At 40.7% G+C, this 144,179-nt stretch overlaps 2 protein-coding genes across 10 annotated transcripts; both read left to right on the forward strand.

Annotated features, from left to right (window-relative positions):
- Positions 1–8,803: 8,803 nt before the first annotated feature.
- ENAH (ENAH actin regulator) lies at positions 8,804–97,224 on the forward strand. Of its 9 annotated transcripts, none has more exons than XM_033054615.1 (15): positions 8,804–8,926; positions 52,293–52,458; positions 53,836–54,013; positions 64,397–64,408; positions 64,789–64,873; positions 78,372–78,691; positions 79,878–80,678; positions 82,450–82,757; positions 83,004–83,140; positions 83,523–83,577; positions 83,868–83,916; positions 85,906–85,972; positions 91,670–91,748; positions 92,903–92,960; positions 93,760–97,224. In XM_033054615.1, exons 1-15 carry the CDS (start codon positions 8,922–8,924, stop codon positions 93,795–93,797), a joined length of 2,358 nt encoding a protein of 785 aa, XP_032910506.1. In that variant the 5' UTR covers positions 8,804–8,921; the 3' UTR covers positions 93,798–97,224. The 9 variants fall into 9 exon arrangements, with proteins under 9 accessions (XP_032910506.1, XP_032910504.1, XP_032910510.1 ...); XM_033054613.1 differs by lacking the exon at positions 8,804–8,926 and adding an exon at positions 29,241–29,373; XM_033054619.1 differs by lacking the exon at positions 8,804–8,926 and adding an exon at positions 29,241–29,373 and having other exon boundaries at positions 80,568–80,678.
- A 26,363-nt stretch (positions 97,225–123,587) lies between these two features.
- On the forward strand, positions 123,588–139,013 carry LBR (lamin B receptor). Its single transcript, XM_033056075.1, has 14 exons — positions 123,588–123,712; positions 127,704–127,884; positions 129,354–129,539; positions 130,861–130,944; positions 131,916–132,093; positions 132,648–132,841; positions 133,588–133,642; positions 134,844–135,038; positions 135,619–135,722; positions 136,145–136,270; positions 136,359–136,527; positions 137,537–137,617; positions 137,724–137,846; positions 138,846–139,013. Exons 2-14 carry the CDS (start codon positions 127,720–127,722, stop codon positions 139,004–139,006), a joined length of 1,821 nt encoding a protein of 606 aa, XP_032911966.1. The 5' UTR covers positions 123,588–123,712; positions 127,704–127,719; the 3' UTR covers positions 139,007–139,013.
- The last annotated feature ends 5,166 nt before the right edge of the window (positions 139,014–144,179 follow it).

Consider the following 144,179-nt stretch of genomic DNA (forward strand, 5'->3'; position numbering starts at 1 on the left):
ATTCATACACGGTTTTATCAATTTTTTAGCATTACAACCTCACCACCTTCTTGCTAAAGCCTCATTTCTTTTCCTGCTCTTGTTCTCAGCCACTGCTCCAAAGGAGCACACCAGGATTACCCTTGCTGCTGGGTTTTAGCAACAGGCTTGCAACCTTGCATAGATTCTCATTCAGTTGTGCATTTTTAACCTTATCCATCACCTCTTGTGGAAAGTGATGGGCATCTTACCTTCCTAGCATTTTTTATCTGAACATGTTTTTGCCAACACACCAACTCATATCTGTAAAATCACAGAATCCTGGGATGGTTTGGGTTGGAAGGAAACTTAAAGACCATCTAGTTCCAACCCCCTGCCTTAGGCAGGGACACCTTCCACTACACCAGGTTGCTCAAAGGCCTGCATAAACTGGCCTTGAACACTTCCAGGAATGGATGCTAAGATCCAGGTTTGGGGCCTTACATGTGGTTTTATTGAGCTTCCTAAGGTTCACGTGGGCCCAAGTGTGTCAAGGTGCTGTGGTGTCCCTTCCCTCCAGCACACTGACAGCACCACTCAGCTCGTGTCCCCAGCAAAATGCTGAGGGTGCACTTCATCCACGGTCCCTGCCACTGACAGAGGTGTCACACAGCACCAGTCTGACATCCCATACTGACCCCTGAGGAGCAGCACTCACCACTGGTTTCCACTGGGACCACAACTCTTGGGGAGTGACATCTAGCCAATTCCTTATCCACCAACCGTGAACTTCACCAGACTGCCATGTTTTCTCAAATTCAATGGATAATGGCTTAGCCACTTCATCCATGGTGCCCTCAGGACCCATGGATACATCTCATCAGGTTCCATGGATTTGTACACCTTCACTTTAAATGCTCTAGTGCCTGTCCTTCCCTTACATTGTGTGGTTCTTCATTCCCCCAGTCACTGCCTTTGCCTCCTGTGATTTGGTTGGTGGGGCTGGAGCCCCTGCTGGTGAAAGTGGAGGCAAAAGCATCATTGAGACCTCACCCTTCTCCATGTCCCACCTGGATAACCAGGACTTCCATTTCCTTCTGGAGATGGCCCGCATTTTCCTTGGTTTTTCTTTTATCATCAATGTACTTACAGAAGTTTTTTTTGTTCTCCTTTATGTCCCTGGCCAGGTTTAATTCCATCAGGGTTTTGGCTTCCATAATCTGATTCCTTGCTTCAATTTTGTCTATATTCCTCTCAGGGTACCTGTTCCTGCTTCCACTCTCTGTAGGTTTCCTTTTTCTGTTTGAGCTTGTCCAGGAGCTCCTGGAGGGTTTTACTGATGATTTTATGAATAGACCAACCCTATCAGATGCTAATGGTTATGGCTGCTACCAGTTTAGGATGATTCTAAACCATGAACAGGTAAGCTTATTTCTTTGCAGATGTGCCAATGTCCTAGTAGAGTTGTAGTAATAATAATAATAATAATAATAATAATAATAATAATAACAACAACAACAACAATAGTAATAATAATTTAAAACATTGCACAGCTGGCATTTCCCCTTCGCCCACTGGTGTAGTCCCAACAGAATGAATGGGTCATTGTTAGAAGAGTAATTTCCTTGCACAAAGCAACCTCTATTCACAATTGGAAGGTTAGAAATGTCCAACCAGTCATGACAATTAAATAAAATGATTGTCTGAGCATCTCTTAGGGTTACAAATCATTCTGTCTCCAGTTGGTGCTACCTGTCCTTTATTATAAATTCACAGAATCTTTAAGACTGACAACAACTCTAGTGGAAATAGTCTTGTGAAATGTGATTTCTGTTCCCTGTTCAGAAGCAAAGAGCAGTGGTTTGCACCTTGAATAAAGACATTAGTTTTATGCTCAGGACTAGAGAAATAGGAGGGAGCTTAGAACAAACCCACAAAATGTTAGCGGAAGCTTTTGAGAAGCTGAGCTATGGGAACAATAAAAATGTTGTTTAGTGACAGAGAGCAGTTGATATTTTTGGGATAGTTGATGTCTGAAGAAGCCTGTGATAAAATTTACAGCTATTTAGAAGAGAAAAAAAAACAGGAAAAGAAAAAACAGGAAAACAGAATTTATCTCAACTCAGTAAGCCTGAGAGAAACAAGGCAAGTTTTACGAAGAAAAACTTCTGGCACTAAAATGTATTCCAGATAGTAGAAGGTAATTTTTTGAAAACTCTGGAAAAAGCCTGTTGGGGAATGTTTATTGGTCTTTTCCTACCTCTGCTTATTTGCACTCTTCAGCAGATGAATCTTTTCTCATTAACCAGTAAGAAAGCCCAGCATTCAGCAAGGATTTGAATGTAGAGTCTGCAGCACTTTTTAATGAGTGGTATTCTTGGAAAGCAGTCAGTTGACCGTAGTAGCTGAATTCCTGACTGCAGCACACCAGTGAGTGTCAAACAGTCAGGATGAGTTGTTTAGAAATAAACCTGTGACACAGGAAATAGGGTACGAGGTGGTTCTGTGCTGTCTGAGGGTGGAAGGAGCTGGAGAAAATCCATCACTCTTTATGTGGTTGTATTTGTCACACATGGGAGCTGAACTAACAGAGGAAGTGGAGAATAAATAAATACTCAGCAGAGAGAGTGTTTATGGTTAAGATACAGATCCCTAGTCCTGGAAGTGTTACTTAGGACCAGTTGCAAGGAATTCCTTTTCATTGGTTTTACAGAATACATCTACACTCTGAAGTAGTTTCTAACTAGTTATAGTAATAATAATGGCAGGTGTTAGCGTTGTAATCTCTTAAGAGCTCATTTCTTCACATCTTTTATAGAAACATTAATTCTTTTGGCAAAAAAAATATTGTGATGTTCTTTCTAAAATACTGAGGAAGAATATTTTTGCAACTGCTGCTTTGTATATTTTGGGTCTCATGCATGATTTATCACTTACTAAATTTGAAATCCAAATTATGGAACTGACTATAGCTATTGCGAGAAAGCAGAATCTGCAGTGCTGGAAAAGGACTAAAAAGGTTATCATCTGACTAAGCTGCAGCCTTTCTTGGAACAATATTTGTATTGCAGGTTACTAACAGCTTTGCAATCCACAGGTGCTCACTCACAATAGCAAAAGTGTTGTAATTCATCTATAATCGGGACATTATTTTTGCTGCAAGTTATTCTGACTTTGCAGTCAATGGAAACGAACAGCTATAGTAAAAGTGTTGTCATTCATCTATAACTGGGACAGTACTTCCATCGTAAGTTATTCCAACTTTGTAGTGAATGAAAGCTTACCAGCAATAAGAAGTGTGTTGTCATTCATCTGAAATAGAAGGGAGGAGAAAGGAGAAAGATGGACAAAATACAGAACGTATTTGCAATGGAGGCTGATAAAATAACCCCAGGGTAGTGCAAGGTAACAGGAAGTTGGTGAAATTTAGTACAGGCTTCCAACTGAAAGGCTGCACCCTCTCCTTTGGCATCTGCCTGCCTAATCTCAGACAGGATGAGGGGGTACTGTGCAGTGAACATGCTCTGGTGAAGTCAAACCTCTGCTGGGGTTGTAGAAGCTGCTTGCAGAGTTCAGTGCACTTTTAGGTAGAGTGCACTGAGTACCAGATAAGTAATAACTGAGTATTTTAAAGCTGGCTTAGACATGGGAGACTACAGTGTAGACATCCCTTACACAGCTCTTCTAGGCAAGAAGCCTGCCCTTTTTTATGCTACAAGAGCACTGTAGGCACTTAACAATTATTAATAATAACTAATTAATAATGGCCCAAATCCATGGCTGTGATTGAGAACCTCAGCGAATAATTCATCCAGAGTTATAAGAAAAGATGGCTCGAAACAATCTTAACCAGATCCTGGGCCAGCTTTGTGCCTGGACTTTGCTCCAGCAGAGAGTACAATTTGTTCTAAGACATTAGCAAGGGAGAGAGAAGGACATAATGAATACATTTTATTGGTAATGCCTAAGAAGAATGCAGAGTGGTGGCAAATAAGACTATTAGGGGATAAGAGTATAAAATTAGATGGAAAGGAAGAGATGAGATTGGTCAATTGCACTGCTCCTAAATTAACATTTCATCTCAGAAACCACAAAAGTCAGCAGCTGAGTGGAGGTGAATGAAAGACAAGGGTCAAAACAACAATCATAATTTATCTGAGTGTCAGAAAAGCATTTTTACACTAAGTACACAACACATCGATTTACACGTGATAGACACAAAAAGAAACTTCAACCCTCACTGAATAGCCTGCAGCACAATACAAATTCTTTTCACAATAATCCTAGAGGGTAAAAAAACCAATCCCTTTTTATACAAGGAATTTTCATTTAAATATTTGAGTCTACTGGGAGCAGCCTGAAAGACACATACCATACTCCCAGCTCACATCTACAGAGGCTGGTGGTTTGATGTGCTGATGCTGTTTGACAGTGTGGGGGGCACTTCCAGGAACCTTGGTGGAAAGAAGCACAGCAGAAAGCTTCAGCTGCTGCTTTCATTCCTCTTTGGAGGTGCCTAATGGAAGATCTAGGAGTTGTTTACTTGTATTACAAGGAGGAGGCTATGCTGATAGGAAGACCAAGTTTCACCTTTAGGAGTTAAAGGACTGTGTTTGATAGCAAAAGATTTGCTTCCTTTGCTGGTGGTGTTGTTTTGCCTTTTTTACAACAGAATAAAAATATTATTCCTTTAAGAAAAGACCTTCTTGGCATTTGTTGTTATCTGCTGAGTCATGCCAATAATTGTTTATTTTAGCATTCCTAGAGAATTATAGAGATTGTTTACTGCTCCTCCCCCAGAGGGCAGTTAGGAAAAACTGTGTAATTTCATAAGTAAAATAAAACTAAGGAGTTTTTAGTTGAAAGCATTTCCTTTAATGGTCTGCTATGCAACACTTCAGCAGTCAACTGACTCATGGCAACCTGAAATTGAAAATGACTTGGGGTTGAGGGAAGGCAAGAAGAGGACAGGAAGAATTATACTAGCCAGTATACTTTAACTATCTATATAATAGTTGGATCTTCATTTTGTTCAACTAACCATGACCTCACAGAATTGGTTCAGGCGTCAGCTCTGTCTGGTCCAGAGCAAAAGATGTATTTATAAATTAGATTAACATAATCACTGATGAGAATAATATGTTAAATTACTTAATTCACTTCTGTTTTGATAATCCTCAATGCTACCAGAAGCACACTGTCAGAGCTATTTTATTTTAGTCCACCATTTTTTGGAAAGCCCTTCACTATCTGGAGAGAAAGCTCATGCTTTGTTGTTGCAACTCTCTCACTTCTATTATATAGCAAATCATGTTTCCTTTCAATACCAGTTCTATAGAAAATAATCCAAACAAGTGAAATAAAATATCTTTTCTTATGTACTCAAAAACCAGACTCTGGATGAATTAAGTGAAAAGAACAATAAACCTCAAAAAGCCAAAACAACCAGAAAAAAACCCTTTTCCTGCTCCAGAAACTTATTTCACTGTACCCTGCATTATGTTATTTACAGTCATTGAAGAAGCCAAAGTAATCTTGCATATGAGCTGCATATGCAAGGTTACATATGTATTATGCAGCTTTCATTCTAAAGAAACAGAGACTGGAAAGTGGGAGATTGTTTCAGAGAAGATGGGGGAAGGATTACTCTGCTTTTTGAAGCTTTTGGATTCCCTGAATGTCTCCAGAACATTAGAACATCAGGCATCCGCACTGGTGAAATGCAATGGGATCCACTGGGTTTACTTGGGAGTAGCTGCCAAGCCTCTTGCACTTGGCTGATATGACACAGGAGCACATTCCCTTCTGGTTTATGCCTGGGTGAGCCCTTTCTGCAGCATTCAGTGAGCCTTTATTAGTCAGGTTGTTTGGAGAGGAGGCACACCATACTCAACCTGAGCTGGCTTAGCTTTTGGGAGCCTCTGAATTCCAGTCCTCACTTGCAGCCGAGCAGCAGAAAACGCAAGAGGGAAGAATGCAAAGTGGTTTTGGATCTGCTTGGATCCAGAGGAAGAAGGGCATGAACACAATGCTTGGACACTGATTGGAAGGACCAGGCTCTGCCTCATAGGTTGTCACAGGCCTCAGGTTATTAGTGTGACACCACCAGCCGAGAAGGCTTTCTACCACCTTGATTTTGTCGTTGCCAGAAGGAGGGAGAGGATGCAGAGGGCATTGACACCCATGCTGTGCTGCTGGAGGATCCTATCAGCGGGAAAGGTGACAGCAATGGCACACCAAGTGACTTGGACACAGGACACACGGAGCTATTACAGCTTGGGAGCACTCTATGAGAGCGGGCAGATTTCTCAATGTATAATTGAGTACCATAAACATGTACATGATACTAACTCCTTCTTCTGCTAGACTATTTAATTTCTTGACAATAACCTCACTAAATTGACCTGGAAAGAAGGAGGCATTCAACATTTATAATTTGATTTCTGCCCTATATAGTTTTGGCTCTCATCCTTCTCATGTAGCTGCTAATACGAGTTACTGCAGATTTAGTATTTTGTTACAGATTAATTCAATGGGATTTTTGACTAAGCTAGCGTCCAAAATGACTTTGCACTTGATGACATCTGCGATGCCAGCATGCAAAATGATTCTTCTGGCATTTTTACAAATTCTATTGTACCACTGAGTAGGTCTTGAGAAATCCAGCTATGACCGTATCTGATTTGGCTAAGAACACCAAGTAATATAACACAAATAGCGATAATAGTTATTTTGCAGGAGTAACAGCTTCTGGCTATTTTCATTCCCTCTCAGGCAGACCTGGAGCCCAGGCATACTTTCAGTGTTTTTTTATATACCAGTCAAAATTCTTTTAGGTTTGACTAATAAGACCAGACAGTTGCATCAGGACAGTCACATTATGATCCTGATTTTTTCTGTTATAGAACAACTGGTATCTTTGAACAAAATCCTCCTTGTTCTGACTGTCTCTGCCATTCCTTCTACTGATGTACCTGCTGAAGCCCATTAGACATACATCTTAGATGTGTCTATTTAGAAACAGAGATATATTAGCTAAAGATTTTAACATTTCTGCTGGCTACCTTCAAGAGACTTTTCACTGCCAGAATGGCTTTCTTTCCAAATCTTTTATTTGGAGGGTGTTCTGGTGATAGGAAGCCCAGATCTTAGAAAATTCATTATGTCTTAAGAACTGAGGTCCACTGCCAGTCACTAGAGTCCTCAGCGTTTGCTGAAAGCAATTAAGGTAATTTTATTTACCAGATTCAATTGTGTCCCATTTTCAGCCTGTCTTTACATTGTTGATAAAGGTACACAATTTTTAAGATCACAATGTCGCTTTTCTTCTGATTACTCATCTGCATTTTGTGATTCACCTCTACTGCAACATTTTCATTGACATCATCCCTATGCCAGTAAAAACATGTTTTCTTACTAAACTATTCTTCATTAGCTTCAGTTTCAGAGCCTGTCCTTGTTCCCAAGTTAGCATTTTCTAACAAATGGCCTTTTTTTTTTCATTGATTACTTTATCTCTTACTGTGCTACTGACACCATTAACTGACAGTGAGTGACTCTGGAAGAGGGGGTGTAAAATACCTGAGATTCATGGAAAATCCCCGTAAATATGTGGAACCTGCATCAGAAATACATACATATTTTTAAAATTCTTCACTTTTTATATCTAAAAGTCTAGACGCCTTTAGAAAGTGTCATAAAGAAGATGCTTACACATTTGTTTCTCATGCGTATTTTTACTGCTAGACCCTAGAAAACACTGGTATTCCTTAAGGAAGAATGAAATTGGAGGTGCAAAAGCACCAAGATGGCTAAACGGCATTGGGAATTGCAAAGACACTTGTTCATCATTTCTTTTAACCGAGACGAAAGAGAACGGGTATTTTTTTATTCACTCGCTAGCTGACACAAAGGAGCCGAACACGAGCTGGGTTAAAGTTACTCGTACGCCGTGCTGGGTCCGCCGCGGGTACCGAGAGCCGAACTAAACCTGCATTCAGGACAGGCACGGGGCTACCGAAAGCGGCAGAAATAACATTCCTGCATTCCTGAAAAAGGCTTGGGCCACAGGGGGCACGGAGGGGGCACGGAGGGGGCACGGAGGGGGCACGGAGGGGCCGGTGCCCGCTGTGCTGTCGCCTGTCGGTGCCTGCCGAGCTCGGGCATGGGGGTTTGGGGGCTGCGCGTCCCTCCCGCACCGGGCGAGGATTCCCGGCCGGAGCCCGGCAGGGTCTGCGGATGGGAGGGGGTGTTGGCACACCGGGAGGCACCGGGCTCCGCCGGCCGGGACGCGGCTCTCCGGGAGCCTCTCCGCTCCGGGGCGGCTCCCTCCGCCGCCAGGGAAGGAGCTGCCGCGGGCGGTTCTCCCGAGGAGGAGCCGCCGCCTCACCTGCGGCCGCCCCGTCCCTCCACCTCCACCCGCGCCGCCCCACGCCGGGGCCGCCGAGCCCCAGCGAGCCGGCCGGGCACGGCTCGGCGGTGGGCACGGCTCGGCGGTGGGCACGGCCCGGCGGTGGGCACGGCTCGGCGGTGGGCACGGCTCGGCGGTGGGCGCGGCCTCCGCCGCCCGCCCCTTCCTCCCTCCCTCCCTCCCTCCCTCTCTCCTCCCGCCGCCGCTCCCGCGGCCCCGCCGGTGTCTCCGGCCGCCCCCGCGCTCCCCCGCCCGCCCGCTCGCGTTCTCCTCCTCCTCCTTTCCCCCCGCCCTTCCCGCGCGGTGGTTCGCTCCTCCCCGCCCCTTTCCCCCACCTCTCCCGTCCCCTCCCACCCCCGGCTCCCCGCGGTGGTCTGGCCCGGCCCGGCGGCGGAGGGAGCGGCGGAGCGGGCGGGCGGGCGGCGCTGCCGGGCGGGGGTCTGGCTCTCCGGGGGTCTCGCTCTGCGGAGCCGCGGCGAGCAGCGGAGCGGGGCGGGGGAGACAGCGCAGCGAGCGAGGCAGCGGGAGCGGCTCCCCGACCGCGGGCAGCACCATGAGGTGAGCGGCCGGCTCCGGAGCGGGCGTCGGGCGCGGGGTGGGGGGCGATGCTCCGCGCCCCCCGGCTCGGCCGGCGCGCAGCCGGGAACGGGAGCGGGCTCGGGAGCCGGGGGGATCGGCCGGCGGCGGGGGAGGGGGCCGGGCCGAGGGGAGCCCCGCGGTGGGGGAAGGGCCCATTGTTAGTGGCGGCGGGGGAAGGGCGGCCCGCCGTCCCCGTCCCCCCGCGGCGGCGGCCAAGTTGCGGTCGGGGGGCGGCGGCGGGACCCGGGCCGGGCCGGGGGCGGCCCCGCTCCGGCGCCTCCCCCGGGCCGGGCACGGCGTGAGCCCCGGGCGCCCGTCTCCTTTCTTTCTCTGCCGGTGGTGATTTTCTTCCCCCCCTTCCCCTCCGCCTTAGCCGGCGCGTGTTGCATTGCAGCAGCAGCTGGGCTTTTCCCTCGGTAATCAATAAAGAGGCGCCGGGGGGGAAGGAGGGAGGGGGGATCCCCCTCTCGGCAGCCGGGAAAGTGTCGCGTTCGGAGGTTCGGGATGTAAACACAGAGGTGGCCGCGGCTGGGGGCGGCAGGCAGGCAGGGAGGGAGGTGGGTGCCTGCCGCCTTCCCGCCGGGAACTCCCGCTCCCCGCCGGCTCATTCATTTGAAGGCGATTTTCTCCCTGCCCGGCCCGTGCTCCCCTTCCCCCCGCCATCCTCCCCCCAGCTCGCTTTTAGCGCCTGTTCTGTTTCCATAATCTCCTTTCTGGATTGGTGCAGGACCCGGTGAGAAATGCGGCTCGGTGGCCGAGCGCTGGTCTGGCTGCTCGGGGACGCCGTGCTCCCTGCAGGCCTGCCCCTCTCTCAGACAGCTGGGGAAACGAGTTACTCATGCCTGCCTCTTTTTTTTTTTTCGCCTGGAAGTTATTGTCTGCCTTACAGTTGGATGTGAACCTTCTTTGTCTCAAAGACGCGAGTGTAAGGTCCTTTGGAGTAGAAGTCCGGCAAGATTTGCGTGATCTAAGTCGGCAAATTCCTCTGCTTATAAAACTGACGAGCCATTAGAATTCCCTGTAAATTGGAGGAAAATCCTAATAAATTTTTTTGTACCATGAGGGTTCCCTCTTTCAGTGCACCTTCAATGGAAAGGATAGCGTTGCAGTGGGAAGCATGGGAACAATCTCCCTGCTGTTTTGTTTAGAATTGTGTTCCTGTATTTCCCTCTAGTTTTCTTTGTTCACTGTAGGTATTTATGTCCTACGTTATTTTAAGCTTTGTTTTGTCTTGTGATAATTTATTTTCAGTTGTTCATGTTGTTCATGTAGAAGTCAGATGCCCTGCAAATGAAAAGTTACAGCTTGGAAAACCTACAGTTTGTATCCAAATCCTTTAAGCAGAGGTGTTCTTTTTAATTATCTTGACAGCCTTTAGCACAATGAATGCTCCTAATCGAGCAAGACTTGGCATAAATACCTTGGGAAGCCCCGTGTAAGTTTGGGTTTCGTGCTGGCAAAAGGCACTTGAATTGTGCGGGTGATGCTGAGTGAAGTGAGCTATAGCAGCAAGACTGCTCACTGTTCACTGATGTAACTGTGTGCTAGGACTTGTGCCAGCTTGGAGGGAGCACAAGTATTTCTTTCTCTTAACTAGCACAACAGGAAAGTGTCTAGGTTGAACCTACCCTTAGGTTGCTTATTTAGATGTTTGATTAGTTGACTTGCAGCAGTGAGTGAATTTGGGTAATATATTGCTGGCTCGTGCCTGCAGAGCATCAGGCTGGTAAGGGGGAGATGCAGTTGTGATTTGGAGGGTCACTCTGCTGAGTGGTCATGGGGTGTTTCAAAGGAAACTGACTTCCAGAATGCTTGGTTCCAACCCTCTGGAAAAAAAGAAGCAAGCTGTACCAATTAAACTACACAGGCTAAAAAAATGATGTGGTTAAAGAAGTATTTTCTCTCTATAGAGGCACTATTAAATTCGCTCAGTTTTGTTTAATTGGTCTGACTCCAGTACAATGGCAAGCTTTCACTGCACGCTCTCTCTTTGGACTTGTTTAGACTATGGTTGATGGTATATTTCTGAAACATGTTTAAACAACATCTTCATGCTGTATTTTGTTAAAAGGCAGTGACTTTTGATGTGCATTTGCTGGTAAGGCAAGGTCTCATGGGTGAGGAGTGACAGGGTACATAGGATGAACGATCAGCATTTCATACACAGCTCCTCTGTAACAGCAGATGCTGTTAAATCCTAGCAGTTTATACTAAAAATATACTTTTGGCACAAAATTGATAGTCTCGTGGAATGAGTAAACTGCATTCTGTCATTGCTGTTGGGCAGGTAAGTATGCTGTTGGTACTCCAAAGAATAAAAAAATAAATAGATTAACTGGGGCAGGGCGGGGGAAGGCACCCTCACTTTCTTTCCTGTGCTTTTGCTATTCTTCAGCCATCGTGAGCCTGAACTAATTCTGATGATTTTGTGTTAAGATCTTGCATCTTGTCTGGGTGATTAGCTGGTCAGTTACCAAAGAGCAAACTGATTTTCTTTCTGTCAAATAATACTAAACATCTTTGTGAGGAGCAGCTTTGAATGTTAAAATAGTCAGCAATTCTGTAAGACACAAACACCGACACTACACAAGAATTAATTCTTGCAGAAGTCTGCTTTGTATTCAAATTGAAATGATATGCTATTTGAATAACATCTGTTAGGGGTTTTAGGTTGCAGAGAAACTCTGAATATTGAATATCCCAGCTAAATGCTCTAGCCTAAGTATGAGGTTACTTGGTTCAGGAGCCGGCTTGAATAGGGCTGTGTGTATCTGTGTCTCCTGCCCTAGGTAAACAGCTGATTCCCATGAACACCTGTTGCTCTCTTTGTACTCTGGTTAGCTGACAAAAGTGCTGCCCCTAATACAGTTTCCTGAAAGCACTTATAATATAATAGTATCCAGGAATGGGCAGATTCAGTGAGGTTTCCATTCACCAGCTGACTGGAATGTGGTGGGGGAAAGAGTTGGTGAAGATGTAGGTAACAGCAGAGTTTGGTGCCCCTGTTCTAGTAATAGCATGACTTCCCATCGTATTTGTACAAGAAGAATGTGTGTACAGACTTTTATTGTAGCATATGTTGAAGTCTGTATTACAGAAGCTGGTAAACACATCTCTGCTGCTAGAGCTGGGATTCTACAATGAAGGTCAACTGAATTACCTTCATTTTTTTTTTTCTGTATCAGGCTCATTTAAAATGTTAAGTCCAATAAAAATAAATGAGCTTTACAAGATACTGACTTTAAAAATATCAAACTGTACAGCCTTCTCTTGGGATTAGAATATCCATTTCTTTGTGTGGGAAAGAATTGTTTTTCATTAGTGTGCTGGTCAGAAAGCAGACTGCTTAGTCGGGTTTCATTACCCAAGTTCCCAAGAACTGGGAAAGAAACAGTATTTCTAGGAAATTTTAAATTTGAGTATTTCCAGAGCCCAGTATAATAATTTGTGTTTGATGGGCTACTATGCATATCATATGTATGTGAATTTCATTCCATGTTTAGATAGGGCAAACAGATAAATTATTACAGATTTTGCCTTTTCTGAAAAGTCATGTTGTATTCTTGCTTTGTTTTTAAGCTAAAAAGATAGCTAAATTTGTGGTCTCTAAGCCACACTGAAATTTCTACTTACTTATAATCAGCAGCTTTTCTGCTCAAATATGTTGCTACAGGATGCACTTCATGTTATTATTTAAAAGTCAGTGTATTTTATGCCTGGATTGGTAAGCCTTCATTGTATTTTAAGTGTTGTGCTAAGAAAACTAATGCCACAGCAGAAGTAACAAAACATGTACCTTCATTAGGACTAGGAATTCTTGAAGGAACCCACACGCATTTCCTGGAGTTTCCAGGAAAGTGGGTATACAAGAGCATTATTAGTCACAATAGTACAGTTCAGTCTGCTGCAATAACTGTGGTTATTTAAGGGGGTGAAATAGCACAGCAGCAAGGCCATTAATTTGATGGTGACATTAAGTTATTGTTGGGTACGTAAGGTAACTCTTTGGAATTGTGCCTTTAGTTTTAATACTTGCCTGAATGGTGTATTTGAGATAGGAAGCTTAATTTAGTTGAGAAATATTTGACAAAATGTTGGGAGTGAAAGCAGGCAGTTAAATTAGACTGAATATGCATAACTGCAAGCAATACAGTTCCTAAAATTGCTTGTATCTCAAGAGAAAAATCGGTGGTGTGGGCAGGTTTTTTTTTCAGGTGGATACAAGAATTCAGGTTACTTTCCTTGTTCTTAAATAAACTAACAGATGGACTGAGTCATCTGTCTGATAGAAGTGTGGTCTTTAGCTTGCACTCTATTTGTGACAGTTGCAAGTAATTTTTGGACAGGCTGTTTCTGCCCACCTGATATGGGATCTGACAGCTGTTTTGCCCGCAAGCCCTCTGGATAGTTTAGTGAATTATTTTGATAGTAAAAGTATAAATCTTTAAAAAATTACCATGTGAATGGAGAGTGCAGGAATGAGAATACATTTTTTTTAGCCAAAGCTATTTATGACCATCTTAGCAATTATGTTGTCAGCCTCTAAAAATTAGAAACAGTCTGGGAGTGTGTATAATTCAGGAATGCTCTCTGGAAGGGCATGTACAAGTTTTTTCTTGACTCTGATTCAGGGTTTCATGTTTGCTGTTGGAGGTCAGAAAACAAGAACGAGTTAGTTGGCATCCTGCTTTGGGCCACTATAGCCTAAAAGCCTTTTTTCTCCACTTCCATAAAAAGCAGAAACATTTTTCTCCCAGCACCTGTTTCAGTGGATGCTTTGCCCTAAGTGACGTCTCTCGGCGCTGCCTTAGGCATGTGATTGGAAATAGTTTGTAATGAGGGCTGCTTCTTCCCATGCCAGGGCAGCTCATGTGGAACTATTATAGAAGTAGGTTATTGAACCACTGGATAGAGTCATTTGCTTTCATTACTAGAGAGAGCAAATGTATTCTGTGAAACAGATATTACTCCCTTCTTTGCTTTGACCTTTCATCTAGAATTGCTTTTGACAGTTCATGCCTGCTTCCACTCAGCAATGGAGAAATACATGTGCCAGCTCTTTAAACATCCAGGCATGTTTAGGTTTTAAGAGTGCTGTAGTGGTGGGAGAGAGCAGAAGATAGGTGCTTTTTGTGTTTGATTGAAAAAATTTTGACTTCTAGTAGTAGCTCAATTAAATGTAGCAGAGACTGAGGTCACATCAGCCTTGCTGATATTTGTTGTTGGTGCCTACCTCGCTCTCCCACCCCGCCTTGCCCTGCCAGTGCTTGGGAATTCAATACAGCTACTTTGTGTTCTTGGGCTGTTAGAATCTTCCTTAGGATTAGTGTGAGAGTGAAGCTGCTTTTGTGTCTGCCTGTGTTTAAACATGCCAGGTGAGGAGTCACTGTTGTGTCCCTGCTGTGCCTCTCCTGCCCTAACTTCCCATGGGTTCTCACAAACCTGGAAAAGAACATGGTTTGTACGGAGCTTTTTTGGTTGAGCAATATGCAGGAACTTTTTCCCCTTTCAGAAATAGCTGCACCACCTTATTTTAACTTCCAAATTTTCTAACATGAGAAATGAAAACATATATCTAAGTAATTAAGTCTGATTTAAAAATACTCGGTACCAATACTGGCTGTAGAGGAAAAGGTTGAATTTTGCTTCAAATACTCCTAATAAATTGTTCTCCTAATTGCTAAACCTTTCCCCTGCTATCATGTATTACACGTCTCCATCACTGTAGCTATTTCATGACTAATGTTAAAAATGTTCCGGGAGAGAATGTGAATGTTGTGCTTACCAGCCTCTGATGGTGTTATGTGGTGGTGTGTGCTGCTCCTAATGTTGTGGTTCTGTAGGCACTTATGGGAGGCTTATGGAATTGCTGCTGGGGAGGTGATGTGACATCTTTCTGGGTCTCCTGCCCAAGTGCTGGTGACAGCCTGGTGGCAAGAACAGGACTGTTCAGTGGGATGTGAGATGATGTGTCAATCCACTTTGGATTAGTCTTTCCAGTTGAACTGCTTGTAATAAGCACATGTTTTGGGAATCAATGCACAAGTTAATGTGAGGAATTGAAGTACAACTCTCTTGTCTCCATGAGTAATCTTTAGGCAAGGCTCATTAAAAGAAAACACTGTCAATATTCAGGCAAAAAAATTAACTTGCTCTTAGTAATTTCACATATTGAAAATTCTCCAACCAAAGCTGTTTTATGTAAAAGGAGAACAGCAAAAACAATTTCAGTTTAGTCCAGAACTGGTCTACTTCTTTGCTAAGTGTGTGGGTTGGTGTTGTGTTGTTTTTTTGGTTTTTTTTAAATTATTGTAAAGAAAGATGCTGACATCAGGTGAAATACGGGAGAAAGAAGTGGAAACTGATTGCACTCCAGAGGGTGATACAAAAATGCTACTTTCCTGGGCTGGTGTGCTGCCAGAAATAACTCTAAACTTCTAGTTTGCAACACAAATACAATTAGAAGGATTTTGTTTGAAATTGTTCTTTCACTGTCTTTTCTTCACAAATTAGAAATTTCTGTTTCCTGAACTGGATTACAAAGCAGTCTATATTTACTTCAAATTCCATACAGAAGGCGAGGCTGTTGTTTGTTGTAGTATACTTGCCACCTGGTTCAAAACAGAAGAACTTTTAAAACCTGGAATTGAACTGAATGGTAAAAGAGCAAGAGTAATCGTTGGTATAGCTAAAACCTGTATTATCGATTAGTTTAGTTATATAGTGAGTGAATATTTAAATTTTCTTTTTAGAGGAAATAAATTTCTATGTATATCCTTAAAGCAATTTCCTAAAATGTAGTTTAATGCCTGAAATTATTTTTAGGCCACTGACTGCTGTCAGTTTATTGCAGGTTACCATAACAGTGAAAGCAGCTTTTAAACTTAAATGCTTTGAAGGGCATGTAGTTAAGATAGTGTTTTATTGTGGTCCCATCTGGTGAACCATCCTGGTGAATGCTTTTTTATTTCAATTTTATAGACCAGTATGTCTTCATATTAGAAGTTTGTATTTTGTGGAGATTTCCATTGAAGTTGCATTTTTTCCTATTGTATGGGATCGAATATGGAAGTACTAAATGGAAAGATGATTTAAGATGCTGCTGTAGTTCCTGTATTTCCAACAAAACTTTCAATACTGCTGCATTAGTGGTGTTTTTACTGGCATTGGTGGAAAGAGGGGGTTGGTAGTTTTAGGTTCCTTTCAGCTTTGTGGTTGACTTTCCTAATGTGCCTTAAGCATATGCTCTGGGTAAATCTGAGCATTGAACCTGGTAGTACTGCTGCCTAAAATCACTAGTTCTTCAAATAACTTACATTGAATATATGGCTTTTTTCAGGTTCCAAGCTTCCAGCTCCAGGTGAGCAAGAATTTTCCTTTTCTAGCTAGTGTATGTTGTTCATGTCAATAATGCATTACAATGAACACTATGCACTGCTACTCATTTTAAAAACTTGTTTTCTCCCTGTATTTTCATGTTCTATAAAAATCTCATTGCTCTTTGTTTTCTTTTAAAAGCTTGGAGTCTTCTATAAACAGTGCATAGTGATGTGTACACCGTTTATTATATCTCCTAGAAAACTTACACTGTGTTCTTGAATGCATTTGCAAAGCCCATTTTTAGAAACCTGCAGTTGGCTACTGTGGATGATGGTGAAATGGTCTTTACAACTTCAGAATAGTTACCTATTGTCTGAAATGGGTGGTGTGGCCAGACTGACAAAACAGTGACACCTAATCCAAATGAGCCCTATTTTGGCAGAGATAATGAATTAAAATAGTGAAGGACAGGATTCAGAAAATGATGAGTATTGAAGTTTAGCATTTGTATTATGTGGGTCTAATCACTGAACATGCTACTTAAGAACATGCTTTGGTACTACTCTAGCAGAAATACTGATTTAAAAAAAAAGTTTAGAGGTACTTTTTTTCCTTTTTTTCCTAGTTCAGAATACTTCTGCTTTGATAGAAATCTCTGTATATAGTCAGAGGTTATATTGTGTTTTAATTTATTGTCATACACCGATGTGTTTAGTTGATTCATGTTAGTGTAACTGTAACAGGAGGATGGTGCAAGAAGTGTCTGATACATGTACATGAAATAAACATGTTTGGAACACAGGACTGCCTTCCTGGTCAGATATGAACCATCTGGTCTGAAGTTGCATCTGGAGACAGTAGATGTGTCTCTAGCAGTCAGTGCTTTTTTCCCTTGGTTAAAGCCTGCTGTTTGAGGGGTGAGAGAAGGCATGAAAGACCTTTCCAGTTCAGTGTTGTTCTGACCAAGAGACGACTGAGGAGAGGAGAGTTCCATTTTGGAAAACTAGCAGGGCCCTGTGTCTAATCATGAGCAGGAGGATGAGGAGATGAATGATCAGAGTGCTTGAGTAGTAAGTGTTTGAACTTAAGCACAGACTGAATCCAGTAGTACTTCTGTAGTGTTGTGTGTTTTGGAGAGTAATTGAGAATGAGGCTTTGTACCATTTCAATGGTTTTCTTGGGTTTTTAGCTCCGAGTGGAAATGCAGTAGTGGCTTTTGGAATAAAGTTTTTACTTTGAAATTGAAGAAGAAGGCCAAAGCAGTAAACACATGAAAGAAGTCAGTCAGATTTTGCATCTTAAAGATCTCATGCTGCAATTTGAAGGCTTGTGATGGTACCATTGTTCCAGTTTCCACAGTGTGGTGTGAGGAGTCCAGCAGCCTTTAGTTAACTGCATCATATGTGAATTATCCTCAGAATGATTCCTGCTGCACTTTACCTCTGACCTTGCACCGAAGTTGTGAGGTAGGGAAATCTGGACTGCTGCACTCAGGGGCTTGATTTTGTATTCTGGCAGTATCTGAGTAGTCTGTTCATGAAGTTTGGAAGAATAGAGTGGCTAAAGGCTTCTTCTTTGGCATTCTATAAAGGTGCCTTTGAAACCAAAGGGTATTCCTTTTATTTTGTGAACCTTTCTTAGTTGTTGATAGAACGTGTGTATGTCACTGTTTCCAACAATAGCTGAATCCACAAATGGATGGCAGTAAGACAAACACAAAGATTGCCTTGCAGGTTATGAATACTGTTGCTGTAGCTGTGTTGCTCTAAGCTTATAAACATGACAAAGGTTTTATGAGGAGAGGCAGTATCTTTTATTAGATCACAGGCTGCAGTGGTGGGGAGCAGGACAGGGCAATTTCACACATCCAAGGGCTGGGTTCCTCAGAAAGTTGCTCAATTCTTTGCAGACTCCATGTGGAGATTTTGTACTGTGTTGTACTGTGGTTGGTGTAGGCACATTGCAGATACAGATAAATGTTACTGTGTGGTTTATTTTTTATAGATAGCTCATAGTTTTGATGTCTGACCTTATAGCAATATTTGGTGTAATTCTAATTTCAGATTTTAAGGAATTGGGTGCTTGAAAACAGGTTGGCAACTGTAAGATCTATTTAAATTGCTACTCGTTCTTTTGTTACTCTATGAAGATGATGTCTGTGTGAAGGAAGTGGAGATTGCTTTACAGAGAGCAGTGTCAGAAAGTAAACCTGTGAAGATACTTTTCGAATGTTACTGTTTCTGTGTAAAGCATGAAGATACATTTTTCATTGAATCATCTAACTACCTGAAATCAATGGGGAAAAAGGATGCTTGGAATGCCTTTTTTAAAGAACCCATCTGTTATTTTTGTGAAGACGTGGTCTTGGTCACTAGTGTGACTTTTGTATAGTGAATCTCTAAGATGCAGATATAAGTGGATTGCATTGCAAGAGTTGCATCTTTAGACATGACTAATGCTTAATAATACTTAATAATAGGATTTTATTTTTTCCCTGTTGAAATCTTCAGTTACCACAGTATAGAGGACTATACTGTTACGCCAGTTCTGAGTACCCTGGATATTTTGCCTTGAATTTCCATGCCTCCTTTTCTTAGGGCAGATGGATGCAAAGCAAGCAACCTCTCCTCTTGCAGTGATTCCCTGCCCTGATAATAAAAAGGAAAACTTGATATGAAGACTGTTCACGTAACTGTGAGGAATGCTTACAGGTTTGGTGATTTGTGTAGTACCAGTCTCAGCATTCAGCAGATTTTGGATCCATGTATTTGAAATCTTACATTTTTTCCTCCTGAATTGAACTGACCTCCTCATCTTTGAGTATGTGTGTGCTTGGGGTGAGTGTAGGGAGTAGACTCACCCCAAAGCCCACTCATCAGGTATTTTGGTTGTAACTCTCAGTGAGCTTACCCTGGTCTTGTCATTCCCTTGGAATGGACAGGGTGTTTAAGAAAGAACTAGCAAAGAAACAAAAATCTGAGAGAGGCTTCTCTCCAGTTTGCTGGTGCATATTTTTATATAACTTATGATGTATCAATGTATTGGTTTCCCAACCACTTGCATGATTGTAGTTTTCTTTTTCTTTTGGGAACATGGAGAGATCTTATGAAATTCATACTGTCTTACAGAAAACTTTCCCATGAAGAGGCACAGAGTTTAGGTGTACATACATTATTATGAAATCTGAAGATAAACTGATTTTAAATTCAAAGTAGTTTAGGTAGGTGCTCATTTTTAATATTTTGTAAGACAAAACCAATCCAACAAACAAAACAAAGCAAAACCATGTAGAACCAAAACCTTAGGCTTTTCTTTCAGAATGTGAGTGCCTTATTTTTTTTTACATAGTATGACAGAAATATTGTAAAATGATGAAAGCATTTCGTGCTTAAGAATGGAAGTTTTGTGCATCCAAGAACTTTTTCTTGGTCATTACTGTAGAATTAAAATATTGTTGGCCATATGCACTGCACCAGAGGATTTTCTCTTGGCAGCACCATACCCTCCAGCCACTGAAATGCACAGAATCATTTTAATGTAGAACAGAGTAAATGCTGCATAGCATCTTTGGTGGACTGGTGACAAAGGTTGTGTTTATGCTGTGGATGTGTTTTTCTCAGGAAGACTGGGGTTAATTGTAGCTTGGCAAGTGAAAAAGAAAAAAATTCCATATTGTTTTTCTGCAGTAGATTCCTGTTGCTATGCAACAAACAGAATGTCACTTAGTACAGGATATATTAAATTGGTATTCCCAGCACATATCTCTGCCCGTTCATTTTATACTTTAGCAGGAGGGTATGGTTCTGGCTTCCTGTAGCACTGGAGTATGAAGGATGGATTTGAGCTGCTATTCTGGGGCTCGCTGGAGCTGCGGTGACGTCAGCGCACTCGCAAGAGCCTCTCTTTGTTTTCAGATGGATGGGACACCTGTGCAGCACAATCAGCCTTCCAACCAGACAAAAAGGGGTGGTGGTTATCTCCCCCGAGGTGGGATGGCATTGCCAAGCAACATGTTAACACTTGGAAAGGGAGAAAATTGTTACATGGGGAAAATATTAGGCTGTGAATTGTAAAAACCTTTTTACATGATGCAGGGAAATTTAATGCAGCTGGCACTAGCTGAATCTGTAAGCCAAAATAGCTGGTTAATTTTTAATGATTAGATTTAACTTTAATATCTGAATATGTTCATACCTCTTCTGCCTACCTCCCCATTCCCCCCAGTGCTAAACCCAACCAGTCTCAGCATCTAAATTCTGTACATTTGCTCTCAATGGATTCTGGAATAAATGTTTAGAGTGTGTTTGGGAAAATTACCCTCTGTGACTCTGGAACCAGTAATTAAGTAATGGACAAATGACAACATCTGGTAAGGCATTATTTTATAATCCAGTTAGTCTTCTTTAGTGGAAAAAAAGGCAAAAATAATATTTGAAATCTAGAAGGTTGTTAATTGGGTATTTGCTTCAATGTCTGTCAAGCAATATAGGTGTTTGAAATACAGAAACTGGAAAGCTGAGGATTTGTAATACTGTGATTTTGTGACATATGAATTGTGTCTCAGAGGGCATGATGTTTATACTGTGTAATAATCCATCCTATTTTAGTCAGTTTTCTGAATTTTTGGGTGGGTTTTGAAAGACAATTCACAAAATGTAAGCTGAAATTAAGGTAGATGGTTAAATAAGCAGGTCAAATACTGTCACTTTCTTGCTCTTAGAACTGTCTAACATCTTTTTGAATCTGAAGCAGATTTTAAAGTAGCTTTTAAAAAATACTGTAGTAAATGTACTTCTGCATGGCTTCTTAATAAAGCAGAAACCAAAAGAAAGAGTTGAAGTAAAGCTAGGAAAAGATTGAAAACACCTCTCAGTACTGTTCTCTTGCTTGTTTTGCCAAGGGGATGTCTCTAATCCATAAAGCATCATTGAGCAAGCAGCCTTTAGTAACACAAATGCCTTTCTCGTAGTCTGATGCTTAATTCAGACCTCAGTGACAGAGTTGTGTGCCTGTTTGAGAACAGGCACACAAAAAAAACCGTTTGTGTGCACAAAGAGAACTCGATGCAAGCTAAAAAATTATTATGGCATTTGGTGAGATCAAACCTGGCCTCTGTCACAGAAATGATTTGAATGCATGGACAGGGATGCTTGGGGCTTTTTGCTTTCTCTTTTGGGAAGAGGGATCTCTGCTTCTGTTGCACAACTACTTGGCAATAATGAGAAAACTGCTTGTGACTTTCAGTGCTATGATGGCTTGTTTTAGTTCTGTCTTTTGGCACAGGAAACAGTAGGAATTTGTAAAAATGGCTCCATTTCTTGAGAAGGGAGGCAGAATATAATTTAATTGTGAAGATAACGTTTTCACCTGTAACTTTAATGAAATAAACTTGCTTTAGTGTGTAGATGGAGAAGTTCTAGAATATACTCAGGAAATTGGGAAATTTGAGCTATAAGTTTTAAGTATTATGCTGGTAGGCTGCTTAGGTAAATCTTGAAGGAACTCCGAGTAGAAAGTGGATGTTCTGGAAACACTCTGGTTGTAGCACAAAGAGCATTTAAATGTTAATTTCAGGTCCTATGCTGCTATAAATAGGGTTATATCAAAACAATCAGCTTTTCATATGCATCATCTTTCCCCCCAAATTGAAATTAAGTTGGGGCACATCTTGTAGATTTTATACCAGTGGTCCAAAGTTCTATTTGGCTGTTGGAAAGGAATCAATACAATCTTTGTGTATATGTGAGCAGTGACACTACCCTACTAGTTCTTGGTCATTAATTAATACCTGTATGCATACACCAGATGCAGAATTACCTCAAAAACTATCTTGGAGCATGTGAATGATTTTATGCTATTTTTTCCTCCCCTACAATAGAACCTGGATTCTGGTTTGCAGGTAGAAATAGATGGTGGTTTGAAGCCTGCTTTTTTTTGTTTGTTTTGGTTTGGTTGTCTTTTGCTGTTGCAGAGGTTGGAAAGTCTCTAATGATTTGAGGTAGGGAATTGCTTGAAGATAACATGATTTCATGGACCCAGCTCAGTGTTTCCTGCAAGCACTGACTGCTTCTTATTTTCCAAAGAATTTCAGTCCTTTGGTGCTGGTTGAAAGTTGTCAGGGATATTCCTGGCTTGTTTTCTTACTAACTTAAGCCTGTGGGCCTAATCTGTCGAAACATTAAATTATTCAGCATCTACCTTAGTCCTCCAAAGCAGAGAGAATCTTAGATGGCCACTGAAGACAAAGGCCCCTAGATCATCTTGGATTAAATGAGCAACAGCAGAAGACTGGGTGCACCAGTTGTTGTGCTTCAGCTCTCCCATGCAGGAAACAACTTCCCATCTTTTTCTCCTTTACTTTCCAACTTTTACTAATTTCTTAAAAAGAAGCTGTGCTCAAGTTTGCAGCTCTCAAATGCTATATTTTATGACACTGTGCTTAAACTGTGAATAACTTCTGAATTTGGTATTCAGAGCAAGTTTTGATTAATGTGCAAAAAACGTCACTACACATTGAATAATGAAGAAACCTACTAGCTGTTCGTTTACTCCTCAGTTCATCTATCCAAAGTCAGAGGCAGTCTGAGAAAAAAGGTGGGAGGGGTGAGAGGAGTAAGTATGTAACTAAGACTTTTTAATGGTTTTACAACTGCAAGTCACTCCTTCCTTGATGTATAAGCAACCAGGACTTTGAGGTGCTCTTAACTCACGTACTTTTTTTTAAGTTTGGAGTTTATTTTTTAGCCAGAATACAGTGTAATTTCTCATGTTCTTTAAAAATTGAAATAATAGGCCAAATATAAGGTGTTGTGGTATTTATAAGACATGTAAGTTTGGAACAGCTAGATTGTCAGCTGCATGTGCTCCCTGAAATCACTAACTCTTGGTAGTTCTTGCCCTATTAGTAGAGCATCACATGAAGAAAACTGTGATCACAACAAGGTGTGCTTGCCAGAGAGGAACCCAAACTCCAGGGATCTGTGATCTCCTTGCACTGTGCTTAATGAGAATTGCTAACTTCAACCAATTAACATCCATCAGTAGCTATCCATCAGCTTTTAAGACAGGACTGGGACACTTTGTCCATTGTTGTAGTGCTTTGAGTAGGTCAGAGCAGGTGGCTTTCTCTGAAGGTGCTTTGGACTGGGCTAAGTTGATCTCTCCTTTACCATACAACTAAAAGATGGGTAATGCTCATCTGACTGGGACAGTCCACTTCAGGGACTCCTTTTAGAGAACTGGAAGTGCACCTGGTCTACAATAAATGATAACATGGGTCACTTTTTAAAGTTTTGGCTACATGGCAGATGTAGGCCTGGTTATTAAGGAAGGAGATGTTGTGGTACCTTCTCAGCAGCAAGGATCAGCTTTTCAAAATAGCTGTACATGTTCTCTGCCTAAATCTGTGGAGGCTCCCTAGAAAAATCATGCCAGAGACTATCCAGGCAGACAGATTTTTCCTGCAAGCTTTGGTCTGTAGGTTGCAGTTTGGGCACCTCATTTAAATGTATGTTTAATGTGAGATGGTACACCTCTAGTGTGAAGCTTTTTCCCATTCTGAAATATCCTTGGAGCTTTTGTCTCACTACAGTATTTAAGTCTTCCTTCTGTATATTAAGGCTTCTGTGCTCACTAACTGTGGACAGTACAGATTCTCTCAGAAGCTACCTCTAGAGTATGTGAGGCTTTGTCTTTCTCCTGAGTCTTTTCAGGGTGGAACTCACCAGTTTCATTAATCTCTCACTGTGGTCTGTTTTGAGACCTCCTGCCAGTTGTTACTCTTCACTTGGTCCTCATCATTTGGAAGCTAAGGCTGATTGTTGTCCAGTCTATCGTGTACTAATTTGCATCTGTTCTCTGGAATGTGTGACCTGAACTGGTTTTTTCTGTCACTCTTCCAGTATGCTCATATTAGTCAGAATTCTTATCCTGCTTGCATCTTCTGGGCTCCTGTCATCTCTAATAGCAAGAATACTCTTCCATCTCTTTATGGTTCTGCTGCAGCACAGGCATTGCAAAGCTGCACTTGATATATTTTCTCTGAGTGTAGCATCTGGTGTCTGAATAAGGTTTTCAAATCTCCTTTCTGCTCTCCTTACAGTAATTCTGTGTATACATCTCTTACAGAAATGCCCTGTGAATGCTGTCAAGAGCAAAGTCTTTTGACAGCATCTGCCCTCTGTGGTAATTAGTGTAGGATTCCAGAAGAACTGAAGGAAATTAAACTTATTTGACATCATTAGTTCACAAGTAGCATTGAACATGCATTTGTTATCTTTTAGTAGGTTTTTACTGATGGTTTATGCTGGTGTTTTTCTTGTGGTTGGAGTTAAACATGGGCTCTTTATAGGCATGACAGCCTGCTTCCTTCCCCATTCAAAACCTCACATCTGCTCTGGATGTAACACTGGGCTATGCACTTCTGCAAACCTGATTGACATCCCTCCACGGGCTGAGGTTCTGAACACCAGCTGAAATACAGTAGTTTTGTGGAAAATGTTGCTGAGTTTCTCAGCTTGGAATTGTATCTGTTCAGTGTAAGCCAAACAACTGCGGTCTCCTGAAAACTCGTAGCTGTGACATTCAGGGTTTTCTCATGGGGAGAAGGTACATAGTAAATGCAGATACAAAATACACCAAAAAAAAAGTCATCAGTCGTGGTTGAAGCTTGCAAATTTTGTACAGTTGAGAACATGAGCTTTGTGAAAAGCAGTGTGGAGCAATCTGTTGCTGGTATTACTGATGGTACTGCAGAGAAAAGACTAAAGCGTAAAGAATGTGAACGGTGTGAGCTCCCCTGGTAATGCTCAGGGATTGCTGTGGGGAGGATTACCCTCTTGGCATCCAAGCAGGGTGGACCAGTTTATGGAGTAACATGTTGGACTGCGACCTACTGATGATAGCCTGAAAGAGGTGGGGAGGTTGGTTTTGCAGGAATAACCCTCTTTTTACAGTAAACTCTTCTTGCTGTAGTTACACAACTGCCCTGTTTCAGATTTCATTCCCTTACTATGGTACCAGTGTGTTGCAGGCACCTGATTAAAGTCCTTTCAGTCTGGCCCAGGCTGTTGTTTGCTGCTGTGGATTGTAGCAGAGTTCTGTACTGAATCTTAAATTTGCTCTGAGTTTCAGCAGAAATTCCATGTTTTCGTCAGAATGAGATATTTTGTCATAGCAGGAATCTGCATTGTTTAGAAACCTTTAAGGAAGTCTAATGCATTAGAGAGTGTTTTGTGATTTATAGTATGTTCTTCTACAGTATAAAGCTTGTAAGTATAATCATTTTTTAAAACAAAATATTTTGCTTGAAAATAAATCTCTGTTTGAAGAAGCTTTGTACCACGAGTGGTAGTTTGGCTGAGATATAATTAGCAGTTCTCCTGGATTCTGCACCTAGCAAAAATATTACCTGAAGAGACAGGTGGTTTGTCTCCTTTGTACATGGCTTATTTGTGTTTCATAATTGTCTGAAAGTGTTGCAAATACTGCTAGACTGTGTTATCAAAGACTAATTTTCTGTGTAGCTACTTGGTACGCTTAGGGGATAAGCTCTTAAACTGGTAATCATGGATTATTTACTTCTATTTGAAACCATTTGAATTTTTATTAAAAAGTGAAAAGTATGACCACTTGTGTCTGCTAAACAGCTTGAAAACATGAGGAACTTTTGCATTTTGCTTGCCTTTTGTGTTGCAACAAGCTACTATGTGTAGTTATGGTCTTTTCATGGAATTCCTTTCATCTCCTGTACACTGCTGTGTATCTTTAGGCTTAAGTGAGTAACTTCATGCTGATTGTCTCCCCATTGGATGTTAGGCTTAAAACGCTTCACAGACAGCAGGTAAGAGCAGATCAAAAGAGGAATGGGAGTAGGGAGAGTGCCCAAGCTTTTTATCCAGCAAATTCCATGTACAGAGAGAGCTTAACTTACTATTCTAAGTAAAATCCAGAGGTGTGAGGTAAGTGGCCATTTTTCCTATCAGGAGCATCACGTGCCTTCCAAAAACGAGCACTGCCTTTTGCTCCCAGCCACATATCTTAGCCAATGGGGCCAGCAAAGGACAAGTGAGAACCTGAAATAGATACTTGCATTTCAAACCTCTCTCAGTGGTATTCTTAATGAAGCAAATGTTCATTTGGCAGTGAGTGTCTTTCTGTCAGCTTTCTGCCAAGGATGCTTTCCAGGTGATTACTGCAGGGTTACAGATACCTGTTGATGGGATGAGCAGGAGAACATCCACAATTATAGCCCAGCAGTTGTGGAGCTGCTACCAAAAAATTTGATATGGTGAAGAGGACTTGATTGGTAGTGGTGTCTTACAAGCTGCTGTAATGCATATAGCCATCCTCCTTGTTTTCTGTGTTTTACCTGTAACTTAGCTCAAGGTTTTGGAATTTAATTATGCTTGGTCAAAATAAATGTTGTTATGAAGGCTTACCTGATCCGTGCTTTGTCTAAGCTTCACTGAGTGCTGATGAGTGTTGTCTAGCACTTGGTGAAATTGTATTTCAATGCAAACTTTGTGGAAATTAGAAGCAGAATTTATGTCTGAAACTGTTACCTGCTTTTTTGCCATTCTTCTCCTGAGAATTTTGAACTTAATGGAACAACTTTTCTGATGTTAGTTAAAAGAATTAAAAAAGCTTTTATTCCTCTGGAGATCTTTAGTGTTTTTTCCTGTGTTTGGAACTAACTGGACAAACTGCAACTGAAATATCAATCCTAAATTTGGTTTGCATTTAAGGAGATCTTTTATATGCCTTGTTTGCAAAACAGGTTATTTCCTAAAAATGAGATTTTTTTTGTTTCTTAGCTTTAGAATGTCTTGTTCTGTGGTTTAGATGAGGCTTGGTCAGCTCAAACCACTTCAGAATCTATTTGCTCATCTTCAGAGATAATAATAATATAAAATGCCATTTTAAAAAGTGGCTGCAGGGTAGAGCAGCCCCAAGACTTCCCCCAGTATTTCCCCAGTTTGGGGAGAGCTTCAGTGACAGCCTGTGTACTCCGTGTGACCATGGCAAAAAATGCTGGGATTATTTGCAGCTCTGTTTGATCCGTGGAATGCACTGCATCTATTGTTAGCTCTCCAGCTGAAGCAAGAGCTGGAGTTGTTTTTCTCTTTTGACATTGCAGCAGGTCTGACCAGACACAGACTGCTGTATCGGTCTTGAGTAGCTAAAGGTGATAGGATTGGCAAACTTCCCGTCCTTTTAGTAGCCATGGGGGAGCTGAGATGTGGGAGATCATAACTTATGTAGCTGGGATTGCTTTAAAATTCTTCAGAGGGCTGCAGGCAGTGTCTCTCTGCAAGCCTGTAAAGTTCACTGTGTTCAGCTTTCCTGTTGGGTTTAGTGTCTCTTGGAAGTCTAAGCGCTTTTCCTGGATAATTCCTTACCACAGAGATTAAACACTGTGTGATAGTAATGAGGGCAACATTGTCACATCTCTCTTGTAAACACAGCAGCCTCACTAGCACACATACACGTGCTCCTTTGCTGCTGAGTTCATCACCTCTTTCTTCTTTTATTTTCTCTTCAGCATAAAATTTGGGTATTGAGCTCCTCGGAGTTTCTTCACAGAGCTCACAGATCTGTTAGTTGTCTCCAAGCCAATCTTATTCTGCACTGTGCTTTCTGAATTCCTTACATCTGATAGCCTGCTCTTAGAGGGGCATGGAGCAATGCTTTTCTGGTGTTACCTGATAACCAGAGAACAGGGCTTGTAGGGACTGGATTTAGGTTGACTGGTTTGTTATGAAATAGTAGATAAAAATATATCCAAAATAGTTTAGCCGTAGATTACTTATGAAATAATGCAAATAGGGTTGAAAGCTGTTGCATTTAAAATTAAAGAATATGTCAATTTTTAAAAAAAGCTTGCCAGCATTTCCCCCTTGGTGATCCCTGAGCAGAGTGGCTGTTTATTTAAACTGGGACTTCCTTCTGACTACTTAAAACAATAGAAAATGACTTTTTATCTAAAAGACTTTGCTTCCTATCTTAGATTTAACTGCCTTGATAACAAAACAAAACAGGATGTGTAATTTAAACAAGACAAATACCAGGGTTCTGTGATTCCCTACCTATGGAAGGAGTTAGGTTTTGTGTGAACTACAGAGATTTTAATATTAGGGTAGCAATAAAATTGGAGAAGTGGCCTGTTGTTCAGTGATCACACCACTGATCAATGGAGTCCCATACACCATCCTGGACAGTAACAATAGGAGAAGCTGCTTGGAAGAAATTGCTAGCAGCCCCATAGGGATCTCTCTTCCTCTCTCTCTGCCAGCACCCTAGAAACCATTGTCTGTTTTGAGGTGTTTTGGAACATGTCTACAGATTGCTTTCATTATTTTTTTAAGAACCTGTTACCTATGAATTCCTCTAATTTCTTTTGTAGCTTGCTGATCTTATCTCTCTCCATAACTTCCTGTACCAGCAAAGTCCAGAAATTCACTATCTTTGTATGTAACTTTTTAACCTTTAGGGTGGTAGGGATTTATTTACCTGAAGTCAAATCAGAAATCCAGATTTGCAAGTGCTTCCCTTTGCCCTGTCATTGTGAGTTCTGCTTCTGTTAAGCAACCTGGTTTATGGTATGCAGTACAGTACAGTGAATATATTTCTTTGCAATTAAAATGAAAAGGAGGAGCAATCATGTTGCTTGTGCTACCCTAAGACCAAAAGGGCATTGTTAATTTTCCTCAGTGTGGGTTAAGTGGATATGCAAATGAAGGGGTTTAGAGTATCCAAACCGCACCTTCCAGTTTATTCCTTTTAGCAAATAAAGGTCTGCACTAGTTAGGGAAGATCTTTCTAAACGTTTTGACAATTTTTTGACAGGTTACTTTGGTGATTGCTCTAGCAGTCTGTAATATTTTTATGGCACCATTTCTATAAAAGTGTTCTTTGTGTGTCTAGCACAGAGGCAGTGCATGTTGCGTAATTTTTATGGCTGGAGGGAAGAGCCTGAAACTTGCACAGCTCCTGTGTATGATTTACACTGTGCAAGAACAGGGCTTTCCTGCAGCTATTGCAGCTCTTGCATCAGGTCACTGTCCTGCTGCTGTACCTGGTTCATTACTCAGATTACAAGATTACAGGTCAGTTGTGCTTGTTTTTCTTTTTTCTTCTTTTTTTTTTTCCCTAGCTGTCCCTAGGTAGCTGTGTTTAGAGCAAAGCAGGGAAAACTGAATAGAAATCCTGCGACACAGAGGAGTATTAAATTTGCTTGCTTAGAACCTGTAGTGCAGGAATGTGAGTACTAAGTCCTTAAACTTTAAATTCCCAGAACCCTTGTATGTCAGGAGAGAAGTCAGTAATATTTTTTTTTATGGTGTAGTAGTATCGGTTGGCTCTTTAACCTGCCTTCCCTTTATCTCCTTGATATGAGAGTTGTAAAACTGAAGCACGGTGACCTCAGAGGATAGTTATGGTGGCAGCATTCTATATACTGTGACTTTGATAGAAATGTTTTGCTTGACACTTAAGTTTTGCGGTGTAAGAGATATATTGACTGAAAAAACCCAACATCTATGATATGGTTAAAGTCTAGTGAAATGCTTGAATTTACTCTTCTTTTAAGTTGTATGCTGGCCATTGCATTCCTGCTGCTTATGTTTGTGGATTGGCATAGTATGGGTATTGTGAATGCTAGGATTACTCCAGGAATTTTCTCATAGCATTTCTGGATGTTTTAAGTCTTAATCTAACACTGATGAAGGTTTTGGGCTTGATTTCTCTTATATCCTTGGTTGTCATAAACATGAGTAGGAGTAATTCTTCAGTGATTAAAGGTGGAAATTTTGTGCACTTTAGATATTGAAGAGGTTAACAATCTAATGTTGAAGTACAGGCAAGAAAGTGATGAGTTCCTGATTTGTCCTGGGGAGTCTGAAATGCTGTTTAAAACCTTCACAGGTAGTGAAGTGCACTCAGAAGGTGCAGTTAGTTACACCAGAAGTCTTATTTTTTTGCCTGTTAGACGCTGGCTATAAAGAGAGAATGTAACTGTGTATAAGAAAATGTGGTTGTGTTCTAGTTGATTCAAAATTCAATTATGTTTCCATGTCAGGACCAAAAGCTGTCTTTATTTACGGTTGTAAAGCTCCCATTGAAAGGAACGGAGGTTATGTAATTTAAATTTAGGCCAAATTAGGTTCTTTTGGATTGTAAAATGGAACAGTGAATGATGCAGGAAAGACCTTACTTGTCTCTTAGAATTGCAGAGGTCTAACACCTAGTGAGGATATTTGCTGACCACAGTGAGTTGCCTTTACAAATAACTTATACTGAGCTCCCATTTTAAGTTGAATAACTTTTTAAATACAGAAAATCTCTGCCTTGTGTTTCCTTTAAAAGCAGTTGTGAACTTACTTCATTACCTCTCTGATCCAGTTAAGAGGCACAACGTTGTATTTAGATGTTTTTGTTTCCCTGCAATATTGTTGCTGCAAAAATCAGAGTGTACTTAGGTGTTTTAAACATAACTTATTTTCACATGCATTTTTTGTCCTGGGAAATGGAACTCTGACTGAAAAGGCATTCACTGTTTGTCTGGGGCATTTTAATAAATTAATTTTTTTTTCTGCTAATTTCTTTTATAAGTGGATGATACCATAACCTAGATTAAAATCCAAAAATATTGCAGTAAATCTGGATTCCTACTCAAATTGTAGTGACAGCAAATTGATAATGAAATGCTGTCTAGAGGCACTTGCTATTATAACTGAATCACTTGGTTTAAGTTTTATCACTGGAGTACCCAGAACTGAATATTAATGAAGGGCAGACATGATTCTGGCTGTCGTTGCAGCATAAATTTTGCAAAGAACAGCATTTTTGGCTGTTGGGATTCTACACTGTGTACAACAAAGGAACTGAACAAAAAGTGTTAAACAAGATGATTTTTTTTGCAATGAAAATCAAAATGATGGGATAGTGTTGTTGGTTAAATGTAAGCAGAGAGATTTTGTGTGGGTTAAATCTAGACTGCATCGAGTAAATTAAACTTAGAGTACAATACTTAATACTATAGGATTTATTCAATGCTGTATGGCTTTCTCTTCAGAGGAAGGCAGTTCTCCTTTGTAAGCATCCAGCAACCTTGTTACCAGCTGGAGAAGGACCTGGAGGGAGCTTTTTGTCCTGGGTGCTGTGCCACACCCTGATGCTTACCTGACTGCCAGGAGAGGCGCTGGCAGGTTCTGCCATAAGCCATTGTTCCAGCAGGCACCACCTGAAATGTGGGACAGTGGGACAAGTCAGTGCTTTGCCTTCTGGTCCTAAACAATCTTCAGAAACTGAGTGCAACTCTCTTAAGGTGTAGGAGTTGATGGGAAGCTCTTCTAAATGGCCTCAGAATCAACCATGTGAGGCTTTGTAGGGTGGTTTTGTTTCCTCCCAAAGTTATATAATTTTCAAGTCTGCAGACTGCTTTAGTGATGTTATGGTACCAAAAAGTATTTTAAAGTACTTGTAAAAGTTTGGGGAACGAGAACTTTATTTAAATGATGTTACAGCTATGATCATGCAGACTCAGACAATGAATTCACTGATTCAAGCCAACAATTGGTATGTGAAAAACAGGGACCTGTTGTCTTTGGGATCGCACTTTGAGTCAAATGGCATGCACAGAGCAGGAATTTGTGCAGTCATTCTGCAAACAGACCTTGTGTACCGTCTGACAGGTTTTTTTAAAATTCAGTTCATTAGAAGTGTAACCTCTCCATATATGCTGAAGTGAAAACTTTCAAAAATACAAATTCGCTGATGCGTGCAAGTTTTAACTCTAAGCTTCCATTAGCCAGTATTTCTAAAAATGTCACTTTGTATATGAAAGGGGAGCATGGATAGCACCGATCTAATTCTAGCACAGAGAACATCTGTGCGAACTTTCCTACACCATTTTCTTCTCTGTTTTTTTTTTTTTGCAGACAGATTCAGACCAATCTGTTATAAAAAACAGAAGAGAAGGTTCAATAACTCCTCTTCATCCTTTATACGTATTTATGGCCTGAAAGAGCACTCATAGGGGCTGAACCTTTGGTGAGAAAAAGCTGATTTCAGAGCCAACACCAAATACCACAAGCCCAAAATTCTCAAGCTCTGTTTTTGGGAAGAACAATTTAATAGATGTTTAACTTTCAGTGGTCAGTTGTTTGAATCTAATTACCAGGTTTGTCCCAAGGTGTTAGAATTTATCCAGACACTAGAATTACACAGGACAACTGATACCAGGTTTCTCAGGGACATTGGTGAGATTGACGGCTTGGGCATTTATTGTCACTTAATGCTCTGGCAGAATTAGTAGCAGCTGGAGGATAAACATCTGAAGTGAAGTGGCTGATAACTGAAGTTCAATTAGGCTTAAATGTGGACTGCAGCATCTGAGAAGCTAATGCATGTCTGGAGGTGGTGAACAGACACAAATTGCCATAGCTGGAGTTACCAGGCACTTGCAGATGTTTGCAGTGCATGACATCCTTGGGTTTCTAGAATAGCTTTGGTGCCACAGAAGGTTTTCACAGAATGGGTCAGGCTGGAAGGGACCACACTGGATCATCTGGCCCAACCTCTCTGCTCAAGCAGGGTCGTACCAGAACACACGGCACAGGCCTGTGTCCAGATGGTTCTGGAATGTCCCTGGTGAGGGACACTTCACAACACTTCTGGACAACCTGTTCCAGTGCTTGGTTTACTGCACAGGAAAAGTTTTTCCTCATATTCAGGTAAAACTTCTAGGTGTCATTTTCTGCCCCTTGCCTCTTGTCCTATTCCCTGGCATCACTGAGAAAAGCCTGGATCCTTCCTCTTGGCAGCCTCCCTTCAGATACTGGCTGACATTGATGAGGTCCCCTCTCCATTGAAGAAGCTCAGCTCCCTCAGCTTTTCCTCCTAAGGGAGATGCTCTAGATAGCAAAGCTGACAGAGCACAATATGTGAAGAGAAGGTACAGTGCTGTACATGCTCAGGGACTTGGTTAAAACCATCTGTAAACCAGAGTTTTTAAAAGAAGCAGATAAAGATCCAGAGTGTTTGACCAAAAAATTTGCATATTCTTATCAACTGGAAGAAATACCATTTGAGTAACCACAGTGGAATGAGTTTCACTAGACACCTTAATAGTTGAAACCACTGAAACTTAAATAGAATAATAGTAAATACAAAATTATGATTTTAGTATATTAAAAATTGTTGAGAGCTGTAACCAGAGTCTGTTTCTAGACTGTTTAGGGATTAATTTGATTTAGTTTAGGAATTCATTGGTTTCATTTTAAGGAAAGTTATTGCTAAAGGCTAATGGGTTCCAGAAATGATGAAAACAGATATAACTTGATGTTGCTTATTCAGCCTTACTTGTCACAGTCCCTCATGGTTTATGAGGACCAGATTTCTGGTTCTCCAAACAGTAAATGCCTCCTATGATGGTAAAGGAAGAACTTTGGTTTTGTTTCTTCCCCCTGCCCCAAAAAGTTCTCTCTGCCTGTGCGGCCATGTGTATATTGAAACGTGCAATATTTGTAATTTATACATCATCTGAAATATTTAGGACAAATGCTGCTTTTTGAGCTTGAGAACATAATTTGGTGTCTCTGTCAGTGTATGGGAAGCTCTGAGTTAGAATCATTACAATGCAAGCACTGCCCTCTTTTTTTGGTGGGAAGGAGATGTTTGTTCCTTTGTCAGCAACCTGGAAGCCTTTGGTGTATCCTGTGGAAATTGCCCGTGTAAGGAGGCAGAACATTCTGCTCTAACCATGAGGAGCTCCTTTGGTAATCTGTTATCCTGGGACTCTGAATTAATCAGGGTAATTTACCAGGATCATTTCTAGACAGTGCTGCATTTGAGGGACTGTTTATCCTGGGCAGATAAGTCACAATACGAGTCACTTGGAGACGTGTGAGAAAAAACAGTAAGAACACTGCTGAGCTGTGTCTCACTTATGTTGATGAGATATTCTGAATTCAGGGAACACTTCTCATTTCCTAAACTACCATAAGTGAGTGTATAGATCCTTGCTCAGTTTATTTCCTCCATGTAACTTTGTCTCTTTAATGTTAAAGGAAGTTGGGATACTGTAGGCATGTTTTTTTTTTTTTTTCCTGCCACAGACAGAAGGCTCAAATGACACATCAGGGTGCTTTGGGCCACCAGCTGGTGCCATAATTGCAAATTAGTTGAGCTGTAGCTTCAGATCCTAATAAAGTTATGCATGCTCCTTGGGTGTTTCTCAGACATGGGAGCAGAGCCATGGTCTGGGAGCATCTGAGCCAGATTCATTTGGCTGATTGATTCTTACTCTGTACCTTCTGAGACAGCCTCCTGCTGCTCTGAGAGCGATAAAACCAGCACCTAAGTGCTGCAATACATTTTGTAACTCTGCTGCTGGATCTTGACCTTGTTCTGCATGGAGCCAGTGCTGGTCTGTGCTGTGACAGGGTTCACCCTGATGGATGGTGGAATTGCATCACAGCCTGGGGGGTTTCATGTGATAGGGGTCTGTCCCTTCCTGCAGCAATGTCAGAAAGAGGTGCTGGCACCTTCTGCCTGCGAGTGTGCTCTGCTGGCTGTGAGCTCAAGGGCTGCCTGTGCACAGGGATGCTCCAGAAATAGCAGCTTGAGAATAAAGAATCCAGTAAACTTATCTTGACATGTATAACTTTTTCAGACTCTTCCTTGAGATTTCACAATATTTCTTCATAGTCTGTTCTAGTATTTCACTGCTGTTACTGTTAGGGGAATTTTCCTGTTATTCTTGTTTATGGAGGATGTTGCTGGTACAGTTTTTTTTTTCCTCTGTGTCAAATGGTTTGCTCTTTTATTTTGTGACCTTGTAACTCTCATGCCCTTTTTTTGATGCACTTCTGCCTTGCCAAGTGTTTCCCCAATTTGTATGTCTGCTGTAATCCAAAGTGTGCTACTTGGTGCATGTGTTTGTGGAAAGCAAATTGAAGTGACTTTTTCCTTATGCTTTAGATTTTACATTATATGGGTAGATGTCAATACCATATACTTAGCATGCAGGGCTTTTCCCCTGCCCTAAATAAGTTGGCTAATGATGAAAGTCAGTGCCTGTCACTTCTGTGTGATCTTTTGTCCTTCCTGGTAGGAAGGTGGTGCTCTGCCTGTAATCTTGTGTGCACTCACATTACCTGAGCCAAATTATTATAAACAGTTCCCAAATGACCACTAGCAGTTACAGCTTCCCCCCACTCCCCCACAAATACTATTTCATGACTCATCATGAGCTACTCATCAATGGATTTGTCACAGAAGATTGTAAAGTGATTATTCTTACATTCCACAGGTAACTGGGAATCTTAGTTTTTATGAGCGTGGTTTTCATACTTGGAGGTGGATTTGCCTTTCAACAGGAAGTCCCTGCTCTTGGCAGTAACAATATTATTTGGATTGTTTTGGCCAAGCCATTGTTAATATCACTAGATCTTGCAATGTGAGTGCTGGTTACTTAATGGAGGTGAAGAAATTGTTTTATACGTCTGTACTTTGTACAATTATTTATCCTTTAAAAAAAATTGTATAAAGATATTCCCTGTGGGCTTATTCTGATCTATAAGAGATGTACATGTTTTTTCATGAGACTGTTCCATCAGCTGAATGTCTTTACCTGATGCAGCAGTATTTTTAGGTGTTTCAGGATGCTGCTTTACCCCTTTGAAGGCTTTTCTAATTGTTTCTTTAGCTATTGAGGTGAAGGAAACACAGGTGCTCATGGTGGGACCTACTGTATGCTGTGTTTTGTGAGCAATTGTGAATTGTATTGGACTGTTCCCAGGCTTTCCAATTTGCTTTGAATGCTCCCTTATAATGTGTTGCCTACTTTTATGACCATTGTTAGGCAGGAAGAGGTAAGACCACATGTTGGGGCTTGTTATTGTATTTTTTCATTTGAATATTTTCTTCAAAATGCCTGTGCTTTTGTGTTGGTTTTGGGTTATTTTTTTGAGAAGTCTTGCTCCTGTGAACATCTGTGTGTGTCCACTTAATTTAGTAGATATTAGCTGTTAAAAAACACTTCCTGATGTCCCACCTGGTGGAGGGAGGTGTTGCCTTCGCTGGATTTAAATCACCTCTGTCCTGCTTTGAGTGCAAATGCTGCTGTAGGTCTGACCCAGAACCATAAGGAAAACAGCTACTGACATCCAAACTACTGCTTCTAACAAGGCCTGGATTTGATTAGACTGCCTAGGTTGCTGGCAGCCTTAGATGCCTGGAATAAAAGTTTCTAAACCAAACCAGAACTTTGGCTAATTCAGAGCATTGTACTGGTGGGGCAGCTAACCAGTTTGCTGGGGTTTCTTTTCTCCTTTGGCTGGAGCAGCCTTTCTGCAGCTTTCTGCTTTGTTCACTCCTTGCTGGCAATCTGAACTTCCAGTCCCCCCTGCTTGGTTTTGCTTCCTATTTGTCTCAGTTTTGTAAAAAGCCCCAAAGCACTTCTGAAACAACTTGCATGAGGATGCAGAAGAACTCTTAGATGGAGTAGCATATGCTTCTAATAGTTTATGGTTACATTATCCTCGCTGGCATGCTGGTAGATGGATTCAGAAGTAGTGTGCAGTCTGACAAAATATGATTAGTCTGCACTTACTGGTACACGTAGCGTCTGGGAAACCCTGATGTAAGTCTTGAAAGGCTTTATCTCAACAGTCTTGCTTGATAGCCTTTGGGAGCTTTTTTCCAAAACAAATGACTCACAGCCCTTAGGTCCTTCATAGAGACAGTGAATGCTGTTCTTTGTACATGGGAGAAGGGAGAGCAAGCAGTTTACCTTTTTGCTTTTAAAGATGAACTCTATAAACAAAACAACCCCCACAACTAATACGCTGATGCAGGGGAGAAAAAAGGTCACAATGGAAAAAGAAAGCTGAAAGTATGTAATTTTTTGCAGCCTATTTAAAGGTTGTTAGTGTTTGCTGGAACATTACCTGTTCATTTTATGCATGAAGGTGTGTAAACTAAGTTCTGTTGACTTTGTGTCGCATTGCATTAACCAAATTTTATTGTTACATTTCATCGCCTGCTTTTTAAGAAATGAATTTGGACATTTGGATATGCAGAAATGGAAGCTGGATTAGACTATATCAGGGACCAGCTAATTGGGCTGTGGTTTTAACATATAAACACATATGCATAAAGCTGGTAATAAAACTTCTCTTTTCCCTCTGTCTCCCTGCAAAGTATTTAGGGTTGGGAGTGCAGTCTGTTTGCTTACCTCAGGGTAGCAGCTCATCACATAATGTGTTCTGGAATATGAATGCATAGCCAGTCTGAAAGTGCTTCTTTGTGTTACTCCCCTTGTCTTGTGTGTCATTTGCCTAAAAGAGGGCTTTTGCGAGGCAGGTAACAACTGAAGAGAGATAAACTTTGTTAATTGGTGTTATCAAACTGATTTGTGTGCTACAGCATGGAAGTATTCTTGAGTTCAAAACCAAAAATGCCACCCATCAACACACAGAAAAGCCCCACCCAAAAGTCCTTGTTTGCAAGCAGACCTGAAAGCCCTGGGTAGAGAGTGGGATTCCCAAAGCTGCTGTGAGAAGAGGGAAACTGCACAACACTCCCTGTGTGGTTTAAAGATTAAACCTCCCAGCATAGCTGTTACAAGAGTGTCGTGACACTGGAAAAACCCAGCCTGGGTAGTAAGGGCTGTAAATAGCAGTGAAACGTTCTCTGCCATGAGCTTTAGTTATCCTAGCACTGAAATGAGTACGGGAGACATCATAAAACGCTGGTTAAAACAAGGCAAGGCTGCCTGGAAAAGGTGGTTTCTGAAATGGAGCTGTAGCTGGAGAGGGAAGATAATACAATGGTTGGAGTGTTGATCTAGAGCAATGAAAGGCACGTTCCATTTGGAGCCTGGCAACAGCCATCTTGTACAATGGGAGAGGCCCCTGGGATGCCAGCTGGATTGTGCTGCCTTTATGCGTTAAAATAGCGTTTTCCGATAATTACTGCTGGATTAGCTGAACTAGTGAAAATCCCCGTTCAGATAAAGCTTTCTGGCACTTGCAGCTAGCACAAACCTAAACAATGGATATGCTGATAAGGAGTCTTAATTTTCTAGTGTGAGCAAAATTGTTCTTCAGCTCACCTTTGCGTGGTAGTTTCTCCTCTAAATAATTTATTAGTGCAAATAATCAATGAATATATAACTTTGCTTTTAAATACTCATTTCCCAGTTGGAGTTTGCAAGTCTTTTTTTCATTTGGAATGTGTAGTGGTTAGTATAGGCCTCTACCTTTTTATTCCTTTGATGTGTTTTTAATACTTAAAACCGCAGCATAAAAGCCTTAGCTTGCTAGAGCTGCTGTTCTGTTTGGGCTGTTTGTATTCCTACTTTGTAGATTGAATTTCTCGTTTCAGTTTAATGAGAATTACTTCCTTATATGTAATGATTCACTGAATAAACTTGGGTAAGAAAAGATAAGCAGTAAAATTAAGTACAAAAAAAAAAGTAATAGTATTTTCAGTTTAAATACTGGGCTCTTAGGGTGAGATAAGGTGCAGTCAGTTATGCTCCTTGAAAAGGAGGAAATAGAATAGCTGACATCCATTTCTAACTAATATTAAAAGAAAATGTCTAAACATATCTTCCAGTTTTGGTAGTAATGTAACAAATATACTCTTGCTAGATCAGGATTTTTTTGGATCTAATTGCTATTTTGAAAACTTTATTTTCCTGTTTTTCTAGTAAAGGAAGCCAGTAACTACTTTTGTCCTTGCCCTAAAGGAAAAAAAATATTTTTATCAGAACTTTAAGGGACTTCCCGACCTGGTAATACCGTTGGGTACAAAGGACTTACACAGTGGAATTTTTTTGTGAAATAACGCATTGTATGTACAGCATAATATATGAAAATAGAAAAATATGTAGACTTTTTTCTTCTGAGTGATGTTTTGATCAAATTTTGGCTGTCGCAGAGTCGAGTCTTGTGCCCAAGTACACATAGAAATTCACATGCAGAGGTTTTTGTGCTTGTTGAATAATTATTTGTATTTGTTCGTGCAGATATACTTGAAAGTGTGATTTGTTACGTCTGGGAAAGTTTAAAATCAAAGGACTCTTGGGAAATACAACTCCTTTTGCTATCAGCCTGAGATGTGATGCAATTTGTTCTAAAACTTGGGTGTAGAGATAGGTGGTATTTTACTGGAACAGAACATGGATATGTCCCCGTTACTGTAGATCCTACTGGTTAACAAATTAGCAATATTGTCCTGTTTCCAGCTGGGACACACGTTTAAGATTAAAGTAAATGTGAAAGAAAGTTGCCTTTTGAGTCTTAAAATCGAGGTTTTTGTCTCTAAACATGAGCATTTGCAAAGGAAAGAACAACTGGAGAGACAGCTGAACTGCTTAGGAATTGGGACCAAGAAAGCAAGGCAAACACAGTTTCTCACTGTTTAACTTGGGAACTGTTTTTCTGGTGTGAAGGCAGATCTCAGTGACAACATTTAAGGAGCTAACAAGCAAAGCATCCTAAAATGGGGGAAAACAAAGTATTGCAGTCTGAAGCAATAATTACTTTGCCAAGAGGTTTGAAATACTAGAAGAGCTGCTCTCTGGAAGGAAAACCAGTGTGTATCTCATGATAAAGATGTTGATCTATACAGTAAAATTTACAACCTAGCATAATAATTTAGTAATTTTTTTTCTGTGTGGGTATTGTCTACTCTGCAGTGAGACTGGTCTTTCTTTTTTCACTGTGTAGCCATTTTGCTAGAATTTTGATACAGACCTGTTTCAGAGAGGTGAGAGATGTCAAAAATAGTTTTTCTTTTTATTCCTTGAGATGACAGTGCAAATGCCCATTTGTTCTGGCTGCTCTGGGTGGGTAAAACCCCTCCAAACAAGTGTTTCAAGCACGCATCTGCGTTGATACACTTCTGTTCAAGGGCTGTGTGCTGACTGCCACCGCACTCTAGCTGCTTAATTTTTATTGCAAGAGATGCTTGAAATAGCTGACACTGTGGGAAAATCAAACAGCTTCTACTCAGTGTTTCATGGTGCATCTAGATCATCCAATTTTCTAGGACAGAACGTTAGATGTAATGAATGCACAAATGTTGGTGTTAATTATTAACTAGATTGAATTAGTTACTGCAGTCGTCTGTTGGTGTTCAAAGTTAAAAGTGGGTCACTGAGTCGCAAAATACTTTTGCAACGAATTCTAGCATTGATTTTCCAATTTCTCCTTGTGCTGTTCTTTGCCTGGAAGTGTGGAGAGGAAGAGTAGGGCACTTTCAGCCTTTAGCTTATACAAGTAGCAATTAGCGTACAAGTAACCTGTCCCTTCTGTTAGAATTAGAGTAGCACATACATGACAGGACAGATAGCTCTGAATCCCTCTGCCAGCTCCAGAAAAAGGATTTAATTTATAAATAAATGTATAAATAGTGTTAGAATTTTTAGATCATATCACCTTTACCACCTTTTTATTATCAAAATCGTTAACTGATGAAATCAAGATTCGGACTTTGGGAAATGCAGAATTTTTTACTGTTGTTAAATGCCACTGTATGAAGGATATTCAGAGGAAAAACTGATCACAGATTTGAATGATTCTAGGTTAATTTAAGCTGCATTTAATAGAGGGGTGTAAGCAACCTAAGGGATTAGATTTTAATGCCAACCTTGAGTAAGTGTGTTAGCAAGCATTGCTGGAAGAAGGGAGAAATTTGGGGGTGGTGTATGAGTTGGAATCAGGAATTTCTTCAAGTTAAAATCTTGATTGACTTGCAGTCAGACTTGGAAGAAGAGCTTCTGAAGTAGCTGTGTGAGCAGCCACTTCAGGAGGGGTATTGCTAATATGTAGGATATAGGAGGAGTGAAAAAATAGTAGTTTAAAAAGTGGTATTGAAAGACAAAATGATGTTGGAAAGAAATCATAGTTATTCAAAATAAGACTGACTTAGCCTTGCCAGAAAGTAATTTGGATCAAAGAAGAGAAGAGTGCAAGGAAAATGTGCTGTTCAGTGAGTAAATGCAGCAGTTTGGCATGAAAATTGAATTCATATTTCGATATAGGTGATAACTTTGACTGCATTCCGTGGCAAATGTAAATAACCCATAATTGAAGTGAAAGCAGAACGATTCCAGATTGTGTCAACTTGATGATGATAACCTCTCCTTGATTTGTGAAATTTGTATGTGGAAACCTGTGCTCAAAGAGGAGAGCAGAGCTCTACTGTAGAGAGGCATTTAAGTGAAAATTTGGTATTCCTTTGTTTTACACATTATCATAAATGTCTCTACTGAATGCACAACATAAGAGTGCTCATTAGATTTTCCCGTACAAGGAAGCAGCTGTAACTGGGGTAATTTTTACACATCACTGTTTGCTTGCTACACCGTGACAGGTCTTGAGTTGCTTAAGAATTCATTTGTTTCAAGCTGCTTGAATAAGACCCAGAACTTTGCCTTTTCCTCGTGCCCTCAGAAATGAGGACAGGATTGTCAAGAGCTCTGTTTATATTTGAAGTATTTTGTAGTACAGACTTGTTAAGAGATGTCAGAAATTCATGAATCAATCTTATGTGTTTTGTTGGGAGTAGAGTGTGAAAGAAATGAGGCTTATTGCTTATTATTAAATATTCAGACATTTATTTGGTAGTACACATCAGTGATATAAATACTGTGTTGTTTATTTAAGCCTCTTCCTTTTAGACTTTGAATTTCAGAACTACCAACAGTGTTTAAGATCTTCATTTAAAGGCTACAGAAGGAGAGGCTGCTTGAAACTTCAAGTGTGAAATGCATGTTGTTATTTTTGGGAAGAGCATTCCAATAAAATGAGGTGCTAAGGCAGAAATTGTCTTAAATAAAGTACTTATATATCTGCAATTCAGTGGGGTTCTCAACGAATTTTATTTCTTCTAGAGCCACACACTATCTTAGTCAAGGTGGAAGTTCTTGGGGTTCATCTGCTCCCATCACCTTGGCTGGGTTGAATTTTGAAGTCTCAAAGGATGGAGATTCCACAGCTCCTCTGGGCAGCCTCTTCCAGTATTTCACTGATTTCTTGGTGCAGCTTTTCCTTGGCTGGTTAAAAGCTCCTTTTCTGCACTTTTTGATTACCTCTCACCTTTCTGTAGTGCACTTCTGAGAAGATTGTGACTCTTGTTCCCTGTAATTCCCTGTTGAGTAGTTGAGAGTGGCCATTATGTTCCTGCCTTAGCTGGAGGCTGAACAAGCACAGCTGTGAAGCCACTCCTGGTGCATCTTTTCCTCTAGCCCCATTAATGGTTTTCTCTTTGATTTGCTCCAATTTGTCAAAGTCTTTTTTTTTTCCCACTGGGGAGCCCAAAACTGGGCACAATATGCCAGATGCAGCCTGAATAGAGGGGAATAATCACTTTCTAAATAGTGTGAGGTTATTTTGTCCCAGGTGCAAGTTTTAGCTCTTGCCTCCAGATTTCTTGAGGTTTCTGTCACCTAATTTCTCCAGCCTGCTCAGAAACCTCTGAACAGTAGCTCTGCTGTCCAGCATACCAGTCTACCCCAGTTTGCAGAAATGCATCCTGAAGACTTGAAGTTTCATTACATCCCATTTTCGTGGTGATCAACAAGTGCATTAAACAGCATCGTAGCTGGTACTGACCCCCCTGAAAAATACACCAGTAACACCTTACCAGGTAAATGTCAAACTACTCCCTGCAGCCCTTTGAGCCTCTGGCTCCCCAGGTCTTGGTTCTTTTTCTGCTGGAGGCTGGTCATGACATTTGTCTTTTTCAGGCTGTCAGGAGCTTGTCTTGAACACCCTGTAAAGCTGTGAGAGGGGCCACATGATGTCACCATAGTACCTTCACCTGTGTTGGGTTTATGCTGTTCAGTTGGGTGGGTTCTCAGTATCCAGTTCATCCAGCTGGAGCCTCCAGCTTTATTTCCCTCTGATGCAATACTCATGCAGACCTGGAAACTCTGGGAACAAAACTTGGTTTTGAGACCAAGGTAATTATATGTAACCTTTTCTTGTGCTTTGCTGCTCACATTTTCATGATTAACCCATAAAACCATAGAAGGCTTGGGTTGGAAGGAACCTTAAAGATCACCCAATTCCAGCCCCTGTGCCATGGGCACACTTTCCACTAGACCAGATTGCTCAGAGCCCCATCCCACCTGGGCTACATTCATGTCATTGTCAACCTGGTGTTTAAAAATAAGTGTTAAATTAGCAAAATACGGAGTTTGGGTGTTTTTTTGGTGAAATTAAGTTTTAGAAAGACAATTCCTTCTTGTAATGAATCTTTCCTTTAATGAACCGTGGATTGCATATTCACATATTAACACTGAGTCTAGAATGTGTCACTCAAGATTATCCACCTCCCCTTTATACAGCTCTCTACATCAGAGGCTATCCTTGTATTAAATTGATGATGTAAAACCACTGTTTTCTTGCTGTTCCAAGAGGAGCTGGGCATTGGCTATCTGAAAGTGAAATGGGTTACATGATCTCTGGTGCTGGCAGTGTAATGATGGATTCTGTTGCAGCACATTTGGGAGCTCGGATTGCCTGGGGAACCTGGGCTCTGAGAGCTGTGATTTGTACCATGTGTTGGAAAGCTTGGGAAATAACAGAAGAAGGTCACTTTTGGTTGAAATATGTATAGAACATAGGAAATGTGCGTATGTTAAGTGGTTTTTCACAGGAAGTCATCAGCTGTCAGTCTAGTTGTTGGAGATGTTGTTTTTCATGCCTGCTTAAAGAGGCTTTCCACAGTATGTTGGGCTCAGATTCATGGAATTGCAACAAAGAAAGCAACAAGCCCTTGAAAAATACTCTATTTCTAGGGAAGAGCTAATATGTCTGGCTAGTTTTTGGTCCTGGCCTTTTAAGACCTTCAGGTTAAGAGCTTTGAACTTTTCAATCTGTCCTGATTGTTCATATTTGGTAAAGATAATGATTTTATGGTTGATAGCTCTGTTCTATTACAGGGTACCCTGGTGCTTGCAGATTGGTTCATTCCCAGATTTTGCTTTAGAGATTTTTTTCCATTAGCTTTGACATCAGAGACAAACCAATAAATTGATTTTTGATAAAAATCTATCCTGAGGTAGGTGAAAGATCCTGGTAGGAATCTTCTGCTCCTGTTTTACTGTTGGGTAAAAACACTACCCAGACAGAATGAACCTTTACTGTGGCAAAACCTTTGGCTTGTGATGCCACTGCATTGAATGTGCTTTGAAGAAATGGAATCTACTTCAATTACTGCTTGGATTCTGCACAGCCTTTTAGTGTAAGCAAAGTAGTAAATGCCCTGAAGAAATATGTTTGAAGAACCAGTGGAAAAATGGATTTGATTATAACAATGTAATATTTTCAGGAAAAAAAATCAGGGTAAATTACCAAAGATGCCATGTCTTAGGGAACACCCCTGTGTAAGAGGATAAAAGAAAACAAGAATATGGATGAGTGCATGGAGCAAGCATAAACTGAGTTATCTTATTTCATGGTTCTGTGGAGTCTAAATGCAGGACTTTATTTTACCAGTGTGAAAATAATGGCTAGAAGGATTTTCCCTGTCACTGTAAATGTGTTATAATGACATCGTTGGCTTCTGTATAGTCCTGATTTTTTCAAAATGTCTATTGGAAGCATCTGTTGGGAAAAAAAAATCTTAATAATTCTCTGTGGGATGAAATGATCTAGAAAATAGTGGAAGAAAGTTGCTCTTGTCACTTGCAGGTTGTTTCATTGAAAATCTTACTTCCAAGCTAAAATAATGAAGGTTTCTAATAAAGTATTTCCATGAAGTTATCACTAAGCTTGCTTACAAGGCAAAGACCAAATCTGTATATAAAATTCTAGCATATCCATGTTCTTCTGTCTCAAGCTTGGAATGATAAATGATGGAAGTTCAGAATTCTATACATTTTAAAGGAACAAAACAGCAAATGGTCATTCTTTCTGTCTGCTAAAGGAATTGCTTAAAAAACACCTCTGCCTTTGTGTATGAAAGGATTTTAGTGTCTGTTTCTTGTAAAAACCTGGTATCCTGTTGTGGGTAATTACACAGTTTATTTAAATGGAGAGTTGAGAAGTGAAGTGTGTTAATATCTTTGGTTGGACTTCAGAGAGTATTTATGAATTTAAGGGTAGATAAGATTAGTCACTATATATAATATATTTTATTAATACTACCTTCCATTATTGATTATACAGTTAACTATTGTTAATATAGCTAGTTTATACTATTCAAAATCAGTGATTTTCAGTCTGCTGTTCTTAATTCCTATCAATACTTCTGGATTTTTAAAGATTTGTCTCTGTAGTGTCGGTGTTCACTGGTTTTACTTGTTATATTCCTTCCTAGATATTCCTGATTTCCTTTGAGGGAATAGGTGAATTTTTATGTGAATCAGCATATGACAAAGCTAGATGCAATATCGAATTGCCAACATTGTCCACTGCATGAAATACGGAATGTGAAACGTTTGGGGAGGGGAAATTTCTTTGGGTTTTAAATTGTGAATTCTGTGTGAAAAGTAGGCTTTCACTTGACATCAGCCTGCTGTTCTAAATAATATTTCTGTTTCTGCCTGAATGTCCTGCAATGATTTCCTTCAGCTGTTTGATATTCACCTGCTGCTGTGGAACAAGCTACAAATGCAAAATCATCAAGGAACAGATTTATAGCAACAAGAGAAATTTATGAGAATTTTCTGGCTCCGAGAGCAGACTTTTCCTAAATTAATGTTAAGTGCTTTTATGTGCAAGATGAAAAGCAATCTTCTTTCAGTAGAAGGTGCTCACTGAGCAAAGGAAGTTTGTCCCCAGCAAACTGTGTACCAACTAAAACTCCTGAGTGTTGCAGAATCCTGTGCCAAAAGCAAAGCACCTTTCCTTTGATAACTGTTAATCCCAATGATTCAGTTTCCCCTGCTTCTCGGCAGTACTTGTTTTATTTCCAGTTGGGACTTTCCCATGGAGGATTTTCTGCTGGTTTCTGATGTTGCAGCTAATCTGTATTCTGAGTAATTCATGAGCAGAAAAAGTGGGAGAGATGAATGAATCTCTCGGTTATCAGAGACAGAGAAGTGGGAGAGATGAATGAATCTCTCAGTTATCAATCAAAAGTTTTCTAGGCACAGGCAAGTACAGGAGAGCTGTTAGTGAAGCAATCTGGGATTTCTCCCTCTGCATTCACCTCCTGTTTTAGCAACCACTCTTGTCTGAGTTGGATCTGCTGGAAGGAATCTGCAAGTACTCTTGTCCTGTGGGGGGTTGTAGTGTTTGAAAAGAGGAAAGAGGTCAGATTAATGAGCTGCTCCTAACTGAGTCTTATTTTAAAACCTAAACTGCAAGTAAATTCTGTCCTGGCTGAGGTGTTGGAGTGGGCAAGCTGCATCATTTGAAGTTGGGTACAAGTGGCACAGCACAGCTTCGTTCCTTCTGCTGTACCAAACATGTGATGTTCCCTTGCCAGCAGCATGTTTAGCTGGCTTTCAGTAATGCAGGGAAAGTTGAGATTCTTACTCCTCAGCTGAGGATGAGTTAGAGAAACTTCACTTATTGCACTGCTGTGTTAACCTCTGCAGAGCCCTAAAGGTTTGTATTTTTCCATGGTGTCCTGTTGATGGTGTGGATGTCTTTGTAGGCAGGAGGAGATGGGAATTGTTACACTCAGCCTCCTCTGAGATGTCCTTCTGGCTGAAGTGCTGAAGTTCAAGAAATTAATAAAATTAAAGAATTAAAGGAACTGGTGATTAATTCAAGCCTAAAGTAACCCTCTCCTCACTCACATCACCCCTGTCAACAAATCCAAGTCCTCTTCCCTTCTCCCAAAAATATACATTAAGGTATGTAATTGAGTTCAGTTTGGAGCATATTTGAGGGCATAGGAAGCTCTTCTGTTTTGAGGTCAAGATGCTAAAAAGTAGTTTAACTGTTAAGCCAGATGAGCAACTCAGAATATGTGGCAACTTTGTCTACAATGTCTGTTCTAATTAATAGAAAGTAGTGGTACAGTATATGTGGGTTTTGGTTTTGGGTGGCTGGTTTTAACTTAATACCAAAACAGGGAATACACAGTTTCACTGTGATGTGTCAGTTGGGGTTCAGGAAGAAGCAGGAGAAATTAGCTTGTAAAACACCACCACTGACATACAGAACTTTGTATCTGACCCAGCATTTACCTCTTTTTCAAAAATGTGTATTTTTAAGATGTGAGAACTGGAAATGTTTAGAGTTTCTTTCTAGCTTTGTGCCACATGGTTTGAAAATCCTAAACAGGCGTTTGATGAATCAGTGTCTCTTTCCATTCCTTCTGCCCTGCAAAGACTGCACATTTTAAGAACATGTTGTTATGTCTCTGTAAATTGAGAACATAGCAGGGAAAAAAAAGGAAACCTGAATCACCAGAAGCAGTGGTAATGGGATATAATCTTTCAAACCCCTCATTGTTACATTACTGACAGAAATACCAAAGGTTGAGCATCAGAGCAATCACAGTTTTTCCTTGCTTTTGTTGGTATATTTAAATGATCTTTTCTGTGGCTGCAATTGTGCTGTTTTACATGAGTTTGATCCTTGAAATATGTTTATCCTTTTTAGTTCTTGAGACAGGAAAACCAAGCATCCACTTCTTGTGGAGAGGGGGGAAAAAAAAAGGCTTAGGTCAGCAGACTGGATTGGTGTCACTGTACATTGAGCTTAAGAGCTTGGGATGTGAAAGAGCGAACACATTCCATCTGGGCGAAAGAATGATGTCTGCTAGGGTTCAGTTTGCTATGGTTTTTGAGCTTTTTGTATGATCTCATCACTGGAGGAGGAAAGTATATTCTCCCATAAGAATAATCTTATACTTATGATTCATTACTACTGTGGTTTTTTGTGTGAGCCTTTTGAGTGCCAGACCTCCCCCCACTCTTCCACCCCAAATAAAAACCAGCCACCCTGTCGTTGGCTTTATATGGTATTGCTGTAGGTGGACTTACCCAGAATAATGGCTGGCTTTAACAATCAGAGCCTTACATCTTTGTCTGGAGAATAACTCCTCCTAACATATATTTATACAGCTATTTGTCAAGCTTTACATTTTGGGAAGAGAGCTCTGTACACTTTGTCTCCTAAGGTCTGGTGAGCACTTTTTTACATGAATGTTCCCTCTTACGAATTTTCTGTTTTCTGCAAATAATTTCATATACTTGGTTTAGTAAGTTTACTTGGGAACATAAGATTTCTCAGTTTTCCTTTGTTAATATTTCACTGTAGTACTGCCCTAATAATTCAGCAATCAGTTGTTGGAGCAGCTGTGCATTTTGGCAGTAGCCTGTGAAGCTGGAGATGCTCAATCTCCCACATCCCCTAATCAACTCACATATTGAAAAGGTGCAGGCTAATCCAAGTCTAATGGTTTCTGGAACCATTACACCCCACCAGGAAGAGGAAAATTTGTAGACAGGCAAGTAAACCCAGTAGGATGCTTTTGAAGGCCTAATGACATGGCAAGGAGATGAAGACCCTTTTTCTTTTCTGTTGCAACACGACTGAAGACAATTTGTTCATTTGCCACCAGGGTAAGGTAACATGTAGAAAATCTGCATTTGTGATCAGATCAAAGTGTTTCTGGTACAGTGAGTGAAGGAATTCATCCTAACACAGGTCATGTAAGGGACACATGTCACAGCAAACCCTGGGGACTGTGAAGAGCTCATTGTGTAAATGCTGAGATGGGCAAAGACCTGTTTCCTAATATAAGTACAGCAGGGAAGTGTCTTAAGTGTGAAAAGCAAGAAATACAATAAATGATACCATTCTGATTCACTTGACTCTTGTTCTTTTGCACTGAAGTTTAAGTTCATATATATTTGTAGAATACAAGAGACTGGTTCAGGTTCTAGCAACAGTGTGTATGCTGAAGTCAGAATTTTCGTAGAAAAAGGTGGATCTTCAGAAAAAAAAACTAACTATTTTTCATTAGACCTGTCAAAGAAAGTCATGAGCTAACAGTGTGGATTTTTGATTTGGTGTAATTTCTTGAAGTTAATGGATTTCTAATATGCATGTTATTTTTAGGGGAGTTTTGATACCTAAATACTTGATGATGTCTAATTATAATATGCAATATTCAGATTCTAAACTATCAAATGGCCATTGAAGAGCAGAACTGAAGATTATTTTCACTAAAACTCATGCCTCCATACTTTTCTTCAAAAGGAAATGCAATCACTAGAGAACTTACTAAGAGCAATTGAATAAATCTCCCCTTCACCTACTAGGGTATCATTATTGAACCCTGGAAATAGGCTAGCATCCTGTGGTTGTTTAATTTCTTTCTGATAGGGGTATTTTCTTTCATTTTCCCATCTTACTCTTGCAGTCTGATAAACAAAGTGCTGTGTGGTGGGAACTGTTGGCAGGAGGGGAGTATGTCACCTTCAAATTGATAGCTGGATATGAAAATTACACACCTGGAACAGTGAAATTTTAGTTGTAGAATTTGTATGAAATGAAGGTAGAAGGTTTATTGTATAGTGATTGAAAAGGTCAGCTGGAAATTGTTTGTATTTGTCATTTTTTAAAGTTTGTGAGTCATCTCATATTTTTTATATTAATAAGAATAATTCCTTGTTATGAAAATTGTTTTATTTTAAATGGAGTGTGAAGTACTTGAGATCTAGACTTGGCTAATACTTCCAGTTATAAGACATGGCCTGAGAAGTGGAACTAAAAATAGTTTAGCAGTTGTTAAAGAAAAGCTAGGAATTCAATTCAAGGTCATCTTATTTGCACTTGTGAAGAGTGCCACTTGAATACCGAATAGTTCTAAAATGAATAGGTTTTTCTCCTTCTGTAGTTTTTTTTTTTCTTTCTTTCTCTTTTTGGTGTGTTAAATAAAATCATGTAGAGTTTTAAAAACTTAGGCTGTATAAGAGCACCTGAAATTTGATGGTCTGTCCTATTTAGTCCCCTACTCACTGTACCATTACTCAGTCACTCTGGTTCTACTTTTGTTGTAATTGGAACAGATTATCTTAGAATCATAGTCTCAATTTTTAATAGAATCTTTTTTTAAAATCTGTCTGGCACATGACTGAGTAGAAGTTACTTTTTGGCAAGAACTCTGCAAACCACATGGCTCTGCTTCCAAATAAGTATCTAGGTCCTGTCACCTATGGTTTATTGTGCCTGTGATTGATCCAAATTGAAATACAGCAAAAATCTATTATTGGTTCAGAAGTTTTCCAAGTTTACTGTCAGGCATTTTAGAAAAACCACTGCAGTTTGTCATGTACTTTGTGAATGGTACAGAATGTTTCTAGGTTTTAAGATGTGTGCCAAAAATATCTAAAAATAAAGAAATCCAGTAGGTTCTTGCACTGCCCTCTTCCCAAGTGAGGGAACTGTATTTCACTGTGGCATACATTTAATGGCACTGTGAAATGCCTAAAAGTTGTACCAGAACTTTTTTCTTTTGCATTTAATCTTTCTTCCTGGTTCAGATGTGGTCCTTCCAGTCTAAACTGTAAACTGTGCTTAGAAAAAAAGCACTTTAGTTATGTATATTATGACTTTAATATCCCTAAATTGATCTAGAAGAAGGGTGGTCTGCGTGGAGGTTGTAGTCCCATTCTGATCTAGTTGAATAGGTGATGGGATTAGAACATGTGCATTTTTAAAATCAAGAACCTCTTTCCTCATTTGATCATGAATCTCCCAGTGCATGAAAGATGATCTCAGTATTCTCTCTTCTTCGTGAGCCTTGAAAAGCATCCCAGTGTTGAGCACTTCTCTGTTTGTTAGAATGCCATGAAAAGTGATAGAAATTGATTCTGTTTTCTCAAAAATGTTGGTATTGAGAGTTAACAGAACAGCTGGATGTACTTCAGAATTTGTATTGGGACATGTGAATAAGATAAAGGGAAAATTCATCATGGTCTTTGGAAAACAACCCCAACAAACACACACTCCTTCCCAAACCAACCAACCAATAAAAACCACAAAAAAACCCAAGACAGATGGATGGGGTAGGCAACCTTTCCCTCTTTCATGAAATATGACAAAATATCCTTTACTTTCCTATGAAGGATGCATGTCTCTTCAGGCTTCTCAGTTTTCCAAATAGCAGGCCACATTCCTTGCAAGCCAGACATCATGTGCTTTCTATAATGTTGGATGTGCTGGAGTGGTATGTTCAGAGAATCTGACTTACTGATAAGAAATCATTCCTTTCTATTTTTATTTCCTGTCTGCATTTGGACTTTTTCCGTAAAGACAACCTGCATGGTATCACCCTTTCCTCTCCTAATAAATAGTCTGTTTCTGGTATGGTCTGATTTCATGTGTTTCTTTTATGATGACATTTATGATAAGCTCCTTCTTAACTCCAGGCTGTAACTCAGCTTCCAGATGACTAGCATAATCAGGAATAGTTACTGATAGTAATCTCCTGATGATCACCAAAAAGTGCGAATTCAGTAGAACCTTTTCTTGTGGAGAAAATGTTACATCTGGGTGTCATCTGTTGTAAAATTTGTCCAAACCAAAATGCATTTCATTTATGAGCTGGTGAATTTTTTGTGCTGGACTTTGTTCTGTGCGTTTGTTCTCTATATGTTAAAAGGTGCAAGAGCCTTCCAATTCTCATCTCTTGCAGAAGTCATTTCCACTGCAAAGTGTAGATTGTCTGAAGTTAGTGCTACTCCAGATTCTTTGCTCTTTGCAAAGAATGGTTATGGCATTTAATTAAAATTCATGGCTGATGGTGAGGAAAAAGAAGGGTGAAAAAACCTGTAAGGGGAAAAAGTGCAAAAAGAAGTGAATGCCTTCTTGATCTCTTGGTGGTTAGTCTGTCTGGACCACAGCTTTTCAGAATGAGCACATGTAAGGAAAATGTCAAAGTCCTGATGGTTTTGTATTCAGAAAGGTGGAGGTTCAGCAAGTTGCCTGGAGCATTGCTTTAACATTTTTAGTTTTAAAAGTAAAAAAAAAAGTTAACCAGAAGGATGATGCTGTGCCACAAGTAATTTTTTCTCCTCCACTTTGTATATTGACAGTGAACAGAGTATCTGCCAAGCACGAGCTGCTGTGATGGTCTACGATGATGCCAATAAGAAATGGGTACCAGCTGGTGGATCAACCGGATTCAGCCGAGTTCACATATATCATCACACAGGCAACAACACATTCAGAGTAGTGGGCAGGAAGATTCAGGATCATCAGGTGAGGAAATCTCTGAAAATTTAGACTACTAAGCCTTCAGCAAAATTATGGGACCAATAAAAAATAAATCACATTTTTTAACTGAAGTAGCAGAACTTATATTGCTTTTTCCCTGTGAACTAAGCACTTTGCATACCCCAAGGCAATAGTTCTCTTGCCATTTCTTCCTACAGATATCTATTTATAAAGAGGGTAGTGGTGTACACAGAAGTCATCTGGTTCTTTTTAAGTGGCAACCTGAAAGCTTTTCTCCCCCACTCTGAACTGCAGCCTGTGTAGACACCAGCAGTTCTTTTAGCTCTTCCTATCTCATGAAAAGCTGGATGGATGATGTCTCATTTCTCCAGATAATTTTGTTTGAAAAACCTTCTGATATTTGGTGGTGCTGATCATCTACCTCTTTAAGAGAGTGAGAAGGGAGTAACAGGGATTATGTCTTAATTTCCTTGATGAAGTTAATGGATCATGATTAAATGGCAAATTAGCACTCTGTCTGTAAATGTGCTCTGCCATGTGATACTTGGGATGGGGTTAAAAATCTAATCTTTTGTTTGAGGAAAGCTTCTTATATTTGTCTTCCTCCCTCCCAGCATTTCATAGAATTCTTTTGGTCTGTTCTTGGTCATTTATCACACATCTGAAGCCTAGGCTGGTGATCTCCTGTGTGATTTGTTATTAAACACTTTACTCCCAGTAATAAACCTCTGTGCATTCATCTGAGAGCAAATGTGGGGTTTTTTCTCCCATTATTCAGCAGAAAAAGGTGAGAGGATATAGTTAACCAAGTGCAGTGGGATCCTCTTAGTGGATGGCTTGTAGTAAATGATTGCCCTAATAGCTCGAATTTATCATCTTTTGTGTGAGCCATAACAATCTTACAAAATGATGCCCTGTGATCCGTGGTACAAATCCAGTAAACTGCTGCTGAAAGCCCTGCAAGCCAAGGCATGCAGCAGCCACAGGGAGAAGGTGATAACTTAGTTAAAAAAGAAACCTAACAAATACCCTGTGAAATTCATGGGAAAACGAGTTTCTGAATTTCAGATGCGTGTTTCACATCAAGTGGTCTGTGCTGGAAGTCAGAGCTGTTGATGTTACTACACTGCTGTTACAAAACATCTCGGCACCTTTTGAAGTGAGAACACTTCAGCTACAAAAGTTGATACTAAATATCTCATTAGTCCCCTTGTGTATTCCCATCACTGATTACAGTGTTGGAATTAAAATTGAAACGGTTATGTGCTTTCAGCATTGTGTTTCGCCGATTATGGGTCACGAATTAACCTATGTGGTGAAGGAATAAAATCTACCCAAAGCTGAAATTCTGATGGAACAACAATTTTAAACATAAGTAAATTTTTTTTTTTATGATTATAGGTGGTAATAAATTGTGCCATTCCAAAAGGGCTGAAGTACAATCAGGCTACACAGACCTTCCACCAGTGGCGTGATGCTAGGCAGGTGTACGGTCTGAATTTTGGCAGCAAAGAAGATGCCAATGTCTTCGCAAGTGCCATGATGCATGCCTTAGAAGTATTAAATTCACAGGAAGCTGGTAAGAGTCTCTTCACAATTTTTTTCCCCCCAAGATTGTTCAAATACAGAAAAATTCAAATGTTCATGCGTAAAAGTCTCTGTCTTGTTTCTAATCATTAATAATCCTCTAGGTATTTTAATTATTAGGGTGTTTTGTCTAACTAATTTCTGCTTCTTAAGAGTGCTTCTCAACTCGACTGACATCTCTGTAATTGCACTTCCTAGCAAGCAAATCAGTTTTCGTGTTTTTCCATATTAGGTACAGAAACTGCTGGCTTTGCCCCCTTTTTTTAAGGGAGCAAAACAAAAAGACCTGCCCAAGAGGCATGTACCTTGTAACAAGGATACTTTCCAGGATTTCTAGAGACATCCAGGTCCTATTGTGTGTTGGTATTTTTGCCTCTCACTGATTACTGGTTTACTGTAAAAACGTGAAGATTTTTTTTCCTCCAAACTTTGAAATTCAGGTAATATTCTCTGGCAGTTCTTAGCATACAGAGTTTTCTGGCTCAGAGACCTTGAATCCAGGGTTAACATTCAGCACATATGATTTAGACACCAGGTCTATAATTTCATTTGTTTGCAGACCAGGGTGACCTAGGCTTTTAAACAGTGCTGGAAAAATTCCTGGCCTTCAGTCTTCTGCTGATATCTGTAACATATTCTAGGTAGGCTCTACAGCTAATTGATCAGTCTAACACTGTGACACACCCAGAGGGAGTTTCTTTTAAAAGACGAAGAGTCTTTTGTGTTCTTGTAACCAAATAGAATTCTTTTGTCCTCATTAAACTTTAAAGATTACCCGTGTAACAAGAGACAGTACTTGTGTGCCAGCTTTCTTTCTCTTGTGTAGAAGAGAGCCTGTGGATAACTATATTAGGGCTGTCTCAACTACAGCAAAAAAGGTGGTTTTATATGTTGTTTTTTATTCTGGTAGTTGTTCCAAGACTTACCTTTTGAAACCAAGCTAGACTGTGGATGATACATTTTGCAGCGCTTACATTGTTATGCAACATAGGAGGCCAAAATAGAAATGGTAGCTAGAGTTAGGAGGTTTCTTTTTGCCTGCTAAAATAACCCAGTTGTGATTCCCAGTCTCCTACCTCTCAGCTGGGTGTTTTCTCAATCCCTCAGTTCTGCTTTCCCTAAGGGTAACTCAGTTATAAAATTTTCGTGCATTCTGGCTGTTCATCATCTGTCTCCCAACCATCACTTGGGAACATGTGAAGTGTTGGTTTGTACCCTTTTGATGAAAAGGTCTGGTTGGTGGTAATTACCACAGGTTTGAGGGGTTTAAGTTCTTTCCCATTACCTGTACTTGAAGAATTTGTTGAGTTTCAGTGTGTGTATATATGCATATACCTATCTTCATAATCCAGTTAAACTCATAATGTTAAACCTGAGCTGCTGGAGAGGCTGAAATGACATAGGCAGGCATGGCATTGCTCATTTTTTAGTTAGGCAGTTTGTTCTTTTTTCATTTTGTGGTTTGTAATTTGTCTAATGACTCGTTCTCTTGCTCCTTTATGCAAGGTGTTTGTGAGCTGCTGCATTGTTAAATTGTTCAGTAGTAGAAACTTTATTAAACTGAGATGCCACTTCTGTTTGTAAAGACTTGGATAAAACTAAAATTTTGTGACTGTAAAATTTCATAACTATGTATGACTTATCACAGCTGGTTGCTGACTACAGTGCTGTTGTCCTCTGGTTTGTTCTCAGCAATTTTGAGATGGACATGAATTAAGCTTTGTAACTGTGTGAAAGTGACTGGGTATAACCTTTAAGTTTTTTTCTGAATTACAGGATTGTCACTTTGTTTCTCCTTCTTGTGAATTTGATTGTGTAGCAGCAGGCACAGGTCAAAATGCATTAATTAGCTGCATCGCAAGCTGATGGTGAGCGCAAGAGATAATTGTTCTTCCCTGGCTCCTGTCAGCCATGGGCTGTGGTGGTTTAAGATGAGCTGTCACCTGTGTCACAGACAGGTGCTCTAGCTCCCATCAAGATGAAATGAAACCAAACCTTAACATTATCAGCGTTGTTTCAGCAGATGAGCAGTTTTGCACTACTGCTTTAAAATAGCTCCTAATAAAACATACGGGATTTCTCTCTCATATCATTTCCAGAAATGTTTAAAGATAAATGTTCATAATGTTTCTGTGTTAGAGTACTGTCAACAAGTGTTCCTAAGTTTTTTCAGCTGGGAAGTTTGTCAATGTATGATCTAGATGTATGATGCAATGTGCGATTACTTAATTTTTCTGACCTGTATCAGTGTAAGAAGTAAAAAAGATCAAGTATCTTTCTGAACATGCTGCTTCAGGAATGGAAATAGGTTGCTAAGTGGCTTGCAATTTAGAAACAAACTAATTGTGCTCCTTGCTCTAAGTTCAGTGAATTTTGTTTCTCTGTAGTTGGTAGAATTTTCCTAAAAGTGCAGCTAGAAATGAATCCTTGGTGTTAAATTTCCCCCCAGCGTATCTGAAATAGATGAATATTTACTTAGACAGGTCACTGGCTCTGAGGCTCTAATATTAGCTCTTCATTTTAGGAAATGGATTGCATCTGCCTCCCTTTTATAAACAAATTACTCTTTCTGAAAAGGTGTCGGGAGGGTATGTGTCATAAAATAAACTTACACTGATGTGTCATGATCAGTGCATTGTATCTGGTTAGTTTTGTTTCTTTCAATGTATCTGCTTGGCTTTTAAAAATTTCTAACACATGCAGTTCTCATTGTATTTTGATGATACTGCTTCAAAACTCTGTACTTGAAGATGACAACTTGTCTCTATTCGTTTAAATAAATTGCTGTGTTTCCTAGTGTATCCAAAATGGCATGTAGAACCTCCAACTCAAAACAGAGAAATCCTACATAGATAGCTTCCCTTTTATTCTAGAATTACGTCCAGTTAAAGTTAGATTCTTGCAGTATCCTTATTTTCTGCTGTGCTTTCTCATTTTGGCAGTTTCTTTTATTAGCTCGCTTATTTTATGCTGGATTTTATTCATGAAAGGAAAGCAGTTTTAATGTTAACTGAGCATACTATTCAGAAATTCATAAAGCTGTAGATGAATTTTAAATTTTATGCAAGGGTTCACAGAAATCTGAACGACTTCTGAGAGATATTAAAGATTAAGTTCTGTACATCCTTTTGGTTTGCAAGTCAGCTGTTGGGTATGGCTCTCTCTCTTTTTAAAATAAAATTAAATCATGATCTCCTTCTCTTGCATATATTTAAAAAATGTCATTGATCTTTTAGTTGGCATCCTCAGCTGTTCTACTGGCTGCTGGCAAAATTGGAGGTTGTTTAATTTAGGATCTCCCTCTAGTGGATCTGCTGGAGCGAGGCACCGCTAAGCTGACAGGGAGGGGCTTTTTGTCCTGATGAGTTCAAAATGCAGAGTGAAAATCTCTGAAGTTAAGAGAAAAGACTTTACTGCAAGAGGCAGCTTTCTGCTAAAAAAACAGTGCAGGTTTGTGTCAAGGTATTTGGAACCAATGGCTGCCTTATCAGTGAAACTGCTGTAAATGCTCTGCAGATTTAGGATTTTGTCCTCCCCCTGAGTTATAGGACTGATCAAATGAACATCCTGACTTCTCAAATGGTTGAACTCTATTTAAATAAATGTCAAAGTGTTTCAGTGTTCTGGTTTGAATGATTGCATTTAGCAAACCCTATTTTCCTGCTGGCTAGCTGGACAGATTTGTAGGCAACCTGCAAATCCAGAAAAGGATTCGCACACAGGACTGCATTTTGTCCTGGAATTTTAAAGAATTAAATATTATAGATTCCTGCCCTACACTGTTTTATAAATGCATTAAAAGTGAACCAAGGTTTTTTTCTGGCGCTCATTTGGGAAAATTTTGAAAGACTGTTACTTGTTACATTAAATAACTGTTGGATGTGGCCAAAAGTGACACCTTCAACAAATGACAAGTGTGTGTCATCAGGTTTAAGAGGTCAAATGAAGAGGATTTCTGGCTCTAGGGCTGTGTGCAGTGCGTTCAGATATTCAGTAATTTGTCTTGTCTGGAGATGATGGCTTGCTGCAAAGGCTTTGCATGCATTACAAAGAAAATTTTCATATCTGCATTAAGCAGGGCTCATTGTTGCAATCAGAGTTGCTCTGGAATGAGAGAAAAGCTTCAGCGAAGGGAAATTAGAGGGCTGGGAATTCTGTCTGAGACAATGGATTATTTCTTTGAAGGAGTAAGGTCACGTAAGGGAAGCTTGTTGGGAGGAACAAAGGAGAGTCACACTCGGTTTTGCTGCAAAAAGCACCTTCTAGTTCAGCTGGAATCAGTGTTGCTTTGTGTGGCATCTGTCTTCAACCTCAGGAAAGCCTTGCTAAGAGAATAGCAAACCAAGTGTGAGATTTTATAGGTGTGTGATTTGCATCTGAGGAGGACCTTGGAATTGTTTGTTACAGAAGATGAAAGTGGCGAAAGAGCTGAAGGAAGGATGTCACAACAGTAAATAAGTCTTTTAATTCTTTCTAATAGAATTACATAGATGTAAGATTTGTGATGTTTTTTGTACTAATATGTAGCAGTTATGTATTGGTTCTTGAAAAGATTTTTGGAATGTTCTGGATATATAGGCAAGGGCAGGATGGGCTTCAGTAAATCTCTTCTAGTATTGCCTTAGATCACAGTTTAATCCATAGGAAAATGGGGAGTAAGAAAAAGAAACAGGGGGTTTTTGTTTCCAAAGTCTCATTATTTTGTTCTTCTGACCTTGGAGGGGAAAAAGCCCCTGTGGTTCAAGTTTTTTGAATTCCTCTTGAATGAGTAACTCTAGAAGTTAGGTTGTCCAGTTATTAAATAAACAAATCTTTATTCGCAGCTGTATACTGATGTGCAGTCCTTTGTCTTCCAGCAGGGATAGGTAATTAAATCCTTGCTGATAGGGGAATGCACACAAATCATGGATTGAATAATTTAATAACTTTGGGAAATGCAAGCTGAAACAAAAATTGGGGTTGCCTAATTGGAATATATAGAGAGACTGCAGAAGACTGAAATAAGAAAAGTGTATGTGGAGCTTGGGGGGTGCTTTTCTTTGTACTGTTTTGGTTCATGTCATGCTAAAACTTGTTTTGGGAGAAGGAAAATTCTACAGCAGTGAAGTAATTATGCTGTACCTGTACTCTTAGCAAGCCTCTGGAACAGGCTGTCAGCACTCCCTGTCAGAACAGGATGGTATTTTTATTACCTGTGTTGTCAAAAGTTGGATAATATCTCTGGTCTTGCTAGCAAGATTTTTCCCTTCCTTTTAAATCTGGGATTGATTAAATATTTTTTTTATGTTATTACTAGATGTTTATAGTAGCTAATACTGAATAGTTAATCCTGATTTATATGCCAAAATGTTGACCCTACATGAAGCTCTACCTGTTTATTGGGACAGAGTACTTCCTCTTCATTGTAATTGCACATAAGATTATTGAAAGCATCTTCAGTGTTAGTTGTGTTTAGAAGTGAAGTTTTCAGTTATGCAAAGTTTTAAGGGTTGCCTGTATGGTGTTCCTAAATTTTTTTGTTGTTGTTATTCAGAATTAGTGGTGTATCATGTGAAAGCATTGAATTTTAGTTAAACAACCTGAAGAATTTAATTGAAATCTGGTAGCTGGTCTAAACTGCATGGCAAATATAAATAGGAGTACATTAATTTATGGATAAAGTTTTGTTTAATAAACATAGAGGAATGTCAGCATATTTTATTGTTGAGGGTTTATAGTGTTGTCTTTAAAAATATTATCAGTAGAAGTTGTAGAAAGATTAAATCTGCCTTTTGGGAGCAGGGTGTTTTCATAAAAGTCACGAAGACAGTTATGAAATATACCTTGGTTAGACTCATTTCTGTAGTACTATACACCAATAGTGACAGTCATCACCTGTAACATTGCTATTTAAACAAATTTTGACACAGCTAAGGGTGGAGAGAGAGCTATAAATATCCCACAGTAGATGGTATTGATGTATTTAACTTGCTCCTTTAAGTTTGTGATATTGTGGTTTCATCAAGCAGCCACAGTTCCCTGCAGGTGAAGCTCCATGGAAGGATGGCAGAGGGGAACTGGGAGCTGCTGGGTCCCCCAGCACACTGGTGCTGAGCCAAGCCTGGCTCCCAGGTTATCAGAGCCTGCTGGCACTGGTAGGAGGCTCACTTCTACTTCAATTCATGAGTGTTTTAATGAATAGCCTTGTTATTCTTGTTGCCTTTTATTATACCTTGATCAAGTTAAGAGAGCTTGTGGATTGAAGTGGAAAGAGTTTACTTTCAAGTTTGGAGTGATGAGTGACTTAACTCAGCTGAAGGTAACTGTGAGTGAGGAAGTAGGTGTTGGAAGGGAAGTTTTGGCTGGAAGATGGTTCACCCAAACAGAAGTACCAGAGAAAATTTTGTCACTCATTAATGCCCTTGTTTTTGGCCATCACAGTCTTGCATATAAACCCATAACATGTCCAGGGCTCAAGGAGTGATGTGGTTTTGGTTCTGCTGAAGACTGGGTAGCAAATCAACCCAGACTTTGTTCTGGCATGGCCTAGAGCAGGACAGGCTCTGAATGGGAGCAGGAGCTGGAGACACATGAAAGAGGGATACTTCACCATAGTTGTTCTTATTGCTTCCTGCACAAATCTCTGAAAAGCCTGTTTTCCATTCATTCAGAAAACCTTTAATCATTTAGTAAAACACCTTTTTTTTTTAGTAAGTTCTTACATACTCTAACAAAAATACATCTTTTTGGCTGTGGCTTTGAACTCTTGCCTGGGGTGTGAGCTTTGCTAAGTAGGAGTGTTCAAACTGTCCTTAAAAGAAAATATTTTCTAAAGATTGTAATTAGTTTATATCATATACCTGTATAAATAAATGTGCTGTCCACTTTCAGTCTCTGAAAAGACTTCTAAAGAACAAGTCATATTTTGATTTGGATATCAAACTGTGTAATTGGAACACTGCTTAGTTTTGGCACTAACATACGTTGAGAAGTAAAAGAGTGGAAATTCTTAGTTACTGATTGGTTTGTATAAACTGTTTCTCTGGGGAGAAAATGGTGATCTTCACTTCGAACTAAAATTCTTGCATGTGATAGTTGGCCAGCTTTACTAGATTTATTCAAAAATTAGGGCTTGTCTTTTACTGCTGTATTCTGAAGTAGAGTAATTGCAGGAGTGAGGTTTTCTGTGGTTTTGCCTTCTTGAATTAGGGCATGTGGGATTCTGAGGAAGACTTCACATGATCAAATGAAAGCACACACTGTGGCTCAGTGTATAACTTGCAGGACATGTGTTGTGCCAATCTTGAATGGCTGATGCTTGGGGGTTTTTTGGGGCTATAGGAATGTGATACTTTCAATATCAGCTAGTGTCAACACTGATAACCTACAATGCAGCTGGCACTAAAGAAGTGGGGTGTGGCATGGTGTGGTGTGACACTCCAAAACAGAGAAGGGAACTGAAAGAATGAAGCAAGAGGAACAAAAGGCATTGAGGACAAACCATGTGTTTCCTTCCCCAGCTTGCCAGTTATGCTTTCCTGGGGTTGTGCAACTGAAATTGGTTTGGCTTTTGAATACAGATACAAGGTACCCAGTCAACTAGGGCTGAAAAATTAAGGAGTTGGAGAAACCTGGTTGTGGTTCAAAAGGGTGATGTTGGGGATGCTTGATTTGGTTCAAGCAGTCCCCAGTAGTCTGTTGATAGTCTGATGTTGATGCCACCGTAATTGCCTGTGTGACTGCATGAAGAACCAGATCTAGCTGGTGGAAATGCTTAATGCAGGCTTTTTTCCCTGGGATTTTTGATTTATTAGATTTCCAGTCGATCTCTCACCACACAGTTGTCTGAACTGGTGTAGAGGAAGGGTGATGCAAAGGTGAGAGTAAGCTGAAAAACAGAAAGCACTGAAACTGGAATGGCTGCTGAACAAATTAGTATGAAATTATATCCTCTGTCAGAATGTGCTGCAGAGTGCACCATCTGTGCCTTTTTAGAAAAAGAGAGATGTTAGGTTTTCTTTAAAACTCAGAATGAATAGACCATTCAGCCTCATGTCTCACTTGGCTTATATTGGCTTCTGAAGATAAATTGATCCTGTAGGAGGATCAGAGTTCTTTTCCAGGCAGTATCTGAGTATTTCTCGTGGGGGTTGATGTTTCTGAGGTATCTTGAAGTGTTCAAAAGCCTTTGAGAGAGATTTTTATTAGCTAGTTCCTGTTTATTTAATATGCCACCTGTCCTGCTACCCAGGCAGTTTTATTTTAGCAGTGAAGTGATAGTCTTGGCTTGCTGTAATAAACCTTCTAGGATAAAACATACTTTTCCACCTGGCATGTACCTTTGACTTTCTAATGTTCATTAGCAGGGTGGCTGCAGAGGGAAATTTCATGAGAAAACGGGATGGATGACTTGGGAGCTGAACCTCCCTTTCTTGAAAGCCTTTGGTGTACTCAGGTTGTATTTCCTTGAGGCAAAAATATTTAAGAAGGTTAATTGCCAGCAGGTGATTTTTTTCTGTCTCCTGTGTGCATAGCTGTGAAAGAAGCCCATCACTGGAGTAGGCTGACCAAGCTAAAGCTGACTTGGCTTACTCATGTTTGCCTTGTGCAGAATGGATGGAGGACATGGTTTTCTGTAGGACAGTGCTGTGGAACAAAGTTCAAGACTACAAGAACATGTTCTGTCTTAGCTAGGTGTGCTGGAAGAGCCAGGGCACATGAAGCTTGGTGTTTGCTTTGTCTTGGCTAAAGAAGGATTTAGGTAGAAAGGTTGTGGAGTGGTGGTAGGCATCCAGCTACTGCAGCACAATCCAGCTTGAACTTTTCATTTCTACTGCATTTTCAATACAAAATAGTTCTGATTGGTACATGGACACATTGTGACCATTTCTTTTTATTTTTGTTCATCATTATTCAATTTTAGGTCAGCATGTTTCATTCTGAGGAACAGGACAGGAATTTCATCATGTATCTGATACACTTCAAGTGTTGCTTGCAGTTTGCAGCTCAAGCTGTGAGCCTTGACTTACTCTGAGTTCTCTGCTGGGCATAGCAAGCAGCAGTGCTGGTGTTTATTGCACCTTTAACTGCTGCTGGATTTTGTCTACTTGTAAAAGTCCATGAAAGGCTGCATCCTGGTGCAGGCAGCAAATAGCCCTGCTGCCTGGGAGCTGCAGTCATGGCATGACAGCTTTCCACCTGTCCCACAGGGGAGAGGGGAGGAGGACGCGCATCTTACGGAAGTGTTAAAGCAGGAGAGTTTTCCAGATGAGCCACGTGGCAGATGTTCCTGCTTAATGATAATTTAATTATTAATTTATCATTGCAATTAAATGTTTTGCGTTTAAAATGCTATAGGTTTAATACCTGTGGATGTCTCTTGGAGTTACTTCAAGCAAAAATAGTACATCCCTAACAATGTCAAGCCATTAGGTGTAAGGGTCTAATGCTTGTAACTAAGGAAGACACCAGCTCTGTAGTGCACTGCCTGCTTTTATCTTCCACAATTAAGTTCCATTACTTTTTGTAGTTGTAGGGTACATACATACTGTGCACTTCTATAATTTCCACAATTAAAGATCACAGTGGACACAGTACTGTGGCATTCTGAGGAAATTAACCTTTCTGTAGGGCTTTTAAACAAGGCACTTGTTTGCTCTGTCTCAGGCAAATTGCCTGTCCTTGATGTGTCAGTGGCATTTCCATGGGTTTGGGTGACTTTCACAAGTTCAGATGGGGAAAAAATTTTGCATTTTGATATTTGAGATGGGGAAGATGTTATTGCAACTCTGTAACTAGTTTGGTGGAATATCTGTTAGAAATTACTGCTTGTGACATTTTCATTGATTTGAATTCCTGTTTCTTATAAATTTCATAATCTTGAGCATAGTTGTAGTCTAAATAATTTCCTGGATTACTGCCTGACAGCAGCAATGCTTTCATGGTCTCCTGTATTCCATTCCACACTTTGTTGTTGTTCACTTCTTTTTACACAGTTTTATGCTGTAAATGCATTTGTGATTAAAATGGTAAAGTGTTTTTTTTTGTTTCTAGAATACAGATCTCTCATAGACAATTACTTGAAAGTTGTATAGTTCAAAATTTCCCATCAGTAAAGGCTGAAGATGATTTTGCATGACTTTCCCTTTTGCATCTCTTGTGCTTAGCAGAATTCAGTTTTCACATTTGTTATATACCCTCGTTCCTTTGGACACAATACTTACCTATGCAAAGAAGGTCTTTGATCCAAGTTGATGACCTGAAACCTGAGTAAATTTTGATGTGACCTGTAGAAACATGCTTTATCTTCCTTCTCTCAATGTGGTGATATGGTTCTGATGGTTTTTCTCCTGTTCTTTTGTTTTTTTCCTTTTTCTGTTTTTTCCCCCTTTGCCAGTGTTCTATTTAGGTGAGTGTTTAAAGTTTTTGAGCCTTCCCTGCTCCTCCAAGGGTATTTGTTCATTGTTTTAAGAAAAATTCAGACTTTTGGAGTGCTTTTCAAAGCTTTTGTCAAATTCCATCATACAGAAAGTTTGTTTTGCATTTCTGTGAGACTTTTCCATCCATGTGAAATAAATTCATTCTGCAGATGTGTGAGGTAACATTGTACATGCGTGAGGTTGCAGTTTTCATTTGCTGCATTATGTTGTTGAGCTTGTTTGGCTTAAAAAGCAGAAGTGAGCAGTTCTTAAAATGTTGTGTGATGGCTGGCCTTTTTCCTCGATTTTTGTGCTTTTTTTGCATGGCAAAAATTCAAACCATTAATTTATGATCTGTCTTTGCTCTTAGGTCCTACATTGCCTCGACAGAATTCACAGCTTCCCTCTCAAGTACAAAATGGTCCATCACAAGAAGAAATGGAAATCCAGAGAAGGTATGGTATTAAAAGTGAACAGCTGTTCAGTTCAAGGAAGTGATAACTCCTAATGAGGAGAAAATAAATGTCAAGGACTTGGAATTGCTCTCTTGGAATTGTGTGAGGGCAGCATTTGTATGTGCGCAGTTTTCATTAGTGCCGCTCTATAAAAACTTTGTCACTGGATCCCTTGTTCGTGCTCTCCACCCATTCAAACAATACCATTGACATTGGCATGCCAGGAAAGAGCTGAAGATCAGAGGGGAAGCCTTGGGAGAGTTCACTGCTGTCATTTTCAACCAGGCTAATTAATTTTCCAGTGACTGTTGTGTGTTCAGTTTTTGACAACGAAAAAAGCAGCAAGCGAGGAAGGAAGTTTTAGAAGCAGAGAGTTGAGTCATCACAAATGACAGGGTTTTTGTCCTGAATGTGGATGTACTAGATCAGAACATTCTATTGGAAATCTTGTTTCCCTTTACACTGTATCCTTTAGGAAAAAATCTTAATTTTCTGCTTTTAGTATATAAATGGATGGAGCCTTTAGCAGTTTAAATTTCAGCTGGAGCAGTGCTGGTTATATCTGTGCTGCCCTCAGTGACTGGTCTGTGTTCCCCTGGTGTTCACCAGCTGGTGCTTCCTCTAAGCTAAGCTGTTCCATTCAATTTCTCTCCCTGTAGGATATTTTTTGAGACCCGTAACATTTCAAATATACTGGATTTTTGCCCATTCCTTTTAATAATCATTATGTATTGATGAAATGCCCAATTTCTACAAACTCTCTGTGGTTGCCATATTCCCACTTCTGTTTTGTGGCAATATGGGGCCTTGCTGTAGGGTGAGTGTCTAGGTTGTGGGTGTATGACCTGGGAAAGTCTTGTAGGACAGTGCTGTGACGCTGGGCTAAGTGAAAACAGTAAGACCTTGGACTGTCCCAAGTACACTGCCTGTGCTGCAATCCTGGATTGTTTTACCATCAAAATACTCCCAGGAGATTAGCTGTTCCCTTCCTGAAGGGATGCTGGGAATGATTTAGATCACATGCAGGACAGAAACAGGGAACAGAAGCCTTGAATAAATGGGAGGTGGTCCAGACCAATGGTGTGAATGCACCTAATATCTTTTATGGTAACTGCAAGAATGTTGAAACATGCTGGGTCTAATTAGCTCTCAAGTTTTTTCTATTTTGCTGTTCAGCAGTTAGTTTGTTTTATGAAAAGGTGAGCAGAACCAGATTGCCAATTTAGGAATAATTCATTTGATAAACAAGCTTTATATGGTGAACAAAGGGTTGACGTCAAAATTGGTCATACTTGTCTGTCTTTTTTCTTCTGTGTGTTCTTAAATCTCAGCAGGAATCACTTTATGTGAAAGTTACCTTGTTTAAAAACAAATATCAAGAAGCTCATTACAAATTTGTCTGTTTGATGTGTTTATGTGCAAGTTTGCTGTCATGATAAAAGTCTTATGTCACTTCTTTTGACAGACTTTTAAAAAGCCTTTTTTCTTTTGATATGTTTTCTGTCCTGCATTAGTGGCTTTTAGCATTTTTATTTGCTGTCTGTTCTTTTAGAAGGCTGCATTATCTGATATTTAATGCTGAAATACTTTTAGAAAAGCATTGTAGATTGGCATCTCCTCAGAAAAAAGTGCTGCCCCATATTAAGAACTCTGAGTGTCTCTTGAAATTTTTGGTATGTGAAGAACATCCTATCAGATGGCATTCTTAAGGCTTGGCTTTTTTGATCAGTGTGCTCTACTTGTTTCCATTTAATGCAATGTCTTCTTTGAAGTCTGGTTCTGGGTTTGTTTTGTTTTTCCCTGAAACAAGGATGGAGCACTGGAATGAGTGTTTGCTTATGCTGCTAGACAGATTGTCCATGGAAAGACTATTGCTGTTGTGTCATTAAGCTTAAGAAGAACATGTAATTTTGTTAAAACATTTCACAAGCTTCTTCAGACCCATTACTCCTGTAACTACATGGTTATAATAAAATTCAATTAACTCTAAGCTAGAACTTCTCTTCTGTAGTAACTGTCTTGCAGCTTTCAGCCTGTAAGAACAAGAGTTACTACCATAATGTAGAGAGTAGTAAATAGTTGGGAAGAAAAGGTTTAAGTATATATTGCTTTTAACATATCTACAAGTGACATTTCCAATCTCAGTAAAGGGTAAAGGCAGTGTGGGCAGGCCTGAATGCTGTGGGGAGCACTAAGACTACAGGGAATGCATGAAATGGGAATAAATGTTACTGCGTGGGAAGGAACATGGGGTTTGTGATGGATCAGGAGAGAGGCTTTGCCAAGTCTATGGCTTGTGGAATGTGTGTCTGTTGGGTGGGGGTTTTCTTTAAAATGTGGCTTGGTAATAGTTGTCTTTGAGTTCTGCTCTCACATCCCTCCTCTTAGGTGTACCTGGATTTAGAAGGGTGTAACTGACTCCCGTGTTAAGTGTGGGAAAATGTTTTTAAAATTATTCTAAGCTGGAGAAAAATATCTGTTTGCATGGAAATTAAAGTTTAAAAAGGGACCCTGTGGAGGTCTGGTCCAACCCCCTGCTCAGAGAAGGACTAATTTCAAAGTTAAATTATGTGGCTTGGAGCTTCTGGGTTTTCCAAGGCAGAAATAGAAACATTTCTTCAGAAATATTTTGCCAAAGGACTGACCAGCAAGAGTGGTGTAATAGAGAGAGCTCTTCAGTAGTTCTGATGTTTTCCTTTGCTTTCATAACCAGTGTTCAGGAATCTTGGGAAAACTGGGATTTGAAGAGTGAAATTAGTTCATTGCCAGCAGAAGTACATAATTTTGCTTCAGAGGTTTTTCTCTATTTTAGAAAGGATTTAGATGCCCTTACATTTTGGGTGGAAGTGCTAAAGTACTAATACTGCTTTGTTTATTTTGCTGCAGAGCTTCATACTTGAATATTTGTATTGCTTACTGTGCAGTGATAGGGTTTCTAAGGCTGCTAGGACCAGATGTGCCACCTGAAACACTGAGGTTTTCATGAGGCCAAGATTACACATAAGGTGTAATGAAGCAATTTTTTCTGGTGAATTGATAATTTTGTTACTGTCTTTTAAGAAACCTTAACACATGGTGGATGCTTTCCCTCTCAGGGAGTGCTTGAAGCTAGCTGTAATTTTCCTTAACTTGCACTCACCTCTGCACAGTAATAGCAGGCTTTAAAACACTTCCATTTTTGATCCTCAAATCTGAAGGGATATTTTGTTCTGCGGCTTGTTTTTCATGTTGTCAGAATGGTGCCCAGGCAGCGTTTATACATTCCACTGATTGATAATGAGCCAGCTTCAGTTGACATATGTATTTGTTAATAACTTCAGAGTTACCTAATGCCAAAGACCATTTTAAAATACAAGATTAGTTCATGGCATGCCTGTGTGTGCTACTCGTGCATGTAAATTTACCTTCTCTCGCAGCAGTGATAAATACATTGTCAGGAATATGAGTCACTGAGTTGGTATCTAATATGACACTTGGGAATGTAATGAGTTAATGTTTATAAATAACTTCCAAATGGTCACTGCTTCATAAATAAAGAGACCAGGAGCTCTAGGAACAGAGGATCTGGACAGATAGTAAGGAATGATGAGGGTGTACAAGCCCCCTAATGTCCTTCAGGGACGTCATGGACCAAAACTTGACCGAATTCTTTCGTAAGTACTCAAAAACATCACAAGTTTGCAAAATACAGCAGCAGAGTATTAGGAGGGGTTGTAATTATTAAATACTTTATTTGTGATTATTCTGTTAAAGAAAACATAGTGTGCCTGTGCTAGAATTTTAGTATTGATATGGTGTGGTTTTCATAAAGCCTGTGGGAGGATTCTTAATTTTAGTGCTAGTTCAGAGACAGTCAAATGTAGCAGTTTCTTATTTACTAAAAGACTCAAAGGCAAGGTTTTTATTTTACAGACTGAAACAGTTTTTTTCTGAGTTTTGCTAATCTTATTTTTTCACTACAGTAAAATATTTTCCCCCTGTAAATTAGTAATTAATACATACTCCTGAAGCTGTTTTGAAAACATCTAGAAATACTAAGAGAAAAAAACTTGCATCCTGCAATTCAGCATCAATGTAGCTATTGTAGTTCAAAGAGTGAAAGTTTGCCCATGGCTGTGTGTCCCTGATAGCCTTATTTCTACTGATTTCTCACAGCCTGGAACTTTTCCCTAGTTAGTGGCCAGATGTACAGCTTCCAGTTTTCCTTTGCTTCTGAAATAGTGCCATTTATTCAACAGCTTCTTTCAAGGAAGTAGGATTTCTTTAAAAGGCATATGGATTGATGAAATTATAACTGAGCCTGTAACAGCTCTGATCTGAGATACATATGAATATGATGGAGTCATTGGCTTTTTGGTTTAGGGTTTGAGAGGTCAGTAGAATCCCCTCATATGATTGTATTGTTTGTGCATAGACACGATTTAGATGGAATCAAAAGGGAGCTGTTGTTGTTTTGTTTTTTAGCCTGTCTCATTTTCTTTCCATCTGTAGTAAAGTTTTCAGAGACTTGCCTGGCTTTGTGGATGGATGTAATGGGTGCTGTGTGATTACAGCATAATTGTAGATACTGGTAACATTCTTCTGTTCAAAAGACTGAGAAGACTACTCTTCCATTAAGCAGTATTCAGATGACATCAATAAAATTGGTTTGAAATCTTTCAGTTCTGTGGGGTTTTTTCTGTTTATTGCAGAACATGAAATTGGAGTTAGAAGCTGTTCTATATTTTTCCAGATTTTTGGTTATTATGGTTCCCTTTTATGAAATTGTGTGCCTGCTGTACTCTGTGGAATACACTACTGAAAGGGAGTCCCCAATGAAAGTAGGTTTTCCTGCTGCTGAGGTGGTTCTTTTTTCTAAAATTCCATGAGTACAGGTTTCTTTCTCTGATATAGCTTCTGCCAGGAAAGTTCATGTTCTGCTAGTTTCAGATAATATATTGAAAAGATGGACATGAGGAAAATTAGGCTTAATGAGGTTTGATCCAAGAGCATTAATAGTTCCCTTAGTCTATTAGAATTCCTCTATCTAATACATGTCAGGTTTCTAGTTGTCTCTTCATGTCTTTATCGTGGTGACTGGCTACTAATTTTTGCTTGACTGATAAAACCTAGTTCTTATTACTTCCAGCTGATGCATTTTTAGCTTATAACATAAAAGCTTCTTCTTAAACCTTAAATCCCTTTTGATCAAGGAAATGAAAGCTTGTTAATTTGACTTTGCTAACAGATAAAACCTAGGACACTAAACTGGACCCAGACAGTATTTTCTTTGCAAAAGCAGAAAGGCTCTTCCTGGACCTTGGTAAAGCATTTGATAAATACCAAGAGGGAATTTCCTAGCTAATGTGAAAGAGAGGAGGATTGCTGTGGAAGTGTGAGGAGCACAAGAACAGGCATCAGTGCACCAATGGGACCTGTAACAATCAAATTTGATTTGATGTTTTGCTGAACAAAGCAAGTCCTTGTTGCTGATGTGAGTTAGGATACATGAGAATGAAGGAGAACAGGAGGAGTTGGATGATATTGCAGAATCTGATGATCAGAATAGAATGAGAGTTGATAGCAGGTTTCCTGTTTTTAGAGGGGAAAACCACCAACCTGTAGATCACATTGGTGTGCAGGAAAAATCAGATGGACATTGGAAGTGTTACATGCAATGGTGACTGATCAAGAGAAAACTGCCTGAACATTGGAGATAGCTGTAAGGACCTAGATTTGGGCAGTATTTCAACATCATGATACATGTAGTCAATTACATGCCTTCATAATTTTGCATTGTGTAGAGGGTTAGACACAAATTAAAAAAAAAACAAAAAACCAAAAAAACCATAATTTCGATCAACCTCATCTCTCACTACTGGTTAAAGAACCAAAGGTCCAGGACATGCTCAGAGTGGCAGTAATGGTCAGTTCCAGAGCATATACATGAAGTCACCTCACAAACCTCTGCCCTGTAACAGTCAGACTTGGCAGATCTTCTGAGTCCCTGTTTCTTGCTCATTGTACCAAGCTAAGTCTTGTCTGGGTTTCTCTGACACCATGTGCATTATGCTTAGGTAGAAACTGTTCTGTCAAGCACTTGACAGAAAATAAAGCTGACTTGTTAAGAGTTTTAGAGCAGGAGTTTAGTTCAGATAATGCAAAGTGAAGTTTATGCAGCTTAGATTGCTTGGGAGGATGCAAAGAGGTAAAATATTGATCACTTCTGCTGAGCTTGTTATTGGTGCATCCATGTACTTTTTATTTATGAGGATTCTCAGCCTCTGTGGAGGCTGCCTGTGTTTGATGTCAATACAGATTGTAAATTTCCAAGATGTGGATGGATTTTCTCTTTGTACATGAATTATGAAATTTGGGGGGTGGTGTGTGTTCATTCCATGGTACACAATGTGTAGGCACTGAGATATGTATTCAGTAGGTTTGCATAACTGTAAAGGAGAGTGAGCTCTGTGGTAAATGCTGAATTTTGGAGTGGTGAATAAATATTTAATATTAAAGATAGAAGAGCAAGTTTAATGCTGGTACTCCATTTTGATTACTCAGATAAGTTCCTGCAAATTTGAAGGGCCATAACAGACACATTTCCCTGAACTTGTGTAGAAGATGATCAGAGGATTAAACTATTAAAAATCAAGCTAGGAGCTAAGTTCAGAATAACATGTCAAAGCACTTTTTTTCCCCTCTTAGTAGTTTCAACAGGGATAAAGTAAGTTGGCTGTGTCTGTATCTCCTTCTGTTGGTGTCCAGAAAGCGCATGCAGCTCCTGGTGATCACAAGGTAGCTGCTCTTGTGTAAATGACAACGTGCTTCAGATGGAGCTGAGGTCAGCCTGCATCTGGTGCTGGTGCCTGTGGCTCAGCCAGACTTTGTGTAGCCTGTCTGCAGCCAGCTGCTCCGTTTGTTGCAGTGACTCAGTGGTGGGAGGAGGAGAACCATCATGTGAGATGTATCCTAGTAAGTAGCGACTGTTGGATTAGATAATGCTATCTGTGCCCACATGCTGGGGCTAACAGCATTTGAGAATAAAACTCAAAACATTGCTGTCTTGTTTGTTGCTGCACAGTTGGAGGCAGGGTTGGAGGAGCTCGAGGCAACCCCGAAAGCCTGGATGCACCGGCACTTCAGGGTGAACAGCTCAGTTGGTTTGGATTGATGAGCCCAGCTTTAATTGTAGTTGATGTAATACATTTACTTTTAGAACATCAGCATAGTAGTTATTCCTAGATTTCTTGTCTTTAAAACTTAAAAAAAAAAAAAAAAACAAAAAACGTAAAGCACAGAAAGGTACATATGTTGAGTACTTCCTTAGAACCACGTTTGCTTTCTTACACTGAATGTTTAATGGTAACTTTTAGAACAATAAGTGCAGAATATTACTGCAGTATTTGAAGCCAACATGCTGCCTTCTGGGTGTCATCCTTCTGTGTCTTCTGCCACACTTGTCATTTTAGAAAAAGTAATAACAGCACAAGCAAGAAACTATTTTTCCAAAAAAGCAAAGAAACACCATGTGGGACACAGAAAATCTCCCCTCAACTGTGTTTTTTAATTCCACATTGTTTTTTAATGACTCAAGTGATGGTTTTTGGTGTCTTTTTTCAATACACATTAGTGATATTTTTTTCTCTCCCATTTGCCTTATTTTTGTACCTTTGAGCAGACAAAACAGAGATAATATTCATATTGATCTTTCTGAGTGATTTGATGCCCTGCTTTGACACACAGTTTTTCTGCCAAGAAAGAATGAAATATGAAGTTGGTGTGTTCATAAATGACAACTAACAGCTGTCAAATATAATGTATTATCTGCCTGCAGCTGACCTCTTCACTCAATGCAACAACTACTTCAGTCAGGTCTGTTCCTCAAGATATTTTGTTTTCTGCAGGCTTTGTCTTGGATCTTTGTTTTCTGCAGTGGGTTTTAAAATTAAATACTTTAAACAAGTTTCTGTTCATCTTGGAGTGTCTATCAGCTCAGTGTGTGCCAAATTTGGATGTGATACAAAGATGCCTTTGTACTGTTCATGGAAATACCACTGTTTTTAATGTGTCTGGCTTTGTGACAAGAAGCCTTCCAGGTTCATAGCTGAACTCTGTTATTCAGGTTGATATATGGGCTTCTCAGTGCAGTTTCCTGTCATCTTTTTAGGAAAAAATGTAATGGCTTGATCTCACAGCCAAGAGCAAGGCAAGCTAGTGTTAGGATGCCGAAGATTTATGTGAGTGTACAGCACAACTTCCACTTGAGGAAGCAAGGTGACCTGTCAGAGCAGGCAGCTGTTCACTTTTGCAAGTTGTTTCAGCTCTAAATTTGTTACTCATGTTTTTTTTCTCTTGGTGCCCTTGTTACAGGAGCTCTGGGTTTTGACACAATGGGAGTTTTTTCATGTTTCAGGGTATCCTTGCTCTGGTGGAAGAGTCTTTCCACAAATACAGTAACTTTGCTGCAGGTGACAAAGGTATGGAGGCTTAGATGTGAAAAGTATCCCAGGAAAGGACAGTTTCCCTCTGGCTGTTAAGTCTGCTCTGAAACAGAATATTGTTTTACCAAGTTTCTTCATCTAGTTGAGATCTTGGTCTTCTCTTCAACCTGTATGGTAAGGGCCATATTTTAAGAGAATTAACTGAGGACTCCCATTATTTTCATTGACTATGTTGAGGTCTTCAGCAAAAGGACCAGAGAATCTCATTCACCTTCAGGAACTGAAGTTAAAAAACCCACCTGTTCCCTTCCCCCTCCCCAGCACAGATCAAAAAATAATGGATAGTATTAATTTGAGGTAGCTTCCTAGTTACCCATCACACACACTGGGTTTTGAATGAAGTGGTGCTACTTGCTAAATGGAAAGTGATCTCAGTGTGCATGTGGTGTTGGCTCATTTCATATAATAACAGGAGCTGAGACAGCAGGACTTCTTAATTGTTATTCCTTTTAATGATCAAGAGCAAGCCAGGAAGGCTTTGTGTGTACCTGGGTAAGTAAATTAGCTGCAATTCTGTTTGGCAGTTGTCGTGTATGAGAAATTCTAAACACTTTCACCATCACAGAGTGTGGGGGGATTTTCTTCAGCAGGGATGCAACAGTGTGTGCTTAATTCTGCTCACTGCATTTTTTTTCCCTCCATGTGTTATTTCAGGAATGTAGTCATGCTCCTGCTGCTTGGCTGCCCAAAGAGCTGCAGGATTAATGCTCATATTAAGTCACAAGTTAGTATTGTAAATATGAGTCTGTCTTTATCCTCAGTATCTCCTAGTATCTCCTTAACTGGACAAAAGTATAAGGGCAAGGGGGGAGATAATTTTAAAAGCTGATGCAGTATTAAAGTAAGCTAATTCAAAAACAGCACCACGAAAAACACAAAGAACCTCCCCCAAAACACACCAAAGTGAAGTTTCCCAAAATGCTTTTGACACGTAGCTAATTAAAATCCACAAAGAAAGTGTCATGAATAGTCCCTGTGATAAAGCTAGCAGCTATTCTGAGATACTGAAGGTGACTCTGAATCTAAACATGAGTAACAGTACCTTGTGTGTGACTGACATGTAAAGTTTTGCTGTAGGCTCAGCTATTTAATGTAAATTAGCTTTTAGATTTAATAAGTCACACTTGTAGAATAGTTAGAATAATCACATTGTCTTTGCATCACAAGCATTTCAGTAAGAGACAGCTTTCTGGGGCATTTTGAGGACCTCTTTAGCTTCTTCAAAAATTGTCCTGGTAGCCAGATGTGCTTTTTAAGACTGAAGGATTTTCAGGTGTTGCTTTCACAGCTTTCTTGAACTACCAGTCTTGACATTCAGATGTACTTTCATTGATGTGTGATGACTCTCCTTAATCTACTAATGCTTTTGTCTAATATAATTTGGATCTCCAACAAAATTTTAAAATAAAATTATACTATCTAATGCTAGCTAAACAAAACCAGAGGGATTTAATGCAATTTTTTTTTTGAATAATCAAATGTGGGTTTAATCTTTTTTAGCTGCAACTGTAACACTTGCTAAAATCTAGTGTGTAGTTTATGGAATTCTTTCTTGCTGATTAAGTTGTTTTAAAGCAACTTTATTGAATTGCTGGCATATTGATCTTCTGACCAGTGCACCTTGGTTTGCTATTCAAAAGGCTTGTTAAACTTGTTAAAATGACAGTAGAAATGTAGTGAGGTGTGGTTTCTTTGGGTTTTCTTGGTTTTGTTTGGGTTTTTTTGTTGGGGTTTTTTTGGGGGTTTTTTTGTTTGCTTGTTGTTTTGGCTTTTTTTCCCCTTTGTTGACAAAGGCATGCTTCAGTGACATATAATGAGAAATTATTCTCAACAATGGTGTATTTAATCTCAAGTGTAAGATATGATTGCAAGATATTTTGCTGCCCTCTCTTGGTAGAGCATTTGTATTGTAAGCAAAGTGATTAACTTTGTTCCTGGCAAAAAATGTTGGTTTTATTCCTTATATTTTCTGAAAAAATGGAAAAATAGAGATTCTTTTTAAAAAAGTTAAATATTGCATGACTCAATATTTACTAAAGAACAAGTACTTTATTTTAATTGTGGCTTTCTAAATTATTTTTGAAAGGAAAGTGTTGGACACATTTGATAACTGTTTTCTGCTGCTCTTTGAATAATTTCAGTTCTGCTGTTCTCCCTGTTTTGAGGTGGGAGCAGGGATGCAGGGATTGTAAGGCAGGATGGTGTTATTTCTGCTCTGTAATAATTTCTTGATGTGTAGCAACTAGTTGAGGTTTTTGAACAGGGCACATTAATGAATGGGTGCTGTTGTAGCCCTAAAATCTCACTCCTGAGTCCACAGGCAACTCAAAGTCCAGCACTCTGTAAATTAATTTAGCAGATATTTCCCTTTCTCTGCCCTGCTTCACTTCAGTTGAGTTTTATTTGCCAATTTTATTTCCAGGTTAGTTGAAATTAGAAGATCCATCAGTAATTCTTCATAATCAACCATTGTCCTTGCTACCCTAAAAAACTAAATATTATTAAGGAGCTTTATGACAAGCACCTCACTGTTTCATTTCCAGGTTGCTTATGGAAATATGGAAACATGAAATGGCAGAGCTCTTGGTATGGCTTACTTGGTATGACAAAACAACCTTGGCAGTGCTGCCCTTGTGTGAGGAGTGACCTATTGAGCCTCTATTTCTGTAAAGAAATTAAGAACTTAAACAAAAGAAATTTCCTGGCAGTTACTTGATGTGTTGTTAAACCCTGGGAATTGATACCTTCCAGTATTAGAAACTAAATATTATGTGGAATGGCTATGATCCCAAATGCCATGTCTACATTGTAGGTTTAGGATGAACAGATGTACATTTCTAGGTAGAATATGCTCATTTCTGGCAAAGGAATGCAAAGGAATTATGAAAATAAACAAGGCTACTGTGGAGTCTGTCAGTGTCATCTGCTCTGAATAGCCTTTTAGATACAAACGTGCATCCACCTCTCCCTTATGGGGAAAAAAAAAAAGAAGGAGAATTTTAACATGACCAAGCTGAAGTTAGCCTTAGATGAAAACCCTGTTTTCCTCTATCAACAGATTTAATTTGGGGGGTGGGGAGGGGAAGAACACATAGTCAAACTAGTTTTGTACAATACAGAGCAAACAAAAATGTAACGCCAAAAATAGTTTTAATACCTCATGGAGCTTAAATTTCTGTGATTTATATTATCTTAACATTTATAGAACTTCTCTCCTGGTTCCAAATGTGTATGGGTCAATCACCAGACTTTTTAGTGAACTTTCAGAGGCTAAAAATCAGTCATTTATCAAGCTGAGTTGCAGCTCTAATTTCATGGTGACTGGTCTTATAGCTTTGTTATATGGCTGAGGGAAGAAATGGTAAAGGAACAGAACTGTTTTTTTACCTTCTGATGGATAATGAGTTAAATAGTGAAAAAAGTCCTTTTGAGTGCATAACTGGAACTTATTTGGTTATAGAAATTACGGGATTTCAATTTTTTGTTTTGTTTGTAAAGGAAAAACATTGATCTGAAAATCGGATGGACTTCAATAGCAATAGTTCATGGACTGGTATTTGCAGTTGTGCTGGTATTTTGTGGGCATAAAGGGAGTGAAACAGCTGAAGTTCCCTTCCTTTTCAGAATTCAGTCCTTATGATTCTGTATATACAGCACAGTATTGCCAATGACTGTCCAAATTAAATTGCCCAGTGGTATAGTATAGAAAATACACATCTGGTCGCTTGAGGTGTCAAAATTCAGGTCTCCTCCCTGCTTTCTAGTTAAGAGCTGGCTGTGCTTTTTGTTTGTTGAGAAGCTGTCATCAGTTTGCATCTGAACCATGGCAGAAAAAATGGCTCTGTGCTTTATAGACAAGATTTTCTTTCTAACCATTATGATTTTGCTTTTTTTTGGTTTTTTTTTTATTAAACAAGAATTCAAACAGAGAACATCAACTACTAACATTTTCAGTGTTGTGTACAGACAGGAACATACTGGTCACAGCCGGGAGGAGGATCTGCCTAATTTTTGTTTCAGCAGGGAGTTATCCCCAAGAGATGAAAAAGCTTTGAAAATCAAAAAGCTGTATTTTAACCAACTAGGAAGATATATCTTATAAAAAGCTCTAAAAAAACCTAAAGAAAATATAAAACAAGTTGAGAAGAAAGGATCAAAAAGGTGGTGTATAGCTTTTTCCACTGTATTTTTTTCCCAGGAAAGTCCTTTCAGCCAGCCCAGTGGCTTTGGCAGAGAATTTTGCAAGGTTTCTTCTTACCCTTAGGATATTTCCACTGCCTGCCTTTTACTTGTTTTCCTCCTCTTCACGTCTTCTCCCTCTCTGCTCTGCTTTGCAAAGACTCCCATGAGCTGGAAATCCTGCCAACTCCCTGCAGTGTTTCCTTAGCTGCTGCTCCCTGGATTTTTTTGACCATGTCCAGTTTTCCTGTGCCTTCAGGGTGTTCTCGTGTTGTTGCCAGTTCAGCTGTGTGTTTGTGTTATTATGCAAGTGGGGATGGACACATGTGCATTTTGATGCTTCTGTAAAATCTGGGTAAACTCTACCTGACTAGTTAATCCAAAAACCATAATTTATTTGGGCTGTTCCTTTTTTTAATGAGTATTTGTGTTATTGCTATTTCACTGTACTTCTATTCACTGCTTTGAGTATAAAATACCATGCAGAGAGCAAATGTAACTCCATATCCCAAATTGGGAAGATTGTATCAGTTAGTAAATTAGCAGCATCAGCTTTCTATTCTGACCTCTTGAAGGCTGTCTCTCAGAATGTTCAGTTAGTTAAGAGGGGATTGGATATGTGATTCTTTTTACTGTAAACATAATAAAACTATTATCCAGCTCAGAAAAATGGCATGTTAGAATTAAGACTTCCATGTAGGTACGAACGCTGTGCTTCTGTTCTCGCTGCTGCCAAGATTGTTGATTAGTTTGTCTCTTTTTCCTTTTAACAGTTGCTTGATATTTTTGGTTTTCACTTTGCAGCTTAGTCTCTTTCCTTTTTTTCACGATTGTAGACAGTTACAAGAGCAACAGAGGCAGAAGGAGCTGGAACGGGAGAGGCTGGATCGTGAACGGATGGAACGGGAGAGGCTGGAGAGAGAGAGGCTAGAAAGGGAAAGACTGGAAAGAGAGCGCCTAGAGCAGGAGCAACTGGAGAGAGAACGGCAAGAAAGGGAACGGCAAGAGCGCCTGGAAAGGGAGAGACAAGAGAAGGAGAGGCAGGACCGGGAGAGACTCGAGCGACTGGAACGGGAGAGGCAAGAACGAGAACGGCAAGAACAGTTGGAAAGGGAACAGTTGGAATGGGAAAGAGAGAGAAGAATTTCAAATGCTGGTAAGAATTTAAAAACCCGAGCGTGTTCTACCACCAGGCTGCTCTTTGTGTTTGGGTGATGGAGTGTGAGAGAACCAGCAAATGGCAGTGAGTACAGCTGTGTAGCAACAGTCTTCGTTTTGCTGGAATTCCTTCCATTTTTTTTATGGCAAGAAGTCCAAGAGCTTTGACTTTCCTGTCATAATTTTCCATTAATTATGAATTAAATTTTTTTGCACTATTTGCTCACTCCGTTGCCATACTCTCTGTGTGGAAGAGCTTGAATCATTTTGGGCACCTCCAACATTGCTTAAAGTGTGATGAGTTAAATTTTCTAGATACCTTATCATTGTTTGCTCTGTTCAACAAATGTATTGTCATTTCATAAGTTGGAAAAAAAACCCTAAAAGGTGTCAGGTTGAGTGTGTTAACATAGAAGGTATGTTCCTATATAAGGCAAAGTAATAGTGTGAGAAATGCTTTTCAGTCTGAAGTCTTGCTTAATGTATCGTTGTAGTAACATTTCAGTGAAATGTGTTGTATGTGTTTGTAGATAAGATAATGCACTGCTTGTGGAAACGTATCCAGTGATAACTGAAAGCTTTCTCATTTTGGTAATATAATGGCACATTAGTCAAGTGTTTGGTTGTTCTTCAGTTCTCAAACTCAATTTGCATAAGTCAGCTCATGGTGAAAGTCAAGGAATATTGTGTAAGTCATTTTAGGGCAGAGGATTTTATTGGTAGCTTTATTCCCAGTATTTTCAATATATGCTATGGAGCTTTTTCTGGGGAATAGAGATGACACTTGCTGCCTATGGTAAGAGCTTTATTAGTGGAGTTGAAACAAATGTTAAGATCACTACATTTGCTTGCAGTTTGCAACCAAACAAGAGGATTAAAGCTGGTAAAAGACTGATTGCTCAACCCTATATCTAATCCATCTCACAGATGGGATACGTTCTCTAGAACGTACTTGTAAATTCAAATGTTGGCACAAAAAGAGTTGGTAAAATTTAAGAGCAGCTGTTGATAATGTGTAAAACTTTCCTAACAGTATTTTCACTTGTGCCTAATCCTCTGGTACTAACTGTAGTCTACATTTTTGCGTTTTGTTTGAATGCTGGTTTTGTTGCTTCATTAGCTCCCTTTTTCTCTTTCTCCTTTTTTTATCCTGCCTTTGCTGCTGCTTTCCATCTTCTGTCCAGCTCCATCTTTCGACAACTCCCCGTATAGCACTCCACTTCCTGAATACTCCAGTTGCCAGCCTCCTTCAGCACCTCCTCCATCATATGCAAAAGCAGTCTCAGCGCCAATGGCAGAGGCCACACCGGAGTACGCTGTAGTGACTTCTGCACCACCGACTTCCACTCCCCCTACACCGCCTCTAAGGCACTCTGCATCACGTTTTGCTACATCCTTAGGCTCAGCTTTCCACCCCGTTCTCCCCCATTACGCTACGGTTCCTCGTCCGCTGAACAAAAGTTCTCGGCCCCCTTCTCCCGTCAGTGCCGCGGCGACTTTGCCTCCCAGCACAAAGCCCGCTGCCTGGTCCGTGCCCAGTTTTGCCCCACTGCCCCCATCTCCTCCAGTTATGATAAGCAGCCCACCAGGCAAAGCTACTGGCCCAAGACCTGTCCTCCCAGTGTCGGCTTCCAATCCGGTGACCCAAATGTCCACGTCTCCCACGGCTCCTAACGGGCTTCCTGAAAACCTGGCTTATCCGGTTCCTTCACCTTCTACCTCAGGTCCAACGCCGCCTCCGCCACCTCCTCCCCCTCCACTGCCTTCCTTTCCACCTCTGTCACTCTCTGGACCTCAAGCTTCTCCTTCTCCCAACTCCCCGAATGCCTCGACTCCCTCATCCAAGCCTAGTGTTCTCCCTTCTCCCTCTGCAGCTACCCCTGCCTCTGTTGAGAACTCTCTAAACTCTGTGCTGGGAGACTCCTCTGCTTCTGAGCCAGTCTTGCAGGCAGCCTCTCAGCCGGTTGAAGCTCCGACCCAGCAGGGTAAGGCTTTCTGTTATTGCTACTAATGCGCTAAGCAGGGCAGAGCCCGTGGCTCTCAAAGCCCCCGACTGCCCCCAGGAAGTAACACAGTGCTTCCAAAGCTGCAGCGATTCTAATGCCAAACACCCTTTGGAAAACTGGGGTAAGGGAAATGGAAAGCTCTGTGCCTAGGAGATGATGTTCTGTGGCCTGTCATAAGTAAAATTCTAATTTCTTAAGTACTCGCCTGGTGAGAACAGAGTTTGTTAAATTCTTGCTTGGTAAAGCCTGCACTGTTGGTTTATTTTGAAAGTGGTGCTACCAGGGAGGATCATTAGTTTCCTAATGGCAGTTGACATAGGAGAGCATGTGTGTGGCTTTGGACATGTAAATGACCTTCAGGGAGGAGTAACTCAAATTTAGAAAGTAGTGTGTGACACCTGCAGCATTTCTTTCTGGATAGTGGCTGTATTTTGATACATGGCTGTGTGCACATATATATATGTGTATTTAGATACAGAGACAAGTCTTTCTGCAGTATTTTACCAGTGTAGCTAAGACAACTTTGGACAAAACATTTGATTAAGCAGGTGACTACCTTAATAAACACTCCACCAATATGATAAAAATGCATTTTACATGGTAGTACATGTCTTTGTTAACCTGAATCTGCTTTTACATTGATTTAACAGATTTAGATTGATTTAATAGATGTAGGGCTTTGTACAGAACTCTGCAGTAGCTCTAAAGGTGTGGGCAGGGGTGCTCCTAAGGGGTAAACAACCTGGTACAAGCCATGCAGAATGGACCCTGTTTATATCCTCATCTGAAATGAGGGCCTGAGCTGCTTTGGGATGGAGTGGAAATAGAGTCAATGGCCTCACTTCTAGTATGGAATAAAAGTGTGCACTTGGACAGTGAGTGATGCCAAGAGGGTTTAACAGGCTTTTAAATTTCTGCAGTGGTTAGCAGAGTAGGAAACCAGGAAGACTCGTATGTGAAGTTCTTGCCTTTAGAGATTAAGGTAGTTGTGCAGCATTTTTCCTGCATTATGGCAGTTTGGGCGAGACAGAGGTAGGATCTGTGGAGGTGTGGAGCTGTTGTCTAAGTCAAAATTTCTTAAACTCTTCCTATTATAGTAATAATAATAATACAGTGATCATCAGAATATTATTTTTTCAAAGCACACTTTGTATTTGGATAACAATGTGAATTTAAAGAAGTTAAAGAATGATAGGTGAAAAATAGAGCTTCTTCCCATCAGCTTGAAACATGTCAGTCTTCTAACTCACTAATTAGTGTTTGTATTAAATTATAAAAGTTGATTGCTGGAATTGTTTTAAAGGAAAGATTTACATGCAGCTTAGAAATTATCATTGGCACTCGAACAGTTCAAGAGCTCAGATGTTAGTGCTTGTTAATACAATGAGCTACTGTTCAGCACCATGTGAGCACACCCTATTGTTCCTCCTGCTATGATGCTCATGCCTGACTCGACTCTCTGCCTGTTTCCTGGTGTAAAGTTGTTCTTGGTTGCAGCACAGAACCTGACTGGAGGGGTTTCATGTAAATGTCTGTGGAACTGTCTGATCTCTCACAGCATACTGTGTCAAATTTTTAGGACATTGAATAAGCATGCTTTTCTCCTGCTGAAATTCAGTGTTTTCTTGCCCAGTATCTTACCAGTTTTAATGTCTCATACACCGAGCAAAAGAACTACCATTTCAATGAAAGCAAGACCTTTGTTTTCTAAATCCTTAATGTCTTCTGTTTGTTTTCACTCTGACACTAGGTGTTGTCCAAGGACCACCTGCACCTCCTCCTCCTCCTCCCCTGCCCCCTGGCCCAGCTCAGTCTTCAGTGGCAGCCCCACCTCCTCCTGGCCCCCCACCACCTCCTCCACTCCCACCTTCGGGGCCTCCGCCGCCACCGCCGCCGCCTCCTCCGCTGCCCAGCCAAGTTCCTTCCGTTCCCCTGCCACCTCCTGCTCCCCCCCTGCCAGCCTCGGCGTTTTCAGCGGGATTCGTGTCCGAAGATAATCGCCCTTTAACTGGACTAGCAGCTGCACTTGCTGGAGCCAAACTTAGGAAAGTCTCACGGGTAAATATAACTCTGGTTTCTTTTTCCCATTCCTGTCCCTGCTTCTAACCTTTGTTCAAGGTTAACAGCAGTGTCAAGATATTTGAGGTTGGCTTAATTCATGAAGAAAAAAGCATTACAGGATGTGCTGCCAGCCCATGCCGTTCTTTGTGCAGTTGTGTCTTTCTTGCACGTGAACTTTGCTGGTTTCACGAAGTCAGCTCTCATTCTGTTGGCACATCTGCTCTCTTTCTGTGCACTCTGAAGGGTGAAGACTCCTCCAGTTCGAGTGGAGGAGGAGGAGGCTCTGCTTCATCCAAAACAGATGGTGGCCGTGGAAATGGACCCCTTCCCTTGGGAGGCAGTGGGTTGATGGAAGAAATGAGCGCCCTGCTGGCCAGGAGGTGAGGAGCTGTTCCTGCTCTGCTCCAGCTGCTTAGTCATCACACAGGTGGGATTTGGGCTGCCTGCTTGCAGCTGGCTGAGGATCAGATAGACAGCAGCTCGTGGTTGCTTTGAGAAGCTGATCATGTTTCATGAATAGCCATTTTTACTTGAGTGTAATCCAGTACTTCTGTGTAAGCCTTTGTGCAGCAGTAGGGGAGGGCATAGAGACTTCGAGTTGCACAGTTGCTTTGGCAGGAGGGCTTTGCCTTTGAAGGTGTTTTGAAAGTACTTCTCAAAACACTTATTTTCATGAGGCTGTGTAAGTCTTTAATTGCAGTAAACAACATTCTTCCATCTTAAAGCCATGATGAGCCTGGTAACTGTTGTCTCTGCTTACAGGAGAAGAATTGCTGAAAAGGGATCAACAGAACCAGAGCAAAAAGAAGATAAAGCTGTGAGTTGAGAAATTTTATCTAATTCACATTACTCAATACAAGGATTATCAGAGAGATACCAGTGGTGTACATGAGATTATTTATACTGTATCAATATACACACAAATAATCACTACTTTGTGAAGCGATTGCTCATTTTCTATATGCAGTTGAGCAGAACCATTTTAAATAGATCTAAAAACTGAAATATTTAAACAGTTGAGATTGACTCTTGTGAATCTAACTGATTATAAAGACTTATTTTTCTCCCTCCTTTCTCTGTATTCCCTCTCATCTCCCTTTTAATCAGGAAGAATCAGAGTCTTCATCTTCTAAGGTTTCTTCAACAAGCACACCTGGTAAGTAGCTCAGGTTTGTGAACTCTGGGACTCTAATGCTAAAATATAGTGACAAATCTCAGCTCTGCTGAATTTTGGAGCCTGCCTTTTCTCTTCTTTGGAGCCTGGGGTTTTGCTGTAGAATGGGCCCTGGTTCAGAAGATGATGGATAAAAAGGACACAAGTGAATAAAGTATATAAGTGCAGAGTGTTGAAATTGTTTGCCCATGATCCCTGTGCTGAAGAGGCAGTGTTTGGAGCTGCATAGCCAACACCCCTGCTGCAGTCAGTAAGGAAAACTTGCACATTCTGCAGTTGGCCAAGAGGTACTGTCAGCATGCACATGTATTCATATTGTAAATTATTGTCTCTCAAGAGACACCTGTAAAAGTGGGGGGCTGTGCCATATAACCCTGCAGTTTGTCATCCCAAAAAGCAGTGGAAGCAGAAAGGAAGTAACTGGGTAATGGATATACCAGCATTCAGTCTGTTCCAGCTTCCTCTGCTGATTTCTTGCCCATGTGTACACTTCTCTAGATGATTCAACCACTTGATGATGTGCAGGCCTTAATATTGAAAACCACTGCTGTAGTGTGAACAAAACCCAGGTGACACCTGGCTGGGGAATAAAAAGGAGTGCTAGGAGTTATGTGTCCAGATGGAAATAACTGACAAACTTAGTATTGAGGTACAGGCACTCATCTGGAGAAGTCAGACTGCAAGGAAATAAATGACATCACACAAATCAAGTTTTTCACACACAAACCCTTTTTTTCCCCCTCTTCTTTTAAGAGAGTCTGCTTCATTCTGTTAAACAGAAAGGACATTAGTCTTAGGAAAATGACTGCTTTTGGAACACTTCTGATAATACGGGCCCAAAAAGAAGGAAATTTAAACAAGTGGAAGTGGTTCCTTTAATTGGTGGTGATAAGAAGCCTCATCAAACCTGTTGAAAATATCAAATGCATTTAGAATTTGACTGTTCCATTCCAGTTGAGAAATTTTCTTCGTTTCTTGCTGTGAGATGCTCTGGTAATGCTGAGTCTCATCACTGGAACAGGTCTTAAAGTGTTTTAAGAGGAATGCTTGGTATCCTTGAGCAAACTGCAGCCACAGCAGAAGTTTCTCAATTTTGCAGATACAGCTAAAATCCTGCTGAAATAACTCCTATGGCAGGACAAGTCCTGAAGACTGGTGTATAAAATTAAGGTTAAGGCTTATTACTAGCATAAGTAGCCTGTACTTGGCTGGGTTACAGACTATGCATGCAGGCTTCTGCAATTTAGATATTCTCAGTATCCAGCTGCATCCCAGGAATTTTCTGGTCAATATGAGCTCTGAAAGGGCCTTTCTGGCTCTGTGCTTGCCCAGCTTAGCAGAGCTAAGCAATATGAAAGAAAGGGAGTAGACCAAACAAACTCCAGATCTGAAATGAAGAGTGATAAGATCAGTGGCACACTGAGGTCCTGAGTAAGTAATGATAGCGACTAATAGCAATCCACACTACAGAAAGGCTGTTTAAACTTGTGCAGCTTGTAAGGAATGAACCTTCTTCTTTCTTGTTGCTGAAATGTATTCCAATTGTGTCAGGTTGTGTCTGCTGGCACGTCACTGAAACTGGCACTGAAATGCTTTTCTATCATTAACAGTTTAGGAAAACTCCTTTAGCTTAAAAACCTCTCCCTCAAGTATTTGAAGCTGACTGGTTACAGAATTCCATGTTTCACAACTGAAGCAGTCCAATACATAAAGTATAGGCAGACCTTCTTCCAGATGGTTTAAGATTTAAATGGCATTTACAGTGTCTGGGAAACCAGTGAGGCTTTGAGATGCTCTCACTTGATGCCTTCACAGGTGAATATTACAGGAGGTAGCTTAATATGAAAGAGCTAAAGCAGTGTGGTAAAAACACCCAGTAGCTGACTTGAGTTGCCAGGTGCTTGAGGTTTCACATAAATTACCCAGTGAATAGGAAAAGACAGTTTTTAATCTTGTCACTCTGTTTTTCAGAACTCACAAGAAAGCCTTGGGAAAGGACAAATACAGTGAATGGAAGCAAGTCACCTGTTATTTCCAGGTACTCCCCTTTTGTACCAGCTGTCTTTTCCTTACATTTGCTCTTGGTGCACATTTTGTTAAAGATACGGGCTAGAATAGTGAGGATCATCTTGATACTGTAAAAATAAAATGTATGGGTTTAAAATTGCCAGTGTGAAACTGCTTTGAGCAGTTTTAAGTAGCATTGAAGGGTTACTTTTGAAGAATGTTAATAATTGAAATTTTTAACAGTAAAATCAAAATTATTACCCAAAAAGTTTAATAAGGTGCATATTTGCCTACAGCAGTGTTTTAATTCTTTGTTTTGAAGTCTGAAATTTCCTGCAAGGTGAAACCAAATTCAGTTCACATATTCAGTAGTAAATCTAGAGAACAGGTGTTCTTTCTATTTCTCTGCTGCTCATAGAATGCCTACGTGGGTATTTAAACCACCTTGGTAAGATTTGGTTCTGTGACAATTTTCAGTACCTCTTGTACCAATCTAACAAAGTCCATCCTAAAGAAGTGTAGAAATATTTTACATCCTTCAGTGCATCAACCAGTCTTTGGTAACTTGTCAGCTGGAACTTGGGTAGGCAGGGTTTGTTCTGGTAGGCATTTCAGTAAATGAAATGGTTGCTTTAGTGATTTTTGGAAGTATATTTAATTGTTATTGACTTTAAGCTGAAGACTTGTGGTTCATTTAGAATTCCTGTGTATTGTGTATAATTCCCTTACCTGAAAAAGTTACCGGAATTTCTTGAGAGAAAACAAAAGAACGTGTTCAACTTGGGAATGCTGTGTTTGAAATCACTTGAATTCTCCTTAAAATTTGGCTGTTGGAAACAGTTACAGAAGATTGGGTGATCAGAAATTGTTCTCTGAGTGGCCTCACTTGTAGTTGAGGTTGCCCTTGAGGTCTTCGGTTCTAAAATGCAGCACTAAACATTCTCAGTATCTTTCTCTCTTTTAGAATAAATCCAGGGGTTTCAGGTGTCTGCAGCCTTGGTTCTGGTCGCTTGGTTTGTTTTTTCTAAAAGCAGGTGCCCTTGGTGGTGATGTTCTCTCTGCTGCATTGCCAGTGTAATGAAACACCGCATCACCTTTGGCCTTGACCTTCCCCTGCCCTCTTCCTCCTCCTCCCCAGTAGGTCTGACCTGCTTTAACCAAGGTCTCTTGTGCTGATACCTTGATCTGCTTCAAAACGTGGTGTTGCGGGGGAACAGAAATAATTGGTGTAAGGAATCCTGAAGAGCATGTCAGAGTTCATATTGTGCAAGACAGTTGCTGATCTGGCCCTTTGGCTCTAGATACTTTCTTCAAATTGCTTATCCATAGGGTAAAGGGATTAATAAGTAGGGCAGCTCTCTCTGATTCTTTTGGGGAGTCTGGAATGTTCTGAAGTCTTGATTCTACCTGCCTCTACTGCAGTAGGTTCTTGTAAACTGTTTCATGCATCCAGTTTCTCTGATCTTTTTCCAGCTGGTGAAATTCAGAGGGCTGAGGTCTGTTTAAAATTGTTTTCTGACCTAGAGAAGTAAAGAGGATTTTTGAGGTTTCTCTTAGATGTATTGGGGCACTCTCTCCATCAAGCTTTTGTCTTCATTCATCCTGTGGAAAATCCACTGATGGAACTTAATTTCATGTGCACTTCCCTGGGTATATACTCTAAAAGTACTTCCAAAATAAGAATTCTGTGTTTATTTAACGTCAGTGTTCTTCTCCAGTGCTGTCATAACCTGTTGGAAGGTGCCATAGCACACACTTCACACCTGCTGATAGAATTTTCTAGTCAATGTTGATGGCTTGCTCTGCCAGGATGAGGAAAATTTCATGGAAAGAGAAGGTGTTAGAAGCAGTCTCTGTTGAATATCCTTGTATTTTTCTTAATTCTCGACATTTGCCAGCTTGCCAAGTCTCTCTCAGCGAGCAGCTTGTTCAAGTAGCTTTGAGTCAGTGAGTCAAGGGGAGCTGCTGTTGGAAACACTAATACTGTGTTTGCCAGGAGGGGATTTCTTTCACCTGCTAGGGCTGAAGAGCCTGCTCCTGACCTCTGCAGGGAGGGTGTGAGTCACTGACAGGGATTAAGCAAGCACACTCAAGAAACTGGCAAGTCAGCAAAACTTTCTCGTCAGAGCTTCCACAGATGTAGATGGTGTAGTTGTTGTTATATTCAGAATGAATAAGTGTTTTCCTGTCTAAAATCAAGCAGAAAAGACTTGAGCTGTGGGCCTTTAATATTTCCTGAAACATGCATGTAGAACTCTTGAATCTACTGAAACCCCATGGTGTTTAAGGTGCTAAAACTGAACAAAATTAAGACAAATTATAGCTTTTAAAGGTAGTGTTTCTCCCCCTAATAGACGGGAATCTCCATGGAAAAATCTGCTTGCTTCTGAAAACAGGTTCTATGATTCATTAAACAGGTATCATCCTGTTGGGATTTGAGACTTCCTTATAACCCCTTTGACCAATTCAGGGTTGGACTTTTTCTACACGGGTTAGTAATCACCACATGCACCAGCAGGTTCCTCCTCCTCATTTTGCTTGTCCAGTTGAGCCCACTTTTGGTCTGGTTAAAAGCAGATGGTGTCAAAGGCAAGTTGAGATAGCTTAAGAACCAGGTACGAAGTCATATAAAATACTGGTTTTCTGGCAATCTCCACCATTTGCAGTGTTTTAAGAAGAGTTTTCAAAACTCTGAGTTCAGATACAGAAGAACAGGAATTAATTTTCTAGGTGTTTTCACATCTGCTTTTTGATTAAAGACTTCTTAAACATAAATTAATGTTTCTGTTTGGAACATATTCACATTAGTTAACATCAAGTGTATTTTTTGCTGGAGATCTAAGTTTCACTCTCTAGTGGTCATAAAGTACTGACATTGAAACCTTTCAGGTTTTGAGAGCTTTCCAGAGGTGAATGTGTTCCAGAGCCCCTCAGAATTACTGAGTCAAATTCCAGCTTTGTTTTTCATGAAAGCACTCGTTGTGGTGATTACTTAATCTTTTTGTATGAAAAGTTCCCCTTTTAGCTACTTATCTTGGGTGGTGTATTCTGCATGTTGGCATGAATAAATCTTTCCTTTGCATGCTTGATTGAAGGTGTGTTAGGGACTGTCAGGGTTGCCTCTCTGTCCTGTTAGGCAATGCTATGAAAAACCACACGGGAGAGCTCTTTAGCCACTTTGGGATCGAATGGCTGGGAAATTTTTATTCATTAAATTTTAGTAGTTAATGTTTTCCTAAATGACAACTGCATTCAGGCTGAAAAAGGAAAAAATTAGCATAATTTGAGGAGGAGCAGAGTTATATTTTCTTGATATTAGGAATTATCTATTTTGCTAATGATGGTATTTCACTATTTGAATTAAGAATGCCTTGCATTTTGGAAAGAAAAAAGGGAGCACATTGTCAAGATTGAGAGAAGCTTTCCTGTGGAGATTTTTAACAGATGGATTGCAGCAGTAGATAGTTATAATGGGTAAAACTGACTTTTTGTTCTAAAGATAAGAAGAAAAGGAAACAGTTTGTGTTGAGCTTTTCTTTGAAGCCATCTTATTAATACATTAAACTAATAAGTATTTTTTTTTAAATATTAAAGTATACTATTGGTTGGGTTTTTCCATTAAGGCAGGTGCTAGCTGCCTGTTACCAGTTGTCAGGAGCTGCATTTAAGAGGATTTTTTTCAGTCATGTTGAATAAATGCTGTCATGCCATAGTGTATGGGAACAGAACTATAGTCAATGGAAATTATCAGAAACTGTACATGAACTGTCTGAAAATCTCAGCTGTTCTGCGTGGAGTAAGTCAGGGCTTGCAATTTCAGGTGTAAACCGCAAGTAACTCTTTAAATGCCAGATACCTGGTGAAACAGCAATTGCCAAAGATCTCAGCTGATGAATGCTTTTGAGCAAGGAGTTCTTTCATCCTAAACTAAGCACTGTAACACGTAAAGAGTTTTGTAAAAGATCCTAAACTGTGGTTTGCCTTCATAGCATTCGTGCTCACAGTAGTTCTCTGGTGGTTGCAAGGTGAATTCTATTTTCCAGCTTCTTTCGCTATCAAATTATTCAGTATTTCATCTTCTGTCTTACTTGGGGGGTTGTGTGTTTAATTTTGCTGTATTTCAAGCAATAGTAATTAGCAATTTCTCTCTGGGAACTTAAACTGTGTGAACTTCAGTCTTTACAGCTGTGACAATTGAGGTTTGTGATCCCAAGGGAAGAACAAGTAGCAAACCAACATTTTGATGTGACTCCCTTTTCTCTTGGGAGTCACATTATGAGTGTTCTTCAGTTAGCAAGTCAGAACATAGTCCTGTCAGGTTGTAAAAGACAGCAAGACAACCTAGTGTGAGGTTCATTCAGCTCTTACTGAACAAAACCAGTGTAATAGGATAATTTCCTTATGGCTAAACTCCTGTCTTTTAAGGGAAGATGCATGAACGCTCAAGGTAGTGATTTGGTAAAACAAATGAAGAAATAAAGTGGGTTTTTTTTGTTCCTATCCACCTTCATTTCAGTAAATCAGCCTGCACCCTTATGTAACAAATGCAGAAAAATGCAGTGCTAAATGAATTCCTCCTATGTAGGAATTTTGAAGGGACACAGAGTGTAGGCCAGGCTATTTTGTTCAGTGATGCCACATACAAGGGCAATGAAATATGACCCAGCTTAGTCTACTTTATACCCCACCCTTCCTTGAAGTTAGCATACTGTGATAATTCTAAACATCAGGGAAACCTCCTGAGGATGAATTGTCAGGAATTTTATCAACAGCTTCTTCTTGGGTTGAAGTTTTTTAGGTAAGGGAGGGAGAATACTAGCCAATATGTAAAATGTGTTTAAGAATAGCAGAACATTCCTCCCTCTTTGGAGAACTCTTTTGGTATTCCTGCTGTGAACATCCAGGCTCTGTCTCTGCTCTTAGCTCTAGTAAGTCCATGAGTCTGAGTTACCCCTTGAATGAAAGAGGAGATGAGGAAAGAGAAGTGGAAAGGCAGGAAACTCCCTTTTTTTGGAATCTGTATTAAAAATGCAAGCTGATATGGGTAAGCAAGTTTTTGATGTCTGAAAGAGAGTATTTCATAAGTAAACATCAAACATGAAATATTCCAAAACATGAGAACTTCCTCTCAAGTATCACCTGATTAATCTTGCTGCTGTTACAGTATTTGCTTCCAGTAGCTTTAGAAAGCAACTGGTGGCTTAACTGAGGTTGCAGAGGAGTTGGATAATGTAGCTTGGGTCTGTCAGCTGTGGAAAACCTCCCAGGCTGATTGCTCAGCAGTCATACAGCCAGCATCAACATGCAGTCATTAGTTAGTGGGAATGCTTCCTTGGGAGAGCCTCTTTTGAATGAGCAAGCAGTTAAAAAAGGAAAGTACTTGACATTTGAAGGCATTCAGCTTTTCATGCCCATTATGAAGAAATCAGAAACCACTGACAGTGAAATCTGTCTCCTGCTTTGAAAGTTCTTGTTTTGAACTAATAACTCTTATGGTAATTAATGTTTCCAGCGTGTGGAAAACATTCTTGGGTGTTGCTTTCTACTCTGTGTGGTATTTTGGGTCTGCCTGATTTTTCCCATCCTCCCACTCCCAACTATTTTTTTTTTCCATTCTGATTTTTAGAGTGTTTTTATTAGAAAAATATCAGCAATTTTGATGGGAGAGTCCTATGTATCCTGTAATAATGAGCAACCAGTAACTCATGGATGTGTTTTTGTGCTGCAGACCAAAATCTACACCAACAGGACAGCCCAGTGCCAACGGAGTACAGTCAGAAGGTCTAGATTATGACAGATTGAAGCAGGTATGTGTATGATGCTTTAAAAAAAGATTATAAGTGATATAAAGACTTGCTGCTGTCCAATACCAATTTTTAAATGTTTTGTTGGCCAGTTCCAAAGTTAAGGATTTAATTACTAGTTGTCATTTTTGCCCAGGCATGTGTCAGTATTCTCTGGAGCTGGAGCTGTAGGATGGTGGCTTAGACAACCCTGTTAGTTCCTCACAAAGTTCCTACTTTGCATTAGGCAGCACACACAGGGTGGTGTTGACATTGCAGATGGAACTGGGAAATCAGTTTGCCTGGAAAACCTTTCCTTCTCTTCTCTGTACCCAAAGAAGCAGCAAGCTCTTGGGGCAGCTCTAGCAGAGCGAGTATCTCCATGTTTTAATGTCAGGTGTGAGCACCTGTGGTCACAAGTTTGGTGGTGGAAGAGCTTCCAGGGATGCTATCTTGTGTAGCTGAAGAGTAGAGGAATCCTGTGGGAATGGGTTGGAGGTGAAGGATCTCCAAGTGAGTCCCTCCCCAAGTGGGGAGAGTGCAGGCTGCAGCTGGGTGGGTAATTCTAGAGCCACCTTTACTTTGGTACCTGTTTTTAGTTGCTTCTAAACCATTGTCCCCATGCAGTGGTTGGCTTTAGGTTGGGTTATGGATCAGTTTTGGTTGGCTCTGGATTGGATCCTGGCTCAACAGATAGTTCTAGAGTGGCTTCTGGCCTGGTGAGTGGTTCTGGAGGAGCTCAGAGGAAAGGATGGAAAAAACAGCAAGCAGGGGCAGCACTTCACTCTGTTCCCTTCATTCCATCACATTCCACTGGGACTGGGACCTTGATACCTTGATTGCCCTTTTTTTTTCCTTGGAATACTTCCTTGGCTTGTGGTGTTTGGATTCCACATCACATTTCTCATTCTTATCCCTTCTCCTCCCATAAATTCTACAGGAATCAATTTGTGGCACTTCTAGGACTGTTTTTTCTGCATTGTACTGCACTAAAAATGTTCTATGGATGCCTTGGGTTTTGAGGATTAACTTGGAAGCTGAGGGGTGGGTTATGCATCTCAGAAGGGTTAATGGGAAGGATTGTAGTGGGAGAATTCTGGATTTCTCTCCACAGAAATGTACAGGTAGCAAAACTAATCTTTTTTCTAATCTGTTATTTATGCTCTGACATATTTTAGGATATTTTAGATGAAATGAGGAAGGAGTTAACGAAATTAAAGGAGGAACTCATTGATGGTAAGTATTGCTCTGTGCAGTGCTGCTGCTCAGTTCTAGAGTAGCTGCAGGTGCTTTAAAATGTAAGTACAATATGTTGATAGCCTGAGAGTGATTTATTGGTAAAAGTAGCTTTGTTTTTCATCTGATGGCAAACCACTGGTGCCAGACCTGTTCCAATTGATGTGCTTCAGTGATTTCTCTCCTGGAGGTTTTGTTGTAGTAGAACATTGACACCAATGTGTCTTTTAAGAATGGTTGAAGTGATGCTGTATTTGAATGATTTGAAGTTATTCTTAGTGTATCATGTAGTGGTGGGTGGGTTATTTTTAAATAATCCAGAGCTGCTGAGGTACATGTTTCAAAATTAGTAATATTCAGAGGAGAATTGTGCTGCCAGCTTTCAGTTACCTCTTTGATCTGTAACATAAGAGTCAAAGAATAGATTTCTCACAGTTCTCATTTTTATTATAACAGAAGCTATTTTCCTGTATAATCTTCTGTACTTAAGGGAAATCACTGAGAAAGCATAATCTTAAAGATCCACCTGTCAGGAATGAAATAAAACTCTGTGTATGATTTACTACCTTGCTGGAGGTGGGAACTAAAAATTAAGATTTTAACATAAATTTTACAGGAGGAAAAAAGGTGGTGCCTGGTTGATAATGCCACTTGTCTGAAGCCACATGGGGCTGCCTTAGGTGTTGGGTTATTCATGTTGTGAGAGCAGGATGAGCCTGCTTTGAGGGGTCAGTTGTGTGTTCCAGCTTCCTGCCCTGACTTTATTTGATTTGCTAACTCTGTCTCTGTCTCTCTGCAGCTATCAGGCAGGAACTCAGCAAGTCCAATACTGCATAGAAAGACTCGTACTAAGCTGATGTGACTCTTTAACTTGATATAAAACTGACTACGTTTTGTGAGCTGTTAGAAGACAACGGAGACAGACAAGACAGACACTTGGAAGGAGGGAGAAACAACCTATTCTGAAAAGCTTCAGACACATCACTCTGGTGATAATGCTATTCCCCTCCTAGTTTGCAGCTTTTTTCTGACCTTTACAGCAGGGTGGAAAAGACTCTTAAAGTTACTGTAATGATTATGCAGAAATTCCTACATCTATCAGACAAGATCACAGTGCTTTGAAGTCTACTCATGTCAAGATAAAATTGCACATGTTTCAGAATTTGTTGTTAAGACAGAAAAAAAAAAAAAACAGGGAAAAGCTTGGGAAGGCTTTTCAGAGAGGTTTTCTTTATTAATGAAGGAGTTAGCAAGTTATACTGTTGTACTTCAAATGTATCTCAGGTTTGTCTTCCTATCATATCTGATATTTCCATGAGTAATTTAAGAGCTCAGACGTGTAGAGGTTCGGTTCACAAGACAAGGAACAATTAGAGACGCGTGCTTTTAAAGGGCAATATTTGTAAGTAAGGGTGACCTAGACGGTGATGACATATCAAGATTTTGGAATTTTATGATAGGAAGCCTCTCTAGTTAGCCTTCATGCAATTTTCTAGGAAAATAAAAAGAAAAAAAAGCAAATACAGTCCAGAGTTTAAAGATGTAGATGCCTTCCTACATTGTTACGATGCTTTACCAAATCTAAGACTTCGACATAAAGCGAATCAGCAGTCAAATGTAAATCATTAGTATGTTGTAGATTTACAGTAGATTTTGGGGCTTTTTTTAGATTTATGCATGTGGACATTTTGTAATGTAACACAACACAGCCAGCTTTTTAATTAAAAGAAAAATTGCATGTCACAGAGTAGCCTTTTCATTTGTAAGGCTTAATTTATGCCCAGAAAGATGTGGGAAGAGGGAGGGGGAAGGTGACACATTTTTATTACTTTCTACACTTTTTCTTCATCTTACATGCATGTGTAATAATGAGGAAAACATGACTTTTATCAGTAACCATGTTAATGGAACCAGGTACTTGATCCTTTTGTATCTTTTTTCAGTTTTCTATTTGAAATTCAGTAATAACTTCCAATAATTGTTCTGAAACTCCCAGGTGAACCAAACTCGTTTCTCGGTGAGAGAAAAAAACGTTGTAGGCATCTGACTTGCTGAGGATGCCTCTGTGTAAGTGCGTTGTCCTTCACCTTTTCACCATGACTCTCTGCTTCACTCTTTTCTGAGACTCCTTTTTTTTTGGTTGTTTAATGAAACAGAGCAGCAGTAGTTACCTGAGAATGATCAGGTCACAGTAAATGGCCCCTTCTCCTCCTGATTTATCTGCCACCATCCTTTCAAAAAAAACTCAAAACCAACAAAAACCCCCATAGCTCAACACAACAAACCCTGAAAAAAACCAGCAATGATATGCTATTGGTTTTGCTCAACAGTTTGAGAATTGTTTTTAGGGGACATGATACCTCTCTCTCTCCCAGGGTTTTCAATCTTGAGTGTAAATTTTTTGTTTTTATCATTTTGTTTTTTAATGTGGTAAAGTTCAGCGGAATAGAAATTCTGCAAATTGGCTCTGCAGTGCTTTGGACAAGGAATATGGATCAAAATCTTCCCTTTTCCTTTGCACTGTCCATTTTTCCAAGCCATGTTTGCTTTGGAATCTGTGCTGATCCAGAAGAAAAGTTTACTTACAACTTGTGGAGACATTTGCTTACAAGTACAGGCAGCTCCATTCATTCCACACAGATGCTTTCAATAACAGACTGTCTAGAGTGCTGAACACCAAAGCAAAACAGCACTTAACAGCTTCAGAAAAACTTCAACAAGAAATTTTTCTCCCATTCAAACACTGCCTGATCTTATTAGGTTCAGATTCTAAGGGAAGATGACAGTGAAAGTATTGCATAAATACTTTTTTTGTTTGGTTGGGGTTTTTTTTTAATAAAGAGGAGAAACAACATCACTTTTCTGCATGCATTTATTGAAGGCATTAAAAAGAAAAAAAATCCATAGTAAGCTTGTCAAGTACTGTTTTTCTCAAAACAAGAGGAGGCATTTTCATCTTTGTTGATGTAGCTTTTTGTTTTACAGACTTTTTGAGCAGTAAGGATGTTTACCCTTGTCAGAAATCATGTTTGATTCGTTTCTAGGAGGGTTCAGGAGTTACATAGTGGAATAGCATGGATGGCTATAAGTGGTCCAAAATTAAAGGCTGAACTTCTAGATTGTGCAAGGAACTGGCTTATGCACTAAACGTTTTGTGCCTTGGTCTACAATTAACATGATTTCTGTTTAAAAGGAACAGATGTTGTCTTTTTGTGCTGCTTCTACGTACATACTTTCTGTAATCCCAACCTGCAGAACTGGTTCTTTCCAGAAAATTGGATTGAATTAAAGATTACTGTAGACATTTCCTGACCTACTGACAGTTGCACCATTTCCAGAGATTTCAGTATTGAAAATGAACTGCAGAAGCTACGATTACTTTGCTTACTGGTGACTAAGTTCTTTAAAAACCATATTGTGGTGGTTCTGTGCTTTTGTACAACGGATGTCTTAAGCTGAGGGCAGTTTAAGGGATCCTTCCTAATGCCAGGAGGGCGTTGCTTTCCTCAACACTGTGATCTGACCTGTGATAAACCTGCACTATAGACAAGTGGCTACCGAGTCAACTGCAAACCAACTGAATGTAAAACCCTTAGTGCTGGTGCTGAAATCTCTTCAGACAGTCATAATGATTTCCAGTTCGTTGTTTTAAAAGTTATCAAGTGTCAAAGACTGAAGCTGTTCACTAATGAATGTTGACTTTTCATGCATTTAGGTTTACCTTCTTTTTAGTTTCTCAGTTCATTCTCTGCTATTTTTATCATATTGTGTCATTTTAAATTTCTTACATGCTAACGTTTTGTTTGAGCGAATGAAATAAAATTGCAATATATACATGTTGCCACCATTTATTTCTGGAACCTCATAGAAGACTCTCTGAGATTTACTACTCAAAATCCCCAGATTTTTAATGACTGTGATCATTCCTTACTCCTTGATTCCACCTCTCCTTTCTGTTTCTCCATCAGAAGATCCAGTAGAGAACAATGAAGACTTAACCTTATAAAGAATGTAACTGCAGGGACTGTGTACGTTCATGAATGGTAACTGCTGTACATAAATTAAAATTAATTTCAAATGTATGATGTGATTTACATTCTCACGTGGTATATACACACTTTGGTCTCTGTATCCACAGAGAACGTGGGAGGAGAAGGAAAGACTTGGGGGGGAAATAATTGCAGTCGGTCTGACTTCTTCTCTTGCTGCTTTTATGTTCATGACTTTTTTTCAATACTGGTAATAAAGCAAACCTACCATGGCAGATCATTAGAGGTTTCTGTGCACTAAGGACAGTTTTGCTCAATTTATCTTACAGCAGAATACTGAGCAGAGCTGTTCAAATGTCCTTGACTTGACATCCTGAAGCTGTACTTCACCGCTGCTGTTGTTTTGGCAAACTTTGCCACATTTGGCACCAACCTTAATGAGTTATAAAGGTTTGGGGTTTTTTAAATAAAATTATCACTAGATTCTAAAATGGTCTTCTGTTCTTGGGGCAGTGTTCAGGCACCAAGTGTAAACATTTCTGATTTAAATGTCCTAACAGTGTCACCAACTTAGTCCATTGGTGTCAAGAGATGGATGGTAGCAACTTTTGAAAGTTTTGTATTAAAAGGTAGGGAGGTGGTCTGTGGTTGATCAAAGTGGGGATTGTCATGGGCTCTTCTGAAAATGTTTAATTGGGTTCAGTTTCAGCACTGAATATTACTTGCCAACGTCTTCTACATCAAGTCCTACAAAGAAAGCGCAAAATCAAGAAGATGCCCTCAGTTTTCAGTAGGTGAACAAGATGGGAAGCAAGCACTGGCTTTTTACCAAAGACTTTACAATTCCTTTTGAGGCTGTAAATTTTCTGGATTCTGTAGGCTGTTGCTGGGCAGGAGGTGATGGAAAGAAGGTCAAAAGGGAGAAGTCAGTGATTTTGGAGGATCTGGAGCCAGTTCAAAGTTCTTGAAGAACAGACTAAAGAGCACTTAAATTGTTTGTCTTGAGGAATGGTTTTGGGAAATGTACATGTGATCTGGGAGCCTTAAGGGAGAGAGAAGTAGTATGTTAAATCAATGCTGTCACAGCATGTATTTGCACATTCAGAAGAGCATATTTTTAAGTCAGCCTGTAGGAGGGCCTACCAGGAGTTATTTATTTTACCACGGTGAAAATGAGACGAAGTTGATACAGCAGGAGATATATTCAAGTCAGGCTAGGTTTATAATCTTCATTACAAACATGTGGAATAAAAATTGATGTAATTTACCAACATATGGCAGAGGAGAGGTTCTGGATGTTGGAAAAGCTCTGGCAAACCTTACAGTGAAAGCCCAGTCTGCAGGATACCTGGTGATCAGCATCTTCCATTGCACAGGGCTTTCCTCGGGTTGATGGCAGTCACAGTGATGCTGAAAGCCAAGAAACTTTGGGAATTGCCTCCCTTTTATAGCTGGATCCCAGTTGAACTGTCATTATGTGTTATAGAACCTGCTGTCCTGGATCTTAGTGAGTATTGCTCTCATGTCCTACTGATGAACTGTTCAGTAGAGAAGATGTGGAGCAGCTGCTGCTGCTCTGGCTTGGCAGCTGCAGGCTGACATTTTCTCTGAGATGCATAATTTTGCCATCGTTGTTATTCAGTGGTGGACACCACTTTCTTTTCCCTTCCTCACCCTGTTTTAAGCTGTCACCTGTGTGACATTTTTACTTCTCTTTGTGACTGCAGGTTGTTCCCTCAGCTGCTCATGCACAGTAGAGTTGGAAGGGATCTCCCATTATCATCTGATGTTTACCATCTTTAATGTAAATTTTTATCACCAACCAGCTGGAACCACTTAAGTCCCCAGCTATTCCCTGAACAACATCAACTCAGCAGGAAAGTTGTCTGTGCTAATGTGCTGTAAGTGTGCTGAACTGCTTTTCCTTGCAGAGTCTCTGGGAATTGTCCTGCTGACACAGGCAGAGGAAAAAAGAAGTAGTGAGGAAGAGAAGTGTAAGGGATTCTGGAAGTGTTCAGGCTACCTGCAGGGAAGGATGCTGCTGGAACAAATGGGGCTGCAAGAGGCTTGAAAACACAAATGGCTTTTAAACCTACTCTGGATGCTGATGGAATCTGCAAATTGAGATAGTCAGAAGGGGTGGCTTTCTGGGCACTCTGAAGGCTGCCTGCCCATCACTGTAGGGCTAGGAAGTTAAAAAAAAAATATCTCTTTGGAGGTAAATTTTCTGGTACTTGGCATTTTTCTCCCTAGTCCTGTTATTGTGAAACCCCTTAGACCCTACATAGCTCAGTAAGCCCTGTGATGCTGCAGAACCAGCCCCAAAAGCCCCCTGAGGAACAGGGGGTTGCAGACACACTTATAAATGCCTCCTGAATGGATCTTCCTGTCACTTCCAGGAAGTCTTGTGGTTGGAGAAATTAAGAAATAGAATTTTACATGGCTTTTAGGCTGAAATCTTTCTCTCTGCCAGCATCAGGCCAATTCTGCTCGAAACATGAACATCAAAAACAAGCTCAGTAATCTTTGAGAAAAGCTCTGCTTGGCTCTTAGTCCCACAGGTTGACACTGCACTGTAGGAAGCAGAGAGGGGTCCAAGGATTCCAGTGCTGATGGAGCTGGTTCATCAAGGAGTTTATGGGGTAAAAAATCCTTGCCTGTGTTCAGAGTGAGTGATGACAGAAATGCAGCCAGAGTGTTTGGATTCTCAGAGGTGAGAACCTTTTAATATCCTGCTCTTCCTTATCATCTTACTACCTGTATGGGAGTGAATGTCTCAGTGACAGAGCCAGTTTATGTGTTCCACCTCCCAAAAGTGAACTGAAGTATAAGTTAGGCACTCAGAAAACTGAGACTGGCTGTTCTGTGACTTAATGAAGTGAGGAGGAGAGGTGCCCAGGAGCATGGGAAGCTGAGGAGTTCAGTCCTGTTGGACACTGAAAGTTCAGGGATATGGGAGGTGCAGTTCCCAATAAATACTGTCAGCCATGGATGCACAGGTTCAGGCTTTGTCTTAGTCCAGCAGAGAAAGGAAATCCACTGCTTGTCACCCTTTTTCTTTTGTTTTCACCCTAAAGCCTGCTATTAAAGAGATGAGGAAGTGATACTCAACAGAGCTGGAGATTGGGGTGTCTGCCTAACCTGGCAGCTCAGTGTGTGCTCGAGACATCTTTGGAGGCAGTGTTGCTGAGCAAGGCCTTAAAATTTGCTTTGATTGTTCTATTTCATGGGGGGAAACAAACTCCTTCAGAGATTTGAAGGCTCTTCTCAGGTCCTCTGGAGTCAGGAGAGCTTTTGTGAAGCTGTGGTGGCAAACTCACAGCAAATCTTCACAACGTCACATGCCCCACACAGATCTCAAAATATGGGAAAGCATGGGGAACACACTGCATGCCAGTGACAGCTTTCAGGTACTGTCTAAATAAATTACTTTAAAAAAAATAAAAGCTCTCTTTGAGGGCTTTTACAAAATAACTTGCAAGCTGAAAATGTGACGGTTCTGCAATTTATTGGTTAACTTAGGGATGGAGTTGGGGTACTGCACCTTCAGGGCAAGTAGGTAGGGAAGTCACAAGTCCACAGCATTGGGTAGGCAAATGAGAAAGCTCAAGAAGAGAGGGATTCTGACAGCCAAAAATGCAAATTCCTTCCTTGAAAATGAAGGAATAGAGTTACAAAAAACTTCAAAGATAATGGCACACTTAGCATGGTCAAAACGATGTTGATTGGAGCATCTGGGTTTCTTGTGTTCCCAAACATTGTGTGTAAGGAAAGCCAGAGGAGAATAAGAGAAAGGGAATGAGCTCTTCAAATTAACTCCATTTACTTTTCACTTTTATGCCTTTATTTTTCCTTTAGAGGTGAACTACATGACCATAATCATGCCTTTTACATATTTGACTAGCATAGAAGGAGATGAGTTCAGGTGTGAAGGCAGAGCCTGGCAGGGCATAACCTGGGGGCTGAGCACTGCTGGATCCAGCACAGCCTGGCCCTGAAGCCTGAGCACCACCAGGAAACCTTGCTTTTTCATTGTGTAATAATTGCATTTTATGGATCTGCTGAAGGACAACTTCATTGTCATGAGGTCATTGCTCTGCCTCAGTGTCAGCCTGCAACCTTTAGAGCAAGGAAGTCAAGAGAAAAACCAAATTTACATTCTTTGTTACTCTAAAGCCAAAAGGGTTCATGCTATGTTTACTGGACCAAATCATGAAGGTTTCTCTTCCTGATGCTCTCAGCTATCAGGAAGAAAAACATTGCACATGTTCAAGCCCTGAATATTCTCAACTTCTCTGAAGTAAATACTAGTTTGGGGTTTTTAGTCTGAAATTTCCCCAGCCATCAGATGTAATCATCTCGTAGTCTTGTAGTTACCATAGTCTAGTAAATACCAGCATTTTTTGTGCATCTATGAAAAATATTTTAAGCAATAAGATATAATATGAATTGCAGGAAACTGCACCTTTTTTTTCTTTTTTTTTTTCCTGGTGATGTGAATAGCTGGAATAGCTGAGGTAGAGATACTGGATAAATAAACAGCAATTACTGACAAGTAAGGGTTCCTTTTTGAGCAAGGAGCTGGATGGTACCTGCAGCTAGTGCAGTTTGGAGCTGGCATTGCAGGGGGATGCAGCCATTGCAAGCCTTGAGGGAATTTGGAGTTTGGCTTCTGAATTTCAGTAGCACTAAATTTGCAACAGGTAAGGGAAACTCCTTTTTAGGAGCGGCTCCTCACTGGAATTTCAGAAATGGCTCCAGGTCTACTTTAGAGGGAATGAAAATGCTCCCATTACAAAGTTACTTCAGAGGGGATTTTTATTGTCATTGCCAAAGTTAATGCTCCCAGAGGAAAACTTCACTGAAGTGCTGCACAGATGCATCACAGCCAGACTGAGATTCTGCATTGCAAACTGTGACTTAGAAACAGTCTTTTTGTATTTTGTGACCTGCATATAGATTTCATGTTCCAGTTAATTTCAGTTCCTCCTCTTGAAAATACCCTTTGGAGCAGCTGAAGCATCACTGAACTGTTAATGGAACTGTTTCCTTCCAAACCTGGAGAACAATTTCCACCAGGTGATTTTAGTCTTAAAACAGTTTCAGAAAGAGGCAGGGGTGACTGTTCAGACTGTTCATGGTCTTTTAAAGCTTAAATTCATTTTTGAAGGTAGACACATGGATATGAATTCATGTTTTTCCTCCAGGCTTCCCAAATCTCCTACCTCAGCATGCTCTCACTTGCCTGTTGAGAAAGTTCTCAGCTCATGGCAGAGCCTGAGCTGTGTTGTACATCCCTTGTTTCCCCTGGGGTTTATTTCTCTCTCCATTAGTGGTAATAGTACTATCAATTATTAAACTGTTCTTACCTCAACCCATGAGTTTGGGTTTGTGGGGTTTTTTTAACTTTTTTTTTCCCTGATTCCCCTCCCCATCCCACTGGGGGAGGAATGAGCAAGCAGTGGTGTGGTACTTAGTTAAACCATGACACTTGGCCCAGGTGATTTGGGTTATTGGCTCTCAGTAATTAGATTTAGGCTCCAGAAGACTTGTTCCTCCCTGGGAGTTTATTGGGGCTTCATTGACAATCCTGTGTTAGTGGTGTGTCCATTCTCTTCCCACTACAACAGGATCTTCTTCTGTTGTTATCCAAAACCAGTGATGCTGGAATGAATGGTAAAATAGTCTGGGTGGAGCTGTGGAGGGGAGGAGGCAGGTGATGTGGACTGTGCTGCTTGCCATAATGCTCTTTGCCATTGGACAAGCAGGAAAAATACCTGGCAGCAGGACACAGTTCAGTACAAACACACAAGTACTTCAGTATCAAGGATACAGCTTAAAATCCTGTGGAATATCCCTCAGGAATGCTTAATCTGGAGTGTTGCTCAGGTGATTGTGTATTGAGAAGTAAATTATTGCTGGGGAATCCCCCTGCAAAGGCAGCAGCAGGAGCAAATGGCATGGGGGTTCCCCTCCAGATACAATGCTCAATATTGTGTCATGGAAAAGGTGTAAAATAGCTGGAGCTGATGAAGAAGAAGGTCTGTGGGAACCAAGACATAAATTGTAATGTGTGTGTTTACACTCTACCAGCCTCAGGAAAAATACAATGGGCCCGTCAGTAGAAAATGTTCCTGTGTATGATCTCTGTTCCCAAACAGATGAGATTCTGTTTAGAATGAAGAACTGATCAAAGATCAGTTTCCAAGGTCTCAGGATATAATGGGATTGATGAGATGGCAGTCTGTGTGGGATACAGAGACAAGAGGGGATCACTAACAGTGTTGCACCAAAACAGCAACAAGGAAAATGTCTTTTTTTTTTTTTTTTCTTACAAGAAATTATTAGTATCACTGTAGGCTCTGAGGCTCTCTGTCTTATGGTGTGCTTCCCACAGGAAAGAGTGAAAATGAGTGGAGTTTCCCTGCATGATCCATCCATACCCACAATTCTGTCACATTTGTCTGAAGAAAATCCATGCAAGAACACAAAGTAGATTGTGGCAATAGAGAGATTTTGATTAGAGGATCTGACCCTTTTGTTCTCATTCAAAACCAAAGCTTTGCTTGTGTGAGGACTCCTATTTAAAAGGAATTTTCCATACTCAGGTTAAATATTCCTAGCAAACTACATAGGGAATATCACAAGAAATTTGTGGTATTTCCACTCCTTGCATCAGCATCTGCTATTTTCTTAGTCTAGAAAAGCAATTTAATTCATGATAGGCTTTTAATCCATAAATCTGAGCTCTTACTTAATCCCACAATTAAGAATTTCCACTTTTTTTCAAGTACAAAAAAGATGCAGATGAGAGAACTTAGTGTCTGTTGACAGACAAATGTATTCTGCGTGTTTATTCTGCTTTGCCCATGGACCAGAATTTATATTGAGCATGCTCAGATACTGTGTCATGTTCCAAAAGAATTGTTAAAAAGTGGTAATGGTAGGGCACCATCAAACATCAATAGTTGTTGGGGGAAAAGGGAAAATCTCCATCTGCTGAATGTGCAGTTTGTGCATATTAGTGATGGTTTTGCTCAAGTTCATTCCTTTTTCTAAGGGATTTTACTAAATTATTCCTCTGTTTCTTTTGTTTTACTCCAGTGACTGAGTGGCTCTTGACCACAGCTGTTGGTGTTACATTCAGGTAGAATTTTCTGAAGGGCAAAATGTGCATTTTACCTTCTAGCACAAACCTGAGAGTGACACTGCTACATTTCTAAGGGGCTGATCCCAGCACCTGCTGCTAAAATTTCAAGACAAAAAGAAAGAAAAGGAAATGTTTCTGTGGTTTTGAGTTATTTCCTGTCACGAAGCAACATCTTTGTGTGCCACAAACACAGTTAATCAAAGTTAGCAGAAAATTGTCTTGTGAGCTCCTAGCCCTGCCCATGTGTTCAGAATAGAGATGTACAGGTGGTACCATCCCATGGCCAGTGGAGTTTGGGGCTGGTAGGGCAAAAAGGCTTTGGGGAGCTGGCGAAGTGAGAGCTGCTGCTGACAGGAGCCTGGAAATATTATTTGTTAGGTGAATGTTGGTGCTACTACGGAGTGGGGTGTTAGGGGGTGGCACCTTACTGCAGAACAGATGCCATCTTCATCTGCCTAAAAGTCTGCTCTGACCATAGAGAGAAGGAGGAGTAACTCAGGAGTGGTGCTGAGGAAAAGGAGATCTTTTCCTGTGACTGGAAGAAAGCACCTTGGAACAGGAAAAAGCCACGAGCTACAGATGGCAAGGGTCATGCTGGTAGCCCTAAAGGAAACCTCCAGCTCCAGGAGGGACAGGCACCATCTCAGCTTTCCAGTCTTGGTAAGGCCTCCCTCTAAACTGTGCAGTTTAGACAAAGCACTGGAGAGGAACAGCATCTCCAGAGCACGAAGGCTTCATTCCTCTCTGTGGTTTGACAATAGGGGGCCTTATTTCCTGAAGAAGAGCCTTTGGGCTCTTTTTTATGCCAAGGGATTTGTTCCAGTTCCCTGACTGCTGTGCTGCTGAGGTGAGTGGTCTGGGTGCTGTTGTAAGGAGGTTTTCTTCATTTAACTTGAGATCAGTGAGATTACAAAAGAAAAGAGGCTCATTACACACATCACATTCCCCTAGTCATTGCATTCCCTCCTGAAAAATCCAGGAACCTGGGGCAGAATTTTCTGCTGGGAGGTGAGTGCTGCTCCCCTGTGTCCCTCTCCACCTCTTCAGAAGCTGGGAGGCTCCCCCGGTTCAGAAGATGTTCAGTAATTGTGTGGACACCCTATTGTTTAAGTGTCCACCTTGTTCCTATTCCCCTTTCTGAGGTGAGTTTTCTTGCCTTCCTGTGCTCAGCACCACTCTCCTCAGAAGCAGTGATCCTTTAATTATTGCTCTGCAGTTTGCAGGTCCATCCTCACATCACTCAGCCTTTATCACAGCACATCACCCACCATTCCTGACCTCCCAGCACCACCTCTGCACCCAGGATGAAGCCATCCTGAGACAAAGCCAAGGTGCTGCTGCAGCTGGGGGAGCCTGGGGTGTGGTGATTCCTGCACGGAGCTGCTGCCTGGATAAGTCACAGGCAAGCCCCACACGGCCTTCTGAGCCTTATCAAGGCTTCTCAGGCTGCTGAGCTGGCAGGAGTGTTCCAGCAGCTGGGCTTCTCCTGTCACTGAGTGCCTGTCTCCAGCAAATGTAGGCCAAGAAAAGCAGATGGGTTCTTCCACCACTCTCCCACAACCTCTCCAGGGACAGACATGCATTGTCTGCACAATTCACTGGCAACAGCACTGCTCTTCCCTGCTCTGAGCAGTGTCAGCATGGCTGAGAGCTTCACCAGGAAAAAGCTTCAGCAGAGGTGGAGCCTGATCTTCCCCAGATGTGGCTGCTGGTGCTGCTGATTGCTGGATTTCCATGTGTGTGCCTGGCCAGGTTTCTTGTATCAAGAACCAACAGTTCACAGTGAAACTTCAGAAAGAAACTACCAAAAAACCCAAGCCCTTTCCTAGTCCCTTCCTTGTGGAAGGAGATGAGAGACAGGGTGGGATTCTTGGGATGTCCTGTGCAGGACCAGAATCTGGACTCAATAATCCTGATGGATACCTTCCAACTCAGCTTACTCCATGGTTCTGTGACACTTCAGGCTGCCTGAGCACCAGCAGGTCTCCAAGGATTTGGGCAGCACAAGCTGTAGCACAGGTGTGGCTGTTTCTGGAGGTTTCTGTCGTGTCCCTCATTGTCCATCTGGCATCTGCCAGAGGGGGTTAAATGCAGTGACCAGCATCCATCATGTCCAGCCCTTCTGCTGTGCCTTCACTCTTTGCCCTGCTGTGGTTTCTGCACCAAACCCAAGAGAGCTCAGTCCCCTGAGAGGGGTGACAGGGATACAGGATTTAGGCATTTTTTCCCAACCACCAGCTTCTGATTTAAGCAATTCTGGCAAAATGCTGGGTAGGTACCATGACGTACAAGTACCAAAAATCCTTATCTTGACAGTTTTATGTATTTTATAACAAATTTCCTGCAGTGGCATCTGCTGGCAAGGTTAACACCTGCAGTGTTTGCAGTGATGTGATGCAGGGTGGGACTGCTGGGTGTTAGCTCAGGCACTAAGGAATGTTCCACTGACCTATTTAAAATGCCTTAGCAAGGACATTTAAAGCTCTGAGTGAGCAGGCCTGACCTCACAACTGACCTCGTTTTGAGATGAAGGTCAGATGAGGCCTGGGTCTGCTCCAGCTGGAATTTCCCCGCAATCCACTTTACGAGTTCTAGTCCTTGCTTTAAATATCATGGACTGAACTCACTGATTCTTACTTACTTCAAGGATTTGCTTTCCTTGAATCAATGTCAGTCCTAGAAGATCTCAGCCCAGTTGAAGTCACTTTTCTTTGATGTCTGTCACAACTGAAAAAAGGCAGATGTGTTTCCCTAGTCAGGCTGCTTAATTCCAATGTACTTCCCTGGGATACTGTCCAAGGAAGGAATATGCTCCAGGACAGGAGCAGTGCAAGCAAGAGGAGGGTCTGGAGGGTCCTGAGCATGTCTCCAGCTGTGTAAGCGTTTCCTTGGAGCTCATCCAGATGTGCACAGCCTCTGAGGTCACCTAAAGTCGCTGCCGCGGATGTGCGGCGGAGAGAACGGATGCCATGCAAATCACACTTGAATTAAGACTGCTCTGAAAACGCTTCAAACACCGTGCAAGCTTGGGGGATTGTCCTTCACCACCAGGGACAGACCTTGTTCTAAATGCTGAAAGAACTCACTTCAGAGACAAATATTCAGCGATTTGAACTAAATAAGAAAAACTCTCCTCTATTCACCCCCAAGGCTCCCCACCAAAAAAGGTACAGAGTCATCTGAATCTCACACGTGAAAGAACATCTCATGTGAAAGAACACAGCATCTGCTTTTAAAGCAGAAGGGACTCACTGTTCTCCAGGTGATGTAAAAAAAATACATTCGATGCATTCTGTTCAGTTAACACACTTCTTTATATGCAAAATCACTGGTAAATGAGAAACAATTGTAATAGAAACTTAAAAATCCTTGTAGCTCATTTTACTATATAATTCAAAGCAACAGTCTGGTAGGGCTGTCTTTGAAGACCTAAATTATGTTTGGTTTCAAGCTGCATGTTTTATCTAAAATAGCATTAAATGTATTTTAAATAATAAGCAATTATTATGGCAGTAAGTAATTACGAAAAAAAAGAAAAAAAAAAAGGCAGGGGGAAAGCAAGAATCTGAAATATATGTTTTTCCCCTAGGAAAATTTTAACTTGGCATAGTAGACCTGCACAGATGCTCTTTGGGCTCAGTGTTTCAGATCTCTGTAGAAGATACCTACCTATGTTTTATAATTACATGGTGAAACACTACATTAGCTAGATGGGCTTACTGCAGTGTAACTATAACCATACTAGTTATCTTTTTCTGCGGAGTTTCAAGATCCATTTGTACACATAACTTATCCTCTGCAGCAGGAAATGAGAGAAACGACACAGCAAAGCGCTGCTGGACCTTTATGAGGCACCACAAACCAAATTGTTTTTGGTGCTATGTTTCAGAACTGCATAAACCCAGCGCAACTCACACTGTTTTAATTTTTGTCGGAGGTTTTCATCCAGACAACTGGACGGGACCGATGCTCTGATGCAGGATACCGCACTTGGGGAACACTGCAACAGGATCTGTTCGGGAACAGAACAACAAAAGGCGTAAAGCTGCTTAACGCTGACCTAAATAACCCAATACATCCCTTTTTAAAAACTCTTGCCGTGCCATCTGGGGGCTTGATTCGCGACAGATTACTGAAACTTCCTCTTGTTTGGAAAGAGAGAGCAGCGGGCTGCGGCAGCGCACGGGAAACCATCGGCGGCGCCGGAACAACAACAAAAAAACAACAATAAAAACCCGAGCAAAACGCCTGTCCCACACCTCTGAGGTGCCAGCAGGCTGTCCTGGGGCCAGCAGCGGGGATGGAGCTGGCAGGGACAGGGACAGAAGCAGAGTTCAGCCCCAGAACTGAACTCAGAGCTGCGCCCCGCGCTCATTTCCTGCCAGCGGGGCTGAGCCGCCCCTCCCAAAAACTTCAGCCGTGAACCCTCCCTGAACCTCGCTCGCACTTCCCATGCTCACCGTATTTGCTTCCAGCAGGAAAGGCCTCCTTGCTAATCCGAGTGCTGTGTCTGTGTTGGAACCCTGCACCCTGGGAGTTTTGAACTTTCGGTGTTTTCTGACACTGACCCTCCAAAGAGCACTGCTTTTGGCTTGAGCCCTTGGAGAAGGCTTCCAAATTTGAGTGACAGAGTTGGAATCACTGGTGTGTAGTTAGAATAAAGTGTGTAGTTTCACATGGTGAAGGGTTTTGAATTTGGGGCTTTAGAATATAGTAATAGGTATGGGACATGATGGAGGTTCTTGGGTGTTGTCTCTTGTTCCTTCTTCATGGTTTCAGTTTTTGGATTGGATAGTCAGTAGTGCAGTGTGGGTCACAGGTGTTTGGTTATTGGGTCAGAAGTATAAATAATACAGATGTTAGCTCTCAATTAAATAATAGCTTTTAAAAGACCTTGTAACTAGCTGGATTCACCTCCATTTTCTCTCTTTTGGCTTGACAGCTAGAAGTGCTGAAGAACTCTCTGTACTTTAGATAAGATTTAATAAACAACCAGTCTGAACAAGAAATCCATCTCCTGAGCATTCAATTTGACTCTGAATGAAGGCAGAAGAAAAAAGATAACCACTTTCAAGGCTCTGAATTCCCACAGCCCAGGGGGAGAAATGGATGGGGAGTCCTGGAGGTACAGCTGGTGCCAGTACCTCAGGTTAGCCATGCTTTGGGTCCTATTTCTGGGAAGGTCCTGCCCTGGTTGTTGGAATTATAGGAATTTAAATATGTGACAGTGAAGCATGTGCTGGTTATTTCGGGGAAGGGGACGAAAGCAAGCAGTAAATGACTGTACTACAGGTGTAGCTGCACCCAGAAAATCACAGGAACAAGCCTCGGTTCCTTTTTTCTAAGGCAGGTTCTTCTAGAACTGATGCTGCTCTGCACATGTTTGTCTAGAAGTATCCCACTGTAAATGGGATGCAATAAAACCTGGCAGGCTTTGGGGCTTAGCATAAAAGGCTGCATCTCACCCCAAAATCAAAATATGCACAAGTTGCTACCAAGTGCAGCTGATGAGGCCACAAGTGAAATGTTAGAGGGATGTTACTGCTTTTTCATGTGTAGCTTCCAGGATGTTAAAACCTTTAATTTTCTGAACACTGTCAATGCTTTAAAAATGTCTTTTAAAATATATATTTAAATCATCATTCTCTCCCCTGAGTCTAAGGTTTAATCAGAATGTTCCCTGCATTTCTGCCTAGCAACACAAAAACCTTATAGAGAAAAATTTACGCCTGAGTATTTTCAGAACTTTATATAAATCCACATTTAAAACTATTTCTAGTGCGGCTGAGGTCTGAAGTCCAGCTCAAATCCATACGTGAAGCAGTGGGGTGTGTACGTGTCTGTTGGCAGCCTGAATTGGAGTTTGCCCTGAATGTATAGATTATAGCTGAGACTGAATTTGCATTGAAAGAAACGCCAGTTTGATTCCCTCCTATCCGAGTTCATCTCTCTACTCCTCGAAGCACATTTCAATGACCCTCTTGTTATCTTCCTCTAGTTCCCGCATGCTATTATTGTTCTTATCTATACGTTCCCTTGATTATGGCACTGCCCTCTGAGCCCATCACTGTTTCACAATGCCTGCAATAATTGCCTGCAATAATTGCTCCGTGGGCTGCCAGACCCACTAATGATGCAGTGCTGGCTGCGGGTCCTGCGAGGGGCCAGGGCTGTGCTGGGAAGAGCGATGTAGGTCACAGCAGTGTGGGGATCATTTTGTGGGGGCAGAGATGGTGCAGGAGGGGTTTGCATCGTGTTCATAACAGCTGATTCCCCCAGAGTCTCCTGGGCTTCCAAATGGAGCAGATTCTTTTTTTGATCTGTGGGATCTGCTCCCTCGAGGTCCTCGAGGTTGGTGTTTTCATGGACTGTCTCTATATGAAAATTCATCTGCTTGTTCTGAGCTGGATGCTGTTTGCTGGTGAAAGAGTGCTTGTACCCAATTAGTTCCTCCAGTTTGCCAGCCAAAGCAGCCTTCCCTGCTTTCAGCACTGTGGGGAAGCTGAGGGTGGATCCAGTAAGTACAAGACCAATCCTTTCTGTGCTGCTCAGCATCTTCACATGGGCATTATGTGAAAACACTTTACAGCCCATGTAAAATGCTGAAATCACAGATAAAAAGTGATACCTTTTATCGCCACAGACTGACATTACTCTTGTAAAGTGGTAGAGAAATATTTCTGCATTTCAGGTCATTAAACCCCTGTTGCAGAAGTACAATATAGTAAATAACACACCAGTGCTGTGGCACAGGAGAAAAAAAAAAAAACAAACTTTGCTCTTGGAGGCCTCTAAGCAGCATCAAATACAGGTGGGGAAGAACAGACCATGGAGAAGCATCAGGGCAGGATTTTACACCATAAGCTATTTCCCACAAACAAGGGTGGGAAGGGAGAAGGAGCAGAGATGAGAAATGTCTCAGCCTTGGTATTTTTTTTTGCGCATCACGTTAAAGACCAACACCTCGTAAATCAGACTCGGTTTTACTTGGCTAAGCGGGGCATAAGCCCAAGAACAACATCTAAAGCGGGCCAGGACAAGGTCACAGCTGTGTACTGGGGAAGACAGCACAAGCCCTGGCTCCCAAACACACCACACACACTCTCACACATTCTTCCACAGATTCTGGCTTTGGAACCGAGCCCAGGGGTGCATGCAGGGACTGTATCCCCCATGCCTTGGGTCAAACTGCTTTGTGAGAAAGTGCTGCCATTCTCAGCCCTCCGTGATCTGCAGTGCTGAGGAAAACACAGAGGAAAATGAAGAAACTCAAGCCTTTTGTTCAGTCCTACCTCTACGAAGCAGTGGCTTCCACTTGCATTGAAAATAAGGAAAAAAGTTGAATTCTGTGAGATACCTTGTGCCTAGCGAGTACTTTCTTATTTTCTCCCCTTCCCAGGAGAAGGCAGGGCTGGAGCCTTGCAGCAGTTTTCCTCACAGATAATTAGCAGATAATTGCGATGTGTTTAACACACACCTACCGTGAGAAGTCAAAGCCTGCACTGATTGCTTGGCTTTCCCCCGGTCTAATTGCAGTCTGTCAAGCCAGAAACAAGGCAGGGTCTGGTTAATGTTCCTTTGTGCTCTGAGAGTGTTATCCTCTCTGGTTTTGTGTGTGAGTTGCTGTGGACGTGTGCTTTGCTGAGAAAAGTGTAATTTACCTTGAACTCTCTCAGCAGTGTGTGGTCCTCGATCAGAGATTGCTGCTAATGATGCAACCCCTGCCCACAGCACTGATCTCTGCAGGCTGCACACACGTGAACTGCTGATTCAGACGGATTTTTAATGAGGACAGTGAATCCAAGAACGAAGGGAACTCGCTGGCACAGCCTTGGCCAACCTGCTGCTTCGTGAGACCTGGGGGCTGCTGCAGAGTATTGGTGGTGGGCACAAAAGCACTCCGAGAACATCTCTGACCCCCAGGTGGGCATTTTTATACTGAGAGTTATCCTTCAGTTAATAATATATTAATAGCACTGGCACAGGGCAACATTTCTCAATTCATACCACTGCTGTATCATCAGCTTGTTTGATGTACAAAACAAATAAATCCTGTTTTTCAGGTAGAATATGGAAAAATAGGTTTACCTTTGTCTGTCTGCCTCAAGTTGCACTTGAGGTGGCTTTCAGATGGTATCCTCAAAGAAGAGATAAAAGAAATGCACATATTGAGAGGGCAGTAGATGCAGGTTCAGAAATCATGCTATGAAGTCACTGAGTTCTGGTTCTGCTGTCACTGAATGGTGTGGTTTTATTTATTGTGTGACAAATATCCCTTGCAAGTTTTAGTGATGAAAGCTCTTTGAAGGGAGAATTGCAACAGCCAACAAAGCTGTTGCTTCTTTTTTTTTTCTTTTTTTTTCTTTTTTTTTTCCAGGACAAGTAAACTGTGGTGTAAGAGTTGTTCTTCTGTCTTCATGTCTTCATTAAAGCTTTTCCGAGGGGGCCTCAGAAAGCACAGGAGAGGAAGAGCTGGCTGCAGGGGACAGCTGAGAGGTGCAACTTTGGATGAAGGAGAGGGAAGAAACCAGGATAACTTGTGCTTTCCTTTTCCTTCCATGCTGGGAACATTGTGTGGGCTGTTCATCCCTAAAACAAGCTGCCAGCCTGCACCAGCCAGTGTCACCAAAGTCACCAAGGCAGGCCCTCAGTGTAGGCACAAAAAGTAGACAGGTGAGGGGGCTGTCAGGATCTGCTCAGTGACAATCACACACAAACTACAGCAGCTGAAATATGTATTCCAAAGGAACATGGAATTACAGTAACACCACTGAGACATGGGATAGCCATAGCCTCAATGTCCTGTTGGATATGGATAATGCTCCCATGTTTCTTACCAGCATAGTAATCCAGCTTCCACCAATTTAGGTGGAGGACTTACTCTCATTACCAAAACCACAGAATCACAGAATGTCTGGGTTGGAAGAGACCTGCAAGACCATCAAGTCCAATCCATGCCCTAACACCTCAACTAGACCATGGCACCAAGTGCCACATCCTGTCTTTTCTTAAACACATCCAGGAATGGTGACTCCACCACCTCCCTGGGCAGACCATTCCTGTACTTTATCACTCTCTGTGAAAAACTTTTTCCTAATATCCAGCCTATATCTCCCCTGGCACAGCTTGAGATTGTGTCCTCTGGTTCTGTCAGTGCTGCCTGGAGAAAGAGACCAACCCCACCTGAGCACAGCCACCTTTCAGGGAGTTGTAGAGAGTGATAAGGTCACCCCTGAGTCTCCTTTTCTCCAGGCTGAACAACCCCAACTATTGATCTGTGTATTTGTTAATTTAACCCCTATTTTAAAATAATTTTGTTCTGTATCCTGTATACCAGAGAGCAAACACAGCCTAGATTAGACTGCATAGACTAGACTGCAAGAGTTCCACAGCTGTGAAGAGATTAGCTGTGTTTTGTGCAAAAGATGTCTAATTCATTAATGTTTGTCCAATTTTCCCCCCATCTGTATGGTCCTGCAGGAAACCACCCCCTGAGAGCACAATAAGCCCAGAGCAGCTCACCATGCTCTTGGTGTCTGTGGTTTCTTTGAGAATGTGAGAACATCTCTAAAAGCTTTTTCTACTGAGAGGTAACAGCTTGCATTAAAAAAAAAAAAAAAAATTAAAACTCTCTAACTTGGGGATGGTCCCAAATCTAAGCCCCTCAATACTTCAGGTTGGAAACTGGTCTGTATGGTTGTGGTGTCACTGCACTGCCGTGCAGCCCAGCACTCACATCCTGAGCATGAAATTTAGGGACCAGGAATGGCTGAGGGTTTGTTTTGCTCCTCACATGAAGCTACACACATTCAGACCACAACATCACAGCTCAGCTCTGCTCCTGTGCCTCTAGCATAGATGTTCAGCAAGTTTGGCTGCTTTGTAATGGGATAATGAGAGGTGGGAAAAAACATGCAAACAAGTAATGAAAGAAACCAAACAGATTAAAACCAGAAGCTTGAAGTGCTTTTATTTTCCTTTCTCTTTTATTTCTCTTTCTTTTTTCTTTCTCTTTTCTTATTTTTTTCCTTTCTCTTTTTTTTTTCCTCTCTTTTTTACCCCCTTTCTTTTCATGTTTTGTTTCACATTTGCACTGCGCCATGTTCTCAAACGGGGTAATTTGCAGGAGCTTGGGAGAAATTGCTGTGACAGGCAGCACGGCTGAAGACTGCATCTCAGAATTGCCCTCCCTGGAGCAGCTGCCCAGGATGCCAGGGATACAATACTTTTCCTGTCTGAGAAACAAAACAGTGAGGCTCAAACCCATGGCTTCTGGGAAAATTTACAGGCAAACTTCTTACACGTTGAATGTGCTGAACTATAAACTAGATTTCAAGAGAGTTGAGCAGATTTCAAGTAAAAAGTACTTCCAGGAATTTCAGAAAAGGCTCATAGCTGTCTTTACCATATAAATTTTGTATTATGAAATTTAAAAAGTGTTTATATTGCACACACACATATATATAACACACAGAGGTTTTATATTATAAATCGTGTCATTCTGCATAACTGTATAGTTAGGAATTCTATAGCAGTAATAGATTGTGGATTATTTGCAATATATAGCCCATATAATGAGATAAATTTGCAGTTACAGATTTCTTATGTATTTATAAACAGTTTCTTGCATGTTTATAAGCCTGTAAGCTCTGAATTGTTTTGACTATTCAGTTATAGACAACTTCTCCCCAGTGTTTGACTCCCAGGAATCTTCCAGGCTTCTTGGGAGCTGTGACACTTTGTTTGCCTGCACATGAGAAGCTGTGGCAAAGCCAAAACAGGTTCTCCATGCTAATAAAAATAAGGCAGAAGAAAGAGGATGAGTAGGCATAAGTCACTAAAGCAGGGCTCTCATTTTGCAAAGAGAAGTCAGTGGAAATCTTCGGTGCTGACTTACAGACACCTGGGGAGCATGGAGGGAAACAAAGCAGAAACTGGGCTCCCTTTGGTCTTAAAAGTGATGATTTCAACTCCTTATCCACGCCCCTGCAGGGAAAGGAAAGTTTAGACAAGTATGATTAATGAACAAAGTAACTGAATAAATAAAAAGTGGCCAAACAAGTCATATTTCACTTTTTTTTTCAGTTTGCTGAGAGTCTGTATACAGAAATAGACTGTGTTGTGGAGAGGGATTTGGTGCTTTGAAAAGAGGAAATTCCCCTCTCCCAGCAAAGGAAACGTGCTGCGCCTCAGAAGGCTCAAGGAGCGTTTGGCTGCTGCGTGCAGGAAGAGAAAAGCATTTCATTTTGAACTTGAAAGCAAAACTGGGTTTCAAGTGAACAGTAGAGCAGCAGCATCACTGGCAAAGTTGTGGTTTGTGTGACCTGCTGTCTTGGTTTCAAAGACAGATGTCTGTGAAGGAAGGCAGGAGCTCCCCTTGAAATGGCAGATGTAAACTTCTTCCTTTTCAATTATTATAGTTTTGAAATTAAAGGGTTCTCAGGCAAAGATGTGGGAATAGGAATAACAGTTCTTTATTAGTACGTGTAAATATAAAACAAACAAGCAACAACTTAATAGGAAAATTAAAATAAAATGCAGTAGTATAAAAACATACAGAGTACAACCTGACACCCCGTCAGGCAGGGTGTTGGCAGCAGTCCCATTAAATGGTGGCTGCATCCTCCTGCAGTGACAGATGTGATTCAGTTGAAGCAGTGCTCCTGCAGAAGGTGCAGTTTTCCTCCAAATGTCCAGTGATGATGTAGAAAGGTCTGGTTTTCCCCTGGAATCCAGTGGAAAAAGGCTGCTCTGATGTTCCAAATCTCAGATTTTATCTGGGTAGGAAATGCTTGGCTCCTCCCCCTGGCTGGAACATCTCCCAGTGGGATGATGTAATTTTATCAGTCATGCAGTGGGACTCAATGGCCATTAACAGGAGATATTTCCCTGGGTTGTGGGAAAGATAAGGATCACTTGGTTTAACAGATGGTGATAGAATACAGACTTTTGGCTATGTCCTGCATTGCAACCCAAGACACCTGCACAGCTCCTTCACTGAAATGTAAAAATGCAGGCATGAAAGGATATGCAGAAAGGCCTTTCCCTGAGGTTTTCCTTTGAAGGAATGGGAGAAACCTCCCCAGATTTTGTGCATTTATGAAATAGACCTTTTAGAAGTGAGGGCTGCAGGGGAAAGGGGGAACTGTTTTTAGTGGCCTGGATATTATGGTGTTTATGAAAATCATATTTTCAAGCCAAATGATGCTGATTTATGCACAGAAAAAAACAACCCTCAAACAACTCTCCTTCAAACTTCAAAATTCTGTAAAACCCCAGCTTTGAAGCAAGGCTTGAGGATGCAGTGATGATCTCCTGATTTCTGTTTAGCCTTGCCAGCTGCAGCCAGTAAAAGCACCCCTGGCTTTTTTGGCCATCAGGAGCTGGATTCCACCTGGATTTTATCTTTTTCTCCCTCCTTCAGGTGAAAGCTCCAGTGGTGTCTCAGTGCTGAAGTGGCAGGTGAAGATGGGGTGGCTGCTGCACCTCCACAGAGCCTGAATTCCAGTTCAGGAAATGGCTTTGCAGCCACCACAGCCTCCCCAAGGGCTGGTGCAATGCCAGCAGAGGTGGTAACTGGGGAACACTGCTCACTGCTCTGAGAAATGTCATTATATATAGCAGAGAGGAAGGGAACAGAGAAGTAACCGAGCAAGCCGGGTATCCTTTCCACTGCGGTGCGGTTTTCAGCCCTGCTTGCCCAATCTCCTCTGCACCATGAGGACCTCCTGCCATGTGCCTCCACCAGGGTAAGACAAGTAACACCAGTGCTTTACAGGAATAACCTCTGAGCCACACAACAATGGATTTTTATCCATGAAACAAGTGAGAAAAAGTGTAAATAGCTCCAGTGCAGCACAATGTTATGCACAGTTAAGATCCGTGGGTGTTCCAGCAGGTGGACTTGGGCACCACCATGGGTCTGGCTGCTGTAGCAGGAGGGATCCATCCAGAGCAGGTCAGACAGAGCCATTTTAAAGGGAAAGTACAATTTGAAAGTAAAGGGAGTGAGTCATGCTGCCTCTTGGCATAAATGCAAAGTACTTAGGAGCAGGAAGTGTCTTTGTTTTTGTGCAGGGGAGTGTGCTCAGGTCAGGTTATCACTGAAGTGCACTTCTGGCTAGCAAAATAAGGGCTTGCCCAGCAGCATGACCATCCTACCTGGCAGTGGCAAACAATTCCATGCAGTTCAGTATAAGGTATACAAGATTTTGCTTTTTGTTTTTAACACAATATTTAACAACTGGACCTTAAACCAGCATCCTGCCACCTACTGCTCATTAAAATGCCAGATGTGGTGTGTGCACAGCAGTCTCATTTCGGCCTCAAAAACCTCATCAAAGCTCTCTGGGACTGGTGGACTGGTCAGTTATTTTTCTGGTTGGGAAAAATATCCTGTGAGCCATCTGAATTGCCCTGCTGGGACTCTCAGTCAGTGTAACGATGTCTGCAGCACCACCAGCTTTCTTGGAGAACAAAGTGCAGCTTCCCCTTGTGTGCTGAACAAACAAACATTGTGTGGGAATTGGTCCTAACAGAAATCCTTTTTTTTTAAATATCCAAGTCACTTTTTTTTTTTTGTTTTCCCAGAACACTGACCCTTGGGAATGCCTGTGACTGGTTTGTGAAACTGAAAAACTACAGAGGTATCCATGGTGGGAACATGGATTGCTTGGGAAACAACCATTGCAATAACATCAGGGATGGTTCTGCAGTTAAAATTATGCATAGAAGTGTCTGAAAACTGGCAGTCTGCCTACTGCCAGAATTAATTATGAATTTGGTGTTCAGTATAGTTTAGGAATCATCCTAACTATCCTTTCTCTTTTAATTAAATGAGAAGTCTGCCATTAGGCTCTGCTTGCCATACCTCATGGTTTGGGCAGAGCTTGTCCTGCCTGGTGAATGGGAACATTGGAGAGAAACAGGGGAGCGAGACAAAGAGAAGACTCTGAAGTAAGTATCTGTCTTTGCTGCTTATCTGTCTCCAGTCTGGCTCACAAGTCAAGTTTTCACACTGACAGTGTCTTTCAGCAGTTCTGTTCCAGCTGCTGGATGCTCAGTGCTCAACCAAGAATTTGGACACAAATTTGTTGTTGTGCTATAAATGGTCCACATATAAAGCCACAGCCAGGGTATACAGACTGTAAAATGTAGGGAAGGAAGGTAAGAGAGAGATTTTGTGGAGATGAGGGAGGTGTAGGCTTGTACATGCAAATTCTGCCCTGAAGCATCTTGATTCATTTACTGAAATTGCTTCTAACAAAACTAAATATATGTGGATATTTTTTGAAACAAGGATTTTAAAAATTAAGCAACGAACAATGCCTAGGATCACACATATTGAACTGCTTCTCTAACAATTATTACTAATACTTCTGGAAATGCTGAATTACATGCATGTAGGCTGGTTGATTTTTAGAAATCTCTTCTAAAAAGTAAACACCACATCTTGAATCAGTTGAAAGCCTCCATCTTCATAAACCGCAGTGGATACATTAAGTACATGAATATATATCTTCACATGTTATTAGAAATATAGATGTTTAAGTTCAAAGAGTTAATTAATATTTAAATTACTGTGTTTTAAAAAACTGTAAACAAGACTAGTTGAGCAGGTTTAATCAGAGAAGAAGTCAATTTTATTGAGAGTAGATATGCAGTGATACCAGCTCCTAAAGCCAAAATATGTGAGCTCATAGTTTTCTAGATGCATCGAACTGATTACTTCATTTATCACTTCTGGTTTAGGCCTGAATTTATTTTCTTTCTAGAATAAGTTGAAAGGTGGGAGGATAGCAGTAGCACCACATACAAGAGACAGAATATGAATGCCATGTTAAATAAAATCATATCTTTGGTGCCTGTATCCTGGCAAGAATTATCACCTATTCTACATATCCCAGTGTTATAAATATTTGTTACAGATCCCTTCCTGTCCCGTGGCTCCCAAGCCTGCTCACTCCAGACCAGCAGCCTCTTCAGCCTGTTCTACAAATGAATGCATTTGAAATGTTAGTTTTGTCTTACTGCAGGGAGCTGTGCACAGTGACAGCCATGGGCATAAAAATCATGCATTGGTTGCAAAAATAAGGTTGGAAAGTTGATGTTTTTTTCATTGTTTATCTATATGCATATATATTAATATTTATTATATACACATACACATGCACATATATACATGTATACTTGTTTGTGTTGGCACTTCAAAGCCTTCGGGCTCTGTCTGTTTTGCATTTGCCACGTGTTTAATTTGTTTCTTTTTCCTCAGGTACCAGAGTGCCCTCATGTTTAGGGATGTAACATCATTCATGCGCCAGAAGTGGGAATTGAGGCCAAGGTTCTCCCCTCATTCAGGGCAGGTTGTCACACAGGAACCAGGAAAAAGTAGGTTGTCTCCTTCCCATCCTGTGGAGATCCCTGCAGAAGTCACTCTGCTCTGTAGCCTCTTTCTGAAGACTGAGAATACAGGTTTAAAAGCCAGAAGACTTCTGGAAAACCGCTTGTGAGTCAGTGAGTACCCAGGGGATGAACGTGGCTTTTCTTTGTATTCAGAATAATCCATTTAAACTTTAAAGTTTTCTCTCTTTCTCTAGAATGAAAGCCACTTTCTGTTTAAACATTTACAACTCTTTCAAGGACATAATTTGGCTACACAGAAACGGGTCTGTCTTACCAATACTTGGAAATCCTGTAGTCTGTGTTTTCCATAAGCCTTCAGAAACTCCACTGTCCCAAGGGCTTTCTGCTGGAGTAATTTAACAGCCGAGCTGCAAAAATGGCAAGGTAAGCAGCCCAGCAGAATATACAGTAGCCAAAACTCTTATCTCAAGACCCATTTCTTGGAGAATTGCATCAACTTCCCTCAGTCAATAACGAGTCTTATTTATAAATTCACGTACAATACAGAAAGGAAACTCGTTGCACTGTTGTGGAGATCAAAGTTTCAATGCGCTTTTTTCTCCTTCTCCTGTTTAGAGAACTGGAGTCAGTTTACATGTATCTGTGTCCCTCTTCTTATTGCTGAGCCCAGCATGGTTGATAGCCTTGAGTATTTTTTAAAAGCTGTTTCTAAAGATAAACATTTTGCAAAACCTCCCAGAATGCAAGTGTTCAACTTAACTTGCCCAGAGCAGCAGTGTTTATTAGCAAACACTTTAGGCGGGTTGAAGTTTCAATTCAATACATCATAAACTAATATAATAACTAAATAAAATAATAATAATATAATGAGAAACTTTTTCCATGGCCAAGGGTGGAATCCCTGCCTTACTGAGGTCTGTGCAAAAAAAAAAAAAAAACCTTTATTGATTTAGTTAGGTAGCATTCAGAGGTTAATCCCAAATCTCCTGCTCCTTTAATAAGAAGCAGTTTACCACTGAAAAAACAGGAAGGAAATTACATATACTAATGGGATAATCCCCAAAATGCCTGAGCACACCCACAACACCTTTAAGAAGTGGATCATCAGCTTTTCAGTGTTTGAGAAGCAGAGAGGAGATGGGGTTTTCTCCACACTCAGAATTCACTGTGCTGCCTTCCCTTCCAGTTATGTTTTGTGATGTGACACAGTGCATGTGTTCTTCATCACCAGCTTGGCTGCAGCAGGTGAGTGCTTGGCTTCATGTCAGGAACACAGCTGCCAGCCAGGAATTTTCCTCCACTCTTGCAAAAAGTAGATCTATTTTCACTGGACAGGCTGGGATGCTTTGATCAAATGTGATACTACAGAGAAGGAGAAAAAGAAAAAAAGAAACATACATATATATATACACACACACGAATATAAATTAATACATGGGTTGTTTAACAGAGCATAAAACCCACCAAACTACTATGAGTCTTATGGGTGTTTTCTTCTACTGAAGCAAAGGCCTAATCAGGAGAGGAAACAGAAGCTTATTACCCCACCCACCCCTGTAGCCTCTGCTAAAGCCATTTATCAGAATGTTTCTCAACCTTCTCGTGTTGGCAGCTTTAGGTTTTTGCAACTTTTTAGGGGTTATGGGTGATTATGGTGGTGCTGCCCGGACTAGGGTGTATTAAAGATCTTTTCCAACCTTGATGATCCTGGGATTGTCATTGAAATGAAAGCCTAGAGAATAATTTTCTTAGTTTTACCTTGTGGGATTCACATGCTTTATTAGATCTTGGCAAATTTCAGACTTGACTTGCAGCAGATCATTTTGGTGGTGATGATGCTGGCTGGATTTCACATTTATCCTGTTTTATAGTTGTCCTGTGACAGTCCCATAAATATTTCTGAAATAATCTCTCAAATGTATACCAATTATCACTGGCAGAATTGCAATAAGCAGTTCTTAGTGGGCCAAGAGGTTTCTAATCCAAGTTCAGTAAACAATCCCAAACTCAAAACCATTTCTCTGAAGGCAAGTTCATTCTCTAAACAAGACTTCAATGAAAATCCTTCATATTTAAACATTTTAATTGTAGGCCTCTGCTGCCAACAAAATGAATCAGGCTCATCCCAAGCAATACCTGCTGTAATTTAGATTGAACTGCTGAAAATAGTTCTTAACATTATAGTTGTAAACTTTGCAATAGTAAATAAAGCAGAAATCTTAGCTGGAATCAAAATATTCATCATCTGAAGCCCGAAATCAAGCTTCAGTTGCGCTCTTTTGTGTAGTAAATTGTCTCTCAGATAAAGCTGATTGCCTTAGCACTACTAAAAACCAAATTTATTCTGACTGCATTTGTTAAAATCTATGCCTACATGTGACTCTGCTTTGACTGAGTAACTTTTAACCTCCTTTAGACATATTTTACTGCATCATGTAGTGAAAAATACAATGAATGCTTGACAAACTAAACTGGACCTCTGTGGTACAAAAATAGGGCAGATACAAAATGCAATTTTAAAAAATTGTTTGCAAAAAATTAAAAATATCAAGGATAAGTAGAAATTAGAGTAATATATATATATATATTTGTAATTCACCCAGGAAGTCCCATTTCCTGCAATAACTTAGAGGAAAAAAGCTTGCCATACTATTTTATAGCTAGAAACTTAAGCCCCAATACAAATAAACAAACCACCAAACCAACAACTGCAAAAATCCCCCAACTATAACAATTATGTCTCAGTCAAGTTAAGTTCATGACTACCATGGGGCCTGTTTATGTCAGTTCACTTCGGCTGTGATTTTTTGGTCTTGTTTTTTCTTTGGTTTTTCTTTCTGTTTGTTTCTTTTTTTTTTCCTTTCTTTTTTAAATGTTATGGTGATGTTGCTATTGTTCTTTTTTATCTGAGGTTTTTTGCTGTGTCTGGTACTGGCAGATTTTATACTTGTAGTCTTGTCTTTAGGGAATTTCCCTCCATTTAGGAAGCTTTATTAGGACAGAACATCACTTGTTAGCCAAATTTAGAAAATTTGGGAGGTCCATAAAGATAGTGTGGACACAAACACGTCTGTATTTCACTCTTGAAGCGCTTCACCACTTTTAAGATCCCAACACTGGAAACAACTTATTTGAACCCTAAACCTCAGTGTCGATGACAATTTTGTTAACCTTTTCACCACACGTTTTGTTTCTGCCTGCTCAAGTATTGCTTAGACTTCCTGATTTCAAAATCTAGCCAGGAACTCGAATGGCCTTTCAGAAAAAGTTCCCGCAAAAGCACGGGGCAAAAGCCCTTTTTTATTTTCATTTTGGAGAAAGCGGGTGTGGTTTCACTGCACTTCTTTTGCCGTGTTTTTAGCACATTTTGGCATTTTAGCACATTTTGGCTTTGTCGAGTGCTTGAGGCGCAGGGCTGGCGGGAGCACAGCCTGTTCTGTCAGCGCAGGAGCACTTGTCTCCCCATTCAAAAGCCTCCTCTGCTCTTTTTGCCCATTTTTATTTTTCTTTTGGAGACACTCGGGTGTTTGCAGTGCTTTTTCAAGGCATTTTTACCACCTTTTGGCTTTGTTTAGTGCTGGAGGCAGCACAGCCTGTTGTTCGGGCAGGGTAGGAGCACTCGCTGCCTCGCCGCCCCCGCTTTTCCGCACTTTTTCGTCTTTCTATTTGAGTGAGAGGGGATATTGTTTTCTGCATTTTTGCTACATTTTGTCATGGTTGAGTGCTGGAGGCGAAGGGCTGGAAGAAACACGGCTTGTTCGGACAGCGTAGGAGTACTCGCGGTCCGGCCGCCTGCGGCGCCGCGAGTGCTCCGCAAACAAAACCCTCGGTTTTGTTTACACGGGCGGCGGGGCCTGGGTGGCGCGGCTGGTGCGAGCCTGCCCCCACGGCCACGCCAGCAGCGACCTTCCCGCCCCGCTCCCCTCCCCTGCCGCCATCTCCCCGCTCCGGGGCGCTGGGCGGGCCCCGCTCGCCATTCCCCATTCCCAGTCCCCTCACGGCGGGGCGGGGCGGGCGGGCCGCGCCATCGCTCGCGCAGCCAATGGCGCGCGGCCAGCCCGCGATTCAAACGGCGCGTGCCGGCCAATGGGCGCGCTTGGCGGGCGGGAGGGGGCGGGGCCGTGCGCGCGGCCGTAACCGTCGCTCGGCGGGGCGGTTGTTCCCTCAGCGGAGAGCGGCGCGCGCTCGGGCCCCGCTCCCGCCGCTCCGCGGAACCGCCTCCGGCCCGGCCCGGCGCGGGCGGGCTCCAGGTAACGGGAACGGCGGCGCGCGCGGGCCCGGATACTCCCACCTCCTCCTCCCCTCCCCCCTGCTTTTCCTTGGCGGCTTTCCCGGCGGGAAGCGGTCCGGCCGCTCGCCGCGGCCGCGCTCGGGCCTCGCTCCCTGTGGGCGGACGGGCGGCGCGGGGCCCTCGCTCGGCGCCCCGGAGGTGGCGGGGCCGAGCGGTCCCGCTTTGTTCGGCTCCGCCGTGCCGGGCTCCGAGCGGGAACAGGCCGCCGAGGGGCGGCGCGGCCCCTCCCTTCCCCCGCGGCGGAGGCCCCGCGCCAGGCCGCGGGCGGGGCGGGCCCGAGGGGCCGGGCCTCGGCGGCACGTGGGGCCCTTCCTGTCAACACCGCCCCGCCGCCTCGGGTGCCTGCCGCCTCCCCTCCGCTCGCGGCTTCCGGTAAAAGCTTCTTTGAAGGGAACATCCTCGATTCTCAGCCCGAGGGTTGATGGGTTGGTTTTTTTGCCTCGAGGCTTTTTTTGGTGTTTGTTTTTAGTGGTGAAGTTAAGTTGGCTTGGATAGGGAGGGGTGGCTCCACCGTTCTGAAGGTGGAGAGAGTAATGGTGTTGCTGAAAAGGTCCTGCACGGCTGTCTTTGGTGGATTCAGTAGTATCTTTCCGTGTATTGTTTGCCTTGACTGTCAGCTGTCATTTTGCTCTATTTTCCTGCGTTTTTTCTTGCATTCAATTGGCTCCCTCCTCTAACATCCAGAGCGTTATCTGACAGTGATGAGATGTCAGAAATAGTAAATGGAATCACTCTGCGTGTGTGAGCTTTGCTCTACCCAGAAGGGAAGACTTGCTTAGTGTTTATTTATTCTTAAAACTGTGTTCCCAACTTCTACTGATGGGGTGTGATCTCCCTGAGGCTACAAGGTAACAGTCACCACTTTCTCCACACTGAGATATCTTCCTGCATATCTAGTGAGAGAGTCATTAAGAAGACCAGAAATGTATGTGTGGGGCAATATACTTCTCAGCCAAGTTTCTTTTTAATTATTTCATTCTTGTTTGAGTCAGCAGAAACTTTTATTCTTTACCAACTTTTAAGCTCCAGGGAGATTTGCATTAATTGGCTTGGCTTGGTATAGGATACAAAGTCCTTTTGATCCTTTCTCTTAGATTGTAGATTCCTAAAGGAAAATAGTAATGGTGTAGAAAACACAAATTTCATCTCCTGAGTAAGTGACTAAACTTAGAGTCACCTGTCTATGCAGTGCAGGGTTCATCATATGAGAAAATTTTCTTTGGATTCACTTTCTGAAGCCCTGAGAATTCAGAAGTTTGTGCCACACTCCTGGGAATGTGAGGCTGATGCCAGCTGATATCATAAAAATTATCAGGGGTGTGTAGAGCTTGAAAGAGCAGTAAATTAAAAATGTAATCTCTAAACCGAATTTTTTTTAAAAGACTTCCTGTCTTTTCTCTTCTTGATGCCAGTAATTGTGTTTGTTATCTGAAGAGATGAAGGCTGCCTTTAAAAGGTGCAGCTTTTTGAAGTGGGGTATAAGGAATGAGGATTGCAAACCTCCCTCACAGGAGGCAATTATTTTTTATAGGGTAAGAAGTTGCATTTACCTCTTTTAATGTTTGAGTTTATTATGAAGGTGTAATATTTAAGGAAAAGAATTGGAAAATATCTAAGTTTTCCTATTGATAAGATTGTTTTTGAGTCAGAAGATATTTCCACTTGCTTATTTATTCTTTTGGAATCTCATATTGGTGATATCTACCTCCAGCTGAATTATATGACATTGATTTAGCTACAGGTCTTTCCACCACACTTTTCAATTTTTTAAAACTAACTTCAGCTCCTTTTGAGAACAAGGTTGGAGGAAGGAAAGGTCTTTCTGTCTTTCACAAGAATGAAATAATCAAGTTACTTTTTCTTTGGGCTTTGTGTTTTCACACAGCATTGCTGGGTTTTGAAATCTGGCAGAGAATTTAATATCCCTGTGAAATTGTATCTAAGTTGCTATAAATTGGAAAAATGAGTGTACATGTCCTCAGTAACGACCTCATGAAAAATGTTACCCTTTTTGAAAAGGATTTACCCTCTGAAGATTCTGCTTTTTGCAACTTGGTCTGAGGATCCTCCAGGTTTGCAGCTGATGCCTGAGGTGCTGCAGGCCAGGAGAAGAAACAGCTGGCTGGGCTGTAGGAAGTGCAGCAGGCAGAGGGGAAATGGAGTCATGGATCAGGGTGACAGCTCTGAGTGCACTCCTGGGAGCTCTGGTGTTCAGACTATTTATGGAAGAGCAGGAAGAAGCTGTGGCTGCAAGAGGCTGGGAAAGAGCAGTATCAGATGTGGGTCTCCTGAAGAATTGCCTTTTGGGTGAGAAAACTGGACAAAGACAACTGAGAAGTGGGGATGGAGATCAGATTGAAGCAGAGGTGGCAAAGAGGAACTGGAACTGGTTTGGTGAACAAGGGCAGAAAAGGCAGAAAATCCACAAAGACTCCAAGATGGGGTGGGGGGAAGGAGATAATGGAGAACTTGAAATGGGAATATGGAAGTTATAACAAACAGGGCTATGAATTTGAAGGGTTTAAGCTGACTGGAATGAAAGAAAGTTGGAGGAGTGGGAATTCAGAAAGAATAAGACAGAAGCTGGGACAAGAAACACTAGTTAGAAGGCAGAAGAGCTGGAATAGCACATGCCCAACAAGCACAGACTAGAACTCAGTTTTTCTGACTGGCTAGTGTCAGTGAAACCAAATTATAAAACTTTTTTTTTTTTCTTTTTCTCCTCCAAAAATTATACAGCAAAGGAGATGTTTCTGTTCTGAAGCAGTTTGGAGTATTAGTAATAAAATTGGTATGAGGGAATTGTGCTGAGTTGTTTGTTTTTTTGGCCTGGAGAGCTACACAGATGTAAAATTTAACAGCAGCAGCAACATCAGAAAGTGCCAGAATAATTGTTGGTGTAAAACCTCACTGAGCCCCATCCCCCAACATCTGAAGGTCTCTGATTTAATATTAACAGTATTTTCCCCCCAAGAATCTTAGCTTTTCCCTGCAGGTTAGTTAATATGTAATGATTATCTAGTTAAAGACTTGTATTTACCTTAGTTTGTGTGGCCTCACATGTTATTTATAAAGCAAACAAGTTAAAATGAAACACTTTGACACCAAAATTTTCGTGTGTTGTCCCTGTCCCTGCCATCCCCTCCGAGCTCCTGTGTTGGTTGCACACATGGTGCCAATACAAATGTTAGTGTGTGTTTAAAGTTTTTCCCAGCACGTGATGGGGTGATCCAAGGGTAGTAGTCACACCACGTTTTGTTAATACCAAGTAAACAAACTGATGATGTAGACAAGGGAGATAGAATTTCGTTTCTCAGGTTGCTGTGGGATTCCTCTGCTATGCTTTGTTTTCCCACGGAATCCTGGAAAAGGCATCATGCCTTTGTGCTAAAGAAGTGGAAAAGAAAAAATATTCAAACCAGACAGGAGCTTAAATCCTGAAGTTTCCTAACTTTTGAGTGCTTGGCATAATAACTTGAAGAAAGTGTGTAATGTGACTGTAAGTTTTGAAAAGATTGGGGATGTTTAATGTTTAGAAATCATTATTTCTGTCATTTCTGTAGAACCACAGGAAATGAGGGTTAGAGGACATTTCAATACCGTGTAATTTGCATTTCCCTCTAGATAAGATGAGCTTCATTATGTAATTTTGGTCAAAGATGTGCTTTGCCTGATGGTTGAGATTGTGTATCATAGTTCAGTACTAGACTTTTACATTTGAATGTTTTTCCAGAACATGCAACCTCAATCTCTCTATTTTAAGACTGTTTCTTCTGTCTAGTGATGATTTGGAAAAGAGATCACTGCTCCTTTCTTACCACACAACTTTTTCCCTATTTTAAATGGAGACTTGTAGTGTCCCCTTTTCAGTTCCATGATACAAAAAGACAGTAGGGGAAAATGAAGCCTGATGTTTAGCAGTTGTGTGGACTGACTGATTTATTTTCCAGGGATTGTGTTTGGAAAATGCCAAGCCGGAAGTTTGCTGATGGCGAGGTGGTGATGGGCCGTTGGCCGGGAAGTGTCCTGTACTACGAGGTACAAGTGACCAGTTATGATGATGTTGCTCATCTTTATACTGTCAAGTACAAAGATGGGACTGAACTTGCACTGAAAGAAAGTGACATAAGGGTGAGTACACACGTATTTAATTATCAGTACTTCAACTTATGACTGGGTGGTTATTTTGCAAGTTTTTGTTAACTGTGTCTTCAAGGATTTGGTGCTAAGTACCATGTGATACCTCAGTTAAAAGTTCAGAATGACCCCTTCTTGAAAGTATCATGGTTGTTTTAATTATGTCAAAAAATGTAGTATTTTTGAGGAAAACCAAGTCTGATTCCTCGGGAACTCTGTAGCATGATTTTGCATGAGATACTGTTTTGGGTACCTTACAAAGGTAGCAATCAGTGGGTTGTTATTAATTTCATGGTTTTCCATCTCTAAATAAGAAAATTTGGTAACAAATGGGAAGATGCAGTTCGCTGTAAGTATAAACAGTGCATGCCCTTCAGGCACATACTTAAAACATCTGCAAATAATTTTTACTGGTTTAGGTCCTCAGAGGCTTCAATGAGGTATTTTGCTGTGTTTTTGACGATTACAAACCCTTGAGAAAGCTTATGTCATCTGAGCACATTCCTTTCTCTTTACATATCTTTATTATTTCATTTTTTGTTACTAATAAAGGCCTTTAAAACTTCATAGAAGTTTCAGTTGAAAATTAAAAATGCAGGAGGAAAAAGCCCCGTTTGAATGTGGACTGTAGTTCATTCCTGTGGCCTGTTCTGAAACCAGCATAGGTTCAAAGCCAGCTTGTGTGTCTTTATGTGAACTATAGTGTCACATGGACACAGTGGCAGTGTCCATGCCCAGTAACTGGCCTCCTTTTTTAGGACCAAAATGTTTCTGCTTTGAGTAGGCAGCTGTTTTCAGTATTTCAAGACTTTCTGACTTGTTGCTTGCGCATGCAGATTAGCAGACTCAAGCTGGGAAAATGTTTTTCTTAGTCATGAGACATTTATGCATTGTATAAGTTGCATTGTGGAAATTCTGCATGGAGAAATCATCTTTATGGACTTCACAGAAAAATCAAACAGTGCTTTTGGAGTAAACTGTTTATGAAATTAGTTACCAGATATAATGAAATTATTAGGCTGACTTTGGTTTTCTTAGTGTTGATTTGCCCTGTGTTGCTTCATAGAGGTGATGAGCCTTGCTATGTCCAATGCACTAATAAAGCTGAGTAGGGGAAGTGAGAGCAGCCTCTGAGGGCTTAGGAGACAGCTCCCAATGCACAGGATTGAGAGTGCTTAACAGCCTGGTGCTCACTTTGGTAGTTTACATCCATAGCCCCATTTCTGTAGCTTCAGTGGGGATTGCCAGCAGCAGTTGGACTTGGAACAGGCTTGTTTGGGAATTGCCAGCAAAATGAGTATTCTGCAGTTGCTCTTTCTTAACAGCCTTTGTAGAGCATCAGTAGAGGAACTACAACTACAGAACTGTATGCCAACATCTTCATCACAAACCCCCCCCCATGTTTCTAAAATTGTTCTTTGTGACATAGATAAGAGTTTGGTTTTTTTCCATCTTTCTTTTAGTCACAGTCATCATTCAAGCACAGGAAGAGCCAGTCTTCTTCAAGTTCTCCCTCCAGAAGAAGCAGCAGATCCCGCTCTCGGTCTCCTGGTCGGCCGGCAAAGGGCAAGCGTCGTTCTGCTTCCCAAAGCAGGGAACACAAAGATGACAAAAAGAAAGCCATTCAGGAGACCACCTTAGCTCTACCGGTATTAGTTTTGTTTGTTGGTTTTTTGGGTGTGGGTTTGCTGGATTTTTATTAAAAGAAACTTTTGCTATTTGTGAAAGATTGGTTTTATGCGGACTGAGGTTTATCTTTGTAAAAGCTATCTGCAGTTCGTGTTCCCTGGACAGCATAATTACCTGCAAAAGTAGATCTCAGAACTGCCTTTTTTTTCTTTAGAAGTAGGGTTTCCAGCTTCCAACATTTGAGGAAATTCTTGAGAGGTAAACCAAGGTTTTAAAGTTCCACTTGAATTTGGTGATACTGCAAACTTCTCTGTATCCGAACAAATAGAGGTTTTTAAAATATTTAACATGGAAGTCATTGTTAGCCATGTGCTTCCTCTTGTGAAATGGGACAAAGGGAAGTTAGCTTCCTTTTAGATGTGTTAATTGATACATAGCAGGTAGGTATTAGGATTTAAAATAAAATTAGTTCTGTTACTGTATACAGTTTCTTACAACAGTAGTGGAAAATACGCACTGTGGAATATTTAAACGTGGCCTTGCTGATGGATAATATTGCAAAACTGGTTTCATTATAAAAAATAACCTGTAGGGATTTTTAAGTTTACAATATCTAGTGTTTAGCTGAAATTTATTAGATTTGTTCTTAGCATTTTTGAGAAGATTGAGTGTTAAAGGTGGTTCTGGTGATCTTTAAGTGGAGTAGAGGTGATGTTTCTCTGTGAAGAGACAAACAGCATTTCTTCTGCCTCTTGTGCCCTTGGGATGGCTTCTCACTTATCTGAGACAGTCCTTTGAGCTGAAAATGCATTCTGCTGTTCTATTGCAAATGAACAGGTTTTAGTTAGGTTTCGGCTAAACTAAACCTGATTAATATAAACTAGCTAGATAGGTTTAGTAAATTGCTGCTCTTAGGCTCTGAAATAGTTGTGGGGTTTGTTCTGCAGTGAGCTCCTTTGAGCTGTGTGATCCAGTGCCTGTGGATCACAAGCTGGTTTGAAGTAGTTTTTTGGCCAGCAGCTACTGTTTACTTTTTGTACTCTTAACCTTTTGGGATAAAAATATCTTTGGTGGTTTTGTCCTGGCTTCTATGGGGAGTAGGATTGATCTGTTGGCTCTTGTATGACTGGAAAGACTGGGTTCTCTTCAACAAAACTTCAGTTGAAGTAAACATGAGTCATGTCTTCGCAGAGCTGTGTAAACTAGGCTCATGAGAAGAATTTTTATGAGGGAATTTATTTCTTCAAAAGATACTTTAGAAGAAAACCAAACTTTCAGTTCTGCAGAGTTATGCCGTATGTAGACACTGATGGCTTAAACTGTGTTTCCTCTTTTAACCAGAAACCAAGTGAGAATAACACCAAAAGGTACAATGGTGAACCTGAAACTACAGAAAAAAATGACACATCCTGCATCATCTTGGAGGTAGGAACACAGAATTTGCTCATAGCTTTTTTATCATGTTCCTAGGTAGGCTCTCTCCAAAATCCCTAGAAAAGGGCAATACAGTAATGAAGTGTTGCAGCACACCTCTCCTTAGGGGTAAAAATGAGCCAAGACACAGATTCTCATTTAGCAACATGAAAGGGTCACTGTTTATTCTTCTTTACAGCTTGGCCATCCTGACTCTGCTGCAGCAAACTCCTGCTGTAGGGTCCAGCTGTAGAGACAGACTCTGACTGCTGGACTATGACTGCAAGTATTGGTTTGCAAACTCTGAAAACTGGCTGTACCTAGCTCGACTGTGACTGCAGGCTCTGACTCCATCAGGCCCAGACTGACCTCACAACACATCCTTTACTCCAGCTCTCTCCCTTGTTTTGTTCTTGTGTCTCTCTGGATTGTTCCCTCTTCCTCAGAGCTCCTCTACCTCCTCCAGGTCCTTTTCCTCCAAGATCCCCCAAACCACCCGACCCACCCCTGGTATCACACTTATCTTTATTAGTCACAGCTGCATCCCATCAAGGGCAAGGCTGTTACTCGTTTGGTAATGAGTACAGTTGTGACTTATCAGGTGTGAGATCACCTGTAATCCCTTTTTCTACACTTACAATAAAGCAGAAATAGAAGGCACCATAAAACTTAGAGGTTAAGCAAGTTTGTCACAGAGAAAGTGATTTTTTTTTTGCCTTAGTTCTGATTATTATCTAATGCCCAGGCATATGGCAGAAGGGAAAGGAGAGTGGCTGTGGATAATCTGTATTGGAACTGCTGCTGATTTGTAATCATGGCCTAATAGATTATAGTGCCTGATTTCAGCAGTCTCTTTATATGAATGGATGGTTGTGTATTGGCATTTTATAGTGAGTAATGTCCTCTGAAATATAAAATATTGGAGTAAAATAAAGTAAAATCACTGGGAAGCTGTTTAGTAAGTTATTTTTATTCATTCACAGCAAAAGTTAAAACCAGACCTGGAAATCAAGCGTGTGCTTGAGCAGTACAGCTTGCGTCCAAGGAAAGAAGAGAAGAAAAAAGAAGAGATCTATTCAGAGAAGAAGACTTTTTTGGCTATAAAACCAGTTGAAAAAATACCAGCGAAAACGAAGGATCTAGAGTTTGGGGGAAGAATTGGTATGTATGCAAAGTTTCTTAGTAGTTGAAAATTAGTACTATTTTGTGTGTTTTTACTTACTGACCATCCTGTCATGTAAAGAACTGCTTTTTGGACCTTGGCTGCAGAATTCAGAGTTGTTTCACTTGATTTGGTGGCAGTCAAAGAACCTTTTCTGCCCTTGGTTCTTGTGTGAAATGCAGCCAAGATCTTGTGCCATCCCTTGCACAGTGAGATTTAAATATTTCTTGATTAAATTTAAGAATAACTAGCAGAGCTTTTACATTTTCAAAACTTAGATGTTTGAAACTTGACAGTATTTTTTAGGCAGTTTTTGGTTATTTTTGAAAGGTTGCAGTGAGTGGGATCCTGTGGTAGATGACCTTGTATGGGAGTGAGAAGGTCTCAGTATCCTGCTGCATGACTATGGGATTGCTGCTGTCTTGTTCAGTAGAAGATAATGACAGCCTCTTCTTTGTTACTGAACTTACATTGAGCTTTTTTTAGTGGGATTGCAACAATTTTTTTTATTTTGTGTGCTTACCTTCTAACATGCCCTGATGTCTGTTTACAGGGACCTTCATGCTGATGCTTGTCCTGCCTGCTACTGTATTGTACTTGCTGTTGATGTGCAAACAAGATGATCCAAGTCTTCTGAACTTCCCTCCTCTGCCAGCACTTGAGAGTCTTTGGGAATGGAGGGTGTTTGGCATCTTTCTTCTGTGGTTTTTCCTTCAAGCTGTGTTCTACTTGCTGCCAATTGGAAAGGTAGGCTGTTGGGAGCAGTTGGGTCTTTATGGGCTCCTAAGCTGTGTGTTAGGCTGGAAGGTGGGGATGTTCTAAGTGCAGTGAAGTGAGTTTGAAAGTGATTTAATGAGATTTTCATAATAAACTGGAATATAGCTGCTGCAGATTTCTGTAGGCTTACAACAGCGCAGCTGGTCAAGAATTTTTTGCTTTTCAGAGCCTTTCGTTAGAGCAGGCATTTTGCAGGTTTTCAGATCAAAGTGTGGATAAACTTTGCTTGATAGAATTCTAGAAGAATTTTAGGTGTCTGATTTTTAAATTCACAAACTATTTTGATACTTGGCTTCTTATAGATATCCAGAATTTTGGAATGTAATCTTCATTTACAGGAAGCTGTAAACCATTCTGGCCGTATGCATATCAGGCAAAGACTCTCCTTCCCAATTGTGACTCAGGGTTACATGAAGTTTCTGAAAGGACACTCTGCAGTAGATCAATCATGTTTTATTGCTGTACGTGTTCACAGTGATTGGAGCAGTTCTGCTTCCTTGAAGCTGGTTAGGAAGAGGTTTCTTTTTAAAAACATTTTTGTTTGAAACTGTTAATCTTTTTCATTTATTATCCAGAGTATGGTTTTCAGCGCAATGCATGAGCTTCAGGTTTGAGTGTGTCCAGCTGGTTGCTTTCACTGAACGTCTTTCTGACAAAGTTCCTTGAAGAGCCCACAGAAAATATTTTGTTGAACATGAATATTTTTTTATTCTTAGGTTGTAGAAGGCCTACCCCTTTCCAATGGAAGGAGACTAGAGTACCGGATAAACGGTAAGCATGTTGCAGTTGGTTATTCTAAAACTGATTCCATTGTGTGATTTTCATTGCTCAGCATCATAAAATACAAATGTTAAAAGATTACCATTTGACCAGAGAGCATATCTGTTGTAAATCTTGGATAAAATAGCATGAGCCTTTTCTTGGAAAAAGGTGGTTAGTAATCATCAGGAAATAAGTGCCCCAAGAGCAAGACATTACACTGTACAGGGATGGTAGTGGAATCCAAATACTACATTAAAAAGCTGAGTTTTGTCATGTACCATTTTAAAGTTGGAATAGGGCTGTAAGTAATAGAAACGAAGGAAATTACATCCTGCAAAAGTGAATCTCCTTGAGACTGTCTCATACCTGTCTTGGTTTTGGGCTTTTTTCTTTAGTTATGCAATAGTGCTGAAATTCTTTCTGCATTCTGATAAAAGGAGGAAATAACCTACGTAATTTGGGTTACAGAAAAAAAAAGCCATTGTCTTGGTGCTTCAAAGGCTAATTTTTAAAGTAAATTTGAAAGCCTTTTTGAGGAAGGATAAGGACAGCAGGTACTGGGCACAAAGTGAAGTACAGGAGGTTCCATCTGAACTAGAGCAGATGAACTCTGGAGGTTCCTTCTAACCTCAAGCCCTGTGACCCTGTGAAGGGATCCATAGGAAGTCAGCTGAGAACAGCAGGGAACTACCTGCTCCTATTTGGGCATCATGCCATTCTGCATGATTTTAAACTCTCAAAGTATGCAAAGTTTGTGTTCAAGGTTTGACATAAGTAATTTTAATGCTTCAATTACTGCCATCTGTATCAAGGTATATATGAAGATAATCCAAATATGAGAATATGGTTGTCTCAGTTGTCCCACGGATAAGATTTTGTGGCCTGCTCTCATTATCCATTAGTAGTGTCAGTGCCTATTTTTCCACTAAAATCTGAAATTAGATCCTTTTGGAATAAAAAATTGATATGTATTCAGTGTGTTCCTGCCTCTTGTCTTTTTGATGAGCACAATTTCAGGGCTTAGAATCTCTTAGTTATATTGCTGTGCCCCAGAAGTTTGAACCATGGGATGTCCGAAATGTTACTGGAATATTGACAAATATTGAAGAAGTAAAGTTGCAGAAAGGTTGGATTAGGTAGATCCTACTAGAATGATATATATATATATTTTTAAATTTGGACTAATACGTCTCTCTTCTACATCCTCTAGGGTTTTATGCTTTTATTTTGACTGCTGCAGCTATTGGAGCTTTATTATACTTTCAGTTTGAGCTCCATTATTTGTACGATCACTTCATGCAGTTTGCAGTGTCTGCTGCAGCTTTTTCTTTGGCGCTGAGCATTTATCTGTACGTTCGATCCCTGAAAGCACCCGAGGAAGAACTAGCACCAGGTGGAAATTCTGGTGAGTTAGAACATGCTGGATCATTTCTTTTGAATTGTTAGTTTGATTTTTACAAATTAAAGGCTGGATTCAGAGCTGGTATTATAAGACTGTGACTTTTACTTTACTCTGTGAAGTGGTTTTTGTTTTGGTTTTTTTTTCCCCCAGATATCATGAAGTATTTTCCTTCTTGTTTACCTTTTTTGATGGATGGGTAATTGTCACAGCTAAAGGGAATTATTTTTCCCAGACAAAAGCAATTAAGTAGGAGAAAATGTAAAATTAAAATTGGTATGTTCATAGACACTATTATGTAAGCTTCATGATAAGGCTTCAAATAAAGAAGGAGCAAGTGTCAGGGAAAACTTCTAGAGTGGTTAGTCCTCCTAATAAATAAAATATTAGGACATCTTAAAATACAAACCACGTAGATTTTATTTTGTATTTTACACATACTCTTAAGTTTTTTTGCCAATCTGAAGGCTTTTAAAAATTTGTAATGAGAGAACGTTAGTGGAAAGTGGGATTTTATTTATGGGGAGGAGTGTAGTGTCAGATAAAAGGAAGAGTATTGCTGACAGAGGTTGTGTCTTACCTGCAGGGTATTTTATTTATGATTTTTTTACTGGACATGAATTAAACCCTCGTATTGGCAGTTTTGACCTCAAGTACTTCTGTGAGTTGCGTCCAGGATTAATTGGCTGGGTGAGTCAGTGATCTGAGTTATTTTATTTGCTTTAATATTATAGAGAAGGGTTTTTACACACACACACACACATATAATTGATATTAAGGATATATATATTTATAAATACTATATATACTTGTAAAAGAGCACTGAGAAACAGTTCCACATTGTCTGTCTTTTAATGACCATTTTTATTCTCTTGAAGAAATCTTCTAGTTTGTTTTGTGGCAAATGAAAGCCCTTTTTAAAGTATTCATATGTTGAGGTTTTACAGCTTCAGGAATGTGGTTAGTTGCAAACTGACTTGTGAAATAGTTTATTGTTTTTCTTAAACTTGAACATTGGTCAAAAACACCTGTGTTAAAATGTCCTGTAGTGTAACACAAAAGACCACTTTCTTTTACAAGTAAATTTTAAAATAAAATCTTTTCTAACTTAGGTTGTTATAAACTTGGCAATGCTCTTGGCTGAGATGAAGATCCACAACCTCAGTGTGCCATCCCTGTCCATGATTCTTGTGAACAGCTTCCAGTTTCTCTATGTGGTGGATGCTCTTTGGAATGAGGTAAATGCCAATCCCCTTCAACTGTTTCCATTTCTAATTACAATATTAAGATTTGGAAATGCTGAAATTCCTTCCTCCTTGTTTCTAGGAAGCTGTTCTGACTACAATGGACATTACCCATGATGGATTTGGATTCATGCTGGCATTTGGAGATTTGGTGTGGGTTCCATTTGTCTACAGCCTACAGGCTTTCTACTTAGTGGGTCATCCCACCACGATTACTTGGCCTGTTGCTGCTGCAATTACTGTCCTGAACTGTAAGTTACAGCAAATGTTATTCTTGCTGTTGGTTACAACATAGTGCTGATTTTGTTTCTTCAAGATGGGAGGTGAAGCTTTAGCTCAGATGCAGCATTGTCTGGCTACTGTGAAATACAAAGAATATAATAAATCCTCATTTTAGCAAATGAAGGATAGGTGAGACTCTGAACACCTAATTGTTCTGTTGAGGAGAAACTGTAGGTGGGTGCTGTCTGGAGTTGAAGAAATGACTTAACATATTTTGAATTTAATAATGCCTTTTTAAGTCAATCTGAGTGACTCATTAAAAAAAAGTCAGTACCTTGTTGGCTACGCTCTACTGAATCTAGGGAAAAAGGAACTATTTGCATCTCCTTACCTGGTGACCATAGTTACAAACACATGTCAGTAGAAAACATCTCTGCTTTGAGAAAAGATCTCATATCTTTAGGCAACCTTACATTTGCTGCCATATTGCCTTGTTGTCCCTGTTACCTGAATAGGAACCCCAAAATTTACTCAAAGTATGTTGGGATCATCTTGTTTCAATGCTGCTTTGGAAAAAGCAAGTTTAAGCTGCTGTGTGAAAATTATGGGGGATATTAATTTCAAACTCAGATAATTCATAGCCCAGTTCTTTTATTGTCATGATCCTGTAAAAATGGATGGTTAGTTTATGGAGTAGGTGCTGTAACAAAGTGCTAGGCTGCTAAATACAGCTGTAATCATACAAAGTGCAGCACATCACCTTATGTGAATTTCAAACTCAGTGTTACATTGAAAAACTCAGATATAGATGTGAGAATCTCTTCAAAGTTAGTCAGTGATGAGAAGGAACATATGGAATGCAGGTTTCCAATGGCATTTCTATCTTGTTAGAGCTCTGAGAACCAGAAAATACCAGTTGAATCTCTGGGGGAAAGACTATGATGGAATAAGTGTGACAAAGGGCATGTGAGTGCTTTTGTTGAAGCTGAGAAAAGTGAAAAATACTGGCAATACAAAATGCATCATGTTTATTTTCAGGTATTGGGTATTACATATTCCGTAGTGCAAATTCTCAGAAAAACAATTTCCGACGGAATCCAGCAGATCCCAAGTTGGCCAGTGAGTACATTTTAAATTCCATTGGCTGTGATTTTATTCAATGTCTCATTGTAGTATTTAATTACATATTTCAGTCACTGGATTGACCACAGTACTCTGTTCACAGATCTGAAATTTATACCCACTGCAACTGGAAAAGGGCTTCTGGTCACGGGTTGGTGGGGTTTTGTTCGTCACCCGAATTACCTCGGTGACATCATCATGGCTCTGGCATGGTCCCTACCCTGTGGTGAGTTTTGGAGACTAAAGTGGATTTTAGCACAAATACTTTTATGTTTTGCATCTGACTGGGTTTGAAAGCCAAGTAATTGTTTGAGATAGTAAACCCAATTGAATAACAGATTTGTCATGAAGTGTAATGCAACACATTCTCTCTTCCATTTTACCCTTTCTAACTTGTTGCAGATTTGACATATACTTAAAATTTTGCTCATCTTTCTGACACCTTCTCATTCAATAACCATGAGACTTACTTGCTGATTAGCTGTTCTTTAAATTTTTTAGGCTAGTGAGTATGTTTTCAGCTGAAGTTCCCCAAAAGTGAGAGTTTGCTTGGAGTCAAGGGTTACCATATGCAGGGATGACTTGAAGTGAAATATCTTTAAAAGAAAGGTCATCAAACACAGTGACATTATCCTGCAAAGTGTTTGTTGATTATACACAGTGTTCCTCAGAGCTGGACACAGCACTCAGGTGGGCTCCCAGGAGAGCAGGGTAGTGGGTTAGAATCAGAACCTGCTACCACACTCCTCCTGATGCAGCCCAAAATGCAGTTGGCTCTTTGGGCTGCAGTCTCACATGTCTAGGTCATTCCCAGTTCTTTTCATCCATGAGTCAAGTTGTGTGCTCTGAGCAAAGCTGGACTCAGATCTGCAGCCAAAGCAGAGAAAAGCTTGTGGGGCAGTTCAGTGGTGCAGAGATTGACTGGCAATCCTGTTTTGATAACTAAAGAACCTTAAATATATGCCAGCTTTGCATGCATTGAGAGTGAAATTGGTAGATTTTGTTGCACTGAATTTTAAGAATTACTTTCTGTGGGTTTGTGGGTCTTTTTCTATCTGCATGTGAACATGTCTCAACTTTTGCACTGTCCTGTTGAATATTTGATGCTTTAGGAGTATAAAATGCATCAGCCTTGAACAAGTGTGTGTCACCAGCTTTGAACACGTTAATAGCTATTATCTCTGGATTTCTGTCCTGTTTCTAAGTTAACTTTCTCCCTTGGCAGGTTTCAATCACATTTTACCCTATTTCTACGTGATCTATTTCATCTGCTTGCTTGTGCATCGAGAGGCTCGTGATGAGCACCACTGTAAGCAGAAGTATGGCCTGGCCTGGGAGCGGTATTGCCAGCGCGTGCCGTACCGCATCTTCCCCTACATCTACTAGAGCACTCCAGGGCAGAGAAGAAGATACCTCTTACCTTTGCACTTGGTCATTTGTTATTTAGGCTTTTAAAGAAAACAAAGCAAACAAAATCCGATCAAACGCAGGAGTGCATCAGAGGTGTTAGCTTACAAGTAAACTTCAAGATGTGAGTTATGTGAACTGACTGTCTGTGACTTCAATTTTTAAAGAATTGTGAATTTTCAAAACTCTTCGAGCCCTAATTTTTCAAGCTAAATTTTATCTAGAATTCTGAGTTTACATTTTTTATTGCATTTAATTAAGCACTGTGATGTAAAGTATATTATTTTCTTAATACAATAAATGCTGAAATTCCATCCAGTTCATTTTTTGGTGTTACTTGTACCATCTAACTTCAGATGTCCAATTTAGTTGCCTGAATTGGAGGAGCAGCAGGGTCTTTTTGGTCAGTGGAGCTGGAAGCAGAGAATTTGACCCACGTGAGGGGCCTGCAGCCCCACGGCCAGACCTGGCACAGCTCAACTGGATGGTTGTTCCCCTCCTGGCTTTTCATTGGTGGCATTTTTTTGGTCAGAGAGGCTCAGTTGGCCCCTCCTGCCCTGCACGTGCAGGAGGACAGAGAGATGAAATTGGGAGAAGGGGCACAGCTGTTCCCTTCTCCCACCCCATGTTGAGGCAGTTCCAGCACAGCCCAGGGCAGCTCTGGGCCCTGCCTGGCCCTAGAGATGGAGGCCACGCTTGTGGCTCCCACTCCTAAAGGGAGGTGAAACACTTCAAACACTTGCTGTGGCTGTGGAAGGGAGTAGTGAACCCTCTGCTTGCCTCTGGCATTGAACATGGGGTAAAAAGTGTGCAGTGTCTGCCTGTGAGGCACAAAAGGATAAAATGACCACAGCTGGCCTCTTCTGATCTTTGTAAATTAAGTCTTAATGTACCATAGTCTTTTCCAAGTGTGTATAATAAAACCTCCACGTTTTTGCTGTACAGTATTTGGGTTTGCAAAATGCAACAGCTTTTTTAGAAACAGGAGAAATCAGTAACTAAACCAATTTCCAGTAATTTTTAAAAAGTTAATTGAATAAAGGATTTTGTAAATTAATGTAGTTAATTCTTGAAACAATTGAAGTGTTCATTTAAATATTTGTATTGACAGATATACTATGAAAATATAGGAAATGCTCCTCAATCCAAAGTTGTTTTTTTGGTTTCTTTTTGTTTTTAATTTGGCATTGCTACCTCATATGTAGGTGTTGCCTTTTGTACTGTTGCAGATAGATAAATAGCTATTTTTTTGCTATTGCTATTTAAAACAACATTTTTTACATGAGCCTGTGGTTAAACTCAACCACTTTCTAATATATTTTTGTATATATTTGACTTTTAACTAATGTATGTGTTCTGGTCACTAGCTGTGTTCTTTGTCTAACTGGCTGTAAATGAGATGCCCTTGTGGTATTTACTTCATGAGTAGAATAATTTTACTGAAATACTCTTGCTTAATTAATTAGCCTTTCACACATTGTACATGAGGTTTATAGCACAAGTTGCCCTGAAAAGCGCATTGGAATATTATAGTGCAGATACTTCTGCACTTGCTTGTAGGAGTGTTCCTAATAAATTGGAATGTTATTTATCAATTTTTTCAGTTATTTTAAAATGCTGATGTAATTGAAATCTAGCATGTGATTTTTTAAAATAAAATAACCTATTTTCTACATGGGCATTTTTTAAAGATAATTGTACAATTGAAGTGTATATAATGTAGCTTGATTGTTGGTGTCGTAAGGAAATTGTTTTAAGACAAGTACTTTGATTGCTGGCAGAAAATAGCAGTGCCTCTAACAAGACTCGAGAGAATTCACTCCTGTGAAGCAGCAGATTAAACTGGGAGATCGCTGTTTTCAATCCTGGCTGAGTGAATTTATGGGAAACGGAGAAATCATTAAACGGCCCTGGTGTGCAGCTGCTGTTTTAAAATCTGCTGGAGGAGGGGGCACTTTGGTTCCTCAGCCTGTAAAGCAGGAGCTGCTCCTGCTGCTGCTCCCAGTTTTATCTGCTGCCGCCTGAGATTGTTCAAATGGCATTCAGAGCCCTTGTCTTTCAGAATCTGATCCTGACCAATGACAACTTCAGTTCATTTACATTGCTGAATTTTATGTGAATTTGATTTTGAAGTAACTGTTTTTAATACAAAGCAAGCCCATGAGCTAAAATAAAGGTTTTGCTTAAAACTAAGTAGTGCATTTTTTATTCTCCAATTCATGGGGATGCCTGATAAAAATGGCACCGATTTTCCTTGGTGGAGTTCCTGTTGTACCTGTGTTTGTGTGCTGAGTGTTTCAGGCTCCTGTGTGGTGCTTCTCTGGTGCTTGGGTGTTTTTTCTTCTTCCCTTCTGCTACTCCATAAAAACCTCTTAATTTCAGCTGTAAAAATACAGAATTGACACTTAGTTTATCTGTAGGATATTTTATTTTCCCCCACAGCCTCTATTAGGCTGTACCCACATAAAGTGTTACTGCACAGGGACTAAATGCAAGTTTGACCTACCAGACTGTAGTGGAAATATGATACAGGAACAGGAATGATAGTTTTGCTTACAGAAGGATATTTACCCACAGGTAAAAAAAAAATATTTAAATTACATTTACCAGAGCTCATGAAAACCTTACCAGAAGCACAGTTCTTGCCTCTTGGGGAGTGAAAACTGTTTGGGGGAGTGGGTGGGAAACCTTTCCTTGTGTGTGGATGGAGAACATATTGCACAGTCTGTACAGAACTGTTTGCTGCTGGGGAACTTCCCTTAAATTAGAAGGAAATGCTTTGATAGAGCTTTTACTCTTTTAATGTTTAAAAAAGAGATCTGAACCAGCAAATGTTTTAAAAGGTATTTTTCAAATGTCTTCTCTGCTTTTGTGTATATGAATGTCGCATGTGACAGATACTTTGTGTGCCATCATGAGAGTAGGGAAACCTTTTGAAGGAAAAATGGGAAGTTGGCCAAACTGGACTGTTGCTTGTTTTTTGTGAGAGTGTGTGTGTGTGTGTGGTTGTTACATTCCCATCATGTCAGCATCCCATCTACCTTCCTCCTCAGAACACGCTCCAGTGCTGCAGCCAAATGTTTCCAGTAATTTTCCTTCTGTACCTCGAGGTGGTTTGTTCCCTTGTCTCCTGAGTAGGGATGGGGAATGCCAGGCCCAGGGATGACAGCCAAACCTTTTCCTGTCTCCCTCAGTGCTGCATCTCAAACTGCAGACGCTGGGTGGAGCAGGTTATTTACTTGTTGCTGCGCAGAGCTGTCAGCTCTGTGTTCCCAAAGAGCAGCACCCGCCTTGCTGGGGGAAGAACACATTTTTCCACGGCAACCATTGGTTCCCCTGCTCTGCATAAAGGATTGGAAGAGGGCAGCAGTTCCCTGTATCCTTGTGTTCTTCAGTTCCCCCATGACCCTTGGCTGAAAATGCTCAAACTGGGGGCAGTGCCCTCCTGGGGGACCTGTGAAAGACAGATGGAAGTGACTTGGACTGTGCATGCCACCCAAGATTTTCTGCCCTTACTCTAGGACAAGGCTCCCAGGAGCTTCTCGAGCTTCTGAACTTCCTTATGCTGCCTTTATTCCCTGTTGGAACTGGATATCACTAGGCTTAGCCTGACTTAGACCCTTCTTCCTCCTTTATTTCAAACTGCAGGAACTTTAATGTTGATGAACTGGCCAGACAGAGGATCCACCTCAAGCTTACACTCAGATGAAGTGAATTCCTGTGAAAGGAGCTGTAATGAATGGTAGATGCTGAGGGATACAAGCAGAAATTACCAGCCAGAGGAAGGGAAAAATGTTGAACTCAAAGCCACGTTCAAATTCAAACCATTTGCTTTTGGCAACAGCTTCAAAAAAAACCCTCATATTGTAACTTAATGGAAAAGCCTTTCTACTGGCAAGGCAGATGATGCTCATGCAAAGCTGCTCAAATGATGATGTAAAAAACCAAAGCAGAACTATTTCATGCTCTTTTCTATGCGTAATTTTATAATTTTGTCAAGACTCTGAAAGCGAACCGATCCTGCAGACAGAAGGTGAACACTGGAATCATACAGCAATTTCTGCATGTGTTTATATCTGCTTATCACAGCCTGCAGGGAATGGAACCCAGCCAGGCTGAGAATTCACAATTCCCACCAAAATAAACCTTTGAGGAGTTTCCTGAGAGGAGCTGAGAGCTTATGGAATTGTACAGTGCAAAAGCAAAGGCTTGTTAGCCACCACTTGTGGAAGTCTGTGGTACAAATTTAGGGGCTCCTTAGCAACACCTTTTCAGTCTCAACAGTGGGCTGGCTGCTGGAGTTGAATGATTACACAGTAAAGAAAAAGAGCTCCTGACCCATGGCCTGGTGGATTTGCCCAGCCTGGTGAGGATTTATAGCAAAAAATCACGGCCCAACTGATCAGTTGTGACACATCCCCCTCCCTGCACCTCCTTCCTAAATTAAAATTTTGTTGTACAGTTCCCACAGGACATTCCTGAAACTCACAAGGATTCTGTGGTGGGTTTGCTTGCTTCAAGTTAAGTTTGGTAAAAAATTTAATGTCTCCTAAGCTTTGGACAAAAATGCTGATCTTACACCTCTGAACCTCAGGTAAAAACATTATTATAATCAGTTAAAAACATTGTTATAAAGGTATGTTCCCACACTGACCTAAAGAAATACAGATATTTTTCTTAAATATCAAGACAAAAATCATAATTCTCATTTTTATTTTAATAGCAAACCCACACATTTCCAATCTCACCCCCCACCTCCCTGCTTAACCTCACGCTCAGTTCCTTTGGTGAAGTTGGTATTTTACAGAGCCCTAGAAAACAAAAATTGCTCAGCATCCTCTTAGTTTTCGTCAGCAATCTAAGCTGTAGTTTACTGCAAACCTCATTAACTTGGGAAGAAAGTGCCTGCTTATATCATTTGAGCCACATTAGCCATCTTATGAAGCCCTACGCTTTCTGGCTGCAGTTCTTCTACAATGATATTTCACGGTCCAGACAATTTACAGCAATTTTTCCTATAATGAGCCATTATCTGAGCTGTAAAAATCTGCTAAGCAAGCATCCTCTGTCTGAAATTGTCACCTATACACAACTGTAATGCAAGGAGTCCCCATTTATCTACATGAATCCAGTAGCTTATATATGTGTAAAG

This window comes from Catharus ustulatus, chromosome 3, assembly GCF_009819885.2.
Source record: "Catharus ustulatus isolate bCatUst1 chromosome 3, bCatUst1.pri.v2, whole genome shotgun sequence".
Classification (NCBI taxonomy): Eukaryota; Metazoa; Chordata; class Aves; order Passeriformes; family Turdidae; genus Catharus; species Catharus ustulatus.

Excerpts from the sequence above, each read along its gene's own strand:
- ENAH (XM_033054613.1), top strand. The coding sequence starts at position 29,264 with ATGATTTACACTGTGCAAGAACAGGGCTTTCCTGCAGCTATTGCAGCT. Across the intron at positions 78,692-79,877 it reads GAGAAGAATTTCAAATGCTG|CTCCATCTTTCGACAACTCC; the intron begins GTAAGAATTTAA and ends TCTTCTGTCCAG. Across the intron at positions 92,961-93,759 it reads AAAGGAGGAACTCATTGATG|CTATCAGGCAGGAACTCAGC; the intron begins GTAAGTATTGCT and ends GTCTCTCTGCAG.
- LBR (XM_033056075.1), top strand. The coding sequence starts at position 127,720 with ATGCCAAGCCGGAAGTTTGCTGATGGCGAGGTGGTGATGGGCCGTTGG. Across the intron at positions 135,039-135,618 it reads AGCACCAGGTGGAAATTCTG|GGTATTTTATTTATGATTTT; the intron begins GTGAGTTAGAAC and ends TCTTACCTGCAG. Across the intron at positions 135,723-136,144 it reads GTCCAGGATTAATTGGCTGG|GTTGTTATAAACTTGGCAAT; the intron begins GTGAGTCAGTGA and ends TTTCTAACTTAG.